The sequence below is a fragment of the Dendrobates tinctorius genome, unplaced genomic scaffold (genome assembly GCF_039654945.1).
Source record: "Dendrobates tinctorius isolate UK_male_01 unplaced genomic scaffold, ASM3965494v1 ptg000028l, whole genome shotgun sequence".
NCBI lineage: Eukaryota > Metazoa > Chordata > Amphibia > Anura > Dendrobatidae > Dendrobates > Dendrobates tinctorius.
Genome location: NW_027361696.1, coordinates 27,048,004 through 27,192,182, shown reverse-complemented (window position 1 = coordinate 27,192,182; position 144,179 = coordinate 27,048,004). Strand labels below are relative to the sequence as shown.

The 144,179-nt window shown below is 45.2% G+C and overlaps 1 protein-coding gene and 1 long non-coding RNA gene across 3 annotated transcripts; both read right to left on the bottom strand.

Annotated features, from left to right (window-relative positions):
* Positions 1–31,534: 31,534 nt before the first annotated feature.
* Positions 31,535–93,067, bottom strand: LOC141085246 (zonadhesin-like). Of its 2 annotated transcripts, none has more exons than XM_073570518.1 (4): positions 92,989–93,067; positions 33,749–33,807; positions 33,379–33,429; positions 31,535–32,508 (listed from the first exon to the last, which is right to left on the bottom strand). In XM_073570518.1, exons 1-4 carry the CDS (start codon positions 93,003–93,005, stop codon positions 32,138–32,140), a joined length of 498 nt encoding a protein of 165 aa, XP_073426619.1. In that variant the 5' UTR covers positions 93,006–93,067; the 3' UTR covers positions 31,535–32,137. The 2 variants fall into 2 exon arrangements, with proteins under 2 accessions (XP_073426619.1, XP_073426620.1); XM_073570519.1 differs by lacking the exon at positions 92,989–93,067 and adding an exon at positions 34,680–34,792.
* A 14,372-nt stretch (positions 93,068–107,439) lies between these two features.
* LOC141084871 (uncharacterized) lies at positions 107,440–109,389 on the bottom strand. The gene is made up of 3 exons (XR_012231151.1): positions 109,267–109,389; positions 109,029–109,179; positions 107,440–108,074 (listed from the first exon to the last, which is right to left on the bottom strand). It is a non-coding gene; the product is annotated as an uncharacterized lncRNA (long non-coding RNA).
* Between the last annotated feature and the right edge of the window lie 34,790 nt (positions 109,390–144,179).

Here is a 144,179-nt window from a genome sequence, read left to right as displayed (position 1 = left end):
CACGAGAAAAAAAAGGGACATTTAATTTGATTTTATGCTCCGCTGTGGTCATCCTATGCGATTGAGAAGTCTGGACCAATCCAGACCTTGTTCATTTTGTAACCAGTTATCATGTCAGCATTTTCAGTTGACAGGTGCATTTGCCTATTAGTTATTATGACAGAATAAACTTAAGAAGGGAAAGAGCAGTGACTGCGGCCTGCAAGCCTCAGATTTTCCTCAACTCTGTGTAAAATATAAATAAAGGTGCATTCATACAATGAAAGAAAGGTTCAAATTAATCTCTTGTGTAAATGAATACACAAAGGACTTATGGTGTTCTTTCCCCTGGATGGGTTGGAGAAGTTTTCCCCACTAGGCTCGTGAATTTTCATTGGCAAATGTCTCCATGAAGAAAAAAAACCCCTGCTTCAATCTGTTTGAAGCCTCAGGGTTGCCTGATGCCCTGAGCTGTCACAGGAGGAACTGCCACCCACCATACCTGGAGCAAAATATGAGTTGGATGCCTAAAGGTTCTTCTTGTGCCAAATGTACCTTGAGTAGTGGTCTTGAATCCAGGATTCCTTGTTGTTGTCCACAGAAGTTGATCCCCTTCTAAATATAAATGTTTTCTGAGCCCCTACTCTATATGTGTTCCAGGGTGTGTTGGAGTGCATCCTTCTAATTTGTGGAAGTCCTTGCACATAGTGAATACACTTTACATGACCGGATCTTGTGGCCATATGACACGCTCCTCTCCTTGGCACAACAGGGCGGGGATGTGCTGTGCACAGCTGAAGACGGTTAGACCATCAATATAGTATATAATAGTGCCAGACACAGCGCTTACTTAACTCCTGACGAAACTGCAGAGGTGGTGAAACGCACATCGAGGTGAGCCTGGGGACCACACACCAGATCGCAACATGACTGCAGTTAATTTTCAGCTGTAATGATGCAGTCCTAATGACACTGTACATTACTATGGACAGGTATAGACAGGTATTATAGTGTATTTGTAGAGTACAGCAGGTTCTCAGGATGCAGTGACGAGACACGAGACAGAGTGTGGTTTTTGAAATCAATGTTTATGAATTGGAGCCGCTGGGGCTATGCTGAACAAATAAAAAGGGATAACACCAATCTGTCCATGCAGGGACTCAACAACAATAACAACACTTTTCTTTATCGAGAATGAGACTAATCCGGCTAGACCGGGTGTTATGGGCCACATACAGCCAACTATGGGTCCTTATTTCCTACAGTCAACTTATCCTTCCGAGCGTCCTTCAGGGTCACAGGCGTGGCTGCTATGAGGTCGCTGATGCGGCTGTCCTGGCACCCCGATGGCCCTGAAGGATCTTGGCCATTGGGGCACAACAGGCCCTGAAGTAGCCCTGAAGCTAAGGCACAATAGGCCAAGAAGGATCTGTGCTGTTGGGTCGCAACAGGCCCTGAATGATCTGTGCTGTTGGGGCGCAACAGGCCCTGAAGTAATCCTGAAGCTGGGGGCTCAGCAGGCCCGGGAGGATCTGTGCCGATGAGGCACAACAGGCCCTGGAGTAATCTTTGTTGTAGGCGACCCCCTGAAAACAAAGCGGGGTAGGCCTCTCAGTACGTCTTAGCTGGCTCCCGTCTCAAAGTGCAGTTAAGTCGCAGATTGTAAAATGATGGTTGACCGACCTCTGCGCAGGGTCCACCTGGAGACGGGACGTAGGCCTCTACTTCCGCCTATGGCGAGATGACATCCACTGAGGCCGGTGATGGCAGGGCCGCAGCCGCAGGCGAAGGCAGGGAGGAAGCGTCCAGGCCGCTGCAGCGGGTTGGTGTGAGGTGCCAGCGGCTGCTAGGGGTAGCGGACCAGCCGCAAAACACAGTGAGGAACAGCAGGCACGACTGTGACAGACCGTGGGCAGAGAACGGCCTCCGGTAGGGATATATCACGCGTCACTTCTCGGTGAATAAGTTGCTTACCCCTCACAGGACCCTGACAGTCTCTCAACACCACAACGCCCGTTACACTGTCTCTCTCTCTATACCACACGGTTTCTTGTCTCCTGTCAGCCTCTCTGCCAACTGACAACTCAGCGCTCTCCCTGCTCCTTTTATCCTCACCCCGCGCCCTGCTGCCCTGTCACCCTCAGTCGTCTGTTTCCCTTTGTTGCCCTCCCAGTGTCGTTCCTTCTGGAACCCTGATGGCGGTCCCCTTGGTTCCAGCCGAGTCACTCTATGGGGATCCTCCACTCTATGGGAGTCCTCCTCCTCCCCACATTCCCCCACCCTGTAAGCTCGCCAGTCCTCGGGTCTCAGTCTATTGGGTTTGATCTGTAGGGGTATCAATGTTCATTGCCATACGAACTGATCCTGTTCTTATCGTTTGGGGGGTTTGCCGGCTGTTGACCGCTCGGAGTGTCTTAGTTCGACTGGGGTGGGGTCCTCTGGGGTGGTGGACAGTGGCGGGCTGATTGGTGCAAGCAGGCTAATTGTGTCAGCTGGCTCATTATCGAGTGGAGGACCTCTGGGTTCTGGAGGAAAATCTTCGTTGTCTTCTGGGTCCCAAAACATGGGCGACGGTTTAGAAGTCGAAGGAGCAGGCTCCGGTTGCTTCGGGTCCGTGGAAATACACGGACGTAGCATATTACAATGCACACTGTGGGTGGGCAGTGTTTCATCCTCCTTGGGTCGTATTTTGTACACAAGTCCTCTTCCGGGTGGATACGGCGTAGAACCCGATAAGGACTCTCTTCCCAACGCGGCTCCAGTTTGTTCTGGGGGCGTTGATCTAGTACAAGCACACGGTCCCCTCTTTGGAGGTAAGGAGGTGGAGTTGTATTCTTTGCTGGGTGTTCCCAATCCCGGAGCTTTGTGTGTACGATTCGATGAAGAGTTTGTAGCCAGTGATGATGATTTCGGACCCAGGACGACACTCCGGTCCAGGGCTGAGGCTCTTCGGGGTCCAATTCCACCTCCGTGATCCCTTTACCCTCTCGTCCGAACAACAGGGAGTAAGGAGTATAGCCGGTCACTCGATGTACCTGGTTGTTATAAACCCATACTAATTCAGAAACATATTTGGGCCAACGGGCCTTCTTGTCACTCTCCAGCGTACGCAACATTTGAATCAATGTCTGATTAAATCGTTCACAGGCCCCATTCCCTTGCGGGTGATACGGTGTGGTCCGGGATTTGTCAATCCCATAGGGACGATGTTGTTCCTCCATAACTTTTCCCAAAAAACATGCTCCCTGATCAGAATGTATTCGTTGGGGACAGACGTCTACTTGTATGAAGTTTCTGCAAATTGCAGAGGCAGCCGACTCTGCGGTCTGATCTCGAGTGGGGGCAACCACAGCGAACTTGGTGAAATGATCCAACATGACGAGACAGTGTTCGTATCCCTGGAATGGGGGGCCAATGGTCAGGTAATCCACCATCAGGAGCTCAAGGGGCGCTGAGGTCACAATTGTCTGTGTTGAGGCCTGCTGAGCGGGCGGCTTGGCTAATTCGCAAAAGTGGCAGGTCCGGCAAATTTCGTCCACAACAGCCAGCAAGCGTGGGTGGTAAGCTTTCTGTTGTAACCATTGCAAGGTCTTTTTAGCTTCGAAGTGGGCCCCTTTTTCGTGAGCCTCTCGAGCCAGTTCGTGGAGTTGGGCTCCGAGCGTAACCAACTGCCAAACCGTCATTGAGGTTGTCTGAGATATTATCTAACGGTACAATAGTCCCTTTCGTATGACCAGCCTCTCCCATTGTCGCAACATCAGGGACAGGTCTTGAGTCAAAGTTTGTCGTTGGGAATCAGTGGGTAATTTGCCAGCGGCGGCCCACGTCCGGAGGAGTCGAACTTCTTCGTCTTCTTGTTGCTGTTGTACCCACTTATTCCGAGATTGTTCCAGTATGCCCCTTGGGGTCTCGGGGGAAGGTACTTTTTGATTGGCAGTTGTGAGCTCGGCAGCGGTGAGGGCAAACGGTATTTCCTCTCCTTCTTATTCTTCGTCTCGATTTTTCCCTGGAGTCGTATGCCGAATCCTGGAGAGGACGTCAGCAAGGACATTCTCGGCCCCTCTTTTGTAGATGATTTTATAATTGAACTTTGCCATCTGGGCCACCCATCCCTGTTCCAGAGCCCCCAATTTGGCATTTTCTAAATGAGCCAGCGGGTTGTTGTCGGTCCTCACCACTACCTCGGAGCCCGCTAGATACTCTGCGAATCTCTCCATCATGGCCCACACAACTGCGAGGAGCTCGAGCTTGAAGGAGCTGTAATTGTCAGGGTTGCGCTCGGAGTTATGGAGTGAGCGGCTTCCATATGCGATCACCCTCTCCCGGCCGTCTTGAACTTGTGACAACACAGCCCCCAGCCCATGAAGACTCCCGTCAGTGTGCAGGATGAATGGTTGTGAGAAATCCGCATAAGCCAACACCGGGGCACCCGAGAATGCAGCCTTGAGGTCTTGGAAGGCCTCTTCCTGTGGGTGTTGCCACTGGATTCTTCATCCATTTGCCCCAGCGGGAGCCCCCTTTAGCAGGTCGTGCAGGGCTCGATCTCGGCATGCAAAATTCTTTACGAAACAACAGTAATATCCGGCCAGCCCCATAAAAGCCTGCACGTCTTTTACCGTCTGGGGGTAGGCCACCCCTGGATAGCAGCAGCCTTCTCCCGGGATGGCCTCACACCCTCTGCCGAAACGACATGACCCAGATACTCAATCTGGGAGCGAAACAGGTGGCATTTCTGAGGCTTTACCTTCAACCCGTACTTTTGCAACCGGCTGAGTACCTGCCCCAACCTCTTTAAGTGGTCCTCGAAGGTGGCGGCATAGACGATTATGTCGTCCAGGTAGATCATCAACCGCTGAAAGGTCCCTGGGGCGTTGGCCAGTCCAAACGGCATTCGACTGAACTCGAACAGTCCCATAGGCAATATGAACGCCGTCTTGGCTCTATCTTCTTCTGACATGGGCACCTGCCAGTACCTACTGGCCAAGTCCAGGGTCAAAAAATACATTGCCTTCCCCAAGGCGGATAAGGATTTCTCTATGCGGGGCAGTGGGTATGAGTCTTTAATAGTGCAAGCATTCAGCTTCCGATAATCCACACAGAATCGTAATGTACCATCTTTTTTTCGGACCAACACAATTGGCGCCACCCAGGGGCTTTGGCTTAACCATATCACCCCTTTTCGCAGCATCTGTGCCAACAAAGTTTTCACCTCTTGGTAGATTTGTGGAGGGGTGTGTCAATATCGTTCCTGGATGGGGGCCGCTCCTGCCGTGGGGATTTCATGAGTGATGGCGGTGGTACACCCAAAATCTTCCTAATGACTAGCAAATACTTCATGGTACTGTCCAAGCAATGTTTTTATCTGTGAGAGCTGGGCTGAAGTTAACCTGGAAAGCTCGGCTCGCATCTGCTCCAGAATATTTCGACCCTTCTCCTGAGCCGATACTTCGGTGGCCTGTAGGGTTCGAATCGTTACTTCCCAAGGATCCTCGGATTGTACTCGCAATTGAACCGCAGGAGCTGGCAGCACTTCCTCTAAAGGCCTTACTAGTTTGGCCAGTTCAGCCCGTGCTTTCAGAACGACGTCTCGGTCTTCAAGGTTGACGCAGCGCACCAGGACAGTCCCTTTTTGCACGGTAGCCAGGGAACGGGCCACCTATATGCCAGGAGGTAAGCGCTCCGATTGGCACGGCTCCACCTGCACCTCCACGCCGTCCAAGGGTATCGGGTCTCGAATTGGCAGGGCCACCACAGTCTGCCCAGGAGGTAGCACAAGCAGGGGAGCCGTTGGCGCGATGACCTTGCCCAGAGCCTCGCCTTCCTGGCAGTCCTGATGTACCCGTGCTTCCCGCACCAGCTGCTGGAATACCTGTCCTTGAGCGGTGCGAGAACCCCACTGCTTCAGAATCTTCTGTGTAGGATCATTGAGCAGTAGGTTACCAAACTCCCATAAGATATTCATGCCTAGGATGACGGGATGCTGCTTATCAGTTTCTCCTTGAGTCAGCACCACCCCTCTGCGACCAAGGGATTTACAGCACAACGTCACCTGCACCCACACCACCCCGGGAACCAAGACCGACAGTTGGTTGGCGGCTATTAGTCTGATCATGGGCCCCCACTGAGGTCTTGCTGCCTCTGGGAAATTTTGTTGAAAGTACGTTGCGGGCATAGTGGTTACTTGTGACCCCGTGTCCACCAGGCACTGGACGGCCCGGCTGTCACGTGCCCCGTCCTGAGTGACACGGCCAGCAGGCCGGTAACTGATACAATAAGACAAAGGGAATAGGGAAAACCTGGGTAACAATAACAATGGTGGCCCTGCGATAGGGAACGGGGAAGTGGAGACCTCCTGCACTCCCCAGAGTCAGTGTCTCTACACTCCTAACGTTCCCTAGGCCGGTTCCGCACCGGGCACCGATCAGGAACCTCTAAACCCTGACTCGCCCTACACCTAAACCCTCACTAGGGAATTGGTCGGTGCGGAAACTAATCCCACCACTGCACTAAACACACATAAGGAAAAGTGACAAAACAGGGGACCACCACTTAGCTTTGCTCTGTTGCTTATGCTCCCAGCAACAGAGCCCACCACCTGCGTGCATCTTTTCCTCCATCGTATCCGACATCTGGGTGTACTGTCCAGAAACGGATCTTCTCAGCACCATAGTGCAGCCTTGGAGCAAGCAGAGTCCACACCTGCGTGCAGCTGTCCCGAAACAGAGTCCAGCAAATGAGTCCAGCTTTTCTGCCAAAGAGTCCAACATTTTGAGTCCAGCTTTCCGCAACCGAGTCCAGCATACTGAGTGCAGCTCTACACCATAGCTGCCACTCCACCAAGCAATGCCAGCCCTCCTTGCAGACACCATAGCTGACACTCCACCAATCCATGCCAGCCCTCCTTGCAGACACCATAGCTGCTACTCCAGCACTCTGACTGGGCGGCCCGTGACTCTCCTTCAGCTCCATTCTTTACCCAGGCTTGCTTGCAAATGAGGAACTTATCACCAACAGTGATTAACACACCTGATACTCTCTTATAGAGCTATCACACCTGTTACATAATTACATGCACAAACTAAGGTAACCAAAGTGCAATGACCCTAATGGCCACCATGGGGGAAAACTACAACTGAAATCACCACAGTGCAATGACTCTAATGGCCACCGGGGGCAAAACCCCCTTTGGCACACAGCCAAGGGGAAAAAAAAGGTTACTTTGTGCATTTAATCTGTCAGATCCCACCTGGATCGTGACAGTTGCATTTACTCTGTCAGATCCAACCTGGATCGTGACAGTACTTTACCCTCCCCTTAATGAGGGGCCTCTAGACCCTCAAGACCACTCCTCATCAGGGCACCACCTTCAGTGGAGATGCCTAGATCCAGAGTTCACCCCTGCAACTACTTGCACCTCAGGTTTATGACAAATGCACCGCTGGTAATGGCAAAGTATGTTCTGGAGGCACCACTCATCTCCAAAGCATCGACCTGGGGAATGAGTTATGTATGTGTATGTTCGGTATGAGCTGGTAATTGCCAGCCGCTATTTGATTTCCTGGTTGTGCCAAACAGGAGGCCCCATGTTGTGAACTCATTTTCTGGTTTACCTCTGGCTTCTGGTGAGGGTGGTGGAGCTGGCTGTGTTGGCAGAGGAGTCGTGAGTTCTCCATCTGGACTCCCTCTAGTGGTGACAGTAGGTAATGAAGCTGATCTAAATGGCAGAGACCTGCCACCTGAGGAGGAGAACTGTGAGTGGACATCAGGAGTCTCTGACTGGATTTAAGACAGCCGACTCCCTAATTGTGTGCTGGTGATTTTTTCCTGCCCTGAGGTTCTGGTTTCCAGTTCTGTTCCTGCCTTCTCAAGCTAAGTGTGCTCCACTATTTTTTCACATGAGATTTGGTCTGGTTTACTCAGTTTTTTTGATCAGCCAGCTCCTGCTGCGGCTGTGCTGAATTTCCATTCTTATGTCTCTGTTTATGCCAGTTTGCTTTTTGTCCCTGAACAGATTGGTCCCTTTTTGCTCTGTCTTCAGAATATACCAGAGTGCTGATATAGGGAATTGAAGTCTAGCGACTTCAGGGTTTTTGTTATCAGACAGTGTTGGACATTTCTTGGCAGGGTTTTGTGCGTGATTGCAGACAGCATCTTTCCTTTCCTGTCCTTTCTAGTTAGTGTGGGCCCCATCGTTTGCTCAGCCTATTTTAATATCTGTGTTTGTGTTTTCATCGTGTCTCACCGACAATACATGTTTGGGGGCTGTCTATTGCTTTGGGGTCTGCTCTGGGGCAGTTTAGTTTTACCCTTTTCTTGCTTTAGGCTTATTTAGTTCTCCGGCTGTGTCGAGGCGTCTAGGATCATCGTAGGTACGCTCCACGGCTACTGCTAGTTGTGTGGATAGGATCAGGGGTCTGCAATCACCTTAGTTACCAACCTCTCTGGTTTTCTGTGGCTTAGCTTGTTTTTGTTTTCCTCCTCGGTGACTCATTCATAACACCCCAGACCCAGATAATTGCTGCTGAACTGCTTCAACACACCATGCAGCTCCTCACTCACCTCAGTGAGGCTCAGCAGCAAATACTCACAGGTCTGAACATGGCCTGAGGCTGACCAGAAAAAAAAACTATGGTTGGTGATAATGTCATGTGCCCCGTCCTGAGTGACATGGCCAGCAGGCCAGTAACGGATACAACAGGACGCGGCACGTGTAATTGTCCTATGTGACGCGGCCCGCAGGCCGGTAACTAATACAATAAGACAAAGGGAATAGGGAAAACCTGGGTAACAATAACAATGGTGGCCCTGCGATATGGAACGGGGAAGTGAAGACCTCCTGCACTCCCCTGGGTCAGTGTCTCTACACTCCTAAAGTTCCCTAGGCCGGTTCCGCACCGGGCGCCAATCAGGAACCTCAAAACCCTGACTCACCCTGCACCTAAACCCTCACTAGGGAATTGATCGGTGTGGAAACTAATCCCTCCACTGCACTAAACACACATAAGGAAAAGTGACAAAACAGGGGAACACCACTTAGCTTTGCTCTGTTGCTTACGCTCCCAGCAACAGAGCCCACCACCTGCGTGCATCTTTTCCTCCACCGTGTCCGGCATCTGGGTGCACTGTCCAGAAACGGATCTTCTCAGCACCATAGTGCAGCCTTGGAGCAAACAGAGTCCACACCTGTGTGCATTTGTCCCGAAACAGAGTACAGCAAATGAGTCCAGCTTTTCTGCCAAAGAGTCCAACATTTTGAGTCCAGCTTTCCACAACCGAGTCCAACATTCTGAGTGCAGCTCTACACCATAGCTGCCCCTCCACCAAGCAATGCCAGCCCTCCTTGCAGACACCATAGCTGACACTCCACCAATCCATGCCAGCCCTCCTTGCAGACACCATAGCTGCTACTCCAGCACTCTGACTAGGCGGCCCATGACTCTCCTTCAGCTCCATTCTTTACCCAGGCTTGCTTGCAAATGAGGAACTTATCACCAACAGTGCTTAACACACCTGATACTCTCTTATAGAGCTATCACACCTGTTACATAATTACGTGCACAAACTTAGGTAACCAAAGTGCAATGACCCTAATGGCCACCGGGGGGAAACCACCTTTGGCACACAGCCAAGGGAAAAAAAAGGTTACTTTGTGCATTAAATCTGTCAGATCCAACCTGGATCGTGACACCGGCCTTCCACTTCTGCCCAAACCACCGGACAATTTGCTACCAAATCTTCAGGACTTCCACCACCCCTAGTTGTGGTTTTCGACTCCGAGCGGCGTCCCCCAAACCCGGAGCCCTTTAGTTTAATGGCCGCCGGGGTGGGTATCTCCCACGCTGCTAACACTCTCGGGCGAAGTGGCCTGGTTCTCCACACTCATAACACCGGGCCTGTGCAGACTGACCACCCCGCGGGAGGTGTGACCCACAGGGGCCGGGGTTAAAACTAGGTCGTCCAGTCCCGGTCTCATTTCTTCTCTTTACTTCGGCCAACTCGCCCTTAACATTCTTCAACTCTCGTTTCATTTCCTCCACCCACTGAGGCTCCTCGACTGCGTTCACGGAGGCCTCCACACCTCGGACCTTTCCCACGGGGACCGTCATCCCCTGTTCTTGCTCTCGAGCCCGTGCCTGACTTCCCACCTCTGAAAAGTCTATTCGGGGATTCATTCTGATCTGCTCCCATAATGCCTGCTTTATTAATGGATCTCGCAGTCCAGTCACCAGTAGGTCGAGTAGGGTAATGTCAATAGGTCCTTCCCCTACCCCGCCCTTTCTTTCAATGGCCGTATGCAATTCTTGGAGGACATTCATATACTGAGTGATCGTCTCCCCCTCTCCCTGCATTCGAATGAACAAACGGGTCCTTAACCCCCCACATTAGTTGGGTCCCCATGGGTCTATTCTACTATCTGTAAAACTTTTTCAAAAGTGTTGCGGTGCCCCTGAGGTTTCAGCATCACTGACCTCCGTACCTCCCCGTCTAAAGCCATGAGAGCTACTTCGGCTTCCAAATTAGGAGTCATTGAGTGCATCCGAAAGAGCCCCCGCATCCGCTCTGTCCAGCTCCATAGCATAGTATTGGAGCCGGAAAATCTAGGCAGGTTGTTCAGCATGGCCCCCAATGAAATGCTGGACCGGGGTTCCTCAAAATTTGAAAAGTTCACAGCTCTGCCCTGATCTGGGGCACCACTGTCCATGCTCATAGACTGCATCCTGCCGACTATGCCAAGTGTAGAGTACAGCAGGTTCTCAGGATGCAGTGATGAGACACGAGACAGAGTGTGGTTTTTGAAATCAACGTTTATGAATTGGAACCACTGGGGCTATGCTGAACAAGCAAAAGGGATAACACCAATCTGTCCACGCAGGGACTCAACAACAATAACAACACTTTTCTTATCGAGAACGAGACTAATCCGGCTGGATCGGGTGTTGTGGGCCACGTACGGCCAACTAAGGGTCCTTATTTCCTACAATCAACTTATCCTTCCGGGCGTCCTTCAGGGTCACAGGCATGGCTGCTACGAGGTCGCTGATGCAGCTGTTCTGGAGCCCCGATATCCAGGGGTAGCTGGGGCTCGACAGGCCCTGAAGGATCTTGGCCATTGGGGCACAACAGGCCCTGAAGTAGCCCTGAAGCTAGGGCACAATAGGCCCAGAAGGATCTGTGCCATTGGGGCGCAACAGGCCCTGAAGGATCTGTGCTGTTGGGGTGCAACAGGCCCTGAAGAATCTGTGCTGTTGAGGCGCAACAGGCCCTGAAGAATCTGTGCCGTTGGGGGGCAACAGGCCCTGAAGAATCTGGGCCGTTGTGGCGCAACAGGCCCTGAAGTAATCCTGAAGCTGGGGGCTCAGCAGGCCCGGGAGGATCTGTGCCGATGAGGCACAACAGGCCCTGGAGTAATCTTTTGTTGACACCATGAAAACAAAGCGGTATAGGCCTCTCAGTACATCTTAGCCGGCTCCCGTCTCAAAGTGCAGTTAAGTCGCAGTTTGTAAAATGACAGTTGACCAACCTCTGCGCAGGGTCCCCCTGGAGACGGGACGTAGGCCTCTTCTGCTGCCTATGGCGAGATAACGTCCACTGAGGCTGGTGATGGCAGGGCCGCAGACGTGGGCGAAGGCAGGGAGAAAGCATCCAAGCCGCTGCAGCGGGTTGGTGTGAGGTTCCAGCGGTGGCTAGGGGTAGGGGACCAGCCGCAACAAGCGAGGAACAGCTGGCACGGCTGTGACAGACCGTGGGTGGAGAATGGCCTCCGATAGGGGTATATCACGTGTCACTTCTCAGTAAACAAGTCGCTTACCCCTCACAGGACCCTGACGGTCTCTCAGCACCACAAGGCCCGTTACACCGTCTCTATACCACACGGTTTCTTGTCTCCTGTCAGCCTCTCTGCCAACTGACAACTCAGCACTCTCCCTGCTCCTTTTATCCTCGCCCCGCCCCCTGCTGCCCTGTCACCCTCAGTCGTCTGTTTCCCTTTGTTGCCCTCCCGGTGTCGTTCCTTCGGGAACCCTGATGGCGGTCCCCTTGGTTCCGGCCCAGTCACTCTATGGGGATCCTCCACTCTATAGGAGTCCTCCTCCCCACATATTGATAGCACAGTACTTTTGAGTTGTCTTACCTGGGGGGCAGACTATTCTATTTTGTCTTAAGTAATACAGTTGAACACAGGGACATCTGTTGTGTTGTATTACTCTCATATGAGATCAGGAAGTAGTTATGTGGATTTTTGTTATATGACATTTATTTTTTACTTCTATCTCTCATGTGATGTATTACATGCAACAGACACTATTGTGTGGCCCCATTGTTTTTCATGATTTGTAGCTAGTCCTTTCCAACAGGTAAGTTTTGAATTTTTTGACCCGTTTCGCTCAACTCTAATGACTTGTATTTAAGACAAAATTAGAAAGAGGGAAAATCTGCCTCCCCCACTCCTCTTTGTTCACACATAGCTTTTTTGCACTTTCTCATTGCTTTCAATGGTGAAAAAATGCATCAAAAACGCTGTAAGAATTGATATGCTCCTTCCTTTAAAAATGCAGCAGCTTTCCATTTCAATCAGAAAAAAAAGGAATTGTGTGCATGAGATTTTGGAATATTTTTTCCCATTTGTAAGGAGTGCTAGACTGTTAAATCCTATGCACTAAGTGCAAGGCCTGACAAAAATTGAGAGAACGGATTGCAATACACCCTGGAATATAAGTAAATCATGGCCTCAGAAAACATATTTTTCCCCAGTTGCAAGGAGTAGAGCTCCTAGACTGGTAAATAGTAAAATCCAAAAGAAAAACCTCACATTCAAATGAAACGATCCCTTCAAAACAAGACCATAAACTGATAGAGACAATGAAGGAACAATATGATCCCAATATCATCCAAATTTATTAGTGAAAACAAATATAATGCATACAACAAATGTCTATATTTAATATCCTACATGGATGTAAGGAATACACCTGGCCTGAATTAGCACAATATGCCTTACAGGAGCTCGCTTGCCCAGCTGCAAGTGTGCTATCGGAAAGAGTCTTCAGTGCTGCTGGATCAATCCTGACAGAAAAAAGGACCCGTCTCCCGACCCAAAATGTGGATGATCTAACCTTCATTAAAATGAACCATGCATGGGTTTCCAAGGATTTTGTCACACCTTACCCTGATGACACATAGGTTGCCAGAAAAATGGCTTTCTTTGGTACTCCTCTTCCTGGGACATGACCAATTTCGCCTTTAGCAGCAGGTGAATGTCCCACATCAACATATGTAATTTTGTAAACCTCCCTAACTGGGCTGCCTCCTCCACCCATGGCCGGGATCACCACCTAGCACACGCAACCGTGTGAGTGCCGTTGCCCTGGACAGGTGGGTGGGCCGACTCTTGGGCGCGGGCACTGGCACAGGGTCCCTCATAGTGCAATCAAGTTTCTCTGATGGTGGGGGTGCACACCCGCCGTCAGACACACCGCCGTACTATGAGGGGCCCAGTGCCAGTACCGACGCCCACGAGTGGGCCTCCCTTGCTTGGGCAGGGCCACAGCATTTGCAATGTTTACCTCTCCCTGCTCCTCCGCTGTGTAGTCTGGGCTGTCAAATCCTTCACTGGGACTGCCACTACAAATTTGGTGAACTGATAGAAGATGATGGCTAAGACGTAGCTATGCCCTCTCCCGTTGGCCGGGCTCTAGCTTCAGATTATCAATGGCTTCCATTTCTTATGGACGTCGACTCACAATGAGATGCAGTGGTGGTTTCTCAACAGCTTTCACAGTTTTCCTACCCACAGACGTGTGACATTCCAGCCCACATTTTTAATTGTGCCCTCTCATGCCAATCCAATTGAATCGTCTACGGCCTGTGGCTTCTGTGTTTTGCACTCCAAAGTTACGTGACAGATCATGATAGGCAATGAGCACCATGTTTACATCTCTCCCTGTGATCAAAATTGGATGGATATGAGTAACGGCGATGGGATCAACGGTACTGCGATACAGTAACACTTTCTTCACAAAGAACTGTTTTCGCTGTCTCCACACACAAATTAATTGAGGGTCAGCAACGCCTCTGAGAATTGTGACGCAAGTTTTTCCCGTGAATAGTAATTCCTAGATTTCTGCAATCACTAGACTTTATGTTAGTAATTGTATGCATCTCATTTCCTATTGTGGAGAGTCTGGACTGTTTTACTGAGACAGAAATATATATGAAGATTAAAAAATACCACCAAAAGTGTATACTGATGTACACTTCAAATACATTTCCTTTTTTCGACTTTTTAGATTGTTGTCTAATCCATAGTGAGAACACGGAGATTTTAAATGTTTAAACTATGCTATATATACCTGCTATCCAGTGATAATGTACCCTTTCTCAACTTTGTACAATCTAGTCAAATCCATGCTGGACCTGAGAACGTCTGAGTCTGCCTCCTGATCTATAGACATATATTTTTAATGTGCACACTATGCTATACATACCTGCTATCCAGTGATACGGTACCCTTTCTCACCTTTGTCCAAACATGTCTAATCCATACTGGGCCTGAGACCGTCTGAGCCTGCCTCCTGATCTATAGACATAGATTTTTAATGTGTAAACTATGGTATACATACCTGTTATCCAGTGATACGGTACCCTTTCTCACCTTTGTCCAATCACGTCTAATCCATACTGGGTCTGAGACCGTCTGACCCTGCCTCCTGATACATAGACATAGGTTTTTAATGTGTAAACTATGCTACATATATACGTGTTATCCGGTGAAACTGTACCCTTTATCAACTTTCTAGAATCTTGTGGAATCCATACTGGGCCTGAGAACGGCTGCCGAGCTGTTAAGCAAGCTACAGCACCTGTGGTTTGGACACGTAATTTTTTGCATTTTTTCAGGAATGCCAGTTAGGCCTAATTCAGGAATTGTGGTTGACCTGCACTTACTGGGAAATCATCGTTCACAGGGAATAATTGGAATCACATATACCCATCACTAACGGTGTTCAGCGGGTTCTCTGCACCTGTAAGCGACAAAAGCTGGTCCTTTCAGTGTAGTTTGCATGCAGCCCCGGACATGTAAGGCCATGATAGACCTGTTATTGCTCGATCTCGCGTGCCAGAGCTTCGTGTATCCCTCTAGTAAGATTGACGCATACCGCGGGGGCATGCCGGAGTGTCGCTAGTTAACGGAATAAAGCTGACAAATCGCTAGCACAACTAAAAACGAACATACCACACCACACACAGAATTGACAAAACTTTCAATGTGTGCATCTTTTCTTGATGTGGCATGGTAGTGGTTTCCCGGGTGGAGTCCAATTAAGCCGCAGGCTCCACTCCTGGTGGTGCCCTTTTGGATATTCCTTTAAGGTTCAGCTTTGTGATCATACTGCCCCGGAAAGCAAACACTTTGCCTTCATGGACGCTGTTTGGAGGTTCCTGGGAATAACGCCGCCCGATCGCCAGTTGTCATAATTTATTGGTGGGAAGTCCGATGGTATATGATCGTGTTTGATTTCAGAATTTTTTTTTTGGTTTGTATTTTACATTTTTTTTCCAGCCTTTCTTGACTTCATAAGGGCATGACAAGCCTATAGCTGTGTCTCCTCCACCTCCTCTTTTTACTCCTCCACCTCTTTTCTAAATGTAGTTGCCCTTTTCCATATGTTAATTTTTGTCTTCTGAGCATTTTTTCGGCTTTGGGACACCTTTTAAGGTGTTTTGTAATTGTTTTCTATGTGTTTGTATGTGTTTGTGCTTGCCTGCCATTGCTTTCAATGTGGTTCGATGAATATTCGACGAACTTGCCTCCTGTGCGATGAGCCAAAACACTAGCGGGGTGGCTCAACACTACTCCTGATATATAGACGTACATTGTTAATGTTTAAACTATGCTATATATACCTGCTATCTGATGATACTATACACTTTGTCTTCTTTTTATATTCTTGTCTAATCCATACTGAGCCTGTGAGCGTCTCTGTGTGACTGATGAAATATATATGGAGATTGACAATTATCCTTTGACTGAACAGAGCTGTATGCTTCTGATACAGTGCCATATATCTGATGTTATTTTGCGTCTATTTTGTGCTAAATTTTGAAGCTTGGTGGAAGAGGCCGCGGACGTGGGTGTGGGGGGGCCAGCTGGTGATGATCGTGGTGGTGCATCTGCTGGTAGTGGCAAAAGCACAATAGCAGATAAGGCAGGAGGTGTTGAGCCTACGTCATGGTCTGGCTCCGGAATGCCTGGAAGGCTACCTTTTCTGGGAGTAGGTTAACCGCTTTTAAAGCCGGAGCATGAGGAACTGGTTTTGGCTTACATTGCCGAAACAGACTCCAGCAAATATGCCCTCCTCTTCTGAAGTTTCAAAAAATGCAAGCACTGAGTCGTCAAGTGCTGGCTCCTGGTCAGGAAGAAACCCTTTCCTTGTGTCCTGCACCCCCACCCAAAGTGAATGATGCAGCAGGCCACACTTCACATTAGTCCATGTAGCTCTTTCTATCATACCATGCCTGAGTTATCAAGTCAAATCATGAATTCCCCAGTCCAAGATGAATCTGACATGGAGTGTGGGTGGCCAGCCAGGGCAGTGGGGTTAATCGGAACCGGGGCGGTGTCTCCCTGGGATGTGTCACGGTGGTGGTGACCCATTCCGTGGCCCTGGGCGTCCATGCAAAGGGGTGAATTACGTTTATAGGTGAATGATACGTGACGCCACCTGTGGTTTCTGATTAGATTGACCAGCGCTGCAGTGTCGCTTCTCTGGGATAGATGTTGTGGTGCAGTTAAGATGTAGAAGCCCTGCACAGGTAGGGCCGTAGTCGCAGGGCAGATGAAAGAGTTGGTAGATGGTGTGCAGTGCAGGATGTAGCAGAGCCATGTGCCAGGCGCTGGAGAAAGATGACAGACACAGTCGTGCAGTTTCTTTACCTGTACTTGGTAAGTGCCGTGCAGGACCCAGAGTACAGATGGAGAAGGAGTGGGTCAGCCTGGAAGCCAATTTGGAATTCTCTCTCTGCAGATAGGTAGTGTGGCCTCCGTTCTAGCTCTTATCTAAGGTACTCGTAGTGCTGAGTTCATTGAAGTTCCCCCTGTTGACTCTCTTTTGGAACTTTCTCGTATGGCAGGCAGCCGTAGCCTTTTTCTTCTGGCTCCCACACGTCGCTGCTGGGGCCTCCGAGCCTTAGTTGGGTACAGAGCATTTACAACTGCTACTTCCTCCGATTTCGGCTGCAGGAACGTCAGTTTCCCTACAAACTCGGAGACCGAAATCCGGACCATACGCTCCAGCTAGGAGTGAGCCTTAACTCTGCTCATTCTCCAGCTCCCCTTCTCACATCCACACACTTCCTCTTCCCTTCACAGACTTCCCTAACTTCCCTCCTCCCGACCACAGAGAGCAGCTCCTCAGCAGTCAGGTTCAGAGCTCTCGCTGCTGGCCTGGAGTGGGAACTGTGTTGTGTGTTGGTTTAACTGCTAGAGAGATCCTTCATTGCTCCCAAGCATGACATCACACTCCCTAGGAGGAAGGTAATGAAACTGTGGCGACCGTACTCCTGGGGGCGCCACAAGTGCACTGATGCCCAGCCACTGCTAGATGATTCTGCTGGTACATTGACCCAGACCACTACATTCCCCTCACACTCTACACAGCCAGAATCTGACCCTGATGAAACTCAGGTTACCCTTCTCATATACTGTACCACCTTGCACGGTGACAAAGAGGAAGGTGCAGAAGAAAGTGCAGGTTCGGTCCACCCGCCGTCAGACACACCGCCGTACTATGAGGGGCCCTGTGCCAGTGCCATCGCCAACGAGTGGGCCCCCCCTGCTAGCTCAGGATCACAGCACTTGCAAAGTTGAAATACTTACCTTTCCCTGCTCCACCGCCATGACGTCTTCCGTGTTTCCTGACAATGATATTCTGATCAGAGAGTGCAATGACATCACATCTATATGCCCAGACTAGTACAGGGATTCCCTAGCGAGGAGACTTATTTGAGGAGACTTATTTAATTGTTTTCAATGTTGGGACAGCAATTTTTGGGGAGCACTATACTCTGGAGAATGATATATGGGACCCACCATACACTGGAGCATTCCAAAGGTGGACATCAGACACTGGAGCAGCATTTAAGGGCCCATTATACACTAGAGCATTAGAAATGGGGTCCATTATATATGGAGCATTATTTGGGCCCATAAGACAGTGCAGCTTCATCCATGGGGGCCAACATATACTGTGGCATTATGTGGAGCTCATCATATACTGTTTCAAACATTATATGGGACCAATGATTCTGTATGGAGAAATAGATGGGCCTCATTACTCTGTATAGCGCACTATGCGGTGGCCATAATACTGTATGGAGTAATATACTGTCCGTTTTTGGAGCTATTGGAGAATTTAAAATGGATATCAGTCAGGAGATGTAAAAAGTGAAGTATTTTTCATTGTGCTATACCGCTTTTTCTCTGCCGAATCGGAGCGTCATGAGTTGTGCTATGTGTTAAAGGGGCGCTCTTTGGCGCAGGGCACTTGAAAACCTGGAGCCAGCCCTACCCCCCCACAAATTTAGCCAAATAACCCCCATTTTTCAGTGCGTAACTAGTATTATGAAGTAAATTAAGGTTGAAATGCTTCAGTAATAAGAATTGATATTTTTGGCATTAAAATGGGCACTGTAGGTGTGTTTCCTGTCCTCCACTCCCTGCCAACTTTGCTTCCCCATTGACTTGCATTGGGTTTCGTGTTTCAGTCGGCCTTCGACTTTTCACAAAAATCGGCCGATTTCGTTCAACCTGACTTTTGCGAAAGTCGGGTTTCATGAAACCCGACTCGACCCGAAAAAAGGCAAAGTCGCTCATCTCTACAAGTCATTATACAGGAAAGAATGTTTCCTAAAAATTTTTTTCCAGTAAAATACATTTGATCTTCGGTTTGGTATGCTTTATTGTCAGTCCGTAAAATTGGCGTAATACTCTGACAACATTGTTCCCAGCAGTGACATGGGAGTCAGAGATGCATTCAGGAGGCTTTCCCATGCTGTTTCCATTCCATTTGAACACTTTTTACAGTTGTTTCAGCAACTTTCATGCCTCCCCCACCTCATTGGAGGGTCCGCTGGAAAAGTGCTCGAGTTTCCCATTGACTTCCATTATGCTTGGTACTCGAATCGACCACCTAAGAAGTCCAACCTGCTTGATTCGAGTAATGTGTACCCAAGCATTTTAATGCTCGACCATCGCTAGAGTTCATCTCTAATTCCTTTGGAAGTTGCTCTGGACTCTGTGGTTCCCATTCGTATTAGTAATCTAGTTGCCTAATTTTTCACTGGTTAAAAGTAATACAAAAAAAAACATAAAGATATTTGGTATCGCCATGTCAGCAAAAGATCAATCCATCAAAATATAAAATGATTTGTCCAGTATGATAAATGTCATAAAGCAAAAAAAGGAAAAATCTAAACACCTGACCTGTAGTATCCTGGTTGAGGTGTCCCCACAAGTAATTAGACATTTAATTGCAAGAAAATTTTTCTGCTGAACACCTTATTATTATCCTTCCTGAACTGACGATACTAAAAATAATGATATGCAATGTTGATGATAATATTTTGAGTTTACAAAACCAAAATGTACCAGCAAAGCCACCTGCTATCGCACTGACCTGAAATGTAATCTCTGGGCCCCTTCCCCTGTGTATACTGTATATCCATCCTGGGTCCCTTCCCCCTGTATATATATCTGTCCTGGGCCCTTCCCCCTGTATATATACAGTCATATGTAAAAGTTTGGGCACCCCTATTAATGTTAACCTTTTTTCTTTATAACAATTTTGGTTTTTGCAACAGCTATTTCAGTTTCATATATCTAATAACTGATGGACTCAGTTATATTTCTGGATTCAAATGAGGTTTATTGTACTAACAGAAAATGTGCAATCTGCATTTAAACAAAATGTGACCGGTGCAAAAGTATGGGCACCCTTATCATTTTCTTGATTTGAACACTCCTAACTACTTTTTACTGACTTTCTGAAGCACTAAATTGGTTTTGTAACCTCATTGAGCTTTAAACTTCATAGCCAGGTGTATCAAATCATGAGAAAAGGTATTTAAAGTGGCCACTTGCAAGTAGTTCTCCTATTTGATTCTCCTATGAAGAGTGGCATCATGGGCTCCTCAAAACAACTCTCAAATGATCTGAAAACCAAGATTATTCAACATAGCTTTTCAGGGGGGAAGGATACAAAAAGTTGTCTCAGAGATTTAACCTGTCAGTTTCCACTGTGAGGAACATAGTAAGGAAATGGAAGAACACAGGTACAGTTCTTGTGAAGCCCAGAAGTGGCAGGCCAAGAAAAATATCAGAAAGGCAGAGAAGAAGAATGGTGAGAACAGTCAAGGACAATCCACAGACCACCTCCAAAGACCTGCAGCATCATCGTGCTGCAGATGGTGCCACTGTGCATCGGTCAACAATACAGCGCACTTTGCACAAGGAGAAGCTGTATGGGAGAGTGATGCGAAAGAAGCCGTTTCTGCAAGCAAGCCACAAACAGAGTCGCCTGAGGTATGCAAAAGCACATTTGGACAAGCCAGTTACATTTTGGAAGAAGGTCCTGTGGACTGATGAAACAAAGATTGAGTTGTTTGGTCATACAAAATGGCGTTATGCATGCGCTGTATTGTTGACCGATGCACAGTGACACCATCTGCAGCAAGATGATGCTGCAGGTCTTTGGAGGTGGTCTGTGGAATGTCCTTGACTGTTCTCACCATTCTTCTTCTCTGCCTTTCTGATATTTTTCTTGGCCTGCCACTTCTGGGCTTAACAAGAACTGTACCTGTGTTCTTCCATTTCCTTACTATGTTCCTCACAGTGGAAACTGACTGGTTAAATCTCTGAGACAACTTTTTGTATCCTTCCCCTGAAAAGCTATGTTGAATAATCTTTGTTTTCAGATCATTTGAGAGTTGTTTTGAGGAGCCCATGATGCCACTCTTCATAGGAGAATCAAATAGGAGAACTACTTGCAAGTGGCCACTTTAAATACCTTTTCTCATGATTTGATACACCTGGCTATGAAGTTCAAAGCTCAATGAGGTTACAAAACCAATTTAGTTCTTCAGGAAGTCAGTAAAAAGTAGTTAGGAGTGTTCAAATCAAGAAAATGATAAGGGTGCCCATACTTTTGCACCGGTCAAATTTTGTTTAAATGCAGACTGCACATTTTCTGTTAGTACAATAAACCTCATTTGAATCCAGAAATATAACTGAGTCCATCAGTTATTAGACATATGAAACTGAAATACCTGTTGCAAAAACCAAAATTGTTATAAAGAAAAAAGGTTAACATTAATAGGGGTGCCCAAACTTTTACATATGACTGTATACATCCTGGGCCCCTTCCCCCTGTATATATATGCATCCTGCGCCCCTTCCCCCTGTATATATATATATATATATATATATATATCCATCCTGGGCCCCTTCTCCCTGTATATATCCATCCTGGCCCCTTCTCCCTGTAAATATATCCATCCTGGGCCCCTTCCCCCTGCATATATATATGCATCCTGGGCCACTTCCCCCTGCCTATATATATGCATCCTGGGCCCCTTCCCCCTGTATATATATATATATATATATATATATATATACTGTATATATATGCATCCTGGGCCCCTTCCCCCTGTATATATATGCATCCTGGGCCCCTACCACCTGTATATATATCCATCCTGGGCCCCTTCCCCTGTATATACTGTATATACATCCTTGGTCCCTTCCCCCTGTATATATACACATCCTGGGCCCTTTCCCCCTGTATATATATATACATCCTGGGCCCCTTCCCCCTGTATATATATGCATCCTGGGCCCCTTCCCCCGTATATTTATATATATATATATATATATATATATCCATCCTGGGCCCCTTCCCCCTGTATATATATCCATCCTGGGCCCCTTCTCCCTGTATATATCCATCCTGGCCCCTTCCTCCTGTAAATATATCCATCCTGAGCCCCTTCCCCCTGTATATATATCCATCCTGCACCCCTTCCCCCTGCATATATATATATATGCATCCTGGGCCCCTTCCCCCTGTATATATATATCCATCCTGGGCCCCTTCTCCCTGTATATATATATACATCCTGGGCCCCTTCCCCCTGTATATATATCCATCCTGGGCCCCTTCCCCCTGTATGTATATATATCCATCCTGGGCCCCTTCCCCCTGTAAATATATCCATCCTGGACCCCTTCCCCCTGTATATATATATCCATCCTGAGCCCCTTCCCCCTGTATATATAACCATCCTGGACCCCTTCCCCCTGTATATATATATATATATTGATTCAAGATTCAAAGAAGCTTTATTGGCAGGACTAAATACACATTAGTTTTGCCAAAGCAGGTGTACAGAAGGGAATAGGGATAGGGACTGTAGGGATGTTGGGAAGGGGCTGTAGGAAAGGTGGATGGGGCAGATCCAGGATGGGGCTATAGAAGTCAATGGCATAGGGAAGGTGGATGGGGGCATGGGGGCAGATCCAGGATGAGGCTATAGAAGTCCATGGCATAGGGAAGGTGGATGGGGGATTGGGGCATATCCAGGGTGGGGGCCATAGAAGTCCATGGCATATCATAGTTCTCTTTCTCGCAGTCTATGGCATTCGCTCACATATTGCGCTGCTATCTCCATTGCTCTCTCTTCTTCCCCCAGCAGGATATATGTTTTCTCTTCCTCCTTCATGGTGGTGAAATCCGGGAAGAGATGTGAGCGTCTCCTGAAGTGAGTGTCCCTCACTGCTGAGTACTTGGAGCAGTGTAGCAGGAAGTGGGTCTCATCCTCCAGGGCCTCCTGGTCACAGTGTTGGCACAGTCTTTCCTCCCTGGGCTTGTAGCTCTGCCTGTGTCGGCCGGATTCGATGGCCAGACTGTGGGCACTGAGTCTATACCGGTCTAGACTATATATATTCTATATATAGTCTATATATATATATATCCATCCTGGGCCCCTTCCCCCTGTATATATATATCCATCCTGGGCCCCTTCTCCCTGTATATATCCATCCTTGCCCCTTCCTCCTGTAAATATATCCATCCTGAGCCCCTTCCCCCTGTATATATATCCATCCTGGACCCCTTCCCCCTGCATATATATATATGCATCCTGGGCCCCTTCCCCCTGTATATATATATCCATCCTGGGCCCCTTCTCCCTGTATATATATCCATCCTGGGCCCCTTCCCCCTGTATATATATGCATCCTGGGCCCCTTCCCCCTGTATGTATATATATCCATCCTGGGCCCCTTCCCCCTGTAAATATATCCATCCTGGACCCCTTCCCCCTGTATATATATATCCATCCTGAACCCCTTCCCCCTGTATATATATCCATCCTGGACCCCTTCCCCCTGCATATATATATCCATCCTGGGCCCCTTCCCCATGTATATATCCATCCTGACCCCTTCCCCTGTATATATATCCATCCTGGGCCCCTTCCCCCATATATATATCCATCCTGGCCCCTTCCCCCTCTATATATGTCCATCCTGGCCCCTTCCCCCTGTATATACAGTATATCCATCCTGGGCCCCTTCCCCCTGTATATATATCCATCCTGGGCCCCTTCCCCCATATATATATCCATCCTGGCCCCTTCCCCCTGTATATACAGTATATCCATCCTGGGCCCCTTCCCCCTGTATATACAGTATATCCATCCTGGGCCCCTTCCCCCTGTATATACAGTATATCCATCCTGGGCCCCTTCCCCCATATATATATCCATCCTGGCCCCTTCCCCCTCTATATATGTCCATCCTGGCCCCTTCCCCCTGTATATACAGTATATCCATCCTGGGCCCCTTCCCCCTGTATATATATCCATCCTGGGCCCCTTCCCCCATATATATATCCATCCTGGCCCCTTCCCCCTGTATATACAGTATATCCATCCTGGCCCCTTCCCCCTGTATATACAGTATATCCATCCTGGGCCCCTTCCCCCTGTATATACAGTATATCCATCCTGGGCCCCTTCCCCCATATATATATCCATCCTGGCCCCTTCCCCCCGTATATATATCCATCCTGGACCCCTTCCCCCTGCATATATATGCATCCTGGGCCCCTTCCCCATGTATATATCCATCCTGACCCCTTCCCCTGTATATATATACATACTGGGCCCCTTCCCCCTGTATATATATCCATCCTGGCCCCTTCCCCCTCTATATATGTCCATCCTGGCCCCTTCCCCCTGTATATACAGTATATCCATCCTGGGCCCCTTCCCCTGTATATATATCCATCCTGGGCCCCTTCCCCCATATATATATCCATCCTGGCCCCTTCCCCCCGTATATATATCCATCCTGGCCCCTTCCCCCCATGTATATATCCATCCTGGCCCCTTCCCCCCGTATAAATATCCATCCTGGCCCATTCCCCGAGAGAGAAAGAAGAAAATAAAAACACTCTTACGTGCCTGCGCTCCCGGTGGCGGTGTCCTCCTCCTCCTCTGCATGTCGACGCGCTCATTCTAAAATGGCCACCGACATAGCAGAGGCCGGTGAATGTGTACGCCGGGCGCATGACACTGACGTCATATGCTGGGCGCACACTTGCCAGTATCGATCGGGACGTGTGCCGCAGCGGTTCAGGTAATGAACACTGCGAGCGCGCGTCCCTGCACATAGCGGTCTGCGCTTTTAAAGGGCCCGCGCCCCTTAAAACCGCAGACTTTTTTTTCTTTTTTTTTCTTCTCTCCTTCCCGGGCCCACCGGGGGAATCCCCGGTACCCCACCAGGCCAGACCGACGCTGAAGGGATTGCTCAGCATGAAGCTAAAAAAAATATATAACAAATTAGTTGTTTTTTATTTAGTTAAATAAAAAAATGAAAGTTTAAATTCCACCCTCCTTTTTACTAGTTAAAATAAATAAAAAACATAAGCAGATATTGTATCGCCACATTTGCAAAAGTCCAATTCATCAGAATATAAAATGTCTTAATAAGTATAAATTGCAGAAATTCAGTTTTTTTCATCATTTTGTCACATTTCTAAATGTTATCAAGTTTTTCACTACATTATATGGCAAAATAAATTTTTTCATACAAAACTACAACATATATTGCAAAAAGCATACAAATACATTTATGGAAAAATACAAAATATGCTTTTCTTGGAAGAAGAGAGGGAAAAAATAAAGTAAAAAAATGAATTAATAATGAAATTGCAGGTCCCCTGGGAAATCTATGGTCAGTGATTGCAGATTAGCTGCATTGTCTATTGGAGTCTACGGCAGTCAGAAATTCACCTCCTGTCTCATCAGATTGCTGACATATCCCTTTCTGATGCTTTACACTGCAGCTCGTCTTGTTCAGCTCAGGCAGTTGTATTGTTTCACATGCTCACTGGAAAGTCAAAGGATTGGGAGATGTTTTCTATAACAATAAAGATGATAAAATAAAATAATTAAACCTCTTGTGACAAAAAAAGTAAATAAAAAGTAGGAGGAGCCTCAGAATTTTGGAGGAGGAAAGTTTTAATCTTTGAATTACTTTTTAATGTATTATCTAATTGGTAATATAAATATATACTATCTACATTTTTAAAATTTTTTTTACATTTATCACTTTATATATACAGCGTGGGCCATTTATATGGATACACCTAAATAAAATGGGAATGGTTGGTGACATCAACTTCCTGTTTGTGGCACATTAGTATATGGGAGTTGGGAAACTTTTCAAGATGGGTGGTGACCATGGCGACCATTTTGAAGTCGGCCATTTTGGATCCAACTTTATTTCAATGGGAAGAGGGTCATGTGACACATCAAACTTATTGAGAATTTCTCAAGAAAAATAATGGTGTGCTTGGTTTTAACATAACTTTAGTCTTTCATGAGTTATTTACAAGTTTATGACCACTTATAAAAATGTGTTCAAAGTGCTGCCCATTGTTTTGGATTGTCAATGCAACCCTCTTCTCCCTCTCTTGACACACAGATAGCAACACTGCAGGTCATGCTGTGGTTCAGTAGACCGAGGATCATTGCAGGCTGTAGGCTTGTCGGAACAGGTGGGTCTTCAGGTTCTTCTTGAAGGTTTCCGTTGATGGTGAAAGTCTGATGTGTTGCGACAGGGAGTTCCAGAGTATGGGGGAAGCACGGGAGATGTCTTGTATGCGGTTGTGGGAAGAAGAGATATGGGGGGAGTAGAGAAGGAGATCTTGAGATGATCGAAGTTTGCGTGCGGGTAGGTACCTAGATACCATGTCACAGATGTATGGAGGAGACAGGTTGTGGATGGCTTTGTATGTCATGGCAGGGTTTTGAATTGGAGCCTCTGGGCGATAGGAAGCCAGTGAAGGGCCTGGCATAGGGGGGAGGCTGGGGAATAGGGGGAGACAGGTGGATTAGTCAGGCAGGAGAGTGTAGGATGGACTGGAGCGGAGCCAGAGTGCTAGAGGGGAGGCCAGAGAGTAGGAGGTTGCAGTAGTCGAGGCGGTAGATGATAAGAGCGTGCACTAGTGTTTTTGTGGTTTCATGGTTGAGGAATGAGCGGATCCGGGAAATATTTTTGAGTTTGAGGCGGCAGGAGGAGGCGAGGGCTTGGATATGTGGTTTGAAAGAGAGCGCAGAGTCGAGGATCACCCCAAGGCACCGAGCGTATGGGACTGGGGAAAGAGAGCAGCCATTGACATTGATGGATAGGTCTGGTGGAGGGGTAGAGTGAGATGGGGGAAAGATGATGAATTCTGTTTTGTCCATGTTCAGTTTGAGAAAGTGAGCAGAGAAGAAAGCTGAGATAGCAGACAGACATTTTGGGATTTCAGTCAGTAAGGAGGCGAGGTCGGGTCCAGATAGGTAGATCTGCGTGTCATTGGCATAGAGGTGATACTGCAAACCGTGGGATTCTATGAGCTGTCCCAAGCCGAAGGTATAGATGGAGAATAGTAGGGGTCCTAGGACAGAGCCTTGGGGAACACCGACAGACAGGGGGTGAGGTGAGGAGGTGGTGTTTGTGAGAGGGAGACACTAAATGTTCAGTCTGTTAGGTATGATGAGATCCAGGATATTGCCAGGTCTGTGATGCCAAGAGATGAGAGAGTCTGTAGCAGGAGGGAATGGTCTACGGTGTCGAAGGCAGAGGACAGGTCCAGTAGAAGGAGGACAGAGTAGTGTCGCTTGCTCTTGGCGGTTAGTAAGTCGTTAGTGACTTTAGTTAGGGCAGTTTCAGTTGAGTGATGCGGTCGGAAGCCAGATTGTAACCGGTCAAAGAGGGAACAGGAGGAGAGGTGGGAGGACAGTTCAAGATATACATGCTGTTCCAGTAGTTTTGAGGCGTAAGGGAGAAGAGATATTGGACGATAGTTAGACACAGAGGATTGGTCGAGGGAGGGCTTTTTGAGGATGGGTGTGATTGAGGCATGTTTGAAGGATGAGGGAAAGACACCATTTGTAAGTGAAAGGTTGAAAAGGTGTGTTAGAGATGGGATGAGGACTGTGGCCAAGTTAGGGATGAGGTGAGATGGGAGTGAGTCGAGGGCACAAGTGGTAAGGTGTGATCTTGACAGATGGGTGGAGAGCTGATCTTCTGTCATGGTGGAGACGCTGGCTTTTGCAGAACAGGGCTGAGCGGCTAAGAGGGGCATTGAGGGCTGCGGGCCAAAGTTTTGTCTGATCGTGTCGATCTTCTGCTTAAAGGAGGCAAAGTCTTCGGCAGAAATGAGAGGAGGGGGAGGAGGTGCTGTGGAATGGATTAGAGAAATGAAGGTGTTGAAGAGCTGTTTAGGGTTGTGAGACAGGGAGGATATGAGAGATGCGAAGTAAGTTTGTTTTGCGGCAGAGAGGGTGGACTTAAAGCTGGCAAGGGACTGCTTGTATCCGTTGAAGTGCTCAGTAGAATGGGTTCTCTTCCATCTCCGCTCAGCGGCCCTGGAAACCCATCTCAGTTCTTTGGTCAGGCTGGTGAGCCAGGGCTGCCTGTTGATTGTTTGAGTTTTGCTCTGCATGAGGGGGGCAGCCGAATCAAGCGTTGCTGTTATTGTGGTGTTATAAAAGGTGGCAGCAGCATCTGTGTCATGAAGGGAAGCTATGTCTGTAAGAGGGAGAAGGGATTCAGAGAGTGATTGTAAATTGAGGTGTTTGAGATTCCTGCGAGGGTGAGCGAGATTATGGAGCGGGGGTTGCGCAGTAGGAGAGGAGAGGGAAGAGAATGTCAGTAGGTTGTGGTCAGACAGGGGGAGGGGTGAGTTATTTAGATTAGTGAGGGAACAGAGACGGGTGAAGATTAGGTCCAGCGTGTGACCATCTTTGTGAGTGATCAAACTCATATATTAAATCCCTAAAACGATACTTTATTGTTTAAAAACCACAAATGTGGTACACACCAGAAAAAATGTGACAGAAAATGAAAAAAAAAAAAGGTGTTCAAAAATAGCCCACACTAGGGTAACCCCTATGAGTCCCTAATTGTTTACTGAGCTGTACCCTGCCTGGCTGCGGAGGTTGGCACCCTAAGGGGGGAACGTTGTGGCGCCCCCGCTCACGATGGCTATCCCTGGGGGCCCTGACAAACCCTACAGCCACTAGTGGTCCCTTCTACCCGATATAAGGGAACCCCTAGTTCTAGACAGAGATCAAGCCTGCTCTATAGAGGACCCTGTGTCCCAAGAAAAGAGGTTAAAAACAATTCAGAACACACATGGCATGGGGTGGCATGTTAAAGTCCCACAAAAAAATATACAGACAACTTCAAGGCAGCCCAGTGGGATAACTCAGTTCAGATCATGCCTAAATCTTATACACAAGATAAGGAGAGGCATCTTTTACTCAATTGAAAGCCATAGCTCAAAAAATGATTGAGAAATGGCTAAAAAATGCCATCAATAGTCTCCCACTAATAGAAATATATGGGGAACGCAGAGCTGCAACAGCGGTACTTATCTGCGTTTTTCGCCACCTGCCATCAAATCATGAATGCCTTGGCATTCATGATTTGATGGCAGGTGGCGAAAAACGCAGATAAGTACCGCTGTTGCAGCTCTGCGTTCCCCATATATTTCTATTAGTGGGAGACTATTGATGGCATTTTTTAGCCATTTCTCAATCATTTTTTGAGCTATGGCTTTCAATTGAGTAAAAGATGCCTCTCCTTATCTTGTGTATAAGATTTAGGCATGATCTGAACTGAGTTATCCCACTGGGCTGCCTTGAAGTTGTCTGTATATTTTTTTGTGGGACTTTAACATGCCACCCCATGCCATGTGTGTTCTGAATTGTTTTTAACCTCTTTTCTTGGGACACAGGGTCCTCTATAGAGCAGGCTTGATCTCTGTCTAGAACTAGGGGTTCCCTTATATCGGGTAGAAGGGACCACTAGTGGCTGTAGGGTTTGTCAGGGCCCCCAGGGATAGCCATCGTGAGCGGGGGCGCCACAACGTTCCCCCCTTAGGGTGCCAACCTCCGCAGCCAGGCAGGGTACAGCTCAGTAAACAATTAGGGACTCATAGGGGTTACCCTAGTGTGGGCTATTTTTGAACACCTTTTTTTTTTTTCATTTTCTGTCACATTTTTTCTGGTGTGTACCACATTTGTGGTTTTTAAACAATAAAGTATCGTTTTAGGGATTTAATATATGAGTTTGATTTGAGAACCCTTTAAGGATTATATTTCAGATTGCATCTTTGTGAGTGGCCTCAGAGGACCATTGAGTGAGGCCGAGGGAAGCCGTGAGTGATAGAAGTTTAGAGGCAGCCGGTGTGGAAGTGTCAATGGGGATGTTGAAGTCGCCCATGATGATGGTGGGGATGTCAGCAGAAAGGAAATGGAGTAGGCAGGTGGTGAAGTGGTCGAGAAAGGTGGAGATGGCTAGTTCTGGGAGGCGGTAGATGACAGCCAGTTGGAGGTTGGAGGGGGAATAGATGCGGACGGAGTGCACCTCGAATGAGGGAAGAGTAGCGGAGGGTGGCAAAGGAATTGGGATAAAGGAGCAGGTATCAGACAGGAGCAAGCCAACTCCTCCACCACGTTTGTTGCTGGGGCGAGGGGTGTGAGAGAGATGGAATCTGCCATAGGAAAGCACAGCTGGAGAGGCTGTGTCAGAGGGAGTGAGCCAGGTTTCAGTGATGGTGAGGAAGGAGAGTTTGTTGGTGATAAAGAGGTCATGGATAAATGACAGCTTGTTGCAGACAGAGCGTGCGTTCCATAGGGCTCCAGGTAAGGGGGTTGAGGGAGTGGGGGCTGGATGAATTGGTATGAGGTTATCATGGTTGCGAAGACGTGTAGAGGATCGTGGCAGGGTGGTAAAAGTGAGTGTAGGGAGGTGTTGAGGAGGGCCAGGATTTGGGGATACGTCGCCAGCAATAAGGAGTAGTGGACAGAGCATTAGAAGGTGGGAGCAGGATAGGACATGATGTGGCTGTGTGGGTCTGGAGAAAAAGGATTGTATGTGGAGGAACAGTTGTGACGAAGAGGTGAGATGGCTGGGAAGGATGGAGGGGGAAATTACAAGTTCCTTACTGGGTGGAGGGATTGCAGGAGTTAGGGAGAAATAGAGTAGTATGGGGGTGATAGTAAAAAGAAGTCGAAACATTGTTGTGGTGTTATAGTCCGTTACCTTACTGTCAATTCCAGTCCAAATCCAGTCTAATTCAAAGTACTTAGAAATTAGTACTTTGAAATTGATGGAGCCGACTACGTCTGGAGCAGACCCATGGTGGTGAATATATGTGCAGCTAAAGACAATCAGGTGTGAGTGAAAGTGGGGTGTGACTGCACAGGCCAAATGCACAGAGTTGAGCAGAGGTCAAGTAATTGATGCAATTGAGGAAATTTATGGTATGGGGTGGTATATGGGGTACAAAGATAGTGGGGCCATTCTTCATCAAAAGGAAACCTCAATGCCACTGGATATCTGAAATTGCTACATGATGATGTGTTGCCCTCTTTATGCACTGAGGATTGCACGTTCCCTGAGTTTTTCCAACAAGATGGTGCACCACCGCATTATGGGTGTCAGGTCCGAGCATTCCTACAAGGAATCTGACCCTCTTAGACTAGCATTTCTTCTGCGCTGTTGCTATCAGTGAGTCAAGAGTGGTAGAAGAGGGTTGAATTGACAATCCAACACAATGGGCAGCACTTTGAACACCTTTTACAAGTGGACATAAACTTGTAAATAACTCATGAAAGAATAAAGTTACGTTAAAACCAAGTACACCATTGTTTTTCCTGTGAGATTCTCAATAAGTTTGATGTGTCACATGACCCTCTTCCCATTGGAAAAAATAAAGTTGGATCCAAAATGGCCGACTTCAAAATGGCCGCCATGGTCACCACCCATCTTCAAAAGTTTCCCCCCTCCCATATACTAATGTGCCACAAACAGGAAGTTGATATCACCAACTATTCCCATTTTATTTAGGTGTATCTATTTAAATAGCTCACCCTGTATATGTATTTTTTAATAAAGAAAATATAACATATTGTTTAAAAAACACAAGGAAAAAGTAAATTATTTTCAAAAAACTTTATTTATCCAAACTTTTCATAAACTGACCACTTGTATAAACAATATATAATAAATTGCAACATTCACTTCTACATTCCACAAGTTGCTGACATTTAAAGAGAATCTGTCAGAATGTTTTTTATACTATGTAATGTGACAGCAGGATTATGTAGGGACTGAGATCCTGATTACGGCATTGTGTCACTTACTTTACAGGTTGGAGTTGTTGAGATAAAATCACAGTTCCTTCTGCTGCAGATCTATTAGAGCTTGTAATGCTAAACTGTGTATAACCCCCTCACACACGCACTGTACATTGACAGAAAGCTGCCAATCAGTGGTGGAGGCGTGGTTTCTCAGAACAGGAGGACTAGGAGGCAGGAGACATCTAGTACTGTAGTGATAATCTGCTGAAACAGTGATTTTATTGAAACAACAGCACACAGCCCAGTAAGTGAAACATCTCTGGAATCAGAGTCTCAGCCCTTACATCATGCTGCTCTCAGATTACAAAGCAACAATTTGCTGATATATCCCCTCTAAAGAAGCATTTCTTTCCCCCATCCACCATCACTGGAATGTTTGACCCATTTCACATTTTCAGCTTTATTTAGTGTTTTCCGGATTCGAACATTTGCTGATTTCGATACAGTCTTGAGGTTTTTTGCCAGAGAATATATAACCTTCCTTACATTCGCAGCGAGGTTTACAGTCTTCATACTCTATAGCTCCATCATTTAAGGTAAGGCATGTGACGACTTTCTTCACGCAGGAGTTAAACACCATGTTTGCCGGGCACGGAACATTGCACTGGTCCACGGGGACACACTCGTTGTTCTGGACATAATAGCCTTTCTTGCAGACACAACTGCGGGTACATGGACTTGTACACTTCAAGATCACAGGACTGCTTAAACTTTCGCATGTTCCACCCCAACATGGACTGCAGTCTTCTATCATATTAGCAGGACAATTCACTGGACACAATAAAGAAAGATTAATTAAGGACTAATTACAATATATATTTTTTTATTCATTGACTTATTTCAATTTTCCAATAGTTCAGTTTGGATTTGGTTCCCCTGATAAACCACATAAAACATAAATAAGGAGATATAATAAAGCTTAGATTATTATCCTGAATTAAAATGGTACTGCCTATAGCTGGAGCAAAGAGCATTTTCAAGCAGCTACAATTCCCCGGAGGACCCAACTAGCTAACTTTAATGGATGGGATGTAATGCTCCACTTGTCCTGCGGAGGCACTGTAGAAAAACTGAACACTCTCTCCCATGTTCCTCCTTAGATAACAGCCAATCACTAGGGGTATCAAAAGTAGAACAATCTGGGATCAGGCTATTTTTGGAAGACACTAACAAAAAAGGTGGTTTGTAAATAGAGGACAACCCCTTTAAAGACAAACTTCTATTAGCTAGAGCAGAGACAAAAATGGAATAACTTTAACCGATGAAACTGTAGGAGAAATCAGCGCAAAATAAGGTCTTATCCGGTAGGCAAATTGAGTTAAAAAAATGTTCAGCAAATTATGGAAATCTTATAATGTTTTTCAGCCAATCACAGGACAAGCATGCCCCCATGCCTCTCTTGAGATTGGCTAAAAACCATCACATGACAATCAGTAGTGGACTCCTTAGCACAAAAGAGGACATGGAGGGACATCCATCACATGACAATCAGTAGTGGACTCCTTAGCACAAAAGAGGACATGGAGGGACATATCCAATATTTTTATTTCATCAGGTTAATACAATGTTCTTAGGTCCTTCTCTCTACAAATTAAATGGTATTAAAAATAATGTCCATCCCAACCCTAAGGTGCTACTCACGTGGCTGAATGCTTCTGGCGTCCAACATTTCCATAAACATTGCAGAGAATGCTACAACAGAAAGATAAAATTGACTTTTTCAATCAAAAGTATTTACTTTTGTATGGCAGCACTATTTTTTCCACTTTTTTCATGTTCAAATTATCAGTTCGTTGGTCAAACATTGCGGCCCCCCCAGAGGAAATTAAAGGGGCAGCATACAGTATAGGGCAGGACAGCTTTCATATATATATTGATCTTCTGAAGTGCTATCTGGGATTCAGCTCTAGAGAAATATGCTCCAAAGTCACCTCCAAATGAGATGGTCTACTGCTGGAGTTTTGCACCATATCGTATTAGGATCTCATTAATATATTGTATACTCACTTACCTAACATAAGTGAAGAAACCACAACTCCGCGGCTCATCATCTTGATATTTGTCTGAAAACTAAGAAAACAAGAACAATTTTAGTACTCAACTTACCAAAGTATCAAACCACAAGGTTCCTTTGGTAAAGTGATGGTCCCTCTAAACATGGGAGGGTTGGTCTCATGATAAACTGATGGTAAGAGTGTGGATTCCTCTACTGGAACCTCACATTTTATGGCCAGATTTTAAGAAAGGCACATGGGACACTGCCCTATGGCCTCCACTTTGAAGACCAAAGACTATCAACTCATCCCGATGACTGTTTAAGAGGATGAAAGCTTTTGACTTAACTATGTCCATAATCCCCATGAAACTCAGTATAGAAGGTAAAAAGCATTCACTGTCCAAAGACAGAATGTCAGCTAACTATAGTCCGGTCAATGACCCCCATTATCATACTGATCAGCATTTCAAGGGCAACAGAGTATGAAATCAATGGGGTCTCTAATGTTGGACTCAATCAACCCTTCTTGGACTTGTTGCACCACACAGGTCCTTATCTCATTTAAGCTGCTCAGTATATGAAACATGTAAGACATGGAGGTTAGATCTTAATTTGAAACCTTCTTGGCCAATGTCTGGATAGACAGGTATCAGTAAATGGCTTTAATAGCAGCCCCATAGGTCAATATCAATTGAATTAGGTTCAGTGATATGCCTGAAGCTGAAGGACCCTAATATTAATGATTTACCATTACCATTCAGAATATAGAACCATTACTTCTACCCTCTGTAGATGATTCTGGCACCAGAAATGTTACCAGATGCCATGCAAGAGATAGAAACCCAATGGTAGGAACTTCTGGAGACCCATGAGAAATAGTCTCCAAGATTAGAAATACCTTAAAGGAAGCAAAGTTCATGTAATGACTCCATGATAATATATTTACCTGAGTAAGAGGATCTGTCAGCTCTGATAGTGAGAGATGGATGTCAGGGTGAAGCTCCTGCTCGCACTATATATATTCTCACCTTTGATATGAATCACAGTCTCGTGCTCCTAATTAATTCACTGAACTTACAAACTTCCGACCTACTTAATTATACCTATCATTAGAGCCACTGGCTTATTATTATTCCAATTATTATCTAAACAGCTTAAGGAATTTCATTAATTAATGTGTCAGTGGTTCAGTCCATAGGTGACAAGACATCTGTAATGACTAAAAAATTTGTGTAATGTGATGGCTCCACAGGGCACGTGCCATGAACAGATAGGCCATGTGAAGAGGGAGTGACCCTTCCAACACTCAGTCACTGGTGCTATCATGTTCCTCCACCACTTGTTGAGTCCCACCAGTGTCTTTCCCATTGTTTATTCTCTCTGATGGTTGGCCAGTTTGGACCGGTAGCATAGTGGCTGGCAGCTCATGCGGGAAGAGATAAGCTCCCTCTCTGAGATAGGTCCAAATTGGTTGGATAATCTTCATGTACCATGATATTGGCTACTGAGCAATATCATGGTAGACTTGATGTGGGGTTATAAAGAAAGGTACTGAGGGATGGCGTGACATAAAAGGAGGCAGCAATATGGGAAGTGCATATATATGGGAGGGGGATGTACTGGCAATTGGTGATATGTATCACATGGAAGACCTGCTGTTGTTCATCCTCCTGGCTGTGTATTGCATCACAAATGTCTCACCACAAGAAACTCCCTTTAGAGTCTTCTATTTCTCATGAAATTATAGGAGACCATTGCAGCCACAAAATGTTTCCAGGTTAGAACCACAGATCATTTCAGGCTCTTCCACATTTGTCAATCATTTCATGAGTCACAATATATTCCTTTTCTTAAAGTTAATTTTTTTCCATTGTTTCACCAGCTTTAGGGTTATAGTGATTGACTGCAAAAACCATCGATTAGTGTGCCTAAAAGTGGCTAGAAAATGGCCAGGGCAAAAGAGGAGTCAGAATTTGCCTCGTAGTTCACAATTTTTTTTTATTTTTTTTTTAAATACAGATTTGCCAGAATTCACATTTTTTTGTGATTTGGCTTTTACAAATCTAGCAAATTTTGGTAAATCTGGTACCATTTTCTGGATGAAAAAATGCCTGTAAGGAGTTAATAAAGAAATACTGACCCAGTCCTTACCTGCCCCAAAATCAGCATTTCTCCTATCCATTATTCTAATTTTTTCCGGTCCCTGGTACGACCTTCAGTAAGCCATCTTTGGGGTTGTGCGACATCCAGCATATTTTGTTTTTCCTTCTCTGACGAGGTCCCAATTCACATCACACAACATCATGAAGCCTAACATCTTCGACTAGTCACAGAAAAAGACACCTTAGATGCTGGTCAATGGAAGACCCTGAAGATACACCAAAGAAGACCAACCTGCTCACCCAGCTGAAGGAGATGATTAGACAGAAGCAGGAAGACAAGAAAAGTCCCAGTAAATATAATTTTTTATTTTTTTTTACTTATATTTATTATGCTCTGTGGTGTAGAGAGATCTCAGAAAATAATAATCTACATCCCATCCACATTAAATAAATTCAAAGTAAACTAAATGCCCTGAAAAATTTGAGCTAACTGCTGAATCTGAATTTTCAGATTTGCTCATCACTGCACAGTACTTAGCCTTGATGAATATTGTATGGACTGGTATTAGAAGTTCCATACTTTGAGGTTTTGAAGGCCACAGACAAAGGAGAGAATGGTACCCACAAAAATAGTGGTAGACAATTACCAGGACCCTGGAAAGAGATTGTAGGTACCGGGTACAGAGAGGACTGAAGGTGGAATACTCTTTACCTTGACGACACCATGCAGTGATGGGTGAAAAATGGGAAAAATTTGAGTTTTTATATTTATGCTGCTAATAAAAAAGTGCAGAAACGAAATCCACTAAGTGGAAATTTATTTAAATTATTAAAGGGTTTGTTCACTACTAGGACAACCCCTTATTATTCCCCAAGCTTGGTCCCGATAAAATTAAAAAGCCTATGCTCACCTCCCATGCCAGCACCATTCCTGCGGTGTCGACAATTGTGGTCCCGAGGCTCTCGATTGGTTGTATGATAAGTGGTACCTGGTGGCCAATCAGCGCTGGCTTCAATTTCCCCAGCTTCAGATAAATTGAACATGAAGGCTAAGTCTAGGCTGTAGCTGAACTCAGACTTCCTCTTCAAGTATAATTCAACAGAAGGTGGAGACAGTGACGCCATGGATGACTGGGCGCCGGGCACCATGTGTCATGCGGCCCTGAGTGCCAAAACCAAAGAAATGGCACAGGTATGGAAGGTGAGTATAAGCTTTTTTATTTTATCGGGACCAAGAAAGGGGAATGGGAAGGGTTTGTCCTAGTAGTGGACAACCTCTTTAAGTAAAAGCAATACAGAGAGAGCAGCATGTATGACCATAGAAATGATGTCTTACTTGGGTCAATGATCCATATTATCTACAAGATGGACTCAGGTATAAGTAGGTGCAAATAGGTAGGAAGTGAGGAAGGTAGCATGATCAGGGGGTGAAAGGTCAACCTATTTCTATGGGGATAGGAGAAAGGACAATCCATAAATAAGGGGATAGTAGAAAGCATTCTTGTTGACCTCATTCATGCTGTCAGGAAAAACACAGGCAATTTTATGGACCTAAGATGCTTCTCATTGCTCATATGTTTGTAGCCTGTTGGGGAAAAAAATGCCAAGAATTTCTTTCATGGGTGTGACTGTAATCGTAAAGAAATTTGAGTTGTGAAACAGAGAGAATTATCTTGAAAGCCTAAGCTGGAGAGAATCAGTAGAGACTTTCATGTGGTGCTTACTCAACAAGGCATCCAAACCATTGATGTAGCCTGGGGCACTGAATCATGTACTCAAAACTACAGTTAACCCTTTAACCCCCAAGGGTGCTTTGCACGTTAATGACCGGGCCAATTTTTACAATTTTGACCACTGTCCCTGTATGAGGTAATAACTCTGGAACACGTCAACGGATCTTGGTGATTCTGAGAATGTTTTCTATTCTCTTTTATATTGTACTTTACTTTAGTAGCAACATTTCTTCAATATAACTTGTGTTTATTTATGAAAAATAATGTAAATATGGTGAAAATTTTGAAAAAATTTCAATTTTCAAACTTTGAATTTTTATGACCTTAAAACAGAGAAATATGTCCCACAAAGTAGTTACTAAATAACATTTCCCACATGTCTACTTCACATCAGCACAATTTTGGAAACAATTTTTTTTATGTTAGGAAGTTATAAGGGTTAAAAGTTGACCAGTGATTTCTCATTTTTACAACAACATTTACAAAACCATTTTTTTACGGACCACCTCACATTTGAAGTCACTTTGAGGGGTATATATGGAAGAAAATACCCAAAAGTGACAACATTCTAAAAACTGCACCACTCAAGCTACTCAAAACTACATTCAAAAAGATTATTAACCCTTCAAGTGCTTCACAGGAACAGAAGCAACTTGGAAGGAAAAAATGAACATTTAACTTTTTAGTCACAAAAATGATCTTTTAGCAACAATTTTTTTTATTTTCCTAAGGGTAACAGGAGAAATTGGACCCCAAAAGTTGCTGTCCAATTTGTCCTGTGTATGCTGATATCCCATATGTAGGGTGGACCACTGTTTGGGCACATGGTAGGGCTCAGAAGGGAAGGCGCGCCGTTTGACTTTTCCAACCTAAAATTGGCTGGAATTGAGATCGGACGCCATGTCGCATTTGACGAGCCCCTGATGTGCCTAAACAGTGGAAACCCCCCACAAGTGACCCCATCTTGGGAACTTATCTAGATGTGTGGTGAGCATTTTAAACCCCAAAGGGCATCACAGAAGTTTATAACAACCGGGCGTGAAAATAAAAAAATCATATTTTTTCCACAAACATGAACATTAAGTCCCAATATTTTGTTTTCCCAAGGGTAACAGGAGAAATTGAACCACAAACATTGTTCTCCTATTTGTCCTGTGTATGCTGATACCCCATATGTGGGGGAGAACCACTGTTTGGGCACACGGCAGGGTTCGGAAGGGAAAGAGTGCCTTTTGACTTTTTCAACCTAAAATTGGCTGGAATTGAGATCGGACACCATGTCGCATTTGACGAGCCCCTGATGTGCCTAAACAGTGGAAACTCCCCACAAGTGACCCCATTTTGGAAACTAGACCCCCTATGGAACTTATCTAGATTTGTGGTGAGCACTTTGAAGCCCTAAGTGTTTCTGTAAAGTTTATAATGCCCGGGCTTGAAAGAAATATATTTTTTTCCACAAAAATGATCTTTCAGTCCCAATTTTTTATTTTCCCAAGGGTAACAGGAGAAATTGGACCCCAAAAGTTGTTGTTCAATTTGTCCTGAGTACGCAGGTACCACATATTTGGTAAAAAAAACCCTACTGTTTGAGCACACATCGGGGCTCGGAAGGGAAGTAGTGACATTTTGGAATGTAGACAGTGATGGAATGTTCTGCGGGCCTCATGTTCCATTTGCAGAGCCCCTGATGTGCCTAAACAGTAGAAACCCCCCCAAGTGAGCCCAGTTTGGAAACTAGACCCCCTAAGGAACTTTTCTCGATGTGTGGTGAGAACTTTGAACCCCCAAGTGTTTTACTAAAGTTTATAATGTCCGGGCATGAAAATAAAAAATCCTATTTTTTGCCCACAAAAATGATTTTTTAGTCCCCAATTTTTAATTTTCCCAAGGGTAAAAGGAGAAATTGGACCCCAAAAGTTGTTGTACACTGGAACCCTATCATGAACTCATTTTCTGCGCCACCAGTTGAGAGTTCCCCTTCCGTTCTCCCTGTGGTGGTGACAGAAGGTAGTGCGGTTGGTCTAAGTGGAAGTGATCTGCCGCCTGATGAGGAAGATAACGATTGGATCTCTGGAGTATCAGACTGGATATAAGACAGCTGACGCCCTATCCGGGTGCTGGTGATTCAGTCTGCTTCTCAGGTCCTGGACTTCAGCTCTCTTCCAGTCATCTCAAGTTAAGTTTGTTTTATGCAAATGTTCACACTTGCGCTTGTTGGTCAATTCATTTTTTTGTGTAATCAGCCTGCCCCTGCTGGGGCTATGCTGAAATTCCACTCCTATTAATCAGTATTTGCCAATCTGCTTTTTGTCCCTTATTAGAATGGCCTCTTTTTTGCTCTGTCTCAGAATATTTCAGAGTACTGATATAGCTTTAGAAGTCTAGTGACTTCAGGGTTAATTTTGCTATCAGAAGCGTTGGACAATATTTTTGTAGGTTTTTTTGGCAGATTGCAGACAGTGTCTTTCCTTTTCTGTCCTTTGTAGTTAGCAGGGCCCCATCGTTTGCTCAGCCTATTTTCCTGCCTTTGTTTGTATTTTCATCTTGTTTCACCGTCAATACATGTGGGGTGCTGTCTTTCCTTTGGGGTCTGCTCTGGGGCAGTTAGTTTTCCTCTTTTCCTGCTTTAGGCTTATGTAGTTCTCCGGTTGTGACGAGGCGTCTAGGACCAACGTAGGAATGCTCCACGACTGCTGCTAGTTGTGCGGGTAAGATCAGGGATCTGCAATCTGCATAGTTACCAACTTCTCTGGTTTTCTGAAACTTAGCTTGTTGTCTTTTTTTCCTCCTCGGTTTCCCATTCATAACAGAACCCCACATGTGGGAAAAAACTGTTTGGGCACACGTAGGGGCTCGAAAGGGAAGTAGTGACATTTTGGAATGCAGACTTTGGTGGAATCTCTGCACAGGCTGTGGTACCTCACGCAGAGAGGGATTTGTAGAGTGGGACCCTGGTATAAAAGTTATCAGTGTAGAGGTGATAACCTTTATCCAGCAATGGGTGCACCAAATCCCACACAATTTTCCCACTCACTCCCAGGACAGCAGGACACTCAGGGGGTTCAATCCTGGTGTCCTTCCTTTGTACACTCTAAACCTGTTGGTGTACCCTGAGGTACTGTCACAAAGTTTGTAGAGTTTGATTCCGTACCTGGCTTCTTATTGGGCAGGTCCTGACGGAATCCGAGCCTGCCCTTAAAATGAATTAAGGACTCATCCACGCAGATGTCCATTTGGGGCACTGTAAGGATTCTACTCACTCAGGTGCAGCGGGAGACAATCAGGAGGCAGGTTCCTTTAAAGTTCATGGGGTTTATTGCATCATAAACCCATAAAGCAGCACATAACAAAAGAGATAGCCTTTAGCTTAGGCAAAAAGAGAACACAAATATCCGTTACTTCAGACTCAGTCCTGGAGCCTCAGCACACACGGGAGGCTTAGTCCTTCCCTCATACAAACCTCTGTTTCAGAAGCAGTCTATGTTATATGGGTATAGCCACACATGATCCCAGCAGCTGACTGGTCATGTGACTGTGACCTCACCACAGGTCCTTGCAAAACATTAGCAATATAGTGTTATTACTTAGGGCTTACATTATAGAGACAAGTCATCTCTGAGACACATACCTCCCATCAACTATGCAATCCTTAGCCATGCTACATACCTCCCCCCTCTGCATAAAGCCGTGGGGCTTGGCACTTTCACCTACTAGACAAGGGATTCTTGAGAGGGCATCGGCATTACCATGTAGCTTCCTGGTCCTATGCTCTACATGGAAGTTGAAGGCTTGTAGGGCTAAGAACCAGCGAGTGACCCTAGCATTCTTACCCTTTGTTTCCCTCATCCATCTGCTAGGTTCATGGTCTGATATTAACCTAAACTTCAGTCCCACCGGGTAGGACCATAAGGTATCCACTACCCATTTTATGGCCAAACACTCCTTCTCTGAGTAATTTTTTTCACAAGAAGACAACTTCTTACTTAAGTAAAGAACAGGATGCTCCTCCCCACGTATCTCCTGGGAAAGGACTGCAGCTACCCCGACATCTGAGGCATCTGTCTGAAGGATAAATTCATGTTTAAAATCTGGGGCCACCAGAACGGGTTGCTTACGCAGAGCCCCTTTCATCTCTTGGAAGGGTGACTCTGCCTCTTCGGACCATCTGACCATTACTGACTTTTTCCCCTTTAGAAGATCAGTTAGAGGCGCAGCTATTATGGCAAAGTTTGAGATGAACCTTCTGTAATATCCCACGATCCCCAGGAAGGATTTAACTTGCTTTTTGGATAGAGTTCTCGGCCATGTTTGAATTCCCTCCACTTTATTGATTTGGAGTTTGATCTCGCCATACCCCACTACATATCCCAGGTACTTGGCTTCCTGGTTGCCCAAGGCACACCTCTCTTAGAGCATCAAACACTGCTTGGACATTTTCCAGGTGAGACTCCCAGTCTGGGGTAAAGATGACAATATCATCCAGGTACGCAGCAGCATATAGCTTATAATAATAATAATAATAATAATAATAATAATACATTTTATTTCTATAGCGCTGACATATTCCGCAGCACTTTACATTTCAGAGGGGACATGTACAGACGATAGACATTACAGCATAACAATAATCACATAGATGATAACAGATACCAAAAGGAATGAAGGCCCTGCTCGCAAGCTTACAATCTATGAGGAAAAAGGTAGACACAAAAGGTGGGTGGTAACAATTGCCCTTATTGTATGGACCAGCCATAATGTTAAGTGTGTAATAGTACAGACACAGAGGGCTAATGGATGCCTAAAGCATGTGGGAACATGATGCGGGGAACCAGGTTATGGTAAAACTTTTGGCTGTGCCACACAGGGATAGATTAGGTGAATGTGTTGAGGCGGTAGGCCAGTCTGAATAAATGCGTTTTCAGGGCACGCTTAAAATTGTGGGGATTGGGGACTAATCGTATTCACCTGGGAAGTGCATTCCAAAGAATTGGTGCGGCATGTGTAAAGTCTTTGAGACGGGAGTGGGAGGTTCTGATTAACCTCAGGTCATCAGCAGAACGGAGGGTGCGGGTAGGGTGGTATACTGAAACAAGGGAGATGTAGGGTGGTGCTGAGCCATGGAGGGCTTTGTGGGTGAGGGTAATAAGTTTATACTGAATTCTGGAGTGGATGGGTAGCCAGTGTAAGGACTGGCACAAGGTAGAGGCATCGGTGTAACGACTGGTGAGGAATATGATCCTGGCTGCAGCATTCAAGACAGATTGGAGAGGGGAGAGTTTGGTAAGAGGGAGACCGATTAGAAGAGAGTTACAATAGTCGAAATGAGAATGAATAAGAGAAACAGTAAGAGTTTTTGCGGAGTCAAAAGTAAAAGGTCGAATTCTAGAAATGTTTTTGAGGTGCAGATAGCAAGAGCGAGCCAGTGATCGGATGTGGGGGGCAAAGGAAAGCTCGGAGTCAAGTATGACCCCAAGACAGCGGGCATGTTGCTGGGGAGTAATAGTGGAACCACACATGGAAATGGCAATGTCGGGTATAGGTACATTAGTAGCGTTGAGGAAACACAAGGAGTTCAGGCTTTGACAGATTCAGTTTCAGATATAGTGAGGACATGATGTTAGACACAGTGTTTAGACAATCGCTGGTGTTTTCTAGAAAGGCTGGCGACATGTCAGGAGAAGAAGCGTATAATTGGGTGTCATCAGCATAGAGATGGTACTGGAAACCAAATCTACTGATTGTTTGACCAATAAAGGCAGTGTACAAAGAGAAGAGGAGGGGGCCTAGGAATGATCCTTGAGGAACCCCAACAGTAAGGGGAAGATTAGAGGAGGAGGAACCAGCAAAAGATACAGTAAAGGAGCGGTGAGAGACATAGGAGAAGAGCCAGGAGAGAATAGTGTCCTTGATGCCAATGGAACGGAGCATAGTGAGGAGAAGCTGATGATCCACAGTGTCGAATGCTGCAGAGAGATCCAAGAGAATTAGCATGGAGTAATGACCATTTGATTTAGCTGTTAGTAGATCATTAGAGACTTTAGCGAGGGCAGATTAGAGACAGGTCTATAATTAGTGGCACAGTTTTGGTCGAGGGATGTTTTTTTTTGTAGTGGATGTATGATGGCATACTTAAATGAGGGAAAGATACAAGGAGAGAGAGGTTAAATATTTTAGTCAGGTGAGGGGTGACAGCAGGGGAAAGGGACTTGAGGAGATGTGACGGAAATGGGTCACTTGTGCAAGTGGTTGGGTGAGAAGATGCAAGGAGCCTGCTTACTTCTTCTGTGACTGGTTCAAAATCAAAGAGTGAGCTAGATGCAGTGGGGGAGGGAGGACAGTGCATTGTATGAGGTGATTGGGAGATAATTTCCTGTCGGATGTGGTCAATTTTTTCTTTGAAATAATTGGCCAGTTCGTCAGCTCGAAGCTCTGTGGTTGGGGCCTGTACTCTTGGGTTGAGTAGAGAATGAAAAGTGTCAAAGAGACGTTTAGGGTTATTGGACAGTGAGGTGATGAGGATGTTGAAAAATTTTTGTTTTGAGAGGTGAAGGGCAGTGTTGTATGTTCTAAGCATGAACTTATAATGGATGACATCTTCGTGAAGTCGAGGGAGTTTCTGTCTTCATGCATTGGAGAATTAGTAAGCTGCGAAAGGCCAAACGAGGAAGTTAGAGATAAAAGGTGAGTAGCAGATGGGGAGAGGGGAAGACCAATGGGGATGTTGAAATCGCCCATGATGAGGGTGTGGATGTCACAGGAGAGAAAATGTGGAAGCCAAGTGGCAAAATGATCCAGTAACTGATGGGAGTGGCCGGGAGGATGATACACCACCGCCACTCGCATGGAGAAGGGGGTGTAGAGTCTGACGGCATGAACCTCAAAAGAAGGGAAGACAAGTGAGGGTAGTTGAGGGATAAACTGAAAGGTACATTTTGGTTATAGGAGCAGACCAATGCCTCCACCTGCTCTATTGTCTGATCTTGGGGTATGAGAGAAGTGTAGTCCACCATATGAAAGAGCAGCAGCAGCAGCAGCGGTAGTGTCAGACTGCTGCATCCAGATTTCAGTAAGAGCCAGAAGGTTAAGAGAATTAGAAAGGAAAAAGCCATGAATGAAGGAGAGTTTGTTACACACTGAGCGAGAATTCCAAAGGGCACAATTAAGAGAGACAGATGGCATGCAGGGAATATTAATAAGATTAGAGGGGTTTCTGAGTGTAGCAGTTGGGGAGTTTGACTTTCTATAACATGGGGGACCAGGGTTGGGAGCAATGTCTCCTGCGACTAGGAGAAGGAGGATAGAAAGAGTGAGCAGATGGTTAAGTGATTTGTGAGAGTGTCTCTGATGTTGAATGGTGGGACTGAATGGATCTGTGCAATTTAGCAATGTGAAAAGAGCGTGAGTGCTATACATAGGAGAGGAAAGGAGTGAGGGGCCAATAAAGATTGAGTGTAGAGAGTTAATGCCAGGGCGGTGGATTTTTGTGAATGCAGCGGCCAGGATATAAATTACACAAATGCATATGTATATATTTGTTGTAATCCAAATGTACAGGGAATAGATGTATATAAAAGTCTTACCTGTCTCCTGCACTGTCTAACTGCCATGTTATAACTGCCTCATACTTCGATTAAATGTGCATAAAAGCCCCCTGCATAAATACCTTCCCCAAGCTATGTCTGAATATAAGGAAGGCTAAGGCTTAGATCTCCTTTTTTTTTGCTCTCTCTTCTCGTTAATCAATCAAATTAAATTGAGACAGAAGGACCCAATAATGTTGTGGTCAGATAAACAAATGTCCAGCACTACATGGATCATAAAGCACTTTGAAAAGTTTCTTGACCTCACAACATAAGGGGACAAGCAGAGTAAGTTGAAATAACTATATACCAGATATAAGCTTGCATAGTTGAAAACACATATATAGCATTCTGGATTAACTGCTTGCTGACATTGAATGGAGTGGAGACACACAGGAGTTGATTCAGAGCAGAGATTGAAAAAGCTGGTTACCAGATATAAGCTTGCATAGTTGAAAACACATAAATAGCATTCAAGATTAACTGCTTGCTGACATTGAATGGAGTGGAGACACACAGGAGTTGATTCAGAGCAGAGATTGAAAGAGCTGGTTATCAGATATAAGCTTGCATAGTTGAAAACACATAAATAGCATTCAGGATTGAAAGAGCTGGTTACCTGTGTGACGAGAATAGAGATGCGTGTCACATTGATCCATGTTATAACTGCCTCATACTTTGATTAAATGTACTTTGATTAAATGTGCATAAATGCCCCCTGCATAAATGCCTTCCCCCTGCATAAATGCCTTCCCCAAGCTATGTCTGAATATATAGGAGGCTAAGGCTTAGATCTCCTTTTTTTTGCTCTCTCTCTTCTCGTTAATCAATCAAACTAAATTGAGACAGCAGGACCAAATAAATGTTGTGGTCAGATAAACAAATGTCCAGCACCACATGGATCATAAAGCACTTTGAAAAGTTTCTTGACCTCACAGCATAAGGGGACAAGCAGAGTAAGTTGAAATAACTATATACCAGATATAAGCTTGCATAGTTGAAAACACATATATATTATTCTGGATTAACTGCTTGCTGACATTGAATGGAGTGGAGACACACAGGAGTTGATTCAGAGCAGAGATTGAAAGAACTGGTTACCAGATATAAGCTTGCATAGTTGAAAACACATAAATAGCATTCAGGATTAACTGCTTGCTGACATTGAATGGAGTAGAGACACACAGGAGTTGATTCAGAGCAGAGATTGAAAGAGCTGGTTACCTGTATGAAGAGAATAGAGAAGCTTGTCACATTCATCCACGTTATAGCTTTGATTAAATGTACTTCGATTAAGTGTGCATAAATGCCCCCTGCATAAGCGCAAGAACTCTATTCATAGCCTTCTGGAAGGTCGCCGGAGCACCCTGCAGGCAAAATGGCATCCGGACATACTGGAAGCATTCATCTGGTGTAGAAAATGCAGTCTTCTCCTTGGCTTCCTGTGCCATGGGGATCTGCCAATATCCCTTTGTCAAATTCAAGGTGGTTATGTACCTGGCAGGTACAAGTCTCTCGATGAGCTCATCAACGCGTGGCATGGGATATGGGTCGGACTTGGAGACCTCATTGTTATGATTGAGTCACCGTAGGAGGCAAAAGCAGAAATACAAGCTAAGTCCAGAAAACCAGAGAAGTTGGCAACTATCAGATTGCAGACCCCTGAACCTATCAACACAACTAGCAGTAGCCGTGGGGGGTTCCTGCGATGCCCTAGACCCCTCGATCACAGCTGGAGAAATACATAGGCCTAAAGAAAGATAGGGGAAATCTAAACTGCCCCAGAGCAGACCCCAAAGCAATAGGCAGCCCCCAACATATAATGACGGTGAAGCAAGATGAAAATACTAACACAGACAGAAAGATAGACTGAGCAAAGACGGGGCCCCAAAACTACTTAGATAGGAAAGGAAAGGAAGGCTGCTGTCTGCAATCTGCCAAAACCCTATCAAAGACAAAAGCCAACCAGCTGATATGAAAAAGGCCCTGAAGCAGCTAGGCTTCAAAAACTGAATCAGCACTCAGGTATTTTCAGAAGACAGAGCTAAATGAATTCAGCACACCCCAGCAGGGAATGGCAAAATCCAGAAAAACAAAGCAAAAACAAAATCAAAGCACAAAAGCAAAAGGCTGAGCAGCAAACTTAGCTTTGGAGGAGCAGGAATTCAGACTGGTCTCCAAGGATCCCACAGAGAAATCACCCGCAGGGCAGAAGGGCGTCGGCAGCATTATATCCAGTCCGTAACTCCACTCAGCCAGTCACAATCATCAGCCTCAGGTGTTTGACAATCAGGCTCACTACCTTTCTTTACCAGAAGAGGGAGTTCCTCGGGCCTCAGTAATGAAGGGGAAAATGAACTCACAACAGTACCTCCCCCTTGAGGAGGGGTCACCGAACCCTCAACTATGCCACCAGGGCGATCAGGGTGAGCCCGATGAAAGGCACGCACCAATCGTTTGGCATGAATATCAGAGGCGGAGACCCAGGAATTATCCTCCTGACCATAACCCTTCCACTTAACCAAATACTGGAGTCTCCATCTAGCCAGACGGGAATCCAGTACTTTCTCTACCTCATACTCCATGTTACCTTCAACCAATACAGGGTCTGGAGGTGCCACCCCCGGAACAACAGGTTCAACAAACCTCTTCAACAAAGATTTATGGAACACATTATGGATTTTAAATGTGACAGGAAGAGCCAAACGAAAAGAGACCGGATTAATAATCTCCACAATCTTGTAAGGTCCAATAAATCTAGGCTTAAACTTAGGAGAAGCCACCTTCATATCAATATTTTTTGATGATAACCACACCATATCACCAGCCTTAAACTGGGGACCAATGGTCCTATGTCGGTTGGAAAACCGCTGGGCCTTCTCCTGGGAGAGAGATAACTTATCCACCACTTGGTCCCAGATCTGGTGCATTCTCTCCACCACAGTGTCAACACCTGGGCAGGCAGAGGGCTCCACCTGCCCTGAAGAAAATCGAGGATGAAACCCAAAGTTACAAAAAAAAGGTGACATCAAAGTGGCAGAACTAACTCTATTATTCAAAGCAAATTCGGCCAAGGGCAAAAATGAAACCCAATCATCCTGATCAGCAGAAATAAAACATCTCAAATATGACTCCAAGGTCTGGTTTGTTCTCTCTGTCTGCCCATTGGTCTGAGGGTGAAAAGCAGAGGAGAAGGACAACTGAATTCCCAGCCTGGAACAGAAAGTTCTCCAAAATCTAGACACAAACTGCACTCCTCTGTCAGATACAATGTTCTCAGGAATCCCGTGCAAACGAACCACCTGTTGTAAAAACAGGGGCACCAACTCAGAGGAAGACGGCAACTTAGGGAGTGGTACAAGATGAACCATCTTAGAGAACCTATCACAAATCACCCAAATAACAGTCATCCTCTGAGAGACAGGCATATCAGAGATGAAATCCATTGAAATATGGGTCCATGGCCTCTTGGGGACAGGCAAAGGCATCAACAACCCACTAGAGCGAGAACACGATTTAGACCGGGAGCACGTCCCACAGGACTGCACAAAATTCCTGACATCACGAGACAAGGAGGGCCACCAAAAAAACAGACTCACCAGATCTCTAGTACCAAAAATACCTGGATGACCAGCCAAAGCAGAGCAATGAACTTCAGACATCACTCTCTTCTTCCACTGGTCAGGAACATACAACTTTCCACTGGGACAACGCTCAGGTTTGTCCTCCTGGAACTCTTCCAGAGCACGTCTCAAATCGGGCGAGATGGCAGAGAGAACTACCCCTTCGCCTAAGATCGTAGCAGGCTTGGTCACCACAGGAGAATCAGCAAGGAAGCTCCTAGAGAGGGCGTCTGCCTTGACATTCTTTGTTCCAGGAAGAAAAGAAACCACAAAATCAAAACGTGTAAAAAACAAGGCCCATCTAGCCGGTCTAGGGTTCAAGCGCTTAGCCGACTCTAGGTAAATCAAATTCTTGTGGTCAGTGAGGACCACGACTTGATGCTTAGCTCCCTCCAACCAATGTCTCCACTCCTCAAATGCCCATTTCATGGCCAACAGTTCCCTATTCCCCACATCATAGTTACGTTCAGATGGAGAGAACTTTCGGGAAAAGAAAGCACAAGGATTCATTTTAGATGTTACAGGATCCTTTTGGGACAAAACAGCTCCTGCACCAATCTCAGAAGCATCCACCTCTACCTGGAATGGAAGTGAGACATCAGGTTGCCGCATAACCGGGGCGGAGGTGAATCTTCGCTTCAACTCCTGAAAGGAAGAAACAGCCTCCGGAGACCAATTTAACACATCAGCACCCTTTTTAGTCAAATCAGTCAATGGCTTGGCAATACTAGAAAATTTTGCTATAAATTTCCGATAAAAATTAGCAAAACCCAAAAACTTCTGGAGGGCCTTCAAAGAAGTGGGCTGAACCCAATCGTGAATGGCCTGTACCTTGGCCGGGTCCATTTCAATAGTTGACGGGGACAAAATAAATCCCAAAAAAGAAATCCTCTGTACTCCAAAAAGGCATTTAGATCCCTTGACATACAGGGAATTCTCCCTCAAGATCCTGAACACAGTCCGAATATGTTCCACATGAGAATCCCAATCCTTGGAGAAGATCAAAATATCATCCAGATAGATAATCAAAAATTTATCGACAAAATCTCGGAAAATATCGTTCATGAAGCACTGGAAGACAGAAGGGGCATTAGTGAACCCAAAAGGCATCACCGGGTACTCAAAATGTCCCTCCGGAGTATTAAACGCCGTCTTCCCTTCATCCCCATGCTTAATGCGAATAAGATTATACGCCCCCTTGAGGTCAAGCTTGGTAAACCAGCAAGCACCTTTAACTCTGGAGAAAAGATCAGAAATCAGGGGTAACGGATACTGATATTTAACAGTAATTTTGTTGAGGGCACGATAATCAATACAAGGTCTTAATGATCCATCCTTTTTGGCTACAAAAAAAAATTCCCCCTACGGCCTCAGAGATATAGAGGGAAAAATATACACACCTTTTTTTTTTTTTTTTTTTTTTACAATTCTTTCCTGCTATTGAGTACCCTAGAATCTGCGGTAAGGCGGGTGATTCTGTTATGATTGAGTCACCGTAGGAGGCAAAAGCAGAAATACAAGCTAAGTCCAGAAAACCAGAGAAGTTGGCAACTATCAGATTGCAGACCTCTGAACCTATCAACACAACTAGCAGTAGCCGTGGGGGGTTCCTGCGATGCCCTAGACCCCTCGATCACAGCCAGAGAAATACATAGGCCTAAAGAAAGAAAGGGGAAATCTAAACTGCCCCAGAGCAGACCCCAAAGCAATAGGCAGCCCCCAACATATAATGACGGTGAAGCAAGATGAAAATACTAACACAGACAGAAAGATAGACTGAGCAAAGACGGGGCCCCAAAACTACCTAGATAGGAAAGGAAAGGAAGGCTGCTGTCTGCAATCTGCCAAAACCCTATCAAAGACAAAAGCCAACCAGCTGATATGAAAAAGGCCCTGAAGCAGCTAGGCTTCAAAAACTGAATCAGCACTCAGGTATTTTCAGAAGACAGAGCTAAATGAATTCAGCACACCCCAGCAGGGAATGGCAAAATCCAGAAAAACAAAGCAAAAACAAAATCAAAGCACAAAAGCAAAAGGCTGAGCAGCAAACTTAGCTTTAGAGGAGCAGGAATTCAGACTGGTCTCCAAGGATCCCACAGAGAAATCACCCGCAGGGCAGAAGGGCGTCGGCAGCATTATATCCAGTCCGTAACTCCACTCAGCCAGTCACAATCATCAGCCTCAGGTGTTTGACAATCAGGCTCACTACCTTTCTTTACCAGAAGAGGGAGTTCCTCGGGCCTCAGTAATGAAGGGGAAAATGAACTCACAACACCTCATTCAGTTTCCGGTAATCGTTGCAGAACCTCTATTCACCATCAGGTTTTGGGACCAGGAAAATCGGGCTTGACCAGCCTCTCTTGGATTCCTCAATGACCCCGAGCTTCAACATACGCTGCACCTCCTTGGAGATTACTTCTTGACGGGCCTCAGGAATTCGATAAGGCTTCATTTTCACCCGCACATGAGGCTCGGTCAGAACTTCGCACTCGACGACCTTCGTGCATCCCGGCAATTCTGAAAACAGGTCCCGATTTCTCTGGAGTAACTCCCGGCACTGTTGTTTCTGGGCCTTCGATAGCGTTTCCGCTATGGTAACCACTCCAACCTCTCCTTCTAGGTTGCCCAGTAAGCATGGAGTTACTGCTGGCTCTCTATCTTGCCATGGCTTGAGGAGGTTGACATGGTAAACCTGGTATGGTATCCATCTGCCGGGTTGGTGAATTTTATAATTTACCTCACCAAGCTTCTCCACCACCTCATGCAGCCCTTGCCACTTGGCCAAGAACTTACTCTCCACTGTCGGAATTAGCACGAGAACTCGGTCTCCCGGACTGAACTGCCTCACTCTTGCTGACCGGTTGTAGACCCTGGCCTGAGCCTCTTGTGCCTGGCGGAGATGTTCTTTAACAATGGGCATTACCTTCGCAATCCTCTGCTGCATCCATGCCACATGCTCAATGATGCTACTGTGGGGCGTGACTTCGGCTTCCCAGGTTTCCTTGGCTATATCTAGGAGACCTTGGGATGTCGGCCATACAGAAGCTCAAAGGCGAGAACCCTGTGGAAGCCTGGGGAACTTCACGGATAGAAAACAGCAAATACGGTAAGAGACAATCCCAGTCTCTAACGTCTTTCTCTATGGCTTTTCTTAGCATGCTCTTCAGTGTTTTGTTAAATCTCTCAACAAGGCCATCTGACTGCGGATGGTACACTGAAGTCCTCAACTGAGAGATCTGCAGAACCTTGCACAACTCCCTCATCACCTTGCTCATGAAAGGTGTTCCCTGGTCAGTCAGGATCTCATTCAACAAACCCATCCGGGAAAACACATGAACCAGCTCATGGGCTATACTCTTTGCGGAGGAGTTTCTCAGGGGAATTGCCTCAGGATCGCATGTGGCAAAGTCCAGGATGACTAGTATATACTGATGCCACCGGGCTGATTTAACTAAGGGACTGACCAAGTCCATGGCAATTCTCTCAAATGGCACCTTAATAATGGGAAATGGCACAAGGGGGTTCCGGAAGTGAGATGTGTGGGCAGTTAACTGACATGTCGGGCAGGATCTGCAATAGTTTCCAATCTCCTGGTGACATCCAGGCCAATAGAACCTCTACACAACCCGTTCCTGCATTTTTTCCACCCCCCAGGTGTCCTCTCAAGATGTATGAATGGGCAAAGTCCAACACTTTCTGACTATAAAGGCCTGGTACTATTAACTGTTCTACCAACTCCTCCCTTATTTTCGTGACCCGGTATAAGAACTCCCCAATCAACATAAAATAGGGAAACCTTGTGTCCGCTCCCGGCTCTTGTGCAACCCCATTAATGACGGTGACATTGTTGAAGGCTTCTCTCAGTGTTGGGTCCCTATGTTGGGCAGTCCCAAAATTCTCACCAGCCACCCCTAACTCCAGAATATCAGACACAGGGGACCCTTCCTCCTCATCCCCCACAAGGACACATAAAGGAAACCCGTCTATCTCTGGTGGTGGCGATACCTTATTAGGGCTCATTGGTTCCCTGCTCTTGCTAGCAATCTCAGAACCCTTACCCCACAGATCCCAAAACAGACAGAAATCCCGGCCTATAGGATGCAACAAGTCCCGAACGATGCCAACTTCATGGGACTCGGTGCCACGCGCTGTTTCAAGGTTCACCCTGGCCACAGGGTAGACTTTTGCATCGCCATGTACTGTATGCACCGAACGCCAACCTTTTTACCCGGGAGTAGGTTGAGAGGAAAACTGGCCCGTACAAGGGTCACCAAGCTCCCGGAGTCTAACAGCGCCATTACTGCTCGACCGTTCACCTTCACGGGACACGTTTGTGGCCCTTCGTTAGGTGGCAAGTTCACACTGCAAGCTGGATATGCATAGTATGAACTACGGCGTCCCATGCTGCAGTCCATCTGCTCAGTGGTCTGGGGACAATGGGCAGCTATATGTCCTGGCCCGTGGCACTTCCAGTAAATAATATCACCCGTGGGGACCTTGGGCACCGCCTCCCCTTTTGACCTTGGATGCCCCACCCCATTTTGGGACTCTGCCCCCCGCTGGAACCCCCAATACGGAATGGGCTGTGTCCCCAAGGAGCCTTGCATCTCTCAACCAGTCCGACCAGTTCATCAATGTTCTGGGGATCACCCTGGGCAACCCAAGTCTGCAGGGGTCTCGGCAGGGAGTGCACAAACCGATCCATCACCACTCGCTCTACCATCTGTGCAGGAGAAGATGACTCTGGCTGCAGCCATTTCTGGACCAGGTGTAACAGGTCAAACATTTGGGAGCGTGGCGGTTTTTCCCGGTGATAGGCCCAGCGGTGAACTCGCTGTGCCCTGAAAGTCATTGTCACCCCTACACTTGCGACAATCTCTGCTTTAGTTTGGGATACTCCTTGTCGTCTTTTACAGTCAAGTCATAGTACGTCTTCTGGGGTTCCCCATCAGGTATGGGGCCAATACCTCTGCCCACTGCTCTGGCTGAAGTTTTTTCCTCTCAGCCACCCTCTCAAATACCGTCAGGAAGGCCTCAACATCATCCTCAGGGGTCATTTTCTGTAATGCGCATCTTACCGCCTTGCCGACGTGGGTGGCATCAGCCAGACGTGGGGTTGGGGTGCTCGTCCTGCCCTCCTAGATGGTGGTAGCCAGAAGCTGCATCTGCTCCTGCTGGCCCTGCTGGAACTGCTGCCGTTGCTCCTGCTGGCTCTGCTGGATCTGCTGTAACAACAGCCTGTTGGTCTCCTGTTGCTGTGCCTGGGACTGGACCAGGTGTTTCAGCAGGTCCTCCATTATTCCAGGTAGTGCTTGCTGCCTCGCTGAAAACTTTACCCAGGACATGCAGCAACTGTCTCAAGTCTCTGCTGAGAAAGCTGCCTGCACGTCTAGCACCACTTGTAGGGATTCTACTCACTCAGGTGCAGCAGGAGACAATCAGGAGGCAGGTTCCTTTAAAGTTCATGGGGTTTATTGCATCATGAACCCATAAAGCAGCACATAACAAAAGAGATAGCCTTTAGCTTAGGCAAAAAGAGAACACAAATGTCCGTTACTTCAGACTCAGTCCTGGAGCCTCAGCACACACACGGGAGGCTTAGTCCTCCCCACATACAACACTCTGTTTCAGGAGCAGTCTACATTATATGGTTATAGCCACACCCACGAACTCAGCAGTTGACTGGTCACGTGACTGTGACTTCACCACAGGGCCTTGCAAAACATTAGCAATATAGTGTTATTACTTAGGGCTTACATTATTGAGACGTCATCTCTGAGACACATACCTCCCTTCAACTATGCAACCCTTAGCCATGCCACAGCACGTACACTTCAGCAAACTTTTTGTTGAAGTGTTCGATGACCGGCCAAACTTTGAACAGACAGTCAAAGTTGAGGTCATCTCGTGCGGGACACTGTGCATTATCGGTATAATGCAGGAATTTGTGGATGGCCTCAAAACGCGTCCAGGCAATGACCATTCGGAACGCTGGAGTGCGATATAAAATATCAACGCTCCAATATTGCTGAAGTTCTGGCTTCTTCAGGATCTCCGTGTGGAGGACCAGGCCCCCAAACTGCATAATTTCAACTGTGTCTACAGGAGGGGTTTTGCGCCAAAAGAGAGATTGGACAGGGATCAGTGATTAGCACTTACGCTTGTTGTCAGGTGGCGCAAAGGGGGGTGAGAAAAAGGAAAACGGCAGGCACAAGCTCTGATAAGTGAACTGCGTCACTTATCAAAGATTGGCGGCTGCAGGATGTGAGTACAGAGTTGGCACAAAGTGGGCTGAGAAAAAAAGCAAGCAAGAGTGTTGATCGGTGAATTGTGTCACCAAACAACACTCAGCGGCTGCTAAATGTGCACACGGAGGCAGCGCAAAGGGGGTGTAGGGGGTAAAAAGAGGGGGTAGGGGGAAGGGGTGATTGGGGGATGAAGATAGATTGGGGGTGAAGATAAATTGGGCAGCGATCAGGGATCAGGTAACACTTACAGTTGTAGGGTCTCTTTTTTTCTTTCTTCTGTCTTCTTTCTTCAGCAGGGATTGTGGTGCTACAGGCTGCTGTGGCACCACAATACCCAGCACAGGAGGAGCTCTGGCTGTGTGAATGTTCAGCCGGAATCCTCAGCTAGAGTGAGGACCCTGCAGAGCAGTCAGACAGGTCACATGCTGGTCAGAGACAGGTCACAGAGTAGTCACACCGCCGCTGTGACCTGTCATTGGTGGGATCGAATGATTACATCGATCCCACCAATCACTGCTCTGCCTGGTGACCATTGCAACTGCCTAGGGTCAGAGCTCACAGCTCTAATTCCTAGGAAGGTCACAGCCAGGTCACTAGTAGGTCTCAGAGCGGTCACAGCGTGACGGCAGCTGTGCCCTGTGATTGTCGCGATCGACGATGACATCGATCGCGCCAATTAGCTCCTGCAGGCCCTGCTGGGCATGTCCTAGTCTCTGGCCTAGGATCGGTGCTATTACAGCACCGATCTGGGCCGGTACTGACAGGGCACAGGAGCAGTATACCGCCACTGTGCCCTGCGATTGGCGCGATCGATGTGATCGATGATCACGCCAATCTGGGGGTTTGTTGCCAGGCACTTGCCTAGGATTGAGTACATCGGTACTCGATCCTAGCCTGTGACATCATTGTTTCAGCCACTCCGATTGGCTGAAACAACGAGAAGCACTGTGATTGGCTGTTCAGAATTGAACAGCCAATCACAGCGCTCGGGAGGGCTGCGACAGACCCCGTGATGTCGCATTAACTGCCATGACGTACTATCCCGTCCATGGGAATTAACCCCTTCACCCCCAAGGGTGGTTTGCACGTTCATGACCGGGCCAATTTTTACAATTCTGACCACTGTACCTTTATGAGGTCATAACTCTGGAACGCTTCCATGGATCCCGGTGATTCTGACATTGTTTTCTCGTGACATATTGTACTTCATGTTAGTGGTAAAATTTCATTCAAATAACTTGCGTTTATTTGTGAGAAAAACGGAAATTTGGCGAAAATTTAGAAAATTTCGCGATTTTCCAACTTTGAATTTTTATGCCCTTAAATCACAGAGATACGGCACACAAAAAACTTGATAACTAACATTTCCCACATGTTTACTTTACATCAGCACAATTTTGGAACCAAAATTTTTTTTTTGTTAGGAAGTTATAAGGGTTAAAAGTTGACCAGCGATTTCTCATTTTTACAACACCATTTTATTTTTAGGACCACATCACATTTGAAGCCACTTTGAGGGGTCTATATGATAGAAAATACCCAAAAGTGACACCATTCTAAAAACTGCACCCCTTAAGGTGCTCAAAACCACATTCAAGAAGTTTATTAACCCTTTAGGTGCGTCACAGGAATTTTTTTGAATATTTAAAAAAAAATGAACATCTAACTTTTTTTCATAAAAAAAATACTTCAGGTTCAATTTTTTTTATTTTACCAAGGGTAACAGGAGAAATTGAACTGCAAAAGTTATTGTGCAATTTGTCCTGAGTACGCAGATACCTGATATGTGGGGGGGAACGACTGTTTCGGCGCATGGCAGAGCTCAGAATGGAAGGAGCGCCGTTTGACTTTTTCAATGCAAAATTGGCTGGAATTCAGATTGGACGCCATGTCACGTTTGGAGAGTCCCTGATGTACCTAAACAGTGGAAACCCCCTACAAGTGACCCCATTTTGGAAACTAGACCCCCTAAGGAACTTATCTAGATGTGTGGTGAGAACTTTGAACCCCCATGGGCTTCACAGAAGTTTATAACATAAAGCCATACAATTAAAAAATCATATTTTTTCCACAAAAATGATCTTTTAACCCTCAATTCTTATTTTTCCAAGGGTAACAGGACCCTAAAAGTTATTGTGCAATTTGTCCTGAGTATGCTGATACCCCACATGTGGGGGTAAACCACTATTTGGGCGCATGGCAGAGCTCGGAAGGGAAGCAGCGCCATTTGACGTTTTGGGCTGGAATTGAGATCGGACACCATGTCGCGTTTGGAAAACTCCTGATGTACCAAAACAGTGGAACCCCCCCACAAATGACACCATTTTGGAAACTAGACCCCCTAAGGAACTTATCTAGATGTGTGGTGAGCACTTTGACCCCCCCAGTGCTTCACAGAATTTTATAACACCCGGGCGTGAAAATAAAAAATTCGTATTTTTTTCCACAAACATGATCTTTTAATCACCATTTTTTTATTTTCCCAAGGGTACCAGGAGAAATTGGACCCCAAAAGTTGTTGTCCAATTTGTCCTGAGTATGCTGATACCCCATATGTGGGAGAAAACTACTGTATGAGCACATGTCGGGGCTTGGAAGGGAAGTAGTGACGTTTTGGAATGCAGACTTTGATGGAATGGTCTGCGGGTGTCATGTTGCCTTTGGAGAGCCCCTAATGTACCTAAACAGTGGAAACCCCCCACAAATGACACCATTTTGTATACTAGACCCCCCAAGGAACTTATCTAGATGTGTGGTGAGCACTTTGAACCCCCCAGTGCTTCACAGAAGTTTACAACGCCCGGGCGTGAAAATAAAAAAATTCGTATTTTTTCCACAAACATGATCTTTTAGTCACCATTTTTATATTTTCCCAAGGGTACCAGGAGAAATTGGACCCCAAAAGTTGTTGTCCAATTTGTCCTGAGTATGCTGATACCCCATATGTCGGAGAAAACTACTGTATGGGCACACGTCGGGGCTCGGAAGGGAAGTAGTGACGTTTTGGAATGCAGACTTTGATGGAATGGTCTGCGGGTGTCATGTTGCCTTTGGAGAGCCCCTAATGTACCTAAACAGTGGAAACCCCCCACAAATGACACCATTTTGTATACTAGACCCCCCAAGGAACTTATCTAGATATGTGGTGAGCACTTTGAACCCCCCAGTGCTTCACAGAAGTTTACAACGCCCGGGCGTGAAAATAAAAAATTCGTATTTTTTCCACAAACATGATCTTTTAGTCACCATTTTTTTATTTTCCCAAGGGTACCAGGAGAAATTGGACCCCAAAAGTTGTTGTCCAATTTGTCCTGAGTATGCTGATACCCCATATGTGGGAGAAAACTACTGTATGTGCACACGTCGGGGCTCGGAAGGGAAGTAGTGACGTTTTGGAATGCAGACTTTGATGGAATGGTCTGTGGGTGTCATGTTGCCTTTGGAGAGCCCCTAATGTACCTAAACAGTGGAAACCCCCCACAAATGACCCCATTTTGAAAACTAGACCCACTAAGGAACATATCTAGATGTGAGGTGAGCACTTTGAACCCCCAAGGGCTTCACAGAAGTTTATAATGCCAGGGCATGAAAATAAAAAAATCGTATTTTTTCCACAAACATGATCAATTAGTCCCCAATTTTTTCATTTTCCCAAGGGTAACAGGAGAAATTGGACCCCAAAAGTTGTTGTCCAATTTGTCCTGAATATGCTGACATCCCATATGTGGGAGAAAACTACTGTATGGACACACGTCGGGGCTCGGAAGGGAAGCAGTGACGTTTTGGAATGCAGACTTTGATGGAATGGTCTGCGGGTGTCATGTGCGTTTGGAGAGCCCCTGATGTACCTAAACTATTGAAACTCCCCACAAGTGACCCCATTTTGGACACTAGACCCCCCACGGAACTTATCTAGATGTGTGGTGAGCACTTTGAACCCCCAAGTGCTTCACAGAAGTTTATAACACTCGGACGTGAAAATAAAAAAATCATTTTTTTCCACAAAAATGATATTTTTGCCCCCAATTTTTTATTTTCCTAAGGGTAACAGGAGAAATTAGACCCCAAAAATTGTTTTGCAATTTGTCCTGAGTAGGCTGATACCCTACATGTGGGGGTAAAACACTGTTTGGGCGCATAGCAGAGCTTGGAAGGGAAGGAGCACCATTTGACTTTTTCAACTCAGAATTGGCTGGAATTGAGATCAGACGCCATGTTGCATTTGGAGAGCCCCTGATGTGCCCAAACAGTGGAAACCCCCAATTCTAACTCCAACCCGAACCCCAACACGCCCCTAACCCTAACCCTAGCCCTAACCCTAGCCCTAACCCTAACCCTAGCCCTAACCCTAACCCTAATCCTAACCCTACCCCAACACACCCCTAGCCCTAACCCTAGCCCTAACCCTAATGGAAAAATGGAAATAAATACATTTTTTTAATTTTATTATTTTTCCCTAACTAAGGGGGTGATAACGGGGGGTTTGATTTACTATTTATGGCGGTTTTTATGTTTGGCGGCTGTCGCACGCTAAAAGACGCTTTTTATTGTAAAAATAGTTTTTGCATCACCACATATTGAGAGCTATAATTTTTCCGTATTTTGACCCACCGAGTCATGTGAGGTCTTATTTTTTGCGGGACAAGTTGACGTTTTTATTGGTACCATTTTCGGGCACGTGAAATTTTTTGATCGCTTTTTATTCCGATTTTTGGGACGCAGAATGAACAAAAACCAGCGTTTCATGAATTTCTTTTGGGGGGGGTGCGTTTACACCGTTCCACGTGCAGTAAAATTGATAAAGCGGTTTTATTCTTCGGGTCAGTACGGTTACAGCGATACCTCATTTAGGTCGTTTTTTATGTTTTTGTCGGTTTTATGCAATGAAAACTACTTTATATAAAAAATAATTATTTTTGCATCGCTTTATTCAGCGAGCTATAACTTTTTTATTTTTTCGCTGATTATGCTGTGTGGCGGCTCATTTTTTGCGGGACAAGATGACGTTTTCAGCGGTACCATGGCTATTTATATGCGTCTTTTTGATCGTGCGTTATTACACTTTTTGTTTGGCGGTATGATAATAAATCATTATTTTTTGCTTCGTTTTTTATTTTTATTTTTTAAGGGGTTCGCTAAAGGGGTTAACTAATGGGATAGTTTTATAGGGCGGGTCGTTACGGACGCGGCGATACCTAATATGTGTACTTTTATTGTTTTTTTTTTTTATTATTTCCAAAAAATGGATTTATTGGGGGAATATATTTTTTTTTTTCTAATTTATTTGGCGATTTTTTTAAATTATTTTTACACTTTTTTTTATTTTTTTTTTACTTTATTAAATAGTCCCAGGTGGGACATCACTGTCCTGTGACAGATCGCTGATCTGTCACATCACAGATCACTGTGACAGATCAGCGATCTGACACAGGCACTGCAGAAGGCTTCCTTATGCCTGCGCTTTGCAGGCACTGAGGAAGCCAGCTTCCGCAGGCCCCCGAAGGCCCCCGTCGCCATCTTGGATTCGGGGGCCTGGAGGAAGGGAGTCCCCCGCAGCAGCGCTGCACATTGCGCTGCCGTGGGGGGCTCAGGGAAGCACGGAGGGAGCCCCCTCCCTGCCGATGCTTCCCTTTAACCCCCGGTACACCGCGATCGTGTTTGATCGCGGTGTGCAAGGGGTTAACGTGTCGGGGGCGGTCCGTGACCGCCCCTGACACATTGTGCCGGGTGTCAGCTGTGATAATCAGCTGACACCCGGCCGCGATCAGCGGCGCTCACCATGTGGGCGCCGCTGATCGCACCGACGTACTATCCCGTCCCCGGTCATACAGGCCCGGGTACCGTGGACGGGATAGTACGTCGGATTGCAGGAAGGGGTTAAGTCCCAGGTCGCATGGACGGATTAGCATGTCAAATGGCAGAAAGGGTTAAAGAAAGATGTGATGTTAATGGCGCACTCCATAATCATAGACATAAATCCTTTGTTCAGCCAGCGGCCATATCAGCAGGTGCTCCTATTCAAAGGAGCGCTCGTTTGTCTGAATGCTCCTGTTTTCTCTATGAGAGAGCTACAACTACACATTCCTGGTGACAGCTTATCTCCGAGAGAATAAAAAGATCGTTAGATTAAAATCATACACACTGGAAACTCACCATTTCCAACAATGAATTGCTGGGGCTCCGATACAGAAACGACTTCAGCTAAACCTGTCAATATTAGCACGTTTGGGCGATATTAGTGTGAGTGGTCTTAAGGCACAATTTTTTTGAAATGCGTAGGTTGAGCAATAGTTTTTTTTTGTGGATGATTTTGTCAAGATATGTGATGGACTTTTAATCTTTTAATCATAATACTAAAGATATAAGTATAACAAGGTGGCACAAAGTGGTAGTCGTGGCCGAGTCCATCAAACAACAGTCAGTGACACCCTGGCCCCTTGCACATGTAAAGACAAGTGAAATCCCAGTCCTGCAGTACAGTCAGTTACATTCATCACACGCTCGCTTCAGTCGCTAGGGATGAGTACTCAGGAAACACCTCAAGCCACAGTTTGGTTCCAATGGGAAAACATTGCTGCAAACAACACAATGTTTCCGACCTGTCCCTGTGTGGTACTCGTGCGAGTGGGGGGTGGTCCACTGCTTACTGCGAACAGACTCGAGATGGAGACAGGGTTGTATCCAACAGGTCTGTATTATTTGGCTGTCCTCCTGACGATCACAGCAATACACCGCAGCACCGTGACACTTCTCCGTACACAGGCCTGGTTACCTTCACTTTCCTTCCCTGTAGTAATGGCGTCCCTCGTGGTTCTTTTCGCTGTGACTGTCCTAGGCCTATCTACCACAGCGCTTCACCAGTCCGAGTACGTCGTCCATCTGGTACCCCCGGGCCTTGTCTGTCCTGCAGCTCTTCTTGTCGGGGCCACCAACCTGGCCGTCTCAGCTTTCAGTCCTCCCTGGAGCTTCTTCACTGCCTCTCTCCTTCCAGGGGTCTTCTTCCCTCCTTAGCTCCTCTCTCCGGACTGACCACCTCTGGAACTCTCCAGCTTCCTTTTATCCCCTCTCTCACTGGGAATTCCCCTCTAGAGTTCCTGTAACCACGCCCCCATGACTTTGCAATTTCCTAAGCCCTAAGCTGTTGTTCAGTCCTTTGCTCACAACTCTCTACTCCCATCTTGTGGCCAAACTGCAGTACTACACCTTCCTTCATTTCTGATGTCCTTAGTTTCCCCCTAGTGGCCAAACTCTGTACTCCAACATCTTTCTCCTCTATCAAGCTATCTCCCACCTCCACCTACAGCAGTCCATGTCCAGCACCCTGTGCATTAACCCTTCCACTGCAGACAGGTCCGTAAGTCAGTCCACTTCCCCTACACTTGCAACTTCAGTAGGCTGCATGACATCAATGGCTCCCATCCATGTTTGGGATCCCACACTCCTTTTGGAGACATTCCCATAGTACCAGGGCCCATCCACATTGCCCGACAGTCCATGGCAGCTTTTATCCCCTCGACTGGGGCACCCTCTGTTCCTCGCTGTGGAGAGCATCTTGCCTTGGGCAAGCCTGGCCAGGCTCTGCCTTAGAAGCAGGAAGTCCTTTCCTTTCCCCTGGGGACCACAGTCCACCAGCTAGCTCCTCCCATCAGTTTAACCCATTCTTTATCTAAGCTAAATATATACAGGTACATGCTCATTTGGAATACAACACATTACAATGTCATGAATAGATCACATAACAATATAAAACATTGGTTAACCAGCAGGATGCCGCATGTGGCACATATATTCGGTGTATAGGAGAGAGGAGGCATGTGAGGGTCCTCGCCAGGGGCGTAACTAGAACTGATTAGGCCCCATAGCAAACTTTTAAACGGGGCCCCCTCAAAGATACACCCCCTCAAAGACACACCCCCTTCAAGACATTCCCAGAGGTCCATGCGGCAGGCAGCTCTGCAGAGAGCTAATAGACAGCGAGGGCTCAGGGAAGGGGCCGCACGGAACTAGCGTAGGCTGTGAAATCATAGTGTACATTTTTTTCCGCCGGGGCCCCGGATCCCCTACACTACATGCACCGGGCCGGCGGGCCCCCAAGACAGCATTGGCCACCCACAGCACCCACCGGAGCGCCGCAGTAATGTACTTAATTAAATTGCACTACCGGGTAGCGCCGATCGGAGCCGGGGACCCGGGCCACTATATGGGCCAGGCCCCAAAGCAACCGCTTCGGCTGCTACCCCAGTAGTTACGCCAGTGGTCCCCGCCACCTCCTTACATAAGCTTTTAGACTAGGTTCACATTAGCGTTTGTGTGCATAGTGTATCGTCTGCATGCGCAAACGCATGTCAAAATGCATACAAATGCATGTTGAGCAGCGTTTTTTTATCCGCATCAGCTTATGCATAACGGTAAAAAAGCTGCGTTTGCATGCGGTTTTTGCATGTGTTTGCGTTTTTTCAGCGCATGCGTTAGAATTTCCTTGACACAAGTCACACCCAATGGGCGTGTCTCATCTCCCAGACATGACATGATTATATGAAAAAAGTATTCTTTTTGAATGCATGCATACACATGTCCTTGCATATGCATGCGTTTCCATAGACAGTAATGCGTTTATTTGATGCACTCATCCGCATACGCATGAATGTGCATATTTGATGGATTTTTGCCACTTCCAAAAATCCAACATGATGCGTTTGCCGGACCCCGACGCACACTGAAAAACAAAGCATGCTTACACTGACGCATGCAAACTGATGCATGCCTCTGCGTACACCATGCTAAAGATAGGGAAACATGATGCATACGGATTGCTGCGGGTGAAACGCTGTACAAACATAACCAGTCTTAGGCTAGTTTCACATTTGTGGATGGAGGGCTGCGGACTTCCTCCGTGAAGCTCCGCTCCCTACTGCACCTCCTCCGGTCAGCTCTACCTATTCAGCTCTACCTATTTCTGCATGCAGCCTGCGTACCCTATCTTTAACATTAGGTATGCAGGCCGTGCCGCAGTATGTGGATGCTGCCGCATGTGTCGTTTTGACGATGCGGCGCCCACATAAAATTCCAACATGATGCGTTCTACACGGGTCGCCGGGCCATCAAAACGACGCATGCGGCGGCATCCGCATACTGCAGCACGGCCTGCATACCCAATGTTAAAGATAGGGTACGCAGGCCACATGCAGCCGCATGCAGAAATAGGCGGAGCTGACCGAAGGAGATGCGGCAGGGGCGGGGCTTCACGTTGGAAGTCCGCAGCCCTCCGTCCGCAAATGTGAAACCAGCCTTAGGCTGTCATTTCCCGGGCTGGACGTTTGACTCCTTTTTTCAAAATTATGAGTGAAGCAGATGAAATTTGAAATTGGCAGCTCAATGAGATTTACATAGGAAATTTGATTCAAATCAAATTTAGTAGATGAGAATCAAATGTACCTTATTGAACTCAGATTACAGAGCTTAATAAATGCAGGGTGAAAAAAGTTAAAGATGAGTGATAAGCGCAGTGATTGGATAATGTCTTATCTGAGCATTTGGGAGTGCTCATATATTATATACGAATCTCTGCCACTGCATGATTTGCAGCTGTTAGCTAGGTTCAGATTTGCGGATGTCAGAGCTGTGGAGGGCTGCGTAGTTCCTCCGTGAAGCTCCGCCCACTGCCGAACCTGCTCCGTTCAGCTCTGCCTACGTCTGCATGCGGCCTGCACACCTATCTTTAACATTGAGCATGCAGGCCATGCGGATGCGTACACATGTGTCGCTTTGACGATGCGGCGTCCGCAACAGAATGCAACATGTTGCGCTCAACGCAGCGTAAAAATTACGCATACATTTGCATGGCCTGCATACCCAATGTTAAAGATAGGTATGCAGGCTGCATGCAGACGTAGGCGGAGCTGAACAGAGTAGGTGCGGCAGTTGGCGGAGCTTCACGGAGGAACTACGCAGTCCTCTGCAGCTCTGACATCCGCAAATGTGAAACCAGCTTTAGAGAGCAGAAATACATGTGGGTACTGACTGTTTTTACACAACCTACACATGTGTTGAGGGCAGAGGCGTAGCTAGGATTTCGGTTTGGGGGGGGCAAAACTTCTGAGTGGGCCCCTAACTAGGTAACTTTGATTACAACTCGGTGACGCCCCCTAATAGTGGATGTAGGAGATGACTGACCTGTTACTAAAAATAATCTCAATATAAAGACCAGCATGGCTATTACAGCAATATGGTCAGTGGTACATACCAGTCCTACAGAACCTATAAGTGATTACTGCACAGTTATAATTGGTGACTTACAGCTGACGATCTTTCTGATGGAATTGCTCACTTTTCACGTCTTTCCATCTGGCCCACACCGACATGACAACTTCTCCAGCCAGGACTCGTCTACAGAGATTACAACAACTTCTCATATTCCAGCTCCATCACCATGTATCCCCAACCTGTGCAAACCCCTCATCCTGCTGATACCCCAATGCTGAGCCGCTGCTGCCATATGTGTCCCTATTACTGCACCTGATACCCCAATGCTGAGCCGCTGCTGCCGTATATGTCCTTATTACTACACCAGATACCCCAATACTGAGCCTCTGCTGTCGTATGTGCCCCTATTACTACACCTGATAACCCAATACTGAGCCTCTGCTGTCGTATGTGTCCCTATTACTACACCTGATACCCCAATGCTGAGCCGCTGCTGCCATTTGTGTCCCTATTACTGCACTTGATAACCCAATACTGAGCCGCTGCTGCCATATATGTCCCTACTACTGCACCTGATACCCCAATGCTGAGCCGCTGCTGCTGTATGTGTCTCTATTACTGTATAAGAATATCACTACTATAATACGGCTTCTATGTACAAGAATATAACTACTATAATACTGCTCCTATGTACAAAAATATAACTACTATAATACTGCCACCTATATACAAGAATATATCTACAGTTGTGGCCAAAAGTATTGACACCCCTGCAATTTTGTCAGATAATACTCAGTTTCTTCCTGAAAATGATTGCAATCACAAATTCTTTGGTATTATTATCTTCATTTAATTTGTCTTAAATGAAAAAACACAAAAGAGAATGAAGCAAAGAGCAAAACATCGATCATTTCACACAAAACTCCAAAAATGGTCCAGACAAAAGTATTGGCACCCTCAGCCTAATACTTGGTTGCACAACCTTTAGCCAAAATAACTGCGACCAACCGCTTCCGGTAACCATCATTGAGTTTCTTACGATGCTCTGCTGGAATTTTAGACCATTCTTCTTTGGCAAACTGCTCCAGGTCCCTGATATTAGAAGGGTGCCTTCTCCAAACTGCCATTTTTAGATCTCTCCACAGGTGTTCTATGGGATTCAGGTCTGGACTCATTGCTGGCCAACTTAGAAGTCTCCAGTGCTTTCTCTCAAACCATTTTCTAGTGCTTTTTGAAGTGTGTTTTGGGTCATTGTCCTGCTGGAAGACCCATGACCTCTGAGGGAGACCCAGCTTCCTCACACTGGGCCCTACATTATGCTGCAAAATTTGTTGGCAGTCTTCAGACTTCATAATGCCATGCACACGCTCAAGCAGTCCAGTGCCAGAGACAGCAAAGCAACCCCAAAATATCAGGGAACCTCCGCCATGTTTGACTGTAGGGACCGTGTTTTTTTCTTTGAGTGCCTCTTTTTTCTCCTGTAAACTCTATGTTGATGCCTTTGCCCAAAAAGCTCTACTTTTGTCTCATCTGACCAGAGAACATTCTTCTAAAACGTTTTAGGCTTTTTCAGCTAAGTTTTGGCAAACTCCAGCCTGGCTTGACACTGTTGTACCCTCGGACTGAAGGGCAGCTTGAACTTGTTTGGATGTTAGTCGAGGTTCTTTATCCAACATCCGCACAATCTTGCATTGAAATCTCTTGTCAATTTTTCTTTTCCGTCCACATCTAGGGAGGTTAGCCACAGTGCCATGGGCTTTAAACTTCTTGATGACACTGCGCACGGTAGACACAGGAACATTCAGGTCTTTGGAGATGGACTTGTAGCCTTGAGATTACTCATGCTTCCTCACAATTTGGTTTCTCAAGTCCTCAGACAGTTCTTTGGTCTTTTTTCTTTTCTCCATGCTCAATGTGGTACACACAAGGACACAGGACAGAGGTTGAGTCAACTTTAATCCATGTCAACTGTCTGCAAGTGTGATTTAGTTATTGCCAACACCTGTTAGGTGACATAGGTAAGTTACAGGTGCTGTTAATTACACAAATTAGAGAAGCATCACATGATTTTTCGAACAGTGCCAATACTTTTGTCCACCCTCTTTTTTATGTTTGGTGTGGAATTATATCCAATTTGGCTTTAGGACAATTCTTTTTGTGTTTTTTCATTTAAGACAAATTAAATGAAGATAATAATACCAAAGAATTTGTGTTTGCAATAATTTTCAGGAAGAAACTATTATCTGACAAAATTGCAGGGGTGTCAATACTTTTGGCCAACTGTACTATAATACTGCTCCTATGTACAAGAATATAACTAATATAATACTGCCCCTGTGTACAAGAATACATCTCTATAAATAAAACTGTATGTGTGTGTGTGTGTATCACTAACCAATCACGAAGCATCTTTCATTTCACCAGACCTGTTTGAAAGAAGCTGAGCTGTGATTGGTTGTTATGAGCAACAGTTTTCCTTGCAACCAATCACTAAACAGAGCTGGTTAAAAGAAGCCGAGCTTTGATTGGTTGCTATGAGCAAGTTTTCCCACTTTTACCTCAGCAGACACTGACATGGTGGGAGAAATCTAGCATCCCTGGGAACATAAGCTCCCAGCTATTGTCTGCCCCCCAAAAAGGAGGAAAGAGCACATGGCAGAAATGAATCCCCCCCCTACCATGCCTATATACCCATCACTCATCCTCCATCCGATAGGCACATCTTCCCTCTTAAAGGGATCATTGGTATGGAAGTCAGGGCAAATCCATCCAGCTCTTTGGTTTTGACCCCAGGCCTCTCTGTTAAAGAGATCCCTGATATGGAAGTTAGGACCGTTCCACTCAGCTCTGTGGTTCTGACCCAAGGGTCTTTTAAAGGGATCATTGGTATGGAAGTTAGGGCAAATCCAGTCTGCGCTTTGGTATTGACCCCAGGCCTTTCTTAAAGGGATTTCTGGTATGGAAGTCACGGCAAATCCACTCAGCGCTCTGGTTCTGATCCCAGGCCCCTCTTAAAGGGATCCCCGATATGGAAGTGAGGGCAAATCCACTCTGCGCTTTGGTACTGTCCTCAGGCCTCTCTTAAGGGATCTCTGTTATGGAAGTTAGGGTAAATCACTCAGCGCTCTGATTATCACCCCAGGATTCTATTAAAGGGATCATTGGTATGGAAGTCAGGGCAAATCCACTCTGCACTTTGGTACTGACCCAAGGCCTTTCTTAAAGGGATCTCTGGTATGGAAGTCAGGGCAAATCCATCCAGTGCTTTGGTACTGACCCCAGGCCTCTCTTAAAGGGATCCCCTGTATGGAAGTCAGGGCAATTGCCTTCAAATGCTTTGGTATTGACCCCAGGCTCTTAAAAGGATCTCCTGTATGGAAGTTAGGGCAAATCCCTCAGTGCTCTGATTCTGACCCCAGGGTGGGTTCTATTAAAGGGATCATTGATATGTAAGTCAGGGCAAATCCACTCTGCACTCTGGTTCTGACCCCAGGTTCTCTTAAAGGGATCCCTGCTATGGAAGTTAGGGCAAATCCACTCAGCACTCTGGTTCTGACCCAAGGCCCCTCTTAAAGGGATAATTGGTATGAAAGTCAGGGCAAATCCACTTAGCACTCTGGTTCTGACGTCACACCTCTCTTAAAGGGATCTCCGGTATGGAAGTTAGGACCGTTCCACTCAGTGCTCTGGCTGATGGGATGATGTGGGATATTAGGGGTAGTAGTCCGGTGGCTCTGGCTGATTGGATGAGATGATGTGGGATATTAGGGGGAGTAGTCGGGTGGCTCTGGCTGACAGGATGATGTGGTATATTAGTGGTAGTAGTCCGGTGGCTCTGGCTGATGGGATGATGTGGGATATTAGTGGTAGTAATCTGGTGGCTCTGGCTGACAGGATGATGTGGGATATTAGAGGTAGTAGTCCGGTGACTCTGGCTGACGGGATGATGTGGGATATTAGGGGTAGTAGTCCGGTGGCTCTGGCTGACAGGATGATGTGGTATATTAGTGGTAGTAGTCCGGTGGCTCTGGCTGACAGGATGATGTGGGATATTAGTGGTAGTAATCTGGTGGCTCTGGCTGACAGGATGTTGTGGGATATTAGAGGTAGTAGTCCGGTGACTCTGGCTGACAGGATGATGTGGGATATTAGGGGTAGTAGTCTGGTAGCTCTGGCTGACGGGATGATATGGGATATTAGGGGTAGTAGTCCAGTGGCTGTGACGGGATGATGTGGGGTATTAGGGATAGAAGTCTGGTGGCTCTGGCTGACGGGATGATGTGGTATATTAGTGGTAGTAGTCCGGTGGCTCTGGCTGACGGGATGATGTGGGATATTAGGAGTTGTAGTCCGGTGGCTCTGGCTGACGGGACGATGTGGGATATTAGGGGTAGTAGTCTGGTAGCTCTGGCTGACGGGATGATGTGGGATATTTTAGTGAATGTGGCTATGTGGAGTGGGCGGTGCTATACAGTCAGCTTTATATATATAGAATTAATCATTATAATTTGTTATAACTAACCGTAGTAAGTTACTATGCGCGGGCAGCCCCGGGCTCTTCAGCTAGTCTACTATAATACTGCTCCATATGTACACAAATATAACCACTATAACACTGCCCCTATGTCTAAGAATATAACTACTATAATACTGCCCCCTATGTACAAGAATATAACTACTATAATACTGCTCCTATGTACAAGAATATATCTACTATAATACTGCTTCAATGTACAAGAATATAACTGCTATAATTCTGCTCCTATGTACAAGAATATAACTGCTATATTACTGCCCCTATGTACAAGAATATAACTACTATAATACTGTCCCCTATGTACATGAACATACTGTATCTACTATAATACTGCCCCCTCTATACAAGGATATAACTATTATAATACTGCCCCTATGTCTAAGAATATGACTACTATAAGACAGCTCCTATGTATAACTACTATAATACTGCTCCCATGTATAGTAATATAACTACTATAATACTACCCCCTATGTTCAAGAATATAACTACTATAATACTGCCCGTATGTACAACAATATAACTACTATAATACCGCCCCTATGTACAAGAATATAAATACTATAATACTGCTCCTATGTGCAAGAATATAACTACTATAATGCTGCTCCCGATGTACAGGAATATAACTACTATAATACTGCCTCTTTGCACTATATTATAACTACCTTCTGATCATTAAGAGGAGGATGAGTATCCTTTAAGACCAGGTGTGGTCATGTGGAGGTCATCAATGGGTTATTGGTAATTGTGGGACCATATGTTTAGGAGCAATGACCTGCAAAGTCCTGCTGTCCTTGTGCCATGATGGAAGTATTAGGACTCATTGCCCATTGGAGTGTAAATTCTACATATCTTGACAGGGTTAGGGCGCCGGTGAGTAGAGGTCATCACTATCAGATCAGTGCAGGTCTAACTCCCCGCTCCTGTGCTGATCATGTGATTGAAAGCATCTCAGCGCCATATATTGTGCAGTGGCCATAAGTGGTACTGTAATCTGTGCCCTGTATAAGTGAATAACATAGCCCCATTCTGGAATTTGGACCCTACCCAACTGATATTGGTTTCTTACCCTAGGGATACCTCATCAATATTACACTGTTTGCCCTGGATTAAAAAAAAGGCTCCTGTATCCTTCACAAACAGCGCTATCCCTGCCTACAGGTTGTGTGTGGTATTGCATCCCAGTCTCATTCACTGCAACAGGGCTGTGTTGCTATTTCACATGCAGACTGCAGAGCAGTGTGGCGCTGCATTTGATGAAAATCAACCACGCTCTTCTAAATACTATCCGTATTTGAGTAGTAAACTATTGAATGATCAAACATTATTATAGCCCGGCTCATTAATATTCGCTAGCTCAGCTAATATTCTGGATTTGCTCGTTTACCTGTGACTCATTGTTCTGTTGTTAATTATCTGCATGATGATTTATACTTTCATTGTTTCTCTCTTGCTCTACAATAAAGGATGAAATTCCGGAACATAAGTCACACGTGAACTCTCAGTTTATTCTTTCAGAGTAATGTAATTTCAATTTGTCATCTGACCTCCTCAGGATGATTAATTCTGCTTCCGTGCAGATAACGTTTTTAGATACAAGATGATTTTGTTTTTGCTGGCCCAAATCACTAAAAACCTCTTTATAGAGTCATAAAGATATATGCCAACATTTAAGGCTGTCTGTAGTTTCCACTAGGGGGAGCTCACTGTATACAATTTATACAAATGCCATTGAATTCAAAGCATAAATTATAATTTGGACACTCCTAAACTCCCTGGTGGCAGGAGGAAGCCAATAATGATGCCAGGCACAAATCAGTTAACTCTGTATCGGCGTGAATATGCAGCTTTGTATCAGAGAAGACAAAACAGCAGCTTCTAGAAAGATATATGTAATTATCAGAGCAGGAGTATGGAAACAGAAACATTAGAGAGTTTCAATTTTTACATTTACACTCATTACTTCGTGTTAAGGGAGACTAAATGTTTCAAAAACTTGTTATATTGACATTTTTAAATTTGTGTCCTGAGACCCCACCGATTGCTGAAACTGTATGAGCACAGCTGTGTATAGAAAGATTAGGCGGTTTAGTTATTATTGCTCTTTCACTAATTATTTTGAGTCAAATGTAACTTTTTTGTGCTTTTTATTGAATGCTCCAAACATATTTAACAATTGCAACAAATGTCTGATATTTTCTTTCTTGTCAATTTTTTTATTTTGCTGGTGATATTGTTTATCTATTATCTGATACCTATCTTTTATCTATTATCTATCTACTATATATCTATTATCTATCTATCTATCATCTATCTTTCTATCTATTATCTATCCACCTATTATCTATCTATCTATCTATCTATCTAAATATTTGATCCCTTGCTGATTTTGTAAGTTTGGCCACTGACAAAAACATGAACATGAACAGAGTAATAAAAATAAAGATTATTATTATTACTATCTGAAGAATCTGGCGTCACCTGGGCACAGTAACTAACTGTGGTTAGTTATAACAAATTATAATGATTATCCTCCATCCCATATTCCAGTGCCCATATACACATCACACATCCTCCATCCCATAGTCCCCTGCCCATATACATATCCTCCATCCCATAGGCCGGTGCCCATATACCCATCACACATATCCTCCATCCCATAGGCCCGTGCCCATATTCCCATCATACATATCCTCCATCCCATATTCCAGTGCCCATATACCCATCACACATCCTCCATCCCATAGTCCAGTGCCCATATACCCATCACACATCCTCCCTCCCATATTCCAGTGCCCATATAAAAATCACACATCCTCCATACCATAGTACAGTGCCCATATACCCATCACGCATATCCTCCATCCCATAGTCCACTGTACATATACCCATCACACTTCCTCCATCCCTTAGTCCCGTGCCCACATACCATCATACATATCCACCATCCCATAGTCCCGTGCCCATATACCCATCAAACAAATCCTCCATCTCATAGTCCTGTGCCCATATACCCATCACACATATCTTCCATCCCATAGTCCCGTGCCCATATACCCATCATACATATCCTCCATCCCATAGGCCCATGCCCATATGCCCATCACACATATCCTCCATCCCATAGTCCCATGCCCATATACCCATCATACATATCCTCCATCCCATAGTCCTGTGCCCATATACCCATGACACTTCCTCCATCCCATAGTCCCGTGCCCCCATACCATCATACATATCCACCATCCCATAGTCCCGTGCCCATATACCCATCAAACAAATCCTCCATTTCATAGTCCTGTGCCCATATACCCATCACACATATCTTCCATCCCATAGTCCCATGCCCATATACCCATCATACACTTCCTCCATCCCATTGTCCCATGCCCATATACCCAACATACATATCCTCCATCCCATAGTCCTGTGCCCATATACTCTTCACACATCCTCCATCCCATAGTCTCATGCCCATATACCCATCACACATCCTGCATCCCATAGTCCTGTGCCCATATACTCATCACACATCCTCCATCCCATAGTCTCATGCCCATATACCCATCACACATCCTGCATCCCATAGTCCTGTGCCCATATACTCATCACACATCCTCCATCCCATAGTCCCATGCCATATACCATCACACATTTTCCATCCTATAGTCCCGTGCCCATATACCCATCATGCATATCTTCAATCCCATAGTCCTGTGCCCATATACCCATCATATATCCTCCAAGCAATAGTCCTATGCCCATATAGCCATCACACTTCCTGCATCCTATAGTACCGTGCCCATATACCCATCACACATCCTCCATCCCATAGTCCAATGCCCATATACCCATCACACATATCCTCCATCCCATAGTCCCATGCCCATATACCCATCACACATATCCTCCATCCCATAGTCCCATGCCCATATACCCATCACACATATCCTCCATCCCATAGTCCCATGCCCATATACCAATTACACATTTCCTAAATCCCATAGTCCCGAGCTGGGTGGCACTGAGCAGGGAGTTACTGGAGATGTGCAGTAATGTAACCTGGCAGTGCAGCTCTGTGTTCAGCCGCTGATGATGCAATTTTCTACGCCGGTAACAGTAGAGCACGGCAGTAATATAGGACGGGGTGATTCATTTCTGTCATGTGATCTCTGCTCCTTTCTGGGGGGGCAGACAATGGCTAGGAGCATATGTTCCCAGGGCTGCTAGATTTTTCCCACCTGGTCAGTGTCTGCTGAGGGTTGTGGAGTGGGAAAACTCTTGCTCATAGCAACCAATCACAGCCCAGCTTTCATCTTTTAAACAGCTCTGGTGAAATGAAAGATACTTAGTGATTGGTTGCAAGGAAAACTGTTGCTCATAGCAACCAATCACAGCTCAGCTTTCATATTTTAAACAGCTCTGGTGAAAAGAAAGATGCTTAGTGATTGGTTGCTATGTGGAGTGGGCATGGCTTGGTATACACACATACATACATACACTCATTAAGGGTAGGTTAATTTTAACATTGAGAGATAGAATATCAAAAATAAATTCCAGAAAATCACATTGTATAAATTATATAAGTTTACTTGCATTTTGCAGTGAGAAATAAGTATTTGATCCCCTAACAACCATTAAGATTTCTAACTCCTACAGACCAATTAGATGCTCCTAATCAACTTGTTACCTGCATTAAAGGCAGTTGTCTTATATAGTCACCTTTATAAGAGACTCCTGTCCACAGACTCAATTAATCAGTCAGACTCTATCCTCTACAACATGGGCAAGGCCCATTATCTATCTATCTATCTATCTATCTATCTGTCTATCTGTCATGAAAATGTGAACCATTTTCCAGGGGTTCAAGTACACTTCCAGAACTTTCCGCTGCCCACTGGGACACACAGGCTGCCCTTTCCCCTATTAGGTTGTACAGTATACACACGAGCTGCAGTATCCAACCCCCTCCTTCTCTCCCTGCCAGCACTGTGTAATTCGATCTCCCCCTTTCCCCCTCCCTCGGCAAAGTGGTGTGATCAGAAACCAGCCTTCGTCTGAAAGCACATGGATCCTTTATGTATCTCAGGTCAAATATATTGGCGCAGAATATTCATAGAAGCAGGAAGCTGATATTTCTGGAAACTGCAGGGTTGGAGTTATCCACAGGTGGGTTTTGAAGATTTGGCCCCTATCCGGAGTCGAGAAAAGGGTTCCTGCCATCCACTAACTCGCAGGTAGTTCATATTTGGTATTGAAAGAACGTTAATTTCATAATAAGGAAACTGATAGTCCTGCTGTTACTCTGCGAGCCTTGTAGTTCAAGTTATGGCACTCAAACTTTTTCATAACTTTCAAAAAGGGGAGTGCATGCCATAGCTCCGCTCAATCATTGAGGTCATGGGACAGAGGGTATAAGGCTATGAAGCCCAATTAGGAAGTCATCATTCTGCCTGGGGATCAGCTGTGGCATGCTGTTCATTTTGACCTGCCACTCTGGGAAGGTCCCCTCCCCCTACTCCACATGGCATACCATCGACTGAGATATGCAAATTACTTCTTTTAATCCATGTTATTTTGTAATTGCTTGTATATATTGTGATTGTCTCATTTGTAACATCTTTTTATATTTTTGTAAACACTGCCTATTCTTTTTGGAGTAAAATCTATAATATTTACTAGTTCTGTTTTCCTTGCTCTATAAGCTTACTTGCCACATCCTCTGTGCAAAATTCACGCTACAGTGTGGGTTGGCTCCTGACCCGTTATTGTTATTCATATAAGAACCAGGAGCTGGTGGCAGTTAAGTGTACTGGGCTTTTGGGGAGACTCGGGCAATGACAGACGGAGGTTATTATGTGTACATTTCCCATCTGAGACTGGGGACATTCATACCGCCCTCCCTGCAGAGTGCCTATTAGCCAGAACACCACAATGTGGCCCTTCTGGTGACCACTTATCCTAGGTGTAGTTCCCTGACTGACCTGAGGATAAGGGGGCGCCAGAGAGCTGCAAGTTCCAAACTGGAACTGGAAAGTGGGATATAATAAATCCCCTGACGAACTGGGGGCAACCAAATACCACTCTCCCCTGGTTCATGACTCTATTATCTATCTATTATCCATCTGTATATTATCTATCTATTATCTATTTATCTATCCATATATTATCTACCTATATCTATCATCTATTATCTATCTATTTTCTATTTATTATCTATCTATTATCTATGATATATCTATCTATTGCCTTTCTATCTATTATCTATTTATCTATTATCTATCCATCTATCTATTATTTATCTATCTATTACCTACAGTATTATCTATCCATCTATTTTCTAACTATTATTTATCTATTAACTATTGTCTATCTATTATCTATGTATCATTATCTATCCATTGTCTAACATTAACCATCTATCTATTACACAGGTCAACAAAAAAAAAATTTTTTTCTGGTGTCCAAAATATTTTAATGAATTTGGGGTATTTTTGGGGTGCTGATTCTGAATATGCTATCAGTTTTGCCAGATTGGCTCAAGTTTTTGAGATTTTTGGTATCTTATTTATAGCACTTGTTGGTAAATGCGACGCATCATCTCATTAATTTCTTTGGATTAGTACTTGAACTGAGCAGTTCTCAATATAGTTTTGTGTTAATTAGTGTTCTAAAAGTTTGTTCATAGCTTGATTTTTGCACTAACTTTATGTTGTTGTCTGTTTTCCAGTGAAAAGCATGAACTCATCAAGAAGAAGTTGTCTTAACGATCCAGACTCATTCTGTTACATTTGTGGTGAATATACACTGCCAAAACATAGAAGAAACATAACAGACTTCGTTAAAAAAGTGTATTTTGCCTATTTTGGGGTTATGCTTGGGGACCAAGACAAGTTTTGGGCACCACACATAGTGTGCAAAGCATGTATCGAATTATTACGAAAATGGAGCAAAGGACAAAGAACAAGCTTCAAATTTGGTGTTCCAATGGTGTGGAGAGAGCAAAAAAATCATCATGATGACTGTTATTTCTGTGCAGTGCAAGTACAAGGATTCAATAAGCATAAGAAACGAAAATGGGAGTATCCTAACATGGAATCTGCAAGAAGGCCTGTCCCTCATTGTGAAGATGTGCCTGTACCTGTGTTTACCATGTTACCTGACCTTCCCCCACCTGATGATGATGAAATGCAGGGTATGGAGCTAAGCATTAGTTCTGGAAGTGAACTAGAATATGAAGGAAGTTTCAGAACACCTACGCAATTTACCCAAGGAGAGCTCAACGATCTAATAAGAGACCTCAACCTCTCAAAAAGTGCATCCAAACTTTTAGCTTCAAGGCTAAGTGAAAAAAATTGTCTGACGCCTGGAACTAAAATTACATCTTACAGGACCAGAGAAGAAGCACTTCTTCCATTTTTCTGTGAAGATGACCTACTTGTATATTGTAAGGATATTCCTGGCCTGATGCTGCAAATGGGTTTACAAGTATATCGTCCTGTAGACTGGAGGCTTTTCATAGATAGTTCTAAAAGGAGTTTGAAATGTGTTTTGTTGAACAATGGCAATCAGTGTGCATCTCTTCCAGTAGCTCACTCAACTAAACTTGCAGAACAATACCAAAATGTCAAAATGGTCTTGGAGAAACTGTGCTACCATGAACATTCGTGGCTGATATGTGTTGATTTAAAAATGGTCAACTTTTTACTTGGACAGCAAAGTGGATACACAAAGTATCCTTGCTTCATCTGCATGTGGGATAGTAGAGCAAAACATCAGCACTGGGAGAAACTGAATTGGCCTCCAAGGGACACCTTGACAGTAGGAGCATCAAACATAGTGAACGAACCTTTGGTGGACAGGGAAAAAATCATTCTACCACCACTTCACATAAAGTTAGGATTAATGAAGCAGTTCGTCAAGGCATTAGACAAAGATGGTAATTGCTTCATGTACATCTGCAGATCTTTCCCTGGTCTTAGCAGCGAAAAACTGAAGGCAGGAATCTTTGATGGTCCTCAAATTCGGAAACTCATTAAAGATTCAAATTTTCCTAAGGAAATGAATGACATTGAAGCTGCTGCATGGTGTAGTTTTGTGTTGGTAGTGAAGAACTTCTTGGGAAATCAAAAGGCAGACAATTATGAAGAACTGGTACAAAACATGCTATTGAGATTTAGAAATCTGGGTGTACACATGAGCATTAAATTGCATTATCTTCACAGTCACTTGGACAGATTTCCAGAAAACCTTGGAGATTTTAGCGAAGAACAAGGGGAGAGATTTCATCAGGATATTATGGTGATGGAGGAAAGGTACCAAGGCAGATGGGACAGACATATGATGGCTGATTACTGCTGGAATCTACAGCGTGACTGCCCCAATAGCTCACATAGAAGAAAATCATATAAAAAGCGCTTTTCCAGCGATTAAATGTCTCCTATCTTTCATGTCTTGTTCATTTTTGAAGATTACTTTCTAAAACTAGTTAAAATAAACTAAAATCAACATTTACTTTGTTAAATTTATTGTATTCATGACAATATCAATAAAATTAATGCGCGTGTAGCAAATTACGTCTTTTTTTTTACACATTTTACGAAAAATCTCAAAAACTTGAGCCAATCTGGCAAAACTGATGACATATTCAGAATCAGCACCCCAAAGTTACCCTAAATTCAATGAAATATCTTTGGCACCAAAAATGCTGTTGACCTATCCATCTATCCATTATTCATCATCTATTATCTATCTATTGTCTTTCACCTATTATCTATTATCTCTCTATTGTCTATTATCTATCTATCTTATATCCATCTATTATCCATTAATCTATATCTACCTATTGTCTATTATCTATTATCTATCTGTTATCTATTGTCTATTGTCTATTATCGATCTATTATCTTTTGATCCATCTATTTATCTATCTATTTATCTATTATATATCTATATCTATCTATTATCTATCCATTATTTATTATCTACCTATCTATTATCTGTCTATATATCTATTATCTAGCTATTGTCTATTATCTATCTATCTATTGTCTATTATCAATCTATTATCCATCTATTGCCTGTTATCGATCTATCTATTATCTATCTATATACAGTCATGGCCAAAAGTTTGGAGAATGACACAAATATTATATTTTCACATGATCTGCTGCCCTCTGGTTTTTATGTGTGTTTGTTAGATGTTTTTATCACATACAGAAATATAATTGCAATCATTATGAGTAACAAAAGGTTATATTGACAGTTAGAATGAGTTAATGCAGCAAGTCAATATTTGAAAGTGTTGACCCTTCTTCTTCAGGACCTGAGCAATTCTCCCTGGCATGCTCTCAATCAACTTCTGGATCAAATCCTGACTGATAGCAGTCCATTCTTGCAAAATCAATGCTTTTATTTTGTCTGAATTTGAAGGTTTTTGTTTGTCCACCCGTCTCTTGATGATTGACCACAAGTTCTCAATGGGATTAAGATCTGGGGAGTTTCCAGGCCATGGTCCCAAAATCTCTATGTTTTGTTCCCTGAGCCATTTAGTTATCACCTTTGCTTTATGGCTAGGTGCTCCGTCATGTTGAAAAAAGCATTGTTGATCGCCAAACTGCTCTTGGACAGTTGGGAGAAGTTGCTCTTGGAGGACATTCTAGTACCATTCTTTATTCATGGCTGTGTTTTTAGGCAAGACTGAGAGAGAGCCCATTCCCTTGGCTGAGAAGCAACCCCACACATGAATGGTTTCAGGATGCTTGACAGTTGGCATGAGACAAGACTGGTGGTAGCGCTCACCTGGTCTTCTCCGAATAAGCTGTTTTCCAGATGTCCCAAACAATCGAAAAGGGGATTCATCAGAGAAAATGACTTTACCCCAGTCCTCAGCAGTCCACTCCCTGTACCTCTTGCAGAATATCAGTCTGTCCATGATGTTTTTCCTGGAGAGAAGTGGCTTCTTTGCTGCCCTCCTTGAGACCAGGCCTTGCTCCAAGAGTCTCCGCCTCACAGTGCGTGCAGATGCACTCACACCTGCCTGCTGCCATTCCTGAGCAAGCTCTGCACTGCTGGTAGCCTGATCCCGCAGCTGAAACACTTTTAAGAGACAGTCCTGGTGCTTGTTGGTCTTTCTTGGGCGCCCTGGAGCCTTTTTGGCAACAAGGGAACCTCTCTCCTTGAAGTTCTTGATGATGCGATAGATTGTTGACTGAGGTGCAATCTTTCTAGCTGCGATACTCTTCCCTGTTAGGCCATTTTTGTGCAGTGCAATGAAGACTGCACGTGTTTCTTTAGAGATAACCATGGTTAACAGAAGAGAAACAATGATGCCAAGCACCAGCCTCCTTTTAAAGTGTCCAGTGGTGTCATTCTTACTTAATCATGACAGATTGATCTCCAGCCCTGTCCTCCTCAACACCCACACCTGTGTTAATGGAGCAATCACTGAAACGATGTTAGCTGGTCCTTTTAAGGCAGGGCTGCAATGATGTTGAAATGTGTTTTGGGGGATAAAGTTCATTTTCTAGGCAAATATTGACTTTGCAAGTAATTGCTCTTAAGCTGATCACTCTTTATAACATTCTGGAGTATATGCAAATTGCCATTAGAAAACATGAAGCAGTAGACTTTGTAAAAATTAATATTTGTGTCATTCTCAAAACTTTTGGTCATGACTGTATATCAACTATTATCTATTTTTCTATTATATCTATCTAGTATCTATCTGCCTATTATCTATCAATCCTTCTATTATCTATCTATTATCTACACACGTGGTCAAAATTGTTGGCACCCCTCGTTTAATGACAGAAAAACCCACAATAGTGACAGAAATAACTTGAATCTGACAAAAGTAATAATAAATAAAAAATCTATGAAAATGAACAAATGAAAGTCAGACAGTGCTTTTCAACCATGCTTCCACAGGATTAAAAAAAAAATAAAACTCATGAAATAGGCCTGGACAGAAATGACGGTACCCTTAACTTTATATTTTGTTGCACAACCTTTTGAGGCAATCACTGGAATCAAATGATTCCTGTAACTGTTAATGAGACTTTTGCCAGGTATTTTGGCCCACCCCTCAAGAGCAAACTGCTCCAGTTGTCTTGTGTTTGAAGGTTGCCTTTCCAGATGGCTTGTTTCAGCTCTTTCCAAAGATGCTCAATAGGATTTAGGTCATGGCTCATAGAAGGCCACTTCAGAATAATCCAATGTTTTCCTCTTAGCCCTTCTTGGGTGTTTTTAGCTATGTGTTTTGGGTCATTATCCTGTTGCAAGACCCATGACCTGCGACCGAGACCAAGCTTTCTGAAACTGGGCAGCACATTTCTCTCTAGAATCTCTTGATAGTCTTGAGATTTCATCGTACCCTACACAGATTCTAGACACCCTGTGCCAGATGCAGCAAACAGCCCCAGAACATAACAGAGCTTCCAACATGTTTCACAGTAGGGACAGTGTTCTTTTAATTTTTCCATCTGTGAAATTAGAGCTGATGTGCCTTGCCAAAAAGTTCCATTTTTGTCTTCTCTGTCCATAGGACATTCTCCCAGAAGCATTGTGGCTTGTCAACATGCAGTTTGGCATATTCCAGTCTGGCTTTTTTATGATTTTTTTTTCAACAATGGTGTCCTCCTTGGTCATCTCCCATGAAGTCCACTTTGGCTCATATAATGACGCATGGTGCGATCTGACACTGATGTTCCTTGAGCTTTTAGAAGTTTAGAAGTTTTTCTAGGCTCTTTTGTTACCATTGGTATTATCTGTCTCTTTGATTTGTCATCAATTTTCCTCCTGCTGCCACGTCCAGGGAGGTTGGCTACAGTCCCATGGAGCTTAAATTTCTGAATAATATGTGCAACTGTAGTCACAAGATCATCAAGCTGCTTGGAGATGGTCTTATAACTTTTACCTTTAACATGTTTGTCTATAATTTTCTTTCTAATCTCCTGAGACAACTCTTTCCTTCGCTTCCTCTGGTCCATGTTGAGTGTGATACACATTATGTCACCAAATAGCACAGTGAGTATCTGTAGCCCTCTATACAGGCCACTCACTGATTCCAAGATTGTAGACACCTGTGATGCTAATTAGTGGACACACCTTAATATAACATGTCCCTTTTGTCACATTATTTTCAGAGGTACCATCAGTGGCGTAACTACAAAGTTATGGGCCCCGTGGTGAACTTTCAAATGGGGCCCCCCATGCCAAAATACACGCACATCTCTGCTCTGTACACCTTGTACAGACGCAGCTCCTCTCTGTCCACCTCGTAGGCAACCGGCACCGCTCTGTACACCTCATACACGCGCGGCTCCTCTCCGTCCACCTCGTACACACCCGGCTCCGCTCTGTACACCTCGTACACACCCGGCTCCACCCTGTACACCTCCTACACACGTGCGGCTCCTCTCCGTCCACCTCGTACACACCCGGCTCCGCTCTGTACACCTCGTACACACCCGGCTCCACCCTGTACACCTCCTACACACGTGCGGCTCTGCTCCGTACACCTCGTACACACATGCGGCTCCGCTCCGTACACCCACGGCTCCGCTCCGTACACCTCGTACACACACGGCTCCGCTCTGTACATCTCGTACACACGCGGCTCCGCTCCATACACCATGTACACACATGACTCTGCTCCGTACACCTACTACACATGTGCGGCTCCACTCCGTACACCTTGTACACACGCGGCTCCACTCCATCCAAAATTGTATACACACAGCTCTGCTACAGCTACACTGTAGACCCCTCCTTACCCCATACATAAACTTACCTCATCCAGCACCATGACAACCAGCACAGCAGAGTCCTGCAGACACGGAGGCTCATGATCATGTGACTCCTGACTCCTCCCCTCCTGTGACCTCATCACAGGTCCTGTGCCACAGAAGCGAACATTATTGCAGGCTGTAAGGGGCTGACGTGGGTCTACCTGGGAGGGCGAGGATGGGGTGCATGGTATGGGGGGGGCGTGACGGCTCATGCAGTGCAGGAAGAATAGAGTCCCGGGTGGGACACGGGGGGGGGGTCAAAAACAGGACTGTCCCGTGAGAATCGGGATGGTTGGGAGGGAAATATGGTCTGACCTGCTGGGCCCCTGACTTCCCTCGGGCCCGGTCGCAGTGGCGACTACTGCGACCGTGGTCGTTATGCCCCTGGGTACCATCATTTCTGTCCAGGCCTATTTCATGAGTTTTATTTATTTTTAAATTCTGTGGAAGCATGGTTGAAAGTACATCTGAGTTTCATTTGTTCATTATCATAGATTTTTTAGTTATTATTACTTTTGTCAGATTCAAGTTATTTCTGTGACCATTGTGAGTTTTTTTTCATTAACAGAGGGGTACCAACAATTTTGATCACGTGTGTAACTATCTATCTATCTATCATCTATTTATCTATCATCTATTTATCTATCTATCTAATATCTATCTATTGTCTATCTACTATCTATCTATGTCACACGTATATTTCCGTTTCTAGCTGCACTTATTTTTGCAGCTTCGGCCATCCACTTTCAGTTGTCACCTGGTGACACAGTCACAAACATCCCTCTGCGCAGTGTGGCGTCTTCTACAGTTAATTACTGAGGATGGACGACAGGTGAGTCACTCATCAGGTGATACACCCAGTGAGACATAGAATAAACTTGCCAAAGAAATCATCACCAATGACAGAGTGCAGTGGACATGTAACTCCCCATACTAACATTTTGAAGGTCCTCCAAAAAAACATTAACTACTTCTACACGAAAAGAAATCAGTAAAGAAAAAAACAACTTGACCAAGACTTGATAAATGATTATTGATTAAGGCCGAGCCAGGACAATTTGCCACATATCAGGCACACGCACTATATGGAGAAAAGTATGTGCCCCCTCCAAACTGCCCTTCTGGAGCTTTTCCAATGTCTTATCCTACATCCATAGTCCACTTCACTCCATCAAGGTTATTTTCTGCATATCATATGTTTTTAATTAAATTTTGGTAGTCATTTCTCAGGTAATAAGGAATTTAACTGGCTTTAATATACAGGAGCTCCAAAAGCAGAAGTCAGAGTAGTTCTCTAGTTGCTCTATGAAAATTGTTCGTACAATGCTCACAAACCTCTTATCCCCCAGTACCTGGGATACCAGAAAGATTCTTTTAATGAGAACACTAAGGGTGTGTGCACACATTGCGGATTCTGCCGCGGAATTTTCTGCGCGGATTTGTCTAAATCGGCAGGATTATTTGCGGATTTTCTGCGGATTAGCCTGTGGTTTTCCCCTGCAGTTTGACAACTGTCATGGAGCAGGTGCTAAACCGCTGCGGAATCCGCACAAAGAAGTGACATGCTGCAGATTTAAAACCGCAGCAAATCCGCGCAGAAAATTCCACACCATGGGCACTGCGGTTTTCATTTTGCATTGCCTTTAATGGTACTGTACACCGCAGCAGAAACTACTGCGGATCCGCAGGACCAAATCCGCTGCGGATCCGCAGCAGAATCCGCAACATGTTCACACACCCTAACCAATCTGCTTACATTTCATCAGATCTAGTAGGACCTATGTATTTAGATCTTTAAAGATCCACAGTACAAAGCATGTAGGGTGCCCAGGAAAGCGAGTAAAGGCCACTTTGTGCACTGGTTGGAGGTTTACGGATTTCTGATGTCTCAGTTGTGGTGGAATTTACCCGTAAGCTCCAATAACGACATAATTACCTCTAATTAGTCAATCAGTAGATATTTCTCTGCAGCAGATTTGCCTGAGTCACCGGATCTCTTGGCTTTGGTATTCTGGACTTCATGAGAAAAGTGACCTCATCGATGTGTGAGTCTTCCAAAGATGACCAACCCAAAAGAACTAATGAATGCCAACTCTGAGCCTGGTTAACCCTGAACCTTAGCCCAGATAAGTGAAGGAAGTTTCTCCAGCATGGATGTACTGTATCTGACATTGTAGCTATTTGTTGTATAGATTGTGTTGGGCTCGGTTCACAAGTCCAGCTGTCATTCTTTTGTCCTAAAAAATAAACTGGATTCATAGCTCTCTCTCTCTCTCTCTCTCTCTCCTTTTCCAGGCTGCGATTCCTTTAACATTCTTCATTTGGCGGATCCGTCAAAAAAACGGACGGGTGGCATCCGTTGTCATCAGTACTAAAACGGATCCGCTATCCGTCCTTTTGGCGGATTTTAACTGACACAAAAAACTGAAGTGTGAAAGAGGCCTTAGTCATTGCTATTAACTAGATTCTATATAAAAGCTATTCTCTATTAATACTTTCATAAGGCACATTATAAAATACTTCATATCAAAACTTCAATAATTCTTGTAAGTGCTGGACACTGCTCCCAGCCGGGATCTCTTGCAGTGTCCTTTTGGTAGGAGCCAGGCTCCACGATGAGGTAGTTCTTATCCATAAAAGGGCTATGTAAAACCAAGAGAGGGCACCTAAGGAGGTGCAAACTATTTACAATGACAGTTCCGGATCACTCAGCGTCCATGATCTCCACAGTTCAAGTGTGAAAAACGCTGCAAATAAAACTGGGCAACAAAGCTGGAAACATCATGATAACCAAAAAAAATAGAAAAATAGAATAACAGGAAAAAACAGGCACAATGGCGCAAATACCCTCCTGGGTAACAAAGTTAGTTATTCCTCTTTAATGGTGTTCCCTTCCTGGGGTACTGGAAGCTGATGATTTGGACTGTTGCTTCCAGGGAAGAACTTCTGGACATCCTCGTCCTGTTGATTGGCCACAAACTGCAGGTATTCTATTTCTCCTGGTGCGAGATTGGCATCAATTGCTGCCTGTACTTCTGAAGAAGTTGCAATTGGTACCAATGGCTGTGGCTCCTCCATTTCAGGCGGCACTGCAGTTAACAGTACCTCTGCCTTGATTTTCGGCCTGACGTCAGGTGTCACCGGCGTCTGTGGGCGCTTGCAGGGGGAGAGGCGGGGGTCCTGAATCTGTGGCAGAGGGAACCCGTGATGCATAGTGACTCCCATCAGCTGCTCAGACTCTTCTGCTGAGATCAGACGATGTCGAATGGGACGCGCTTGTTCCAGTCTCACTCTTTTCAGCAGGGCTTTCTTCCACTTCCCCATCGCAGTAAAGGGCCTGTCACACTAAGCGATATCGCTAGCAATATCGCTATAACGTCACTGGATTTTGTGACGTTATAGCGATATTGCTAGCGATATCGCTATGTCTGATACTTACCTCCGACCGGCTCCCCCGCTGGTTATCGCTGATCGCGCGAGAACGTCCTGGGCCGTTTCTCGTCGCCAGCTTCCTGCTGGGCTTCCTGTGGCGCCGACGAGCGATGTGTGGACGCGGGCGGGAGGACGTCAGGATCGCCTCGTCTGACAGGTATGTAACGACCCCCGACCCCTGCTATGTTGCTGTGAGATCTGCCTGTGTGGCAGCTCACTAGCGACCACTTAGCGATGCACCAGCGATCCTGACCGCGTCATATCGCTGGTTGGGATTGCTGGTGCATCGCTAAGTGTGACAGTACCTTAAGCTTAGTGCTCCTGAATTGAGAGCATAGCTCATCTAATTTTCCCTTGTGGAGTTCAAACATGCCGGCCTCACTATGTGAAAACTCAAGGGGCAACCCGTTGGGAGGGGCAGCGGTCATACCTGGAGCCTCCTGGCAGTGTGCAACGTTCTCCGGCGCTGTTGGACCCAAGGTCGGGGACGATGGTGGGGCAGACGGCGGCTCCTGGTCCGCAGGGGTCTCCGGTGTGACCTGCGCAGCCGCGTCAGGTCCAGGCGGGAGCTCAGCTTCCTCTACTTCAGCTCCCCAGCCCTCAGAGAACTCCTCTTGGTAGGCCGCACTCTGCCACGGTGACAGCGGAGAGGTGGTGACAAACGCTGCCGGTGGTGTTGCAGTGGCTGCAAGCACCACAGGGCCTGCCTGGGGGAGAACCGGTGCAGCAGTAGCGGGTACCGGTGACTGGGGTACCGCTGATGGAGGCCCCTCCTGGGCGTGCTGCCAATTCATCCTCCATAACGCCTCCTGCCTCAGTCGCAGATGGGTGTTCAGCTGAGCTCTCTCATCCTCCAGCTGCTGACGGTTCATGCCGGAAGCCAGATCGGAGCCTTCAGCCATTACGCCGGGGAGATTCAGCTCAACCTCCCTTCGCTCTTCAGGCCTCCTCTCTCCTTCCATCATGGCATTCTCTCTCCCTTCTTCTTCCTGTCTGGACTCTTTTCCTGCCACCAGCTCTCGCTCCTCCTTCTGGGGGCGGCGTCTTCTTCCTACTCCTCCATACCATGCCAGTATACAAACCCCTCGGGGGGTGGGCCATGTTGCTGTCGCATAGAAGTTCAGACAGGGGAGGCCCAGGATAGTTCACGGTCTTTTCTTAGGACCACCCATGTTGTCACGCCCTTCTTCACCGCGCCGGCGGCCATTTTTAGCATTCAATTCACAGTCTATCAAAATGAGTCTTTTGCACATTTCCACAAACTTGTAAGTCCAATAAATTGTAGGCACACAGTACCCGGTGGCACCGGGCTTCGTCATCCTGTCCGTGATGCCAAGTTGGGTCGTCCTCCCAGGGCTGTGGGGGGTACTCGGTACCGGGCCCGATGAGCTTCAATGGGAGATGTCACAGCAGCTGGGACCCGGCCCATGTAGAAAGGGGAAAGTCTATGAATGATTTGTGACGCCACCTGTGGTGTTCAGCAATGAAGATGTAAGCCGACGCTGCAGACAGATCCTCTGGAACAGATAGTGTGGTGCAGCGATGATGTTACAGCCCTCCATAAGCAGTGCTGTAGTCCCAGAGCAGAGTAGGTGAAGTGACACAGATGGTGTAGTGTCGGGCGCAAGGGATGTAGCATTGCTGGGCGGGTTGGCGCAGGAATAAGTGGAGGACACCAGGGCATGTAGTTTCAAAGCTTTACTCACAGTCTGTTGCAGGTACAGGTGCCCGCATCCGTGCTGAGTCCACCTGGTCAGGAGCTCAGCCAACTTCCAGGCAAGATGAAGTACTCCTTTCCAACACTCCGCCAACATATGTGCCTTTTCTGAACGTCTCCTCTTATACTGTAGCGCCTTTGAATGAAGTACTCCCAGTACTGAGTTACACTGGAGTTCCTTAGGTCAGATGTTCCTATGAACTCTACTTGTACGGCAGACAGCTGTAGCCTGCTTCGGGGACTCCTTACTGCCTAGTCCCGGCTCACTATCGTTGCTGTTGTGCCCCCAAGTCTTGTGTGGGAATAAAGTGGTGACAACTTCTATTCCTCTGGTGTCTGCTGCAGGACCATTAGTATCCGTACTACCTCGGGGACCGGGCCCCGGACTTGCGCTGTGAACTTGGAAAGGGTTCTCTTTTCATACCCTGATCCTTAGCACTAGAACTACTGGTATAGTCATTTTGATTACTTGCACTTTTTATTTATCTTCTGTGACTACATTTTTCGGAATTCCGGCTTGAGACTCGGTGACTTTTCCTCAAATAGGATGTGAAAAAAGATTTTGTGACAATAAATAATTTTGGTGAAAAAATTGCGCGTTTTTTTTCCAAATTTATCTTAACTACTAAAGGTAGTCATTTTGACTACCTACTATATTTTGCTGTCCTTTTGTCACTAAATGTTGCTGTAAAGTTTTGTGCATAATTTTTTCACTGTATCTTATTTACCCTGATGTTCATATAGATGTAGTTCAATTCAGATGTCAACTTTTCACATTTTCCTTGTGTTACCTGGTTCTATTACTGTGTAATGCTGAACTGAAAAGAGCTTGTTTGTAATACTGTAGGCTCTTATCTTATGCTAAAGAAGGGTGTTGTTTTTCTCTGGTCCTAGCAGTAGACAGTAGTCTGGATAGTAAGTTTACTTTCAGTTCAGCTGAAGAGACAAAGAGAACACATGCAGACATAAGAGCTCAAAAACTCATATAAGTATATAGCAACATTTCATTGTCATATTATTTGATTATTTTGTACTGTATAGTGTGAAGCAGCAATTTGTTGGGGGGAAAAACTATATTTGCATACAGCTTGATGTTATTAGTTATAGTTTACAGCTAGAAAGAATAGTTTATCAGCAAATGGGCAATATGCATGAATATAGCAATAATGCAATGTAATGGTTTATGATGCGAAAACGATAAAAATAACCTGTTTTTTTTTCATTTTTCTTTTGTTTATAATCAACCATGTTCACATGCAGTGTAATTCTGCGAAAAAATGTATAAATTAGCTAAAACATCAAGACTTTTATAGGTCCAGTCAAAAATGAGCGAACATTATATTTGTACAGTGGTAGCGAACAGAACAGCAGGGATATGTTACTGGTGATTCTCATTGTATGCTGTGTTATATGAATATATACTGTATATATGTCCAGGACTGCTATTTTCTGTTCTAGTTTTACAATGATCCTAGCAATAAAAGTTGTAAAGGACCCCCTGCATCTACCTCAATGAATTGTTAGGAAAGAGTTTAGCTGTCTGTCAACTGATTCAGCCCACCTACGTTTGAAGGTTGCAGAACAGTTATTATTTCTTTTAGTTTTCATTTCATTTCTATTTTTCAGCAGTGCATAATGAAACAAAATATGGAGTAGATGTAGTAGATCAGATGGCACGCAAATACACCACAAGAACATGTACTAGGAGATGGCCTGTTCACGCATTTGAAAATACCTTAGACTTAGCGGGTATAAATGCTTGGATAGTATACAAGGAGATGACCCCCGAAAAAATGTCACACTAGGCATTTTTTGCAAAAGCTTGTTACAGAGTTGAGTGGTCCTTATGTTATATCTAGGGGAAAGGGTGGCATGTCCCAAGTTGCTACATCTTCAGATGTTATGCTTCAAAAAATTTTTTTCCAGATAAAAGAAAAATGCAAAAATAATAGATCTGTTGGCTATTGTATGACTTGCCGTAAGTCTTTGTGTGGGCAATGTACTGCCATAAATGAAAGACGATGCCTAAAATGCGAATCAACAAATGTTTAGAAGGTCAATTATGCCGTACTTTTTAGGAGGAGAAGGAAAATGTAGAATTGGAGCTGAATCTCAATAAAACGTTATTATGAAGTACAACCGGAATCAACCCAGTGGCCTTCTTCAGGTACTGAGGAGAAGGAGTACTGACTGACCTAGTAGTCATTTTCTCTGCTTGTTGTTCTTGAGTTGTTGTTTATATGTGTGCACTTTAATAATAAATGATTGTAAAACGTCTATTATTATTGTTTTACTTGTTTACTTTTAATTCCTGTAGAAAAATATGAAAAATCAGAAAGAAAACATTCCAAAGCATTACTGTTGGATCTCACAATAATAATACATTAAAAAAAATATAATTATTAATAAATAACCACAAATGAAACTCTAAAAATAAGCGAAAACAAGTCAGTAGTCAGAATGACTACATTCACTAGTTCTAGTTGGGGTCACGAGTCCAGTAGTTCTAGTGTTGGTCCTCCTATTCTCCTTACGTTCCATACTAATCGTTCTTTCCAATGGAGAATCAAGCTTCCTTTCTCTGTCTCTTTCCTGTGCCAGCAGACCCAGATCACTGTGGCCTGCTACAGTACTTCCTTCTTCCATCCCTCTCCTGGGGATCTTCTCTGTCTCACACTCTGTCCTTCTACATCCTCACTCACTGACTGAATGAATTACTGAATGACTGACTCAACTCTTCTGGGTCTTTTATGTAAACTCAGCTCCACCCACCTCCCCGCACGTTTCGTGTTCCAAGCAGGGAGCCACCAAGGGGTGTTATGCTACACTCCAAGCAGGGAGCCGCCGAAGGTGCTTTGCTACACTACTTTGTGGTGTGGGGTGCAGGTGTTGGAGTGTGGTCAGGTGTCTCCACCTTACCTGGATGGTGGGGTACCACACCTCAGGAGGAGGTGCAGTACCTCTGTGGCGACCGAACCCTCAGGGGCGCCACATAGACAGAAAAAAACACATTTTAGACACACAGAAGTAGGGGACATAGTATAGATGGCCCAAACGTTGGTCTACAGGTGAATGAATGACGTTGATCACAACAGATTATGGCACTTATTTGTATTTGTTACATTGTTTATTATTTTTACTTTTTCTTAATCTCATGATCGAAATGTTTGTCATTAATGTTCCAACCCTTTTGTCAATCTATATCTGCAAATAACAGGGTCCAATTGCAGTTTATCAGTGAGTGATCGAGTCACGGGGAATATTCAATACATCACATGTGCACTGTAACTGGATCAATGTCATGGATGTTAAAATAGATGGAACTGATTGCTCATTATTGGGGCAAATGACAAGCGCACCGAGCAGAACCCACTGGTGTGATCCAAAAGTATGCGCAGATTTAAATTTGACAAGAAATTTTGATTTGCATCAAAATTTAATGCAAATATAATATTTCTTATTTTGATGCTCACTGGTCCCACCAGGACAGACCCCGTCCGATCCTGTGCGAGTTCCAGTACTGTAGGCACAATGTCCTCATCCATAATAGAGTCACTGACATTCCACCACACATCGTGATGATACAACCAACCATCTGGACGTAATTACATCATCACCATTGTAACCTTGTGTCGTCACAGCATGATATCAGAAGCCTGCTCAGCATCGGACGCTAAAGAGCGCAGTGTGAACATGGTGCAAGATGAAGCTGTATGAAGGACCGGTGTAACAGGCCAGATTAACCCCCCGCCCAGAATATACCCGGGGTTAAAGTGGCCTAGGCCAGAGCATACACCGGGTATATTCTGGCCTAGGCCAAATTATACCCCGGGGTATAAATTGACCTAGGCCAGTTTATACCCCTCTGGGCCACACTATACCCCGGTATATTATGGCCTCGGCCAAACTATACCTCAGGGTATAAATTGGCCTAGGCCAGTTTATACCCCTCCATGTCAGAATATACCCCAGCTGCTGTAGATCAGATATTTCACGCTTTTGAGAACCATCAAAATGGGGCCCCAGGCAGCACATGGTTGGGCAGAGACAGCAAACGGGGTCCCAGGCAGCACACAGGGCACCAGACAGCGCACAGGGGCCCCTGGCAGTGCAAAGTGCCCCAGACAGCACAAGGGGCATCAGGCAGCACACGGGGGCCCCAGGCAGCACACGGGAGCCCCAGGCAGAGCACAGGGGCCCCAGGCAGTACACGGGGGTCCCAGGCAACGCACAGGGCCTCAGGCAGTGCATGGGGACCCAAGGCAGTGCACAGGGGCCACAGGCAGTGTACAAAGCCCCTGGCAGTGCACAGGGCCCCAGGCTGCACACAGGAACCCCAGGCAGAGCACAGGGGTCTCGGGCAGCACACGGGGGCCCCAGCCAGCACACAGGAGTCCCCAGGCAGCACACAGGGGCCCCAGTCAGCACACAGGGGCCCCAGGCAGTGCACAGGGCCACAGGCAGCACACAGGGCCCCCAGGCAGTGTAGAGGGCCCCTGGCAGTGCATATTGCATAGGGGCTCTAGACATCGCACAGGATTAAGTGATATACTCAAGAACGGGGCCCCAGACATCACACAGAAGGTCCCAAACAGCACACATGGGGGCAAATACAGCGTACAGGGGGGCAGAGATGGCGCTGTCTCTTCCCCCCTTGAGCGCTGTCTCTGCCCCCCTGTGCGCTGTCTGTGGTCCCGTGCGTTGTCTCTGCCCCCCCGTGTGTTGCCTGGGGCCCCTGTGCTCTGTCTGGGGCCCTGTGCGCTGCCTGGGGCCCCGTGTGCTGCCTGGGGCCCTGTGCACTGCCTATGGCCCCTGCACATTGCCTGGGCCCCTGTGTACTGCCTGTGGCCCCTGTGTGCTGCCTGGGGTCCTGTGCACTGCCAGGGGCCCCTGTGCACTGCCTGTGGCCTCTGTGCACTGCCTGGGACCCCTTTGAACTGCCTGGGGCCCCATTTTTGATCGTTCTCAAAAGCGTGAAATATCTGATCTACAGCAGCTTGCCCGGAGGGGTATAATCTGGCCTAGGCCAATTTATACCCCGGGGTATAGTTTGGCCTAGGCCATAGTATACCCGGGGTATAGTCTGGCCCAGAGGGGTATAAACTGGCCTAGGCCAATTTAACCCCGGGTATATTCTGGGTGGGGGAGTTAATCTGGCCTGTTACATTGGGTAATAAAGTATGTCTTCTATCTTTTGCACATTTTTTAAGTATAGCATTTCTATTGCTTCTTTTGGGCCCAGGCTATATTTTTAGCTTTACCCCAAATCATCACCTTTTGACATACCTAGATATTTGTTGCATGGTGCTGAACCCCTGGGCATTTGTTCTTCTGCTTTATGACCGGTATGTGATTTTCTGTGCGCACCTTATGACCATTATGAGGGTGAGTGACCATCAGACCAGTTGTGGTCATCAATATGAGATCGGTGGAGATTCGGCTCCCCGCACCTCTGCTGATCATCTGACTGAAAGCATCACAGTGCCATATATTGTGTAGTGGCTATAAGTGGTACTGCAACATTTCCCTTGAATAAGGCCTGTTTCACACTTACATTTTTTGACATCAGTTGCAATCCGTGAAAAAGGAGGAAAGCGGATCCGCTACCGTTGTGACACCAACGTGTGTCACTGGACCGCCGAAGTCGTAATTTTAAAGGAACCGCAGCCTGGAAAAGGAGAGAGAGAGAGAAGAGAGAGAGAAGAGAAAGAGAGAGAATTTTCGCCAATCCCGGAACGGCATTTCATAGTCAAAAAGTGTCCCGGAGCAAAGCTTCCGGGCATGCGCAGTTCCAAATAGCGGACCGTCAAGAAAAAAAACGTTGCACAGTCCGTCTCATCTGCCCTTGAACGGTAAAATTTTGACGGATCCGTCAAAAAACGGGTGTGACGGACGACCATCAGTCAAGATCCGCCGCTAATGTAAGTCTATGGGGGAAAAAAATGGATCCGCCCCTTTTTTGGCAGATCCGTTTTTTTCAAAAATTGGCGGATTTTGACTGACGTCAAAAAACTGAAGTGTGAAACAGGCCTAAGTGAATAACTTAAGTGTCATTTTGGAATATGGACCCCACCCAACTGATATTGATTTCTTACCATAGGGACATGACATCAATATTAGAAAAAATGTCTGCTGCTATCCTTCACACACAGCGCCACCTCTGCCTGCAGGTTGTGTATGGTACTGCATCCCAGTCTAATTCACTGCAATGGGGCTGAGCTGTAATCTCACATGCACAATGCAGAGCGGTGTGGCTGTGGCACTGTTTTTGATGGAAATCAACCAAATCCTTGAAAACCCCCTTAACCCCTTAGGGTATGTACTCCAAAAATCCGCAGCTCTTGGCAGAAAACGCATTTGCGGTTTTTATTGCGGTTTTGTAGTTTTAGGTGCGGTTTTTGGTGCGGTTTTTCTGCAGTTTTGCTGCGGTTTTGAGTGCGGTTTTTGATGCAGTTTTGTCAGCGTTTTTAACAGCAAGAAACAAACATAAAGTTACGTCAACTAGAATGAGGAAAAAAAAAATGAAGGTGATGTCATTTCCTTGTCCAACCCCCATTCTCCATTTTGCTATCCAAAAGCAAGTATGAGTAGCACAAACATCCAGCATTGGAGCGCCCAGCATACTGCCCCGTGACCCGATAACCAGATCACACAGCGATGCCTGCTCCGCAGGCCATATAGAATCCTTTTGATGTGGTTTATACTGCAAAACATTAATCGCCACAGAGGAGGTAAGGCTGGTTTCACATTATGTTTTATCGCGCAGAACATCCTGTGCTAGCTATAGCTCGCATGTGTAATGGTACCCTATCTTTAACATGGCGGGCACAGGGTATATCGCTTGCATTCGTCATCAGTGGTTTAGTGCCCTGCGCATTTTACAGGTGTGCCCCCTGATGCCCTAGACACTACATGTATTTAAATTTTCCGCACGACCTGTTTAAAAAAATGCCTCCTATGCACTCCTATGGTATTCTCTGATAGTGGCAAAATCTGCAGCATGATAATTTTTTTTGCTTAATGGTGGCGATAACGTTGCCATAGCAGTGCATTGAAAGGATCACTTAACACATGCGGCAATGGCCGCCATGCGTAAATTTATAGTGCTTGATGTGTGGATGGTATCCGAGGTCTGGAGTAGTGGATACTGTGTTCCAGGCCAGGATAAAATAATCTGGTAAACAATATATTTTAAAATAAAAAAAATAGGGATATACTCACCCTCCGGCGGCCAACGGAGTCATTTCAGCCTGTCACCACGCTCCCGGCATCTTCCGTTCCGTTGCCATAATGGTATGTGCAAATTAGGTCTGATGACATCGTCTTCTGGCAACCGTCACGTCATCTCCGATCAGTTTTTAAAAAATTATTGGGAGCCGAACATGTCGTGAGCGCCGTTGAGTCTACTGGGGGACATTAGTTTTGATTTTTTGGAACATGCTGTTGTGGCGCCCCCAGGAGTATGGTCGCCACAGTGCCTGGGAGCAATGATGGGTCTCTCTCGCAGTCAATCCATTCATGCAACACAGTTCCACTCCAGGCCAGCAGGGGGAACTCTGAACCAGAATTGAGGGGAGGAGTGCTCTCTGTGGGCCAGGAGGAAGGAGTGGTCAGTTAGTCTGCGGAGGGTGAAGTGTGCAGACATGGAGAGAGAAGCTGGAGGTTGAGCTAGGAAGGTGAGCTCCCTCAGCTTAAGAGTGCATGAACTGGAGCCTGGTCTCCATGGTTGTACGGATAATAATGGTCCTGCAACAGATACCAGATCAGTAGGAGGCTGTAAATGCCCTGCTCCCATCTAAGACTTGAGGCACAACAGCAGCTTGAATAGAGGGCCAGGACTCAGAAGAAAGGGAGCCCCAGAGGATCTGCATGCAGCGTCGGCTTCACATCTCACTTGCCGAACACCACAGGTGGCGTCACAAACTATTCCATTAACTACATTCCCCATTACTTGGGCGCCCAGGGCCACGGACCGGGTCACCGCTGCTGTGACACCCCCCCCTGACACCGGCCCAGTACCCCACAGCCCTGGGACGGGGGCGACCCAATTTGGTGTCACGAACAGGATTACAGAGCCCGGTACCCCCCGGGTCCTGTGTGCCATAGACTGTGTTTAAAGACTGTGTGTGAAATTTGGTGCCAATCGCCGTGCTGCTTGGTGCGCATGGGAAGAAAGGGGCGGACTTTGTGGGCGGAGCCTGCCACAGAGCGCGAAGAAGTGAAGTGCCACGCGGGAAGAGAGGACAGCGCGCGAGAAGAGGAGCATCGGGCCTGCGAAGCGGCTGCCGGTGAGCTTACACAACCCCCGGCCCTGGCTAACGTTAACTAGGGGGGTGAAAGAATGTCTGTGCCACAAGGCAATGCAGCGGCGGACGCCGCCGCCAACCCCGCAGCACCGCAAGGAGGAGCGCCTGCAGCAGCGGTCGCCATTATGCCGCTGTCCATGCCCTACATACCAGGAGCGGCCTGGCTACTCCAGTATTCGGGTGAGTCACACACCCTGAGTGAATTTAAATAGAGACTGTGCAGTTTGTTCAAAGTATACCCTCTGTCTGAAAGCCAGAAAGTGAATATCCTGATTGGACAGCTGATGGGTGCAGCGCAGAGAGAAGTGAAAGCCTGGCAGGACTGTTATGAGCTCATTTTCTGCTCCTCCAGTTGAGAGTTCTCCTTCCGTTCTCCCTCTGGTGGTGACAGGAGGTAGTGAGGTTGGTTTAAGTGGTAGCGATCTGCCACCTGATGAGAAGGATAACGATTGGATCTCTGGAGTATCAGACTGGATATAAGACAGCCGACGCCCTATCCTGCTGCTGGTGATTCAGTCTGTTTCTCAGGTCCTGGACTTCAGCTCTCTTCCAGTCTTCTTAAAGTTAAGTTTGTTTTTTGCTAATGTTCACACTTGTGCTTGTTGGTCAATTCAGTTTCTTGTGTGGTCAACTTGCCCCTGCTGGGGCTATGCTGAACTTCCACTCCTATTTATCTGTATTTGCCAATTTGCCTTTTTGTCCCTTATTAGATTGGCCTCTTTTTGCTCTGTTTCAGAATATTTCAGAGTGCTGATATAGTGGGAGAAGTCTAATGACTTCAGGGTTAATTTTGCTATCAGACGTGTTGGACATTATTTTTGGTAGGGTTTTTTGGCAGATTGCAGACAGTGGCTTTCCTTTCCTGTCCTTTCTAGTTAGTCGGGCCCCATCGTTTGCTCAGCCTATTTTCCTGCCTGTGTATATGTTTTCATCTTGCTTCACCATCAATACATGTGTGGGGGCTGTCTTTTCCTTTGTGGTCTGCTCTGGGGCAGTTAGTTTTCCTTTTTCTTGCTTTAGGTTTATGTAGTCCTCCGGCGGTGACGAGGCGTCTAGGAACGACGTAGGAACGCTCCACTGCTACTGTTATTTGTGTGCTTAAGATCAGGGATCTGCAATCTGCATGGAGACAACCTCTCTGGTTTTCTGGGACTTAGCTTTTTGTTGTTCCTCCTTGGTGACCCATTCATAACACAGGACACTGATAAAGAGACTGTTGCAAAGATCCTGGCCAAGCTGAAGAGCACCTTTGACACCCGCACTGCAGCTGAAATCAAGATGAGGTTCTTTGGCTGTAAGCAGAGAGCATAGGACAGTATCAGGGATCATGCTCTCAACCTGCAGGAGGCGCTGCGAGCAGTTAAGCAAGTTGATCCTGGCAGCGTAAAGGAAGAAGATAAACTGATGAAGGAGCAGTTCATTGACTCCTGTCCAGTACCCACAGAGGACAGTTGCGTATCATAACCCTGTAAAACCCTGATCTGGACTTTGCTGAATTTAAGGACAGGGCTATTCAGGTACTGCAGGAATCGACTGACAGCCGTCCAGCGCCCCCTAGGCGCCCAGCGATCACCTACCACCAGGAAGCCACATCTTTCCCTTCCATCCCTGTGGAGGCTGATGCCCAGACTCTGGATAAAGATCCAACAGAGGAGCTGCGTCTTCAGGTCCAGGAGTTGACCAAAGGAATGGCTGCACTCACTAAAACCGTGCAGTCCCTGCAGGTGTCTTCCAAGGAAAAGGTCCAGCTTGCTTCCAGTCCAGAGGATGTTCCGTGGCTCCGGAAGAGGAGAACCCCGCCACTTCGAGGAAGGAACAGCGATCGCTATGACCAGGACGGACGTCCCATCTGTCGTCGCTGCTACAAGGCAGGTCATCTTGCAAGGTACTGTCCTTTAAACGAGCAACCCCCAGGAGTAGGACCAGCAGGCCCAAGGAACTGGCGAGTCAAGTATGTGGGAGGGAGGCCGATCCTTCCTGTGGTGATTGACGGTATCCCCATGAACGCTTTGCTGGACACTGGTTCCCAGGTGACCACTATGCCGTATATTTTGTATAAGAGATATTGGGCTGATTCTGAACTCACCCATGGCCCAACTGATGAGCTAACAGTAGTTGCCAGTAATGGTCAGACTTTGCCGCAGATTGGATGTAAAGAGGTTACTGTTAAAGTGGGTCGGGTAGAGCTGAAATCTCAGGGCCTGATAGTTGTTGATATTGATCGACGTGAATGTAATCCCATGATGACTCTTGGTACCAATGTAATTGAAAACTGTCTCTCCGAGGTTATTGTCTTCTTGCAACAGGTGGCTGAGACGTTGGTTCTGGAGAACAACGAGTCCTGCAGAAGGAGATCCGAGTCCTGATGCAAAGACAGCAGGTAGAACTCTCTGGCGGAGAAATTGGCAGTGTCAGAGTGAGTGATCCCTTCCCCTTTGCAATAACCCCAGATGTGAAATGTTGGTATGGTGTCGGGCAGCTATAGGTCTCAGAGGGAGAGATTACCAGGCATTGGTAGAACCAGTATATTCTGATAGCAGGCCCACTGTCCTGACAGCCAGAGGGGTGGTTGATGTACGTAAAGGGAGAGTACCTGTACGTCTTTTGAATTGTGGGGAGGAAGAGGCCACAATACCTCGGTACGCCACAGTTGCTAAGCTGCTCACTGTTAATAACAACTCATTGCAGGCAGCAGAGCCCTTGGTCTCATCCGATCAGGTGGAGGACAAGGCTCCGTGAAGCAGCCAGAGGAGTGGTGACAGCAACTGCAGGTGGGAACTGACTCTACACCTTCATACCAGAGAAATGGGGTTTACAGTGTGACACAAGAATATGAGCGGTTATTCAGTCAACACCCACTAGATTTTGAGCAGGCAAAAGGGGTTCAACATCATATCCCCACGGGAGACCATCCACCCATAAAGGAGAGGTACAGACCTATACCCCCAACACAGTACCAGTGTGCTAAGAGTATGTTGAGGGAGTTGAAGGAGGCTGGGGTTATCAGAGACAGTTGTAGCCCCTGGGCGGCTCCCATAGTGTTTGTAAAGAAAAAGGATGGTGCCATGAGAATGTGTGTTGATTACAGGAAAATTACCAGCATTACACATAAAGATGCCTACCCACTACCTAGAATTGAAGAGTTCTTAGCTGCACTTAAAACTGCTAACTACTCTTCCACCTTGGATCTCACTAGTGGGTATTGGCAGGTTCCCGTGGCAGAGGCAGACAAGGCGAAAACCGCATTTACCACTCCAATGGGTCTCTTTGAGTTCAATTATATGCCGTTTGGGCTCTACACTGCTCCAGGAACCTTTCAACGGCTGATGGAGTTCTGCCTGGGACACATGAACTTTGAGACTGTCCTGTTGTACCTGGATGATGTCATTGTTTTCTCCAAGACCTATGAAGATCATCTGGAACACCTGGCTGAAGTGTTTGAGGCTCTGTCCAATTTTGGCCTGAAGGTGAAGCCTTCCATATGCCACCTCCTGAAGCCCAAGGTACAGTACCTTGGTCATGTGGTCAGTGCAGAAGGTGTGGCACCAGATCCTGACAAGGTCACAGTCATCCGGGACTGGACGAAGCCCAGCAACCTCCATGAAGTACGCCAATTCCTTGGACTGGTAGGCTACTACCGAAGATTCATCAAAGGCTTTACTGAAATAGCCACCCCTTTGCAAAATCTTCTGGTAGGGCAGTCCAAGAAGAACAAACAGAAAAATTCCACCTTTGAATGGACTGAAGATTTGGAAAGGTCCTTCACCAGATTGAAGATGGCTCTCACAGGTGACGAAGTTCTGGCCTACCCAGACAATGAGAAACCCTTTGTGCTGTACACCGATGCCAGCAATGTGGGACTAGGAGCAGTACTGTTGAAGGTACAGAATGGAAAAGAAAGAGTGATCTCCTACGCCAGCAGGAAGCTGCGCCCCACTGAAAGGAACCCTGACAACTACAGTTCTTACAAGCTGGAGTTCCTTGCCATAGTCTGGGCTGTCACCGAAAGGTTCAAGCATTACCTAGCCTCTGCCAAGTTTACTATCTTCACAGACAACAATCCGTTGACCCACTTGGACACTGCAAAGCTAGGTGCACTGGAGCAGCGATGGATGGCTCGGCTGTCTAATTACGAGTTCACTATCAAGTACCGAGCATGGCACAAGAATGCCAATGCGCTGTCCAGGATGCCTAACCTACCAGATGCAGGAGAAGACCCTGAGGCTCTTGTAGAAATAGAGCTACCTCCCTTCCAAAGGCCACTGGCAGCCCAACGTGCTCAAGGAGTGAGGAACAGGCGGTCTGGCATGAAGGAGGTCACCCTAAATCCGCTGCACCATCATGATTGGGCAGAAGCGCAAGATAGTGACCCTGCAGTCCGCCTGGTGAAGGAGCTACTGTCACGAGTTGACTCACGCCCGGAGTCAGATGCTCCTGAAGATACTCAGCAGTTGTGGAAGGAGAGAGGCCAGCTATTTATCTACAAAGGAAAGCTGTGTCGGAGGAGTATCAATGCCCGTACTCATGAGCTGGTTTGGCAGGTGGTAGTCCCAAAGAGAGAGGCATCAATGGTCCTGGAAGCATACCACAATAGAGCTGGACACTTCGTATGGAAGAAGTTGGAAGTATTGCTCCGGGAGAGGTTCTCCTGGGCTGGTATGAGGAAGGCCATTGAGAGGTGGTGCCGGGAGTGTGGACAGTGTAACCTGCGCAGAAAGGATCGAGACAGCCAGAGAGCTCCTCTACAGCCAATCATTACCAAACAGCCACTTGAGTTGGTAGCCCTGGACCATGTGAAGCTGGTTCCAAGCCGGTCAGGCTACATCTACACTCTTACCATTGTGGACCACTACTCAAGATTCCTGGTATCAAAGATCTAACTGCCAGGACAGCAGCCAGAACCTTCCAACAACATTTTTGTAGACCACATGGGTATCCTGAGAGAGTGCTTACTGATCAAGGTCCAGCTTTCGAGGCAGAAGTGTTCCATGAATTCTGTAACCTGTATGGTTGTAAGAAGATCCGGACAACGCCGCACCACCCACAGACCAATGGCATGTGTGAGAAGATGAACCAGGTGGTGATTGACCTCCTGAAGACTCTGCCTTTGGAGGAGAGGAATCTGTGGCCAGAGAAGTTGCCCGTCCTGGTAGACCTTTACAACCATATTCCAGTGAACTCTACCAACTGCATCCCAGCCTACTTAATGAGAGCAAGACCTGGTAAGCTGCCTATTGACTTAGACATGGGAGTCCTGACACCTGAAGTGACATCGCCAGATGCTGACTGGGACACGGAAAGGCAGCAACATTAAAGAAGAGTTCAAGAATGTGTGGAGAAAAGTCTAGTCCAGGCAAGTGAAAAGCAGGAGAAGCTGTATATTCAAAATGCACCTGCCGTTCCTTTGTCGCCGGGAGAGCAAGTCTTGAAAAGGAAAAGAAGATTGCACAAGTTGGATGATCAGTGGGAAACTGAACCTTATACCATTATGCATTCGAATTTTGATAATACTAAGGTATGCCTTGTTAGTAGAGATGGCGGAGAGACATCAGCAGCGGTATTGAGAGGTCATTTGAAGTTGTGCCCTGACCAGTTAAAAGAGAGAAAAGAAGAGCCAGATAACATTCAAACCATAGTGGAAAAAAAGAAGGTCAGCACAATACTTGGAGAATTCCCTGCGAACTGGACTAAAGTGAATGATGCAATAGTGGTGCCAGTGTTGATATTTCCTCAAGTGGTAGCCCAGGAAGAAGTGACTCAAGAGAATTCCTGAGGATCGGGAAAACCAGGAAGCAGATGCCACACCAGCAGTGGAGTCAGAGAACCCTCGCCCTGTCAGTGGTGAACCTGTTATGCCCCTGGTGAGTCTAAGAGTCCATAGGAGAGTGCTGCCCAGTTTACCACCCGGTAGTGTATCCAGTACATTACTCACTACACCAGTTTTACGCAGGTCTACCCGCATCACACAAGGGATACCGCCCCTTAGATATCGTATATAGTAAAGTCAATGTAAATGTTGAAATGTAAATAAGTAACTGTTTTCAAGTTTGTGCCTACAGGTAACCTGTAATAGTTCCCTTTGAATTTTTATGGACACTGAACCACAGGACTTGTGTGTGGTCAAAAACTTTATTTGTAAATAATTTACCATTTGCCCAGGAATGGACTATGTACATTGATGCTGGACTTATCATCATAGGACCATTTTTGGGAACACTTGGTTTTTGTAAATTTTTCCTTTTAAATCTTGTACAAATTATTATTGTTTAATTGTTATTCATGTTTTCTTTGTTCAGCCCAGGAGTGCTGACTTTCCCTAGGGGGGAATTTGGCGCCCCCAAGAGTATGGTCACCATAGTGGCATTACCTTCCTCCTGGGGAGGGTGATGTCATGCCTGGGAACAATGATGGGTCTCTCTCGCAGTCAATCCATTCATGCAACAAAGTTCCACTCCAGGCCAGCAGGGGGAACTCTGAACCAGAATTGAGGGGAGGAGTGCTCTCTGTGGGCCAGGTGGAAGGAGTGGTCAGTTAGTCTGCGGAGGGTGAAGTGTGCAGACGTGGAGAGAGAAGCTGGAGGTTGAGCTAGGAAGGAGAGCTCCCTCAGCTTGAGAGCGCATGATTTGGAGCCTGGTCTCCATGGTTGTACGGATACTAACGGTCCTGCAACAGATACCAGATCAGTAGGAGGCTGTAAATGCCCTGCTCCAATCTAAGACTTGAGGCACAACAGCAACTTAAATAGAGAGCCGGGACTCAGAAGAAAGGGAGCCCCCGAGATAGGCTACAGCTGTCTGCCGTGGAAGTAAGGTTCTTGAGATCATCTGACAGGAGGAACTCTAGAGTAACTAAGTACTGGAGTGCTTCACACCACAAGGCGCTAGGAAGGAGACTGCACAGCCCGTCTGTGAGAGAGAATCCCTGAGTTGCTTCCAGGCTAGCCTGCTCCGTTACCATTTGTAATCAGGACCCTGGACTGCAGTTACCAAGTAAAGGTACAGAAACTGCACCCCGCTATGTCTTGTCTGCTTCCTACCCTGTCGGCACTGCTACATCCATTGCCAACCACACCTACACTGCCCTGGGCTAGAGCTTCACCTGTGGGGAGCTACACCATCCAGGCTGCAACACACCACCAGCCCCAGAGGATCTGCATGCAGCGTCAGCTTCACATCTCACTTGCCGAACACCATAGGTGGCGTCACGAACTATTCCATTAACTACATTCCTCATTACTTGGGCGCCCAGGGCCACGGACTGGGTCACTGCTGCTGTGACACATCCCCCTGACACCGGCCCGGTACTGAGTACCCCACAGCCCTGGGAGGGCGACACACTGTCTTTTAGGACAGATGCAGAATAGGCAGCGGTGTGAGTTTATTAATTTGCGGTGAACTTTGCCCAGCTATTATGCTACGTGTGCACATCGCCTCTTTTTTTTGTTTTCATTAACATTTATTTATATTTTCGTTGCAGGAGTGACGAAGGAGGAAGCGAAACAGAAGAATGTGGGTGCACCTGCTTGTAGCTGAACGACAGGAGAAAGGGCATTTTTATGTCCTTTACCAAGATTTGAGGCGGTAAGTTCAAAATATCTTTCATCCGTCTATTAAAATATTAGAAACAGAAACTAACCATTTTTTTCATCATCTAATTTCAGATTTCCGGACAAATTCATCTTGTTCTGCCGGCTGTCCATCCAGGCCTTCGACCGATTGTTAGATATATCAGCACCACATCTGACCTTTGCCGATACCATAATGAGAAAACCTCAAAAAGAGGGAAAAAAAATCCTCCAAAAAATTTAGTTACAAACCAGACAGGCCCAAATTCATCTGCACTAATCCAGGGTGCAGCGGACCCAAGTAAAATGGCAGCTGCACAGGTGTATAAATACCAAATGAAACAGCCAGCCTACAATCAGGGATTGGCCGTGTGGTACACCAGTGCAGAAAAAATAATCCGCATGTGGCAGTGTTCACACAGGGAATGCAGGGCTTCTGGCTCACAACCTCTTAGTAACACCATATAGGGGGGCTGCCCAGTGCCAACTAGAATGCATCCCGTGTGAACAGAGGCCACAAGTTTGCAGAACCATTTGGGCCCAACTGCACCCTGGAAAAAATATAAAAAGTGCACAAAAAACATAGCAATATACAGTCATGGCCAAAAGTTTTAAGAATGACACAAATATTATATTTTCACATGATCTGCTACCCTCTGGTTTTTATGTGTGTTTGTCAGATGTTTTTATCACATACAGAAATATAATTGCAACAATATTATGAGTAACAAAAGGTTATATTGACAGTTAGAAAGAGTTAATGCAGCAAGTCAATATTTGCAGTGTTGACCCTTCTTCTTCAGGACCTCTGCAATTCTCCCTGGCATGCTTTCAATCAACTTCTGGATCAAATCCTGACAGATAGCAGTCCATTCTTGCAAAATCAATGCTTTTATTTTGTCTGAATTTGAAGGTTTTTGTTTGTCCACCCGTCTCTTGATGATTGACCACAAGTTCTCAATGGGATTAAGATCTGGGGAGTTTCCAGGCCATGGTCCCAAAATCTCTATGTTTTGTTCCCTGAGCCATTTAGTTATCACCTTTGCTTTATGGCAAGGTGCTCCATCATGTTGAAAAAGGCATTGTTGATCGCCAAACTGCTCTTGGACGGTTGGGAGAAGTTGCTCTCGGAGGACATTCTAGTACCATTCTTTATTCATGGCTGTGTTTTTAGGCAAGACTGAGAGAGCCCATTCCCTTGGCTGAGAAGCAACCCCACACATGAATGGTTTCAGGATGCTTGACAGTTGGCATGAGACAAGACTGGTGGTAGCGCTCACCTCGTCTTCTCCGATTAAGCCGTTTTCCAGATGTCCCAAACAATCGAAAAGGGGATTCATCAGAGAAAATGACTTTACCCCAGTCCTCAGCAGTCCACTCCCTGTACCTCTTGCAGAATATCAGTCTGTCCATGATGTTTTTTCTGGAGAGAAGTGGCTTCTTTGCTGCCCTCCTTGAGACCAGGCCTTGCTCCAAGAGTCTGCGCCTCACAGTGCGTGCAGATGCACTCACACCTGCCTGCTGCCATTCCTGAGCAAGCTCTGCACTGCTGGTAGCCCGATCCCGCAGCTGAAACACTTTTAAGAGACGGTCCTGGCGCTTGCTGGTCTTTCTTGGGCGCCCTGGAGCCTTTCTGGCAACAAGGGAACCTCTCTCCTTGAAGATCTTGATGATGCGATAGATTGTTGACTGAGGTGCAATCTTTCTAGCTGCGATACTCTTCCCTGTTAGGCCATTTTTGTGCAGTGCAATGATGACTGCACGTGTTTCTTTAGAGATAACCATGGTTAACAGAAGAGAAACAATGATGCCAAGCACCAGCCTCCTTTTAAAGTGTCCAGTAGTGTCATTCTTACTTAATCATGACAGATTGATCTCCAGCCCTGTCCTCATCAACACCCACACCTGTGTTAATGGAGCAATCACTGAAACGATGTTAGCTGGTCCTTTTAAGGCAGGGCTGCAATGATGTTGAAATGTGTTTTGGGGGATAAAGTTCATTTTCTAGGCAAATATTGACTTTGCAAGTAATTGCTGTTAAGCTGATCACTCTTTATAACATTCTGGAGTATATGCAAATTGCCATTAGAAAAAATGAATCAGTAGACTTTGTAAAAATTAATATTTGTGTCATTCTCAAAACTTTTGGCCATGACTGTATGTAAGGTATTGGTTGATATTAAGGCCTTAATACGGAAGCCGACAAACTGCGTCAAAGTTCCTTACACTTGTCAGTCCCTACTCTAACATGAAAACCTCAAAAAGAGGAAAAAAAATCCTCCAAAAAATTCAGTTACAAACCAGACAGGCCCAAATGCATCTGGATATCTTTTGTACATTTTTTCATGGTGTCTCTTACATCGGGATATGTTAAACACGTTTAATTACATGTTTTTGTCACATTTCTAATTTTAATGTTTTTTATTTTTTCTTTGCAGATTTTTGGCCACAGGAGAGAGCTATACATCCCTACACCTCCAATTTAGAGTTGGTAAATCCACCACCTCTCAAATTGTGAGGTGCACATGTAACGTGATCTGGCAGAAATTGCAGCCCATGGTGATGCCTTCCCCAACCGTGGAGACTTGGCTGCAGGTCACAGCAGGCTTTCAGTCTGTGGCCAATTTCCCAAACTGCATAGGTGCAGTTGATGGTAAACATGTAAGGGTTCAGCAGCCACCACGATCAGGATCACGCTTCTTTAATTATAAGAAGTATTTTTCGGTGGTCCTGCCATCGACGTTGGTGCCTATGGCAGTACTGGGGATTCTCGGGTGTTGCGATCATCACAGATTGGTCAGCAAATTCTTCAAGATTGCGGAACGCTCCCAGCCCCAAGACCTTTGCTGGATTCCACAGATCCAGTGCCCTTTTTGATGGTATTGGATGAGGCGTTTCCCTTAATGACCACCCTGCTGCACCCATACCCATGAAGGGGACTGGATGACCGGCGGAGGATTTTTAATTATCGGCTGAGTCGTGCACGCAGATATGTGAAATGCACCTTCAGGATCATGACTAGTCAGTGGAGGATCTTTCACACTGCCATCCAGTTGGATACAGACACCGTTGACGCTGTGATTAAGGCATGCTGTGCACTCCATAACTATGCTCGGGAGTACAGCTCTGAGGTAGATTTGGAGTACCAGCAGCCACAATGTAATCCTCTGCGCAACGTGGGTCTGGGAAGACCGTCCAACTCTGGTGTGCGGGTGAGAGAAACCTTTACTGACTATTTTATGAGTCCCGAAGGTGCCGTGCGTTGGCAATACTCCTGTGCTGGTGTTGGGCAGCCTGATCAGCAGTGAAAGATGGAAGAACAGAGTGTCACAAAGGACCATTCAAGTTATATGTAAATGTTATGAAGATTTTTCCAAAAAAGTTTTTAAAAAAAATATGTTGTGCTAATCAATAAAAAAAGTGTGATTCTTCTTGCCGGTGTGTGATTGCTTTCTTGTAAAAACTTTTCATTCTTACAATTTTCATTCTTCCAAGGCTTCACACTGTGCAGTGGCTCGAAATACTAATATTCCTGCTCCATCTACCATCACTTTGATCCTCCATCCCATAGTCCTGTGATACTCGACCCATGACAGTTAATGGATTTTGTATAAGACTTACATTAATGTCTACCCAAAAAAACAAAAACCAAATTGGAAATAAATGGTTTTATTATTTTGAAAAAAATATATAAAGTCAAGGTCATTGTTGGCATATCCAAACAGAAATACACCAAAATATAATTTTATTGTAACAACAACAAACCAGAGATTTTGAATCAACAACTTTTTTGGGATAATTCTGTTGAAGCGGACAAGGTGTTATAAAGGGACACCATGTCTAGTTAATGTAAACAAAATTATGGTGAGCATTGAAAAATTATGGCAAATACTGGTACTCTGTGGTATAGGGATAGTTTGCCTGGGAGCTGCCTGAGTCACACTGGTTATAGTAATTTTGTTGGTTAATTGGTGGCCTGTACTCCACTGGTCGCTGCTGTTGGGTGGGTGGTGTTAGGCGGAACAGGCCAAAAATGCCCATTAAGATATTGTTATAGGAAGCTATGGGAGCAGGGTCCTATAAAGCAGTGAGTAACATCTGCACCATGGTCATTAGGATGGACTGCCTCTCCGGTGTCAGTGCTCTAGTTTTACTGGCAATTGTCATCCCAAAGAAATCAAACTCTTCCTCTGTTGTTGTTTTTCGAATCAAATCCAGTGTTTCAGATGTTGCCTTCATGGTGGTGTCCAGGTGTTTTTTTTGTTTGTTTTTTTTTTTTTTTGGTAGGCTCTCCAGACACCGGCAAGGCAGGATTTTTGGGTACACTAGCTTCTGAGGATTCCGATGGTTCATCAGCTGCAGAAACAGATGTTCCTGCAGCTGATGAAGATGGGGCTCGATCAGAAGGGGTGTCAGTACATGGTTCCAAGATGTCACCTGCTTCATCGGACCCTGCTCCTTCTTCTGAATCTTCAACTTGTGGAAGTATGTTCCTTTGAGTGCTGTTGAGAGAAAAAAAAGCAAAAATTATTAATCAACTACAAAAAATCTTTTGGAAAACTGCGGTGCCCCATTTTGCATAGCATGATGATAACGCATGTTTGTATTGTACGCATTTGTAATCAATGCATGCTACCAATACAATGTGCGACTTATCTTTGCTGACAATCAGCAGCAACGAATGGTAGATAAATAAACGCAGTATTGTGATAAGCTGCGCCGCGTGTCTGAATTTTTGGTTGCTTCACAAGCGCTTTATTACGCATAGTGAAGATGTACATTAGAGACCAAAAGTTGGGACACATCTTCTCATTCAAAGAGTTTTATGTGTTTTCATCAGAACGCAAATTGTAGAATCACTATGAAGGCCTAAAAAGTATAAAATTACAAAGGTGACCGGATGGACTTGATATGTTTGGTTTACACCGTGTTGCATGGAGGAGGAGGTGTGATGTTGTGGTAGTGCTTTGCTGGTGACACTGTTGGGGATTTATTCAAAATTGAAGGCATACTGAACCAGCATGGCTACCACAGCATCTTGCAGCGGCATCCCGTTTGCGTTTAGTTGGACCATATTTTTTTTTTAAAACAGGACAATGACCCCCAAACACACCTCCAGGCTGTGTAAGGGCTATTTGACCAAGAAGGTGAGTGATGGGGTGCTACGCCACATGACCTGGCCTCCACAGTCACCAGACCTAAACCCTATGGAGATGGTTTGGGGTGAGGTGGACCCACAGATTGAAGGCAAAAGGCCCAACAAGTGCTAAGCATCTGTGGGAACTCCTTCAAGACTGGTGGAAGACCATTTCCAAGGACTAACTAGAACCAGGAGTGTGCAAAGCATTTAATAAAAGTAAAAGATGGCTACTTTGAAGAACCTGGAAGTAATGTAAATAAAGAAAACTGTTTGAATGGGAAGTTGTGTAGATTTTTTATTTTTTTGGTGAACTTACCTTCGCAATGTCCGGCTTGATATCAGAAATTGAAGCTCTGCAAAGTATGGGAATGTTCGGCTGGTTGGGGATGCCACACTTTTTTGGCAGCTGGCAACAAATTTGTTGAATCGGTCCCAAACAGAACGCCATCGTTGTTTCACATCATTGTCTAAAAAAGAAAGTCAACACAATTTTTACAATCTTTATTGCTTTATTAACACGTGATACAAAAAATGATCCAGAAAAAGTTATTTACCAATTTGAGACTGGGTTGCTTTTGGCAAGGCATGCCAGTCAGGGTACATATGACAGAAAATTTTACACCAGCATCGATCCCTGTGCCCACGGTCTTTGTACAGACTGTCTGCGGGGTCCCAAAGCGCTGGGAAATCACGCACCTACAAACAAATGGAAAATGGAATTAGGTACTATATCATTTACACTAATCAAAAAACATACATTTCCATATAAGCCCTACCCATGGCCTAACCATAATCACATCCCTAACCCAAACTAAACCTAATCCCCACACATGATTTTATTTTTAACATAACATGTTAAAATCATGTTATTTTTTAGGTTGATTGCTGAATTTTTTGTTTTAATTAGCCCAAGTAAAATGTTAACCAAATAATTTTGGTACTGAGCACCAATATTATTTGCCTATAAAGACTAGGCAGTCCGCAGCGCCTTAACATTTTTAGAATGTGAAGGGGTTAATACCCATGGCCTTTTCCTAGCCTATGAATATCAGCCCGCAGTTGTCTGTGGATCCTTTCTGCCTCGAAACTTGAGTGTAGTCGCAACGTCCCCCCTATATTTTAGGGGCAGAAAGGCTAAGCAGACAGCTGCGGCCTGATATGTACAACCTGTTAAGGAGTAATTAATATCCAGGTCCCCTTTCCCAGGTGGTAGATATCAGGCCGCAGCTGTCTGCATAGGCTTTGTGGCCCTAAAATTAGGGGGGACCCCCACGGCATTATTTGGTTTTTTGAGGTCCTTTTTTTTATAGCCAGAAAAGCTACGCAGACAGCTGCGGCCTGATATGTACCACCTGGGAAAGGGTTAACATCCAGGTCCCCTTTCCCATAGCTTATCTGGCTGTAAAAAAAAAAAAAAAAAAAGGGCCTCAAAAAAAAAATTATGATGTGGGGGGTACCCCATATTTTAGGGCCAGAAAGGCAAAGCAGACAACTGCGAGTTGATATTTCCAACCTGGGAAGGGGTTAATATCCATGTCCCCTTTCCCAGGCTATGAATATCAGCCCACAGCTGTCTGTGTAGCCTTTCTGGCTCTAAAATAAAAGGGGGACCCCCAAAAAAATGACATGGGGGTCCCCCATATTTTAGGGCCAGAAAGGCTATGCAGACAGCTGCGGGCTGATATTCATAGCCTAGGAAGAGGCCATGGATATTGGCCCCCCCGGCTACAAATATCAGCCCGCAGCCGCCCCAGAAATGGCGTATCAATAAGATGCGCCAATTCCGGCACTTAGCCCCTCTCTTTCCACTCCCGCACAGCAGCGGCGGGATGTGGGGTAATAAAGGGGTTAGGCTGGTTTCACACTTGCATTTTTTTGCTCTGTTTTTTAACGCAAAAAAGCATGCGTTTTTTCCCTATACTTTAACATGGGTGCGCATATGTGCGCATACACATGCGTTTGTACGCGTTTGTATGCACATGCTTTTTTTGTAGTGTGCGCTCGGGCGCACAAAATGCATCCTGTTGTATTTTTTGTGCGTCCGACTTGCCCCCAAAAACGCATGTGCACGCAATGCTTTTTTTTTTTTACAGCAAAACACCCATTATAGTCTATGGGTGCACATACGTGCGCATTGTAATGCGCACGTATGCGCAAAAAACGCATGTGTTTTTATAAAAACCGCGCCAAAACCCGCAAAAAATGCATACAAACGCATGATGCATTTTTTTCATGCATTTGTGTGCGCAAAAAACACGCAGCAAAAAAGCGCAAGTGTGAAAGTAGCCTTAATGTCACCTTTGATCGGTGACATTAAGCCCGGTTAATAATGGAGAGGCGTCAATAAGACGCTGATCCATTATTAATCCAATGTTACAATGTGGAGAAAAAAAAGACACATTAAAAAAAAATTTAATGAAATAAAAAACATTGTTTTTGACAATATTTTATTGCACGCTCAATCCAATGCGACGCCCTCGATCACCTAGAGAAAAATAAAAATAACAAACCAATTTTATACCTACCGTTCCGTCGCAGTCCATTAAACGAGTGTCCCACGATGATCTGCCATGGAGAACAGTCACATCAGCAGATGTGACAATTCTCCATGGCTGCACAAACACACTGACAGGAACTAAGCTCCTGTAGTGTGTACTGCGCATGCCCAAGAGTTTACCTGAGTTCATTGACTCCGGTAACCTCCTTTACGGCACTGCTGCGTGGGAAAGTTCACACGCAGCTATAGTGCCATAAAGCGAGGTCCCGGGAGCGCCCGAACACCGGGAAACTCGGGGGTACACAGCAGGAGCACCGTTCCTGCTTGTGTATCGCCCAAAAACAGCCGAGATCGCCGGCTGACAGTATTTTTTTTTTGGGAATTTATTATTTTTTTTTAACTTTATTAACCACCGACGGGAGCGAGGGCTTCTAGGAACAAGATGGCCGGGCCTGTATGGTGAGTATATAGTATATGTTTTGTGTTGTATGCCATGTCTTGGTACATGTATGTTGTATGTAATGTATGTTACGTGTTTAGCACAGTACAATTGTGCTCGGTCGCCGCAGGGCCTACTCTCCCATCCCATAGCCGGATGGGAGCTGCAGGCCCATGCGGCGATTGAGCACAATTGTCGCACTACCGTCACACAGAGACACACACAGACAGACACATACATACATACCAAATCTATCAAACGTCCATCTCCATGCGACGTTAGCTCTCTTCCAGGAAATATGGTGGCTGCACACTATACTCCGCCCACACACTACACTTCCTCTCACATTACATCATTTCCCCCCATTCTGCAGCGGTTTTTACACCCAATCCGCACCAAAAACCGCAGATCTTTTTATATCTGCGGTTTTTCTGCGTTTTTTGCAGAATCAATGAAACTCTATGGGTGCAGAACCGCACAAAGAATTGACATGCTGCGGAAAAAAAACCACAGCATTTCCGCACAGGCCAAAACCCGCTGCGGAACCGCAGCAGAATCCGCAGCATGTGCACACACCCTTAATGTCCAATGACGGACACAGTCCGTCATTGGACTTCTCCCCTGCTTTGATGAGGGCTCCGGCGCTGAGCCCGTATCAAAGCCGGGACATGTCAGCTGTTTTGAACAGTTGACATGTGCCAGCAATAGGCGCAGGTGGAATCGCGATCCACCTGCACCTATTAACCCGTTAAAAGCCGCTGTCAAACGCTGACAACGGCGTGTAACCGGCGCTTCCGGCCGCCGGGCCGGAAATGAGGTCATCGCTGACCCCCGTCACGTGATCAGGGGGTCAGTGATGCATTGGCATAACAACCAGAGGTCTCTTGGAGACCTCTATAATTGTTAATGCCGCTTTGCTATGAGCGCCACCCGGTGGTCGGCGCTCATAGCTATGCAGTAATTCTGCTACATATAGGCGATCTGCTCATCGCCTATATGTAGCAGAGCCGATCAAGTATGGCATGCTTCTAGCCTCCCATGGAGGCTATTGAAGCATGACAAAATTAAAAAAAAAAAGTATTTTAAAAAATATGAAAAAAATATAAAAGTTCAAATCACCCCCCTTTCGCCCTATTCAAAATAAAACAATAACATTTTTTTACACATATATGGTGTCGCCTTGTTCAGAATCGCCCAATTTATCAATAAAGAAAAGCATTAACCCGATCGCTAAACGGCGTAGCGAGAAAAAAAATCAAAACCCCAGAATTACGTTTTTTTGATCTCTGTGACAATGCATTAAAATGCAATAATGGGCAATCAAAAGAACGTGTCTGCATAAAAGTGGTATCATTAAAAATGTCAGCTCTGCACACAAAAAATAAGCCCTCAACCGACCCCAGATCACGAAAAATGGAGACGCTACGGGTCTCGGAAAATGGTGTCTTTTTTATTTTGGTTTTTTTTAGCAAACTTTGGATTTTTTTTTCACCACTTAGATAAAAAAAGAACCTAGACATGTTTGGTGTCTATGAACTTGTAATGACCTGGCGAATCATAATGGTAGGTCAGTTTTAGCATCTAGTGAACCTAGCAAAAAAGCCAAGCCAAAAACAAGTGTGGGATTGCACTTTTTTTGCAATGTCACCGCACTTGGAATTTTTTTCCCGTTTTGGAGTACGCGACATGGTAAAATCAACTCGTCCCGCAAAAAATAAGCCCTCACATGGCCATATTGACGGAAAAATAAAAAAGATATGGCTCTGGGAAGAAAGCGAGCGAAAAACAAAAACGCAAAAGCGAAAATAACCCCGGTCCTTAAGGGGTTAAGGGTGTTTGGTGCTTTGTGCAAGCGCCTTCTATAGGAAAGTTTTGTGACATGATGGGTACAATGGGCACAGTCATACCCAGCCCTGCGCTACATAACAAGACACTTGCATTATAAATGACACGTGGTGTCGGGGGAGCTGGATTGTTACAGATTTTGCATTGGGGCCAAGGAACTTTACGTCATGACTCTTATATTATCTGTCTTATTGTTTATCACAAGTGACCTAAGTGATCAGATGCATGCAAACATTTTTAAAGGAATCACATCAATTGAGGAAAAGAAAAGCTGCATGTAAGCAAAATTACCACTAGAGGTCACCAGTGAGAACAGACATTTGCTAGTATTAAAAATGTGTGGGTTTTTTTTTTTTGGGTGGGGGGGGTTATAGATTTTCCAAAGTTTTCCATATAACCCCACAATTTTGTATTTCACTTTGATTGTAAAACTGACACAATTTGCTTAACCCCTTACCTACAATTGACGTAATATTCCGTCCATGTGACCATGGACCTAATTACCATGGACGCAATATTACATCATCGCGATCAGCGGCGCCCACATGGTGAGCGCCGCTGATCACGGCCGAGTGTCAGCTAATTATCATAGCTGACACCCGGCACAATGTGTCAGGGGCAGTCATGGACTGCCCCCGACACGTTAACCCCTTGCATACCGCGATCAAACACGATCGCGGTGTACCGGGGGTTAAAGGAAAGCATCGGCAGGTAGGGGGCTCCCTCCGTGCTTCCCTGAGCCCCCCACGGCAGCACAATGTGCAGCGCTGCTGCGGGGGACTCCTTTCCTGCAGGTCCCCGGTTCCAATATGGCGACGGGGACCTCCGGGGGCCTGCAGGAAGCTGGCTTCCTCAGTGCCTGCAAAGCGCAGGCATGAGGAAGCCTGTGCAGTGCCTGTGACAGATCGCTGATCTGTCACAGTGATCTGTGATGTGACAGATCAGCGATCTGTCACAGGACAGTGATGTCCCCCCTGGGACATTGTAATAAAGTAAAAAAAAATAAAAAAAAAGTGTAAAAATAATTTTAAAAAAATCGCCAAATAAATTTAAAAAAAAAAAAATATTCCCCAATAAATTCATTTTTTGGAAATAAAAAAAAAACAATAAAAGTACACATATTTGGTATCGCCGCGTCCGTAACGACCCGCCCTATAAAACTGTCCCAATAGTTAACCCCTTAAGCGAACCCCTTAAAAAATAAAAATAAAAAATGAAGCAAAAAATAATGATTTATTATCATACCGCCGAACAAAAAGTGTAATAACGCGCGATCAAAAAGACGCATATAAATATCCATGGTACCGCTGAAAACGTCATCTTGTCCCGCAAAAAACGAGCCACCAAACAGCATCATCAGCGAAAATTTAAAAAAGTTATAGCTCGCAGAATAAAGCGATGCAAAAATAATTATTTTTTATATAAAATTGTTTTCATTGCATAAAAGCGCCAAAACATAAAAAAACGACCTAAATGAGGTATCGCTGTAACCGTACTGACCCGAAGAATAAAACCGCCTTATAAATTTTACCGCACCCAGAACGGCGTAAACGCGCCACCCAAAAGAAATTCATGAAACGCTGGTTTTTGTAAATTCTGCGTCCCAAAAAACAAAATAAAAAGCGATCAAAAAATGTCACATGCCCAAGCATGATACCAATAAAAGCGTCAACTCATCCCGCAAAAAATAAGACCTCACATGACTCAGTGGGTCAAAATATGGAAAAATTATAGCTCTCAATATGTGGTGATGCAAAAACTATTTTTACAATAAAAAGCGTCTTTTAGCGTGCGACAGCTGTCAAACATAAAAACCGCCATAAATAGTAAATCAAACCCCCTGTTATCACCCCCTTAGTTAGGGAAAAATAATAAAATTAAAAAAATGTATTTATTTCCATTTTCCCATTAGGGTTAGGGCTAGGGTTAGGGCTAGGGTTAGGGTTAGGGCTAGGGTTAGGGTTAGGGCTAGGGTTAGGGTTAGAATTGGGGGTTTCCACTATTTGCGCACATCAGGTGCTCTCCAAACGCAACATGGCATCTGATCTCAATTCCAGCCAATTCTGCATTGAAAAAGTCAAATGGTGCTCCTTCCCTTCCAAGCTCTGCCATGCACCCAAACAGTGTTTTACCCCCTCATATGGGGTATCAGCCTACTCAGGACAATTTGCAAAACAACTTTTGGGGTCCTATTTCTCCTGTTGCCCTTTGGAAAATAAAAATTTTGGGGCAAAAATATCATTTTTGTGGAAAAAATTTTTTTGTTATTTTCACGCCTGGGCGTTATAAACTTCTGTGAAGCACTTGGGGGTTCAAAGTTCTCACCACACATCTAGATAAGTTCCTTGGGGGGTCTAGTTTCCAAAATGGGGTCATTTGTGGGGGGTTTCCATTGTTTTGGTACATCAGGGGCTTTCCAAACGCGACATGGTGTCTGATCTCAATTCCAGCCAAAAAAGTCAAATGGCGCTGCTTGCCTTCCGAGCTCTGCCATGTGCCCAAATAGTCATTTACACCCACATATGGGGTATCAGCGTACTCAGGACAAATTGCACAATAACTTTTAGGGTCCTGTTGCCCTTGGGAAAATAAAAATTGGGGGTGAAAAGATCATTTTGTGGAAAAAATATGATTTTTTAATTGTACCGCTGTACATAATAAACTTCTGTGAAGCCCTTGTGGGTTCAAAGTTCTCACCACATATCTAGATAAGTTCCTTAGGGGGTCTAGTTTCAAAAATGGGGTCACTTGTGGGGGGTTTCCACTATTTAGGTACATCAAGGGCTCTCCAAACGCGACATGGCTTCCGATCAGAATTCCAGCCAATTTTGCATTGAAAAAGTCAAACGGCGCTCCTTCCCTTCTGAGCTCTGCCATGCGCTGAAACGACTTTATGGTACTTACCCAGGGAGAAGAAAAGCAACAATGTGCTGACCTTCAACATCTCTATGCTTCTGATTGTCAGCAAATAATAAATATCTAAAGAAATAATAATCAGAAAATAGCTCGACACAAGAGCGCCACCTACAGGCTAATGTACAATGAAAAAATACAAAAAATATATTAAAAATCCTAATTAAATGGCTCAATATACTGAAAGGTAACTGTGATATACTGTATATTGTTACTTTCCAGTAAAGAACTGCAAGAAAGTAATAGCCACAAAGAAAAAATATACTTTCCTTAACCCCTTCCTGACATCCGACGTACTATCCCGTCCACGGTACCCGGGCCCGTATGACCGTGGACGGGATAGTACGTCTACCGCGATCAGCGGCGCCCACGTGGTGAGCGCCGCTGATCGCGGCCGGGTGTCAGCTGATTATCACAGCTGACACCCGGCACAATGTGTCAGGGGCGGTCACGGACCGCCCCCGACACGTTAACCCCTTGCACACCGCGATCAAACACGATCGCGGTGTACCGGGGGTTAAAGGGAAGCATCGGCAGGGAGGGGGCTCCCTCCGTGCTTCCCTGAGCCCCCCACGGCAGCGCAATGTGCAGCGCTGCTGCGGGGGGCTCCTTTCCTCCAGGCCCCCGAATCCAAGATTTCGACAGGGGCCTTCGGGGGCCTGAGGAAGCTGGCTTCCTCAGTGCCTGCAAAGCGCAGGCATGAGGAAGCCTTCTGCAGTGCCTGTGTCAGATCGCTGATCTGTCACAGTGATCTGTGATGTGACAGATCAGCGATCTGTCACAGGACAGTGATGTCCCACCTGGGACTATTTAATAAAGTAAGAAAAAAAAAAAAAAAAAAAAAAGTGTAAAAATAATTAAAAAAAAAATCGCCAAATATATTAGAAAAAAAAAAAATATTCCCCCAATAAATCCATTTTTGGGAAATAATAATAAAAAAAAAAACAATAAAAGTACACATATTAGGTATCGCCGCGTCCGTAACGACCTGCCCTATAAAACTGTCCCATTAGTTAACCCCTTTAGCGAACCCCTTAAAAAATAAAAATAAAAATGAAGAAAAAAATAATGATTTATTATCATACCGCCAAACAAAAAGTGTAATAACGCGCGATCAAAAAGACGCATATAAATATCCATGGTACCGCTGAAAACGTCATCTTGTCCCGCAAAAAACGAGCTGCAACACAGCATCATCAGCGAAAAAATAAAAAAGTTATAGCTCGCTGAATAAAGCGATGCAAAAATAATTATTTTTTATATAAAATAGTTTTCATTGCATAAAACCGACAAAAACATAAAAAAACGACCTAAATGAGGTATCGCTGTAACCGTACTGACGTGAAGAATAAAACCTCTTTATCAATTTTACCACACGCGGAACGGTGTAAACGCACCCCCCCAAAAGAAATTCATGAAACGCTGGTTTTTGTTCATTCTGCGTCCAAAAAATTGGAATAAAAAGCGATCAAAAAATTCCACGTGCCTTAAAATGGTACCAATAAAAACGTCAACTCGTCCCGCAAAAAATAAGACCTCACATGACTCGGTGGGTCAAAATACGGAAAAATTATAGCTCTCAATATGTGGTGATGCAAAAACTATTTTTACAATAAAAAGCGTCTTTTAGCGTGCGACAGCTGCCAAACATAAAAACCGCCATAAATAGTAAATCAAACCCCCCGTTATCACCCCCTTAGTTAGGGAAAAATAATAAAATAAAAAAAATGTATTTATTTCCATTTTTCCATTAGGGTTAGGGTTAGGGCTAGGGGTGTGTTGGGCTAGGGTTAGGTTTAGGGTTAGGGTTAGGGCTAGGGCTAGGGTTAGGGTTAGGGCTAGGGTTAGGGCTAGGGTTAGGGCTAGGGTTAGGGCTAGGGTTAGGGTTAGGGGCGTGTTGGGGTTCGGGTTGGAGTTAGAATTGGGGGTTTCCACTGTTTGGGCACATCAGGGGCTCTCCAAATGCAACATGGCGTCTGATCTCAATTCCAGCCAATTCTGAGTTGAAAAAGTCAAATGGTGCTCCTTCCCTTCCAAGCTCTGCTATGCGCCCAAACAGTGTTTTACCCCCACATTTAGGGTATCAGCCTACTCAGGACAAATTGCAAAACAATTTTTGGGGTCCAATTTCTCCTGTTACCCTTAGGAAAATAAAAAATTGGGGGCAAAAATATCATTTTTGTGGAAAAAAATGATTTTTTTATTTTCACGTCCGAGTGTTATAAACTTCTGTGAAGCACTTGGGGGTTCAAAGTGCTCACCACACATCTAGATAAGTTCCATGGGGGGTCTAGTGTCCAAAATGGGGTCACTTGTGGGGAGTTTCAATAGTTTAGGTACATCAGGGGCTCTCCAAACGCACATGACACCCGCAGACCATTCCATCAAAGTCTGCATTCCAAAACGTCACTGCTTCCCTTCCGAGCCCCGACGTGTGTCCATACAGTAGTTTTCTCCCACATATGGGGCGTCAGCGTACTCAGGACAAATTGGACAACAACTTTTGGGGTTCAATTTCTCCTGTTACCCTTGGGAAAATAAAAAAATTGGGGACTAATTGATCATGTTTGTGGAAAAAATACGATTTTTTTATTTTCATGCCCTGGCATTATAAACTTCTGTGAAGCCCTTGGGGGTTCAAAGTGCTCACCACACATCTAGATAAGTTCCTTGGGGGGTCTAGTTTACAAAATGGTGTCATTTGTGGGGGGTTTCCACTGTTTAGGTACATTAGGGGCTCTCCAAATGCAACATGACACCCGCAGACCATTCCATCAAAGTCTGCATTCCAAAACGTCACTACTTCCCTTCCGAGCCCCGACGTGTGCCCATACAGTAGTTTTCTCCCACATATGGGGTATCAGCATACGCAGGACAAATTGGACAACAACTTTTGGGGTCCAATTTCTCTTGGTACCCTTGGGAAAATAAAAAAATGGTGACTAAAATATCATGTTTGTGGAAAAAATACGAATTTTTTATTTTCACGCCCGGGCGTTGTAAACTTCTGTGAAGCACTGGGGGGTTCAAAGTGCTCACCACACATCTAGATAAGTTCCTTGGGGGGTCTAGTTTACAAAATGGTGTCATTTGTGGGGGGATTCCACTGTTTAGGTACATTAGGGGTTCTCCAAAGGCAACATGACACCCGCAGACCATTTCATCAAAGTCTGCGTTCCAAAACGTCACTACTTCCCTTCCGAGCCCCGACGTGTGCCCATACAGTAGTTTTCTCCCACGTATGGGGTATCAGCATACTCAGGACAAATTGGACAACAACTTTTGGGGTCCAATTTCTCCTGGTACCCTTGGGAAAATAAAAAAATGGTGACTAAAAATCATGTTTGTGGAAAAAATACGAATTTTTTTATTTTCACGCCCGGGCGTTGTAAACTTCTGTGAAGCACTGGGGGGGTTCAAAGTGCTCACCACACATCTAGATAAGTTCCTTGGGGGGTCTAGTTTACAAAATGGTGTCATTTGTGGGGAGTTTCCACTGTTTAGGTACATTAGGGGCTCTCCAAAGGCAACATGACACCCGCAGACCATTCCATCAAAGTCTGCATTCCAAAACGTCACTACTTCCCTTCCGAGCCCCGACGTGTGCCCATACAGTAGTTTTCTCCCACGTATGGGGTATCAGCATACTCAGGACAAATTGGACAACAACTTTTGGGGTCCAATTTTTCCTGGTACCCTTGGGAAAATAAAAAAATGGTGACTAAAAGATCATGTTTGTGGAAAAAATACGAATTTTTTATTTTCACGCCCGGGCGTTGTAAACTTCTGTGAAGCACTGGGGGGGTCAAAGTGCTCACCACACATCTAGATAAGTTCCTTAGGGGGTCTAGTTTCCAAAATGGTGTCATTTGTGGGGGGGTTCCACTGTTTTGGTACATCAGGAGTTTTCCAAACGCGACATGGTGTCCGATCTCAATTCCAGCCAAAAACGTCAAATGGCGCTGCTTCCCTTCCGAGCTCTGCCATGCGCCCAAATAGTGGTTTACCCCCACATGTGGGGTATCAGCGTACTCAGGACAAATTGCACAATAACTTTTAGGGTCCTGTTACCCTTGGAAAAATAAGAATTGAGGGTGAAAAGATCATTTTTGTGGAAAAAATATGATTTTTTAATTGTATGGCTTTATGTTATAAACTTCTGTGAAGCCCATGGGGGTTCAAAGTTCTCACCACACATCTAGTTAAGTTCCTTAGGGGGTCTAGTTTCCAAAATGGTGTCAATTGTGGGGGGTTTCCACTGTTTTGGTACATCAGGAGTTTTCCAAACGCGACATGGTGTCCGATCTCAATTGCAGCCAAAAACGTCAAATGGCGCTGCTTCCCTTCCGAGCTCTGCCATGCGCCCAAATAGTGGTTTACCCCCACATGTGGGGTATCAGCGTACTCAGGACAAATTGCACAATAACTTTTAGGGTCCTGTTACCCTTGGAAAAATAAGAATTGAGGGTGAAAAGATCATTTTAGTGGAAAAAATATGATTTTTTAATTGTATGGCTTTATGTTATAAACTTCTGTGAAGCCCATGGGGGTTCAAAGTTCTCACCACACATCTAGTTAAGTTCCTTAGGGGGTCTAGTTTCCAAAATGGTGTCAATTGTGGGGGGTTTCCACTGTTTTGGTACATCAGGAGTTTTCCAAACGCGACATGGTGTCCGATCTCAATTGCAGCCAAAAACGTCAAATGGCGCTGCTTCCCTTCCGAGCTCTGCCATGCGCCCAAATAGTGGTTTACCCCCACATGTGGGGTATCAGCGTACTCAGGACAAATTGCACAATAACTTTTAGGGTCCTGTTACCCTTGGAAAAATAAGAATTGAGGGTGAAAAGATCATTTTTGTGGAAAAAATATGATTTTTTAATTGTATGGCTTTATGTTATAAACTTCTGTGAAGCCCATGGGGGTTCAAAGTTCTCACCACACATCTAGATAAGTTCCTTAGGGGGTCTAGTTTCCAAAATGGTGTCATTTGTGGGGGGTTTCCACTGTTTTGGTACATCAGGAGTTTTCCAAACGCGACATGGTGTCCAATCTCAATTCCAGCCAAAAACGTCAAATGGCGCTGCTTCCCTTCCAAGCTCTGCCATGCGCCCAAATAGTGGTTTACCCCCACATGTGGGGTATCAGCGTACTCAGGACAAATTGCACAATAACTTTTAGGGTCCTGTTACCCTTGGGAAAATAAAAATTGGTGTGAAAAGATCATTTTTGTGGAAAAAATATGATTTTTTAATTGTACCGCTGTACGTTATAAACTTCTGTAAAGCCCTTGTGGGTTCAAAGTTCTCACCACATATCTAGATAAGTTCCTTGGGGGGTCTAGTTTCCAAAATGGGGTCACTTGTAGGGGGTTTCCACTGTTTAGGTACATCAGGGACTCTCCAAACGTGACATGGCGTCCAATCTGAATTCCAGCCAATTTTGCATTGAAAAAGTCAAACGGCGCTCCTTCCATTCTGAGCTCTGCCATGCGCCGAAACAGTCGTTCCCCCCCACATATCAGGTATCTGCGTACTCAGGACAAATTGCACAATAACTTTTGCAGTTCAATTTCTCCTGTTACCCTTGGTAAAATAAAAAAAATTGAACCTGAAGTATTTTTTTTATGAAAAAAAGTTAGATGTTAATTTTTTTTTAAATATTCAAAAAAATTCCTGTGACGCACCTAAAGGGTTAATAAACTTCTTGAATGTGGTTTTGAGCACCTTAAGGGGTGCAGTTTTTAGAATCGTGTCACTTTTGGGTATTTTCTATCATATAGACCCCTCAAAGTGGCTTCAAATGTGATGTGGTCCTAAAAATAAAATGGTGTTGTAAAAATGAGAAATCGCTGGTCAACTTTTAACCCTTATAACTTCCTAACAAAAAAAAATTTTGGTTCCAAAATTGTGCTGATGTAAAGTAAACATGTGGAAAATGTTAGTTATCAAGTTTTTTGTGTGCCGTATCTCTGTGATTTAAGGGCAAAAAAATTCGAAGTTGGAAAATTGCAAAATTTTCAAAATTTTCGCCAAATTTCCGTTTTTCTCACAAATAAACGCAAGTTATTTGAATGAAATTTTACCACTAACATGAAGTACAATATGTCACGAGAAAACAATGTCAGAATCACCGGGATCCATGGAAGCGTTCCAGAGTTATGACCTCATAAAGGTACAGTGGTCAGAATTGTAAAAATTGGCCCGGTCATGAACGTGCAAACCACCCTTGGGGGTGAAGGGGTTAAAGGGGTTGTCCAGTTCCATAAAATTACTTTTATATATCAGTGGATTTTCCCTTAAGATACAAAATAGTTTTTTTTGAGTGTAGTAAATTAGTAGGGATTGGAACAAATGCAAAAATAAGGAAAATTGCTCACTTAACACCTGCCCAAACGTGTTGTGTTTTTATTAAAAAAAAATACATATTTTTTGTATTTTTGGCATATTTTTTCCATTCTCCACATTTAAGGGTGGGGTTCATAATTAAAGGTTTATATGGGGCAGCTGGTTGAGGCTCAAGTCCTTTTGGAAGTGCATAGAGCAGCAGGGTGGTTTGCTGGTGAAGGAAAAAAAAATCTCTTTAAATCTTCTGCTTCACCGAGTGTGAGTGGAGCTTAAGTGCGAATGGTGGTAAGTGTGTGACTTGTGATTCAGTGACTTTGGATTCATGGAGTTTTCAAGGGAGGTATTACTGAATTACTGTTATATTTTATTAATACTTTTTATTTATTTTTACTAATCTTTCTGTCTGGTGCAATCCCCATTAGGAATGTGCTCCACTATTGCCAATGCCATCCAGGGTACGTCTTGCCACATGTATGAAATCCTTGAACAGCCAGTCGAGGGTGCATACTGCTGTGGGAGATGTGAGCATGTTGTGCATTTGGAAGCCCAGATACTGGATCTAAATGTGCAGCTGGCAACACTGAGATCCATAGACAATATGGAAAGGAGTCTTCTGCTCACTAAGCAGATGCTCAATGGGATAGATGAGGGGGTGATGCTAGGTTGGAGCTGCAGGACAGTGAAGCAGCTAGCTGGGTGACAGTTAGAAGGCAGGGTAGAGGGAAGAGCACCAGGGAGGCTAGTCCTGATCTGGCACACCCCAATAAGTTTGCTAAGCTGGCAGATGAGGGGAGTGTCAGTGCAGGGGTAGCACTGCTGCAGCAAGGCATGTCCTCTGAAAGCCGGAGGAGTGTCTGCTCCAGTAAGGGGGGAATAGAAGAGGAGGGCAGGCCAGACAGGTGCTAGTAGTGGGGGACTCCATTATTAGGGGAACAGATAGGGCAATCTGTCACAAAGACAGGCATCGTCGGATGGTGTGCTGCCTACCTGGCGCTCGAGTCCGAGACATTGCAGATCGGGTTGACAGATTACTGGGAGGGGCTGGTGAGGACCCAGCGGTCATGGTGCACATTGGCACAAACGGCAGAGTTAGAGGTAGGTGGAAGGTCCTTAGAGATTGTGGCGCCCCCAGGGGTATGGTCGCCACACTGGCTTTGCCTTCCTCCAGGGGAGTGTAATGCCAGGCTTGAAGGCAATGATGGGTCTCTCTCGAAGTCAATCCATACATGCAACACAGTTCCACTCCAGGCCAGCAGGGGGAAATCTGAACCGGGATTAAGGGGAGAAGTGCTCTCTGGGGGCCAAGAGGAAGGAGTGGTCAGTTAGTCTGTGGAGGGTGAAGTGTGCAGACGTGGAGAGAGAAGCTGGAGGTTGAGCTAGGAAAAGAGAGCTCCCTCACAGCTAGCGCATGAACTGGAGCCTGGTCTCCACGGTTGTATGGATACTAACGGTCCTACAACAGATACCAGAGGAGTAGGAGGCTGTAAATGCCCTACTCACATCTAAGACTTGAGTCACAACAGCAGTTTGGATAGAGAGCCAGGACTCAGGAGATAGGAGTCCCCGAGATAGGCTACAACTGTCTGCCGTGCAAGTAAGGTTCTTGAGAACGTCTGTCAGGAGGAACTTAAGTGTAACTCAGTACTTGGAGTACTTCAATCAATTAAGCGCTAGGGAAGGAGACTGCACAGCCCATCTGCTGAGAGATAATCCCTGAGTTGCTTCCAGGCTAGCCTGCTCCAATACCATCTGTAATCAGGACCCTGGACTGCAGTTATCAAGTAAAGGTACAGAAATTGCATCCCGGTGTGTCTTGTCTGCTTCCTACTTTTCCGGCACTGCTACATCCCCGTGCCAGCCACATCTACACTGCCCTGGGACTACAGCTTCACCTGTGGGAAGCTTTTACATCTCTGCTGCACCATATCATCAGTCCCAGCGGATCTGCATGCAGCGTCGGCTTAACATCTCACTTGCCGAACACCACGGGAGGCGTCACAAACTACTCATCTAATTCCATTCCCCTATTACTTGGGCGCCCAGGGACATGGATGGGGTCACTGCTGCTGTGACACATCCCCCTGACACCGGCCCGGTACCGAGTACCCCACAGCCCTGGGAGGGCGACCCAAGATGATTTCAGGGAATTAGGCTGCAAGCTTAAAGCAAGGACCTCCAAGATGGTATTTTTGGAAATACTTCCTGTACCACATGCCACGCCAGAGAGGCAACGGGAGATTAGGGAGGTTTATAAGTGGCTCAAGAATAGTGTAGTGTAGGAGGGAGGGGTTTGGGTTCCTGGAGACCTGGGCCGACTTCTTAGTTGGCTACAGGTTCTACGCTAGGGACGGGCTGCACCTCAATGGGGAGGGTGCAGCTGTGCTGGGGGAGAAAATGGCTAGAAGGTTGGAGGAGTGCTTAAACTAGGGACTTGGGGGATGGTATTCATTTTATAGGAGGGGAAGATAGTGCAGATGGTGACCTGGGCACAAATAATGAAATTGGGGGTGGGGGTGGCATGGGGGGTGGGGTTAGAACAGTTAATAATTTATGAAAGAATAGAGGTACAGAGAGATACATAAAATGCATGTATACTAATGCCAGAAGCCTTGCAAACAAAATGGAGGAATTAGAATTAACTTTGTTGGAACATATTTATGATATGGTGGGGTTATCTGAGACATGGATGGACAAGAGCCACAACTGGGCTGTTAAATTACAGGGCTATAGTCTGTTCAGAAATGACCGTACAAATAATCGAGGGGGGATGTGTGTGTTTATATGTAAAATCATCCTTAAAACCCATCCTGTGTGATAATATATGTGAATCTAATGAAAATGTAGAGTCTCTGTGGGTGGAGATAAGGGGAGGGGGAAAAAATAATAAATTACTGATAGAGGTTTGTTATAAGTCTCCAAAAATAATGGAAGCAACAGAGAATATCCTCATAAAGCAAATAGATGAAGCTGCGACTCAAGGAGAAGTCATTTTTATGGGGGACTTCAACTACCCTGAAATACATTGGGGAACAGAAACCTGCAGTTCCAGCAAAGGTAATAGGTTTTTGACAACTATGAGAGACAATTACCTTTCACAACTGGTTCAGGATCCAACAAGAGACGGGGCACTGCTAGACCTAATATTAACAAACAGGCCAGACCGCATATCGAATATAAGCGTTGGGGGTCACTTGGGTAATAGAGATCACAAAATAATAAGTTTTCATGTGTCCTTTAACCCCTTTACCCCCAAGGGTGGTTTGCACGTTCATGACCGGGCCAATTTTTACAATTCTGACCACTATCCCTTTATGAGGTCATAACTCTGGAACGCTTCCAAGGATCCCGGTGATTCTGACAATGTTTTCTCGTGACATATTGTACATCATGTTAGTGGTAAAACTTCATACATATATCTTGCATTTATTTGTGAAAAAAACAGAAATTTGGTGAAAATGTTTAAAATTTTGAAATTTTCCAACTTTGAATTTTTATACCCTTAAATCACAGAGATATGGTCCACAAAAAAACTTAATAAATAACATTTTCCACATGTTTACTTTACATCAGCACAATTTTGGAACCAAAATTTTATTTTCCTGTGCAATTTGTCCTGGGTAGGCTGATACCCCATATGTGGGGGTAAAACACTCTTTGGGCGCATGGCAGAGCTTGGAAGGGAAGGAGCACCGTTTGACTTTTTCAATGCAAAAAGTTGGCTGGAATTGAGATCAGACATCATATTGCGTTTGGAGAGCACCTGATGTGCCTAAACAGTGGAAACCCCCCATTCTAATTCCAACCCTAACCCCAACACACCCCTAGCCCTAATCTCAGCCCTAACCCTAGACCTAACCCTTTTCCTAATGGGAAAATGGAAATATTTTTTTTTTTTTTTATTTTATTATTTTTTCCTAACTAAAGGGGTGATAAAGAGGGGTTTGATTTACTATTTATGGCCGTTTTTTATGTTTGGAAGCTGTCATACACTAAAGATGCTTTTTATTGTAAAAATAGTTTTTGCATCACCACATTTTGAGAGCTATAATTTTTCCATATTTTGACCCACCGAGTCATGTGTGGTCTTATTTTTTGCAGGACGAGTTGGCGCTTTTATTGGTACCATATTCGGGCACGTGTGATTTTTTTTATTGCTTTTCATTCCGATTTTTGGGACACAGAATGAACAAAAACCAGCATTTCATGAATTTCTTCTGGGGGTGCATTTACATCGTTCCGCGTGTGGTAAAATTGATAAAGGGGTTTTATTCCTTGTGTCAGTACGATTACAGCGATACCTCATTTATGTCTTTTTTATGTTTTGGCGCTTTTAAGCAATGAAAACAATTTTATATAAAAATTAATTATTTTTGTATCGCTTTATTCTGAGAGCTATAACTTTTTATTTTTTAGCTGATGATGCTGTATGGTGGCTTGTTTTTTGCAGGACAATTTGACGTTTTCAGCAGTACCATGGTTATTTATATCCGTCTTTTTGATCGCGCGTTATTGCACTTTTTTCGGCAGTATGATGATAAAGCATTGTTTTTTGCTTTGTTTTTTATTTTTTTAGGGATTCACTAAAGGGGTTAACTAACGGGACAGTTTTATAGGGCGGGTTGTTGCGGACGCAGCGATACTAAATATGTGTACTTTCGTTGTTGTTTTTTTTTATTTCCAAAAAATGAATTTATTAGGGAATATTTTTTTTTTAATTTATTTAGCGATTTTTTTTATAAATTATTTTTTAACAGTTTTTTTTTACTTTATTACATTGTCCCAGGGGGGGACATCACTGTAATATGTCAGATCGCTGGTCTGACAGTTTGGACAGCACTCTGTCAGATCAGCGATCTGACAGGTGCTGCACAGGATTTCGTCAGCCCTGCTCTCTGCAGGCACTGAGGGAGCCGCATCCCTGCAGGCCCCCGCGGCCATATTGGATCCAGAGGCCTGTAGGATAGGAGGCCCCCAGAGCAGCGCTGCACATCGTGCTGCTCCGGGGGTCTCAGGGAAGCACGGAGGGAGCCCCCTCCCTGCCGATGCTTCCCTAAACCTCCGGTACACTGCGATCATGTTTGATCGCAGTGTGCCAGGGGTTAATGTGCTGGGGTGTTCCGTGACCGCCCCTGACACATAGTGCCGGGTGTCAGCTGTGATAATCAACTGACACCCGGCTGCGATCAGCGGCGCCCCACCCCCGGGAGCGCTGCTGATCGTTATGACATACTATCCCGTCCATGGGAATTAAGTCCCAGGTCACATGGATGGGATAGTGCGTCTAATGGCAGAAATGGGATAATAAGATGTGTAGTAGAGGGATAACTAGGACACTAAACTTCAGGAAGGCAAATTTCCAATGGATGAAAGATGATCTTGGTGCAATTAACTGGGACGATATCCTGAGACATAAAAATACACAAAGAAAATGGGAGACGTTTATTAGCATCCTGAATATGACCTGTGCACAATATATACCGTATGGGAATAAACATGCTAGAAATAGGAGGAAACCACTATGGCTAAATAGAGCTGTAAGGGGAGCAATAAGAGATAAAAATAAAGCATTTAGAGAATTAAAACAAGTAGGTAGTGATGAGGCATTAAATAATTACAGAAGATTAAATAAATTCTGTAAAAAGCAAATCAAGACAGCAAAGATTGAGACAGAGAGACTCATTGCCAGAGAAAGTAAAAATAATCCCAAAATATTCTTTAACTACATAAATAGTAAGAAACTAAAAAATGATAGTGTTGGCCCCCTTAAAAATAGTCTCGGTGAAATGGTGGATGAGGAAAAAGCCAATATGCTATATGACTTTTTTTCAACAGTATTTACACAAGAAAATCCCATGACGGATAACATGATCAGCGATAACAAAAATTCTCCATTAAATGTCACCTGCTTAACCCAGCAGGAAGTATGGCGGCGTCTAAAAATCACTAAAATTGAGAAATCCCCGGGCCCGGATGGGAGACACCCCCGAGTACTGCAGGAATTAAGTACAGTCATAGATAGACCATTATTTTTAATCTTTAAAGATTCCATAATAACAGGGTCTGTACCACAGGACTGGCGTATGGCAAATGTGGTGCCAATATTCAAAAAGGGGACAAAAATTGAACTTGGAAATTATAGGCCAGTGAGCTTAACCTCTACTGTGGGTAAAATCCAGGTGGGTTTTCTAAGAGATACTATACTGGAGTATCTGAAGAAGAATAACCTCATGACCCAATATCAACATGGATTTACGAGGGACCGTTCCTGTCAGACTAATCTAAAAAGCTTTTATGAAGAGGTAAGTTACGGACTGGACCAAGGAAATGCAGTGGATGTGGTGTAGATGGACTTTTCAAAAGCTTTTGATATGGTGCCACACAAAAGGTTGATACATAAAATGAAAACAATGGGACCAGGGGAAGTGGGTTAAGAGCTGACTCAGGGATAGGAAACAAAGGGTGGTTATTAATGGCGCACACTCGGACTGAGTCACGGTTAGCAGTGGGGTACCACAGGGGTCAGTATTGGGCCCGCTTCTTTTTAACATATTTATTAATGACCTTGTAGGGGGCATAGAGAGTAGAATTTCAATATTTGCAGATAGCACTAAACTCTGCAGGGTAATCAATACAGAGGAGGACAATTTTATATTACAGGATGACTTAGGTAAACTAGAAGCTTGGGCTGATAAATGGCAAATGAGCTTTAATGGGGATAAATGTAAGGTCATGCACTTGGGTAGAATGAACAAGATGTATAATAATGTGCTTAACTGTAAAACACTGGGCAAAACTGTCACTGAAAAAGACCTGGGTGTATGGGTGGACGACAAACTCACATTTAGTGGCCAGTGTCAGGCAGCTGCTGCAAAGGCAAATAAAATAATGGGATTCATTAAAAGAGGCATAGATGCTCAGGAGGAGAACATAATTTTACCTCTATATAAGTCACTAGTGCGACCACACTTAGAATACTGTGTACAGTTCGGGTCTCCGGTGTATGAGAAAGACATAGCTGAACTGGAGTGGGTGCAGAGAAGAGCGACCAAGGTTTTTAGGGAACTGGGGGGTCTGCAATAATAAGACAGGTTATTACACTTGGGGTTATTTAGTTTGGAAAAGCGAAGGCTTAGGGGTGGTAATATTACAATGTATAAATATATGGGGACAGTATAAAGACCTCTCTAATGATCTTTTTACTCTTAGACCTGTGACGGGGACAAGGGGGCATCCTCTACGTCTGGAGGAAAGAAGGTTTAAGCATAATCACAGACGTGGATTCTTTACTGTAAGAGCAGTGAGACTATGGAACTCTCTGCCATATGATGTTGTAATGAGTGATTCCCTACTAAAATTTAAGAAGGGACTGGATGCCTTTCTTGAAAATGTATAATATTACAGGGTATATACACTAGTTTCCTTAATAATGCGTTGATCGAGGGAGCTAGTCTGATTGCCGTATGTGGAGTCGGGAAGGAATTTTTTTCCCCAATATGAAGCTTACTGTTTGCAACATGTTTTTTTTTGCCTTCCTCTGGATCAACATGTTAGGGCAGGTTAGATAGGATATGGGTTGAACTAGATGGACTTAAAGTCTTCCTTCAACCTTAATAATTAACTAGGTTACTATGTTAATACTGTGGGGGTACCCTACACCTTGTTTCTTTACCAAAGTATTAAACTACTTTTAAAATTATTTAGAATAGGTTTATGAACTACTAATACTCTTTATTAGTAATACTGCCCGATCTGCCGCTTTTATGACTGCGGCACTTCTATCATTGGTTGCAGAAAGGGGAAACACACAAAGCTAGTAGGATATAGCACAGTCATTATAGAATATATTTAAAGTTACAAAGACCTCAAAAAGTATACCCATAGCTTATGTAATAAATAGGACAGTGTAGGACACACTGCACACCTCAATAGAGCAAACCACCAATATAAAAACAGTGAAAAAGTCCTAACAAATGTATATTGCACAATTTTATTTCTATCAAAAGATCACTGACAGAAAAAGGGCTAAAAGTGACTGGCAATAACCACATGAACCTAAGCGGTAAAGACAGAGCAGGGGTCCTGATTAATATTAGAAATAAACACATCTGCAAGTCAATATATAAGGGGGTCTATGTAAAATTCATAGTAATTGTAAACAGGAGGAAAATGGATAAATAGGCATATCAATCTTGCATACCACACATCGGCACCCTACATAGAGAGGGTTAAACATGCATAGAATGTAATCAGAGGTGTAATGAACGTACCCGATAACAGTATACAGGACACCACGCTGTGGCGGTTATTGCCGGTCACTTTTAGCCCTTTTTCTTTCAGTGACCTTTTGATAAAAAATAAAAATGTGCAATATACAGTGGGGCAAAAAAGTATTTAGTCAGTCAGCAATAGTGCAAGTTCCACCACTTAAAAAGATGAGAGGCGTCTGTAATTTACATCATAGGTAGACCTCAAATATGGGAGACAAACTGAGAAAAAAAAATCCAGAAAATCACATTGTCTGTTTTTTTTTCATTTTATTTGCATATTATGGTGGAAAATAAGTATTTGGTCAGAAACAAAATTTCATCTCAATACTTTGTGATATATCCTTTGTTGGCAATGACAGAGGTCAAACGTTTTCTGTAAGTCTTCACAAGGTTGCCACACACTGTTGTTGGTATGTTGGCCCATTCCTCCATGCAGATCTCCTCTAGAGCAGTGATGTTTTTGGCTTTTCGCTTGGCAACACGGACTTTCAACTCCCTCCAAAGGTTTTCTATAGGGTTGAGATCTGGAGACTGGCTAGGCCACTCCAGAACCTTGAAATGCTTCTTACGAAGCCACTCCTTCGTTGCCCTGGTGGTGTGCTTTGGATCATTGTCATGTTGAAAGACCCAGCCACGTTTCATCTTCAATGCCCTTGCTGATGGAAGGAGGTTTGCACTCAAAATCTCACGATACATGGCCCCATTCATTCTTTCATGTACCCGGATCAGTCGTCCTGGCCCCTTTGCAGAGAAACAGCCCCAAAGCATGATGTTTCCACCACCATGCTTTACAGTAGGTATGGTGTTTGATGGATGCAACTCAGTATTCTTTTTCTTCCAAACACGACAAGTTGTGTTTCTACCAAACAGTTCCAGTTTGGTTTCATCAGACCATAGGACATTCTCCCAAAACTCCTCTGGATCATCCAAATGCTCTCTAGCAAACTTCAGACGGGCCCGGACATGTACAGGCTTAAGCAGTGGGACACGTCTGGCACTGCAGGATCTGAGTCCATGGTGGTGTAGTGTGTTATGGTAGGCCTTGTTACATTGGTCCCAGCTCTCTGCAGTTCATTCACTAGGTCCCCCCGCGTGGTTCTGGGATTTTTGCTCACCGTTCTTGTGATCATTCTGACCCCACGGGGTGGGATTTTGCGTGGAGCACCAGATCGAGAGAGATTATCAGTGGTCTTGTATGTCTTCCATTTTCTAATTATTGCTCCCACAGTTGATTTCTTCACTCCAAGCTGGTTGGCTATTGCAGATTCAGTCTTCCCAGCCTGGTGCAGGGCTACAATTTTGTTTCTGGTGTCCTTTGACAGCTCTTTGGTCTTCACCATAGTGGAGTTTGGAGTCAGACTGTTTGAGGGTGTGCACAGGTGTCTTTTTATACTGATAACAAGTTTAAACAGGTGCCATTACTACAGGTAATGAGTGGAGGAAAGAGGAGACTCTTAAAGAAGAAGTTACAGGTCTGTGAGAGCCAGAAATCTTGATTGCTTGTTTCTGACCAAATACTTATTTTCCACCATAATATGCAAATAAAATGAAAAAAAAACAGACAATGTGATTTTCTGGATTTTTTTTTCTCAGTTTGTCTCCCATAGTTGAGGTCTACCTATGATGTAAATTACAGACGCCTCTCATCTTTTTAAGTGGTGGAACTTGCACTATTGCTGACTGACTAAATACTTTTTTGCCCCACTGTACATTTGTTTGAACTCTTTTACTGTGTTTATATTGGTGGTTTGCTCTACCATGGGTCGCAGTGGACCACACCGTGGACATCGTTTCTTACTCACATGTACAGACAAGGAGAATCTTCAGCCAGAAAACACGACAAGTCAGAACCTCCAGAAAATCACATTTTATAGGACTGGATTTCCGGGGCGGAGATGAGCACTGATTGTACTGGTTCTTACCGGATGAGGATATTTGTTCCCTGGGTCTCATGGTTGGTAATTTTTGGAGAACACGTGGGTAGTAACGGAGCCAAATTAGGGGAAATGCAAAGAGAGGCTTCAAAGCAAAAAAAAAAAGTGGTGCTCGAATTTCTTAGAGCAAAAGATACTTTGTATTTAGCCCATCTTGTACCATAACTTGCCCCTGGGGATCTTATCTCATCATGGGATATTCTTGAATGTTGTGCTTTAAAAAATAGACAAGGCCAAGCCAGACTTTGATGAAAACAGCTGCATATACAGAGTTACACGACTCATTTTGTGTCACTTTGAAATGTACAGGACACTTAGTGGTTTCAGTACTCGGATGAGGGAAAGTTCTTAAATGTTGCAATGCAACTCTAACTTTTGGGAACTATTTGTATAAACTTTTTTTGTGTTTACATTTTTGATCCTCTCTTGGAGACCAACACGGAGTTACTTTTCACACAGGCTCCATCACACAGACCCTGATCTTTAGGGTTATGCTACGTCAATCCAGACCATGCCCTGAAGGTCTCTGTGTAGGTCCCGCAGATCGCCCTCATTGCGATCCTTCTTGCAGGGCTAGCCCACTATTAATGAACTGAGTGGTATAAGACACAATTAGATTGACTGTCTCATCTGTGAGTGAGTTCTCTGTGGGTGACTATAGGATATGTATACTTTTGTAGTCAATTTTTCATTTTTATGAAAAAGAAGCAACTTTGCAAACAGTCTTTAGTCTCTAGTAATACATGTAGTGCATGTTAAAAACCCACAGGGGGCGACAATGTAAATTAGCTTTGGACATATTTTTGTTCTTTTTTTATATAGATACATGGATCTTTCTGTCACATTGTTACTTCTATTCTTCAATTTTTTCATTTTCAATGATTCCAATATAGTATTTGTAGGAAAGCTAAGGACTGTTCTTTTAGTACTTCTGGAATCTCCCATCTATCAGTAAAATACTGGGGGTTTGGCCCCTCTGTGGTATGACAGGTGGACCGATGCATATACGTTAAGGTGGGAGAATCCTTTTAATATAAAAAAAATAATTTGCTGGTCGTTTGTGCAGATAGATAAAGATCCCCCCTCACTGGCACCTAGAAGTGTGGAAATAAGGACAAAATGTGGTCAAATACAATAATGCAGCTCTTGATAATAGACATGAGAGTTTTTATCTACAGCTGATAATATTACAAAGATGCAGATTTCAATTCAGTCCCCTAAAAAGAGTCACAAACCGTGCAGATACACGGCTGGATGGAGCAGAAAGGGTCCGTGCTGGTGTCCGGCCTTCAGGTGAGACCGGGGGACATCCCAGGTTGGGGTGAAGCAACCAGTCTTACATGGACCGAGAGGACGGCACACGTACAGTCAGGAGCGTTGGATACCAGCCAAGAACAATACTGGACACAGCGTGTGACGTCACGATGGTACAGAGTCTCAAAAGGACCAAAAAGGCACCAATGTGCTTTGGGGATCACCCTGATGAAGGGGAACTGCGAATTCCCCAAAACACATTATTGCCTTATTTCCACACACAAGCTGCCCCACTGAGGGGAGTATTTAGCTAAGGTTCACACAGCCCTCTTAGCAAACAATGTCTCTATCTGCGAGCATCGGTTTGGCACCAAACTCTCTCTAAAGTCTGTGGTGCACGCTCCCACCGGGATACCTGTGACCGGGATCCCCATGGTGGGACTGAGCTCAGGACTTAAGGGCCATTACCTGAACACAGAAGTGGCTGTCTAATGGTCCGAATGGCTGTTTAGCTGGGCGACCGTGGAGTGGATCCTGGGCTGGTCACCTGGAGCACAGTGGAGCATCTCCCGACATGATTCTTCTTCTCTGACAGGAATCACCGGAACAGCTGCACCTTTCCTCAGTAATCTGACCACCTCCTGTCACATCTGTCTCTTGCACTCTAAGATGGCCACCTGCAACTCTCCATCATCTTTCAGTTTTCCAACTGTCCCTGGGGTCGGCTCAGACTTATCTCCTTGTGTGCCAGCTAACATACAGGTGACAGTCGTATGAATCTGTGAACCGCTGCCATCTAGTGGCCTAAACACCAGTAACATCTGTTATGTTCACACAGGTGAGCAGGTGTGGAGTGGGAATCTTCAGCCTCCCCCTTACATTGCTCAGCATACCGTCTTACGTATACTTCTCAATCAGGACACCGCCAATAACATGTCAGATGACTTTCCCTGAAGCAAATAGAGCAACAAACCATTCCAGGTTTTTTCTTTGTCTTTTCATTCACAGCTTTAACCTCTCTAACATTTATATGCACGGATCAGCTCTAATATTAAAACTCCAGTGTGCAGTGTATGCAGGTACTATGTGTACACTGCATGGAGGTATTATGTTTACAGTATATGGAAGTATTATGTGTGCAGTGTATGGAAGTATTGTGTGCACTGTATGGAGGTATTATGTGTGCATTGTATGGATGTATTACGTGTGCACTTTATTATTATTATTTATTTATATAACACCATTAATTCCATGGTTCTGTACATGAGACGGGGTTACATCAAAATACAAATATCACTTACAGTAGACAAACTTACAATGACAGACTGGTACACATGGAAGAGGATCCTGCCCTTGCTGGCTTGCATTCTACAAGATGGTGGGAAAGGAGAGAGTAAGTTGAGGGTTGCAGTAGCTCTGATGGTGTTAATGTGGCCGTGTGGTCATTACAGGTTGTAAGTTATTTTGAAGAGATGGGTTTTCAGGTTCCATTTGAAGGATCCAATGAGATGGATAACCGGAAGTGCTGGAGCACAAAATTCCAGAGGATGGGGGATATTCGGAAGAAATCTTGGAGGCGATTGAGTGAGAAGTGAATAACCATGGAGGAGAGAAGGAGGTCTTGAGAGGACCGGAGATTACGTGAGGGAAGATATCGGGAGATTAGTTCTGAAATATATGGAAGAGAAAAGTTATGGATGGCTTTGTAGTGTTAGTAGTTTAAACTAGATACGCTGGGAATTTGGGAGCCAGTGAAGGGATTTGCAAAGAGGGGAAGCAGGAGTGTAGCGAGGAGAGAGATTAATTAGTCATGCAGCAGAGTTAAGGACAGACTGGAGATGTGCAAAAGTGTTAGAAGGTGGGCCACAGAGGATGATGTTGCAGTAGTTGAGGTGGGATATGATTAGGGCATGTACAAGCATTTTGTAGAGTGAGGGATGAGTAAAGGACGGATTCTGGAAACATTTTTGAGCTGGAGGCAACAGGAGGTGGCGAGAGCCTGGATGTGCTGTTTGAAGGACAGGGCAGAGTCAAGGATTACTCAGAGGCAGCGGATTTCCGGGACAGGGGAGCGTGTGATATCATTTATTGTGATAGCTTGAGGAAGCGAGAGGAGAAAAAGGAAGATATGGTCGATAGACACTCTGGGATTCTGGACTGCAGAGAGGTGACATCTGGGCCGGAGAGGTAGATCTGAGTGTCATCAGCATATAGATGGTACTGGAAGCCATAGGACTTTGAGTTGTCCCAAGCCAAGGGTATTGATTGAGAAGAGAAGGGGTCCTAGGAAAGAGCCTTGATTGATGGACACCAACATAAAGGGGGCAAAATGAAGAGGTAGTGTGGGAGTAGGAAACTCTAAATGTGAAGTTGGTAAGGTATGAGGAGATCCAGGATAAGGCGAGGTCTTTGACACCAAAGGAAGAAAGGATCTGAAGTAGGAGGCAGTGGTCAACTGTGTCAAATGCAGAGGACGGGTCTAGAAGGAGGAGTATAGAGAATTGTCTGTTAGCTTTGGCTGTAAGTTGTTAGTAAGTTTGGTCAGGGCAGTCACAGTGGAATGGAGGGGACGGAAGCAAGATTTTAGGTTGTTGAAGAGCGAGGGGGCAGTGGTGGGCGGAGGAGGGAGTTAGAAGTGTTGAACAACTGTTTGGGGTTGTGGGATAAGGAAGATACAAGGGATGTAAAGTAGGAATGTTTAGCAAAGGTGAGAGGTGATTTGAATGCGAGTATTGCTTGTTTGAGTGCAGTGAAATCATCTTGCGAATGCGTTTTCTTCCAACACCGTTCCGCAATTCTGGATACTTGCCAAAGCTTTTTAGCGATGTGCCAGGGTTGTCTATTGATTCGTTGCACTCTGCTATGCATGACATGGGCGAACGAGTTGATGGCTGATGCATGAGTGGCATTGTAGAAACTAGTGACAGTGTCTGTTGTGGAGTGAAGATATGGAGGACAGTGGCAGAATGGAGTCAGAGTGTGTGCGAGTGTCTAGATTTTGTGTGGTTTCTATGGGAGTGCGCAATGGCATGTTGCTGGATATGAGTGACAGGTGAGGAGGACTGGGATGAGAAAGTGAGTAGATGGTGGTCAGATAGAGGAGAGGGGAGGTTGTGAAGTTACATAGGGAGCAGAGACAGGTGAAGACCAGGTCTAATGTATGTCCGTCTGTGTGGGTGGATGAGGAGGACACTGAGCAAGTCCAAAAGATGAAGTAAGGGACAGGGGTTTGGAGGCTGCTGACCAGTGGGTGTCAATGAGAATGTTGAAGTCACCCATGATGATGGTGGAAATATCAGCAGAGATAAAATGAAGAAGCAAGATGGAGAATTGGTCATTAAAGACAGTGATCGGGCCCGGAGGTCGGTATATGATGACCATTTGGAGGTTGGAGAGGGAGTAGATGCGGACAGAGTGGACTTCGAAAGAGGGGAGGATAAGGGAAGGTAGAGGTGAGACTGAGGTAAAGGTACAGTTGGAAGAAAGGAGAAGGCCCACTCGTCCACCATGTGTTGCCAGGGCGAGGAGTGTGGGTGAAGTGGAGGCTGCCATAACATAGCGCAGCAGGGGAGGCTGTGGCGGAGGGTGTCAGCCATGTTTCGGTGTGGCCCAGGAAGGAAAGATTGAGAGGTAAAGAGGTCGTGAATCACATGGAGTTTATTGCAGACGAAGCGGGTATTCCAGAGTGATCCAGAGAGAGGGAGCAGGGTGCATTGTGCGGAGTAATGAGTGGATTGTATGGAGGCATTATGTGTCCACTGTATGGAGGATGTATGTGTGCACTATATAGACGTATTATGTGTGTACTGTATAGAGGTATTATGTGTGCACTGTAAGGAGGTATTATGTGTGCACTGTATGGAGGAATTGTGCGCATGGTATGGCGGTATTATGTGTGCACTGTATGGAGTTATTATGGGTGCACTATATAGACGTATTATGTGTGTACTGTATAGAGGTATTATGTGTGCGCTGTATAGAGAAATTATGTGTGCACTGTATGAAATGAGTATGTGTGGACTGTATGGAGGTGTTATGTGTGCACTATATAGACGTATTATGTGTGTACTGTATAGAGATATTATTATGTGTGCACTGTATGGAGGAATTATGTGTGCATGGTATGGAGGTATAATGTGTGCACTGTATGGAGGAATTATGGGTACACTTTATGGAAGTATTTGTGGACAGTATAGAGGTATAGTGTGCATTGTATGAAGGTATTAGGCATGTACTGTATGGATGTATTATGTGTGGACTGTATCAAGGTATTTGTTTACTGTATAGAGGTATTACTGTATATGTGCACTGTATGGATCTATTATGTGTGTATTGTATGGATGTATTATGTGTCCACTTTATGGAGGTACTATATATGTACTGTATTATGTGTGCACTGTATTGAGGTATTATATGTGCATTGTATGGAGGTATCATGTGTGCACTGTATGAAGGTACTTATGTGTGCACTATATGGAGGTATTATGTGTGCAGTATATGGAGGTATTATGTGCGGCACTATGTGTTATGAGAAGCACTATGTAGCGCTTCAGAAAGTACTTTAAGGAGACCAGGAAAACTGAGTGCTGACCCCTGAACCGCTGTTACCCAGCTTTCCTAATCTCCCACACAGATTTGTTTGTTGTGCAAATGTTGCAATGACCTGTAAACATTGTTGAACGTGTAACTGTGGGAGACTGAGACATGCACAGTGTTATGGGTTAATCAAACGCTGAGCTATGAGTCATGGTGCTTAGCTATAATTGGATTGGGAGCTGTGAGATCACATCTGTGGGAGTGGCTGCAACCATGACGATGGGGGATGCTGTGCATTGATTGGTGAGGTTTTTTGTTTACATTCTACCATCAAGAAGTTATTTGTGCAAACTCTGCTCTACGTTACAGGTATAATACCGATCAGAGCTAGCAATTTGATGTTAGATTAGCTAGTAATGCAATGGATGCTCAGTGGGATTGTTTTTAATTATATGTTTGGTTTTTTGCTTTGATGGGATTGTATTTACTATTGTGTCTGTATTCTATTGGTGCTTTGTTAATTGGTGGGTGGTACTTGTCCTATATAATGGTGGTTAGAACACTGTACTGTGCTTGAAAAAGGTCTTCGGACCGAAACGTTGCCACAGGAGGCAGGAAAAAAATGTAAGGCTTTTTTTTCACCATTGTCTGAGGCGCTGTCTTTTTTATCTATTGCTAATTATGGCATCATTGCTGCTCAACATCTTGGTGCAGTCCTCAAACATCTGGTGGATGGTACATATGCCTGACATCCATGTCCACTCCTAAGGTCTTATGTGTGGAGTCACAACTGAGTATCGATGGCTGTTATGAATGGGTCACCGAGGAGAAAAAAGCAAAACAAGCTAAGTCACAGAACACCAGAGAGGGTGGTAACTATGCAGATTGCAGATCCCTGATCCTAACCACACAACTAGCAGCAGCCGCGGAGCGTACCTACGATGTTCCTAGATGCTTCATCACAGCCGGAGGACTAAATAAGCCTGAAGCATGAAAAGGGGAAAACTAACTGCCCCAGAGCAGACCCCAAAGGAAAGACAGCCCCCACACATGTATTGACGGTGAACAAGATGAAAGCACAAACACAGGAAGGAAAATAGGCTGAGCAAACGATGGAGCCCAAACTAACTAGAAAGGAAAGGAAAGGAAAGACACTGTCTGCAATCTGCAAAAAACCCTACAAAAATAATGTCCAACACTTCTGATAGCAAAATTAACCCTGAAGTCACTAGACTTCTCCCACTATATCAGCACTCTGAAATATTCTGAGACAGAGCAAAAAGAGGCCAATCTAGTAAGGGACATAAAGCAAATTGGCAAATACAGATAAATAAGAGTGGAAATTCAGCGCAGCCCCAGCCAGGGCTGGCTGACCACACAAAAAACTGAATAGACCAACAAAATCAAGTGTGAACATTAGCAGAAAAACTTAGCTTTAGATGACTGGAACAGAGCTGAAAACCAAGACCTGACAAGCCAGAAGGAATCACCAGCACCAGAATAGGGCGTCGGCTGTCTTAAATCCAGTCTGAGATTCCTGAGGTCCAATCGTCATCCTTATTATCAGGTGGCAGATCTCTACTGATTAAATCAGCCTTACTACCTCCTGCTACCACCAGAGGGAGTCTGGAAGAAGAACTCACAACTAGAGTTGAGCGACTTTTGGTTTTTTAGGGTCGAGTTTCGCTTCGTGAAACCCGACTTTTCCAAAAGTCGGGTCGAGCAAGATCGGCCGACTATAGGGAAAAGTCGGGGTCGTCCTGAAACACGAAACCCAATGTAAGTCAATGGGGAATAAAAGTCAGCAGTGAGAGGACAGGAAACACACCTACATTGCCCATTTGAATGCCAAAAGCATCAATTCTTCTTACTTAAGCTTGTCAACCTTAATTAACTTCATAATACAAGTTACGCACTGAAAAATGGGGGTTATTTGGCTAAAGTTGTGGGGGGTAGGGCTGGCTCCAGGTTTTCATGTGCCCTGGGCGAAAGAGCGCCCCTTTAACACATACCACAACTCATCATGCTCCGATACTGCAGAGAAATAGCGGTATAGTACAATGAAAAATACTTCACTTTTTACATCTCATGACAAGGCCCATCTATTTCTCCATACAGAATCATTGGTCCCATATAATGTTTGAAACAGTATATGATGAGCTCCACATAATGCTACAGTATATGTTGGTCCCCATGGATGAAGCTCCACTGTCTTATGGGCCCAAATAATGCTCCAAACATAATGGGCCCCATTTCTAATGCTCTAGTGTATAATGGGCCCTGTAAATGCTGCTCCAGTGTCTGATGTCCACCTTTGGAATGTTCCAGTGTATGGTGGGCCCCATCTATCATTCTCCAGAGTATAGTGCTCCACAAAAATTGCTGTCCCAACATTGAAAACAATGAAATAAGTCTCCTCGCTAGGGAATCCCTGTACTAGTCTGGACTCCTCGTCGTTCCCATCTTCCATCTCACTGCACAGTATTTCAACTTTGCAAGTGCTGTGATCCTGAGCAAGCAGGGGGGGCCCACTCGTTGGCGACGGCACTGGCACAGGGCCCCTGATAGTACGGTGGTGTGTCTGATGGCGGGTGGGCCGAACCTGCACTTTCATCTGCAGCTTCCTCTTTGTCACCGTGTAAGATGGAACTGTATATGGGAAGGGTAACCTGAGTTTCATCAGGGTCAGATTCAGGACGTGTAGCGTGCGAGAGGAACGCAGTTGTCTGGGTCAATGTACCAGCAGATTCATCGAGCAGTGGCTGGGCATCAGTGCACTTGTGTCGCCCCCAGGAGTACGGTCGCCACAGTGGCATTACCTTCCTCCTAGGGAGTGTGATGTCATGCTTGGGAGCAACGAAGGATCTCTCTAGCAGGTTAACTGATTGGGCGGCGTTATTCCCATGAGTCATGACCCTCCAAACAGTGTTCATGAAGGCAAAGTGTTTGTTTTACGTGGGCAGTATGGTTGCAAAGCTGAACCTTAAAGGAATGTCCAGAAGGGCACCACCAGGAGTGGAGCCTACGGTTTAATTCGACTCCACCTGGGAAACCTCAACCATGCCAGCTACAGAAAAGATGCACACATTGCAAGCTTAATTCCGTTAACGAACGAGACTCCGTCATGCCCCGAGGTCTGAGTCCGGCTTACTAGAGGGACACGTGAGGCTCTGGCACATGAGATTGGCCAATAACTGGTGTGTCATGCCCTTACATGTCCGTGGCTGCATGTGCGCTACACTGGAAAGTCCAGCGTTTGTCGCTTACAGGTGCAGATAACCCGCTGAACAACGTTAGTGATGGGGATCTGTGATTACAATTATTACCCGCGAACGATGATTTTCCAGTAAGTGCAGGTCAACCGCAGTTCCGGAATTAGGCCTAACCGTCACTCCTGAAAAAATGAAAAACTTACGTGTGCAAACCACAGGTGCTGTAGCTTGCTTAACAACTCGCCAGCCGTTCTCAGGCCCAGTATGGATTACACGTGATTTCACAAAGGTGAGAAAGGGTACCGTATCCCCGGATAACATGTATGGATAGCATAGTGTACACATTCAAAATATATGTCTATACATCAGGAGGCAGGCTCAGACGGTGTTAGGCCCAGTATGGATTGCACGTGATTGCACAAAGGTGAGAAAGGGTACCGTATCCCCGGATAACATGTATGGATAGCATAGTGTACACATTCAAAATATATGTCTATACATCAGGAGGCAGGCTCAGACGGTGTTAGGCCCAGTATGGATTGCACGTGATTGCACAAAGGTGAGAAAGGGTACCGTATCCCCGGATAACATGTATGGATAGCATAGTGTACACATTCAAAATATATGTCTATACATCAGGAGGCAGACTCAGACGGTGTCAGGCACAGTATGGATTTGACGGCCCAGACTACACAGCGGAGTAGCAGGGAGAGGTAAAGATTGCAAATGCTGGGGCCCTGCCCAAGCAAGGGGGGCCCACTCATGGGCGTCGGTACTGGCACTGGGCCCCTCATAGTACGGCGGTCTGTCTGACGGCGGGTGTGCACCACCACCGTCAGAGACACTTGATTGCACTATGAGGGACCCTGTGCCAGTGCCCGCACCCAAGAGTCGGCCTACCCTCCTGCCCAGGGCCACGGCACTCGCACGGTGTCGTGCACTAGGTGGTGACCCCGGCCATGGGGGGGGGAGGGAGTACAGTTAGGGCGTTTTAGAAAGTGGCATATGTTGATGTTGGACATTCAGCTGATGCAAAAGGTGAAATAGGTGAAGTACCAGGAAGAGGTGGACCAAAGCAAGCCATTTTTCTGTCACCCTATGTGTCATCAGGGGAAGGTGGGACAAAATCCTTGGAAACCCATGCATGGTTCATTTTAATGAAGGTTAGATCATCCACATTTTGGGTTGACAGACGGGTCCTTTTTTCTGTCAGGATTGATCCAGCTGCACTGAAGACTCTTTCCGATAGCACACTTGTAGCTGGGCAAGCGAGCTCCTGTAAGGCATATTGTGCCAATTCAGGCCAGGTGTCCAGTTTAGCGACCCAATAGTCAAAGGGGAATGACCTGTGTGGGAGAACATCGATATGGGAGGAAAAGTAGTTTGTAACCATAGTTGACAACTGCTGTCTCCTGTCACTTTCCATCGATGCAGTATTACCAGTTGTGTGAGCGGTACTTGAAAAATCAGTACACAACATTGTCATGAAACCCCTGTCTCCAACGCCACTTCTGCTGTGTGCACCATGAACACCTCTGCCAAGCTGCCCCTGGCCCGTACAGCTCGTGTGAGAACCATCACCGCTGCTGTGTGCTGGGAATGCCTCAAGCAACCGATTTACCAGAGTTGCTTGTTTATTAGCAAATATTAGGTCAAGTTTCTCCTGTGGCATGATGTTTTGTAATTTGCCTTTATAGCGTGGATCCAGGATGCTGGCCAACCAGTAGTCGTCATCGTTCTTCATTTTGGCAATGCGGGGGTCCCTTTTTAGGATCTGCAAGGCATAATCTGACATGTGGGCCAATGTTCCCGGTGTCAATGATGCACTGCGAGTGCTGGTTGGAGGAGCACTTTCTGGCAAATCCACATCCCTCCAGTCACACACAATCCCTGTACCAGACCTTGCCACGCCAACATTTTCACTTGCCCCACGAGATGCATCCTCCTCCCCTAAGTAATCATCCCCATCATCATCCTCCTCCTCCTCTTCTTCCTCCACCTCGTCCAGGAGAGGTCCCTTAGCAGACAATGGCTGAATGTCATCAAAGATTCCCTCCTCGTCAACATTGGCTGCAGACGCCTGCTCCTTAAGGTGCGTCAAAGTTTGCATGAGCAGACGCATAAGTGGGATGCTCATGCTTAGAATGGCGTCGTCTGCGCTTACCAGCCGTGTGAATTCCTCAAAACACTGAAGGACTTTACAGAGGTCTTTCAGCTTCGACCAC

What these genes read in the sequence shown, in the direction of transcription:
- LOC141085246 (XM_073570518.1), bottom strand. An exon ending in GGTTTCTTCACTTATGTTAG is followed by an intron (nt 33,430 to 33,748) that starts GTAAGTGAGTAT and finishes TTTCTGTTGTAG; the next exon opens with CATTCTCTGCAATGTTTATG. An exon ending in CGCCAGAAGCATTCAGCCAC is followed by an intron (nt 32,509 to 33,378) that starts GTGAGTAGCACC and finishes TATTGTGTCCAG; the next exon opens with TGAATTGTCCTGCTAATATG.